Source organism: Somniosus microcephalus, chromosome 3 (assembly GCF_052327205.1).
Source record: "Somniosus microcephalus isolate GS21.2 chromosome 3, FLI_Smic_1.0, whole genome shotgun sequence".
Classification (NCBI taxonomy): domain Eukaryota; kingdom Metazoa; phylum Chordata; class Chondrichthyes; order Squaliformes; family Somniosidae; genus Somniosus; species Somniosus microcephalus.
Genome location: NC_140989.1, coordinates 31,624,958 through 31,769,136, shown reverse-complemented (window position 1 = coordinate 31,769,136; position 144,179 = coordinate 31,624,958). Strand labels below are relative to the sequence as shown.

At 46.9% G+C, this 144,179-nt stretch overlaps 1 protein-coding gene across 6 annotated transcripts; it reads right to left on the bottom strand.

Annotated features, from left to right (window-relative positions):
* Positions 1-32,380: 32,380 nt before the first annotated feature.
* Positions 32,381-138,808, bottom strand: cnsta (consortin, connexin sorting protein a). Of its 6 annotated transcripts, none has more exons than XM_085979799.1 (13): positions 98,967-99,769; positions 96,306-96,762; positions 89,004-89,203; positions 86,015-86,045; positions 83,208-83,294; positions 80,742-80,853; positions 74,064-74,085; positions 71,305-71,401; positions 68,320-68,492; positions 66,064-66,217; positions 64,057-65,003; positions 57,396-57,525; positions 32,381-32,573 (listed from the first exon to the last, which is right to left on the bottom strand). In XM_085979799.1, exons 2-13 carry the CDS (start codon positions 96,691-96,693, stop codon positions 32,533-32,535), a joined length of 2,382 nt encoding a protein of 793 aa, XP_085835925.1. In that variant the 5' UTR covers positions 96,694-96,762; positions 98,967-99,769; the 3' UTR covers positions 32,381-32,532. The 6 variants fall into 6 exon arrangements, with proteins under 6 accessions (XP_085835925.1, XP_085835922.1, XP_085835923.1 ...); XM_085979796.1 differs by lacking the exons at positions 32,381-32,573; positions 98,967-99,769 and adding exons at positions 52,142-54,833; positions 138,739-138,808; XM_085979797.1 differs by lacking the exons at positions 32,381-32,573; positions 98,967-99,769 and adding exons at positions 52,142-54,833; positions 135,617-135,880.
* Positions 138,809-144,179: the final 5,371 nt, after the last annotated feature.

Here is a 144,179-nt window from a genome sequence, read left to right as displayed (position 1 = left end):
CACGGCCACTAACACCACCCCCCATGAACGAATGTTCGTTTTCCCCAGGAAGTCGACTACGGGAACCACTCTACCAACCTGGCTGACCGCCCCGGGGCCGGTCTGGCTGCGGAAACACGTGAGGACCCATAAAACGGACCCCCTGGTCGAGAGGGTGAACCTCCTGCACGCCAACCCCCAGTACGCCTACGTGGCGTACCCAGACGGGCGGGAGGACACTGTCTCCCTACGAGACCTCGCACCCTCAGCCGATCCGGAAACACCGCCACCACCCCCCCCAACCTCAGTCCAGGTAGACGGCATGCCGGAACCCCACGAGCCCTCGCCGACCACGCAAACACCAGCATCAACACCGGATAAGGCACCAGCACCGGATAAGGCAACACCACCGCTGCGGCGATCGGAGAGGCTTACGAAGCCTCCGGACAGACTGACCTACCAGAATTGGTAGTACACTTCACCCCGCCGGACTTAATTCTAAACAAGGGGTGAATGTGGTAAACCACGTTCACTATCGTATCACTGTTAGTAGTTAGCACTGTTCACCACTGTTCGTTATAACTGTATCACTGACCACTATTGTATCACGGTACGAGGTCGCCTCTTGCCACACTGCTATACCTGGGATGACCACTGCCGACTCCGCCTTGGCTCCACCCACCAGGCCAGGTATAAAGGTGAGCGACTGGCTGGTATTCCTCCTGCTTGGATCGGATCACCCACGAGAGTGGGCTCTGTTATTTAGTCAATAAAAACCTTTAGTCACCTTCGTAACTCTTCGCCTTTTATTGGAGGAATTGATAGGTATATCAGACAGTTTCCTAGAAGTAAAGGGAATTAAGGGTTAAGGGGAGCGGGCAGGAATTTGGACATGAGTCTAGGTTTGGATCGGTCATGGCCCTGTGGGTAGCGGAGCGGGCCCAGGGGCCGTGTAGCCTGATCCTGCTCCTATTTCGTGTGTCTAATTCTGTTAGATTCAGGAGATGGTTCTGTGATAGTGGATTGGCGGTTAGGATCAGATCAGCCATGATCTTATTGAATGGCGGAGCAGGCTCGAGGGGCCGATTGGCCTACTCCTGCTCCTATTTCTTATGTTCTTATGTAATGAAGCAAACTGAATGCTTGAACTATATTACTAAATCAGTACAGTACTAATCTGAAGCTTTTGTGCTCAAGGTCGATGGTGCTCCAGGGCTGCTGCACCTTGAGTATTGCATGCTGGTGTCCGAGGTATTAGGGAAGGATGCAAGCCCTAGAAATGCACAGAAGCATTTATATAGGACCTTTAACGTAGTAAAACATTTCAAGATGCTTCACAGTAGCATTATCTATCAAAGGTTGACACCGAGCCACGTAAGGAGATATGACAGATGACCAAAAGCTTGATCAAAGAGGTAGGTTTTAAGGAGCGTCTAAAGGAGGAAAGAGAGGTAGAAAGGCGGAAAGGTTTAGGGAGAGAATTCCAGAGTTTAGGGCCTAGGCAGCTGAAGGCACGGCTGCAAATGGTGGAGCGATGAAAATCGGGGATGTACAAGAGGCTAGAATTGGAGGAGCGCAGAAATCTTAGAGGGTTGTGGGGCTGGAAGAAGTTAGAGGTAGGGCGGGGTAAAACCATGGAGTTATTTGGAATCGAGGATGAGAATTTTATCTAGGCGTTGCCTTGAAACCAGGTGTAATGGAGTGGTAAAGTTGGTGGAAATCAGTTGCACATGATTTTTGCCCACTCTGCGAATCGCTGATGGGGATGGGCAGAGGTGGTGTCTGCCCAGAACAGGGAGGAGCTTGATGCATAAATTTAAATAAGGAACTTGATTTTGCATCATCTCCACAGCTATGCTAGTTCCTGTTTATGCCCATAAAACTTGGGCACTTGGTGAAGCTAGGTGGCATTTTCAAACAATACTTCATCTTGTAGGAATGGAGGTTCCTATCGAAAAGACTGAGTTCGACTCAGGCAATTAAAACAATGAACTTTAATGGAACAAAACAGGTTTTAACTAGAAACTGCTGGAATACATCGAATACAGGTCTGCTCTCCTTGAAGGCTCCACGAGGACTGATCCCCTGGTCTGAAAGCTGATGTCATGACGTTCTTCCCGCCATTGGGGAATCACGTGACTAACGGCATGACGTCATCACGTTGAAACCGCGCTGTAAAGGTAACGAGACATTGTACAGTCAAACAGTGTAATTAAAGGTACAGACACAGACAGTAACTACATTGCTGTTAAAGGAATTATATACAACCGCTGAGTCCTTTGGTGGCTCCGCCACATGCGCCCCCCCCAGAATTGTCTTTAACAGAAAAAGTGAGACGAGGGCGAGGTCTGACAAGTCTGTCTGATCGACTTCGATAACCTGGCAGAGGAAGTTGATGACCAGTGGTCGAGCTGGCAGTCGAGTGTGGTTGAGCAGGCGCTGCGAGCGTGGTCGAGTTGACGGGCGGCTTTGGTTGATCTGGTGCGGCGGCTGCGGGCGGTTGGCCACGTTTCGGTGGTTGAGCGATGACAACTGGGTGGTCCAGGTCCAGGTGAGCCGGCTTCAATCGGTCCACCGAGATGTGATCCGGCTTTCCTCCAATGTCTACCGAAAAGGATTTGTCTCCTGGTTCGATGACGCGGAAAGGACCAGTGTAAGGGGGCTTGAGCAGATCTCAGTGAGCGTCATGGTGGATGAATACGTACTCAGCATTCTTCAGTTCCGCTGGCACGTGGGAGTTCTGTAAGCCGTGATTTGATGTAGGCACCGGAGCGAAGCAGCTGGCCGCTTCCTGGTGGCTAACAAGTTGCTGGGAGGCGGACCATGGCTCTGTGGGAGAAGGGAGGAAATCCCCTGATACTCGGAGAGGCTGGCCGTAGACGAGTTCAGCTGAGGACGATTGCAGGTCTTATTTGGGCGCCGCACGAAGACCCAAAAGGACCCATGGAAGTCTGTCCACCCATCCTGCACCTTGGAAGACTGGCCCGAAGGGCGGCTTTAAGCAACCTGTGGAATTGCTCACAAAGGCCGTTCGCCTGTGGATGATGGGCGGTGGTGCGATGAAGTTTGGCACTGAGCCCCTGAGCCACAGCGTTCCAAAGCTCTGAGGAAAATTGTGGCCCACGGTTGGAAGAGATGTCCGCCGGTACCCCGAAACGGGCAACCCAACAGGAGATGAAAGCTCTAGCGACGTCTGCCGAAGTGGAGGAAACCAAAGGAATTGCCTCTGGCCACCTAGTGGTGCGGTCCACCATGGTGAGGAGATGAGTATAACCCTGAGAAGGCGGAAGCGGCCCCACAAGGTCCACATGCACGTGGTCGAAACGACGCTCCGGAACAGCAAACGTAGCCACTGGAGCTTTAACATGACGCTGGACTTTGGCCTTCTGGCAGACTACGCAGGTATTAGCCCAGTCACGGACATCGAGGTGCATACCTTTCCAGACGAACTTCGCCGACATAAGCCGTTGTGAAGCCTTCATCCCAGGGTGCGACAACCCGTGTATGGCATCAAACACCTTCCGGCGCCATACGACCGGCACGATAGGTCGGGGAACGCCCATGGAGACGTCACAAAGGAGCGTGGCGCCTGTGGCCTGGAAAGTGATGTCGGTCACTTGGAAACTAGAGGGGACGGTTCTGTATGATTGGACCTCAGTGTCTGAGGCCTGATCTGCAGCCATGAGGGCGTAGTTGATCCCCAGATGAACTGCGTGGACCGTCGCACGGGAGAGGCAATCCGCCACCAGGTTGTCCTTACCAGACACACGTTGAATGTCCGTGGTAAATTCGGAAATAAACATCAAGTGACGTTGTTGACGAGTGGACTACGGTTCGGTGGTCTTGGCCATGGCGAACGTAAGAGGTTTGTGGTTGACAAAAGCCGTGAAGGGACGTCCTTCCAATAAGAACCAGAAATGGCGAATGGCGAGGAAAAGGGCCAGTAGCTCCCGATCGAAGGTGCTGTATTTTTTTCATTTTTCCGTAGTTGACGGCTGAAAAACGCCAGCGGTTGCCATGTGCCGTTGACCCACTGCTCTTGCACTGCGCCGATGGCGTAGTCTGATGCGTCCGTGGTAAGGGCGATGGTGGCACCTGGAAATGGGCGCGCCAGCATGGTTGCATTGGCCAAAGCGCTCTTGGTGTTGACGAACGCCTGGTCCATCTCGGCTGTCCAGCTGATTGGATCCTTACCAGACTTGCCCTTGAGGGCCCCGAACAAGGGTTGCATAAGCTGAGCATCCTTAGGGACAAAACGGTGATAGAAGTTGACCATCCCCAGGAACTCTTGCAAGGCCTTGATGGTTGGCGGGCGCGGGAAAGAGGTAACCGCTTCCACCTTCGTCATTAAGGGGACGGCGCCGTCCGATGTTATGCGGTGTCCCAAAAAATCGATCTGCTGCAGGCCGAACTGGCACTTGGCCGGGTTGATGATTAAACCGTGCTGGCTGAGGCGCGTAAAGAGGGTATGCAAATGGGAGATGTGCTCTTCCTTGCTAGCACTGGCGATGAGAATGTCGTCAAGGTAGACGAAGAAGAAGCGTAAGTCTCAGAGCACGGAGTCCATTAAATGCTGGAACGCCTGTGCTGCGTTCTTCAAGCCAAACGGCATCCACAGGAACTCAAAGAGGCCGAAAGGGGTGATGACTGCGGTTTTAGGGATGTCTTGCGGGTGCACGGGAACGTGGTGATACCCCCGGACGAGGTCAACTTTAGAAAAGATAGAATTTCCCGCCAAATGGGCCGAGAAATCCTGAATATGCGGAATCGGGTACCGATCAGGAGTGGTGGTGTCGTTTAGGCGTCGGTAGTCACCGCATGACCGCCAGCCGCCGCCCGGTTTCGGAACAATGTGGAGAGGCGAGGACCAGGGACTATTGGATCGGCGAATGATCCCGAGCCGCTCCATTGTGTCGAACTCCGCTTTCGCAGCTGCGAGCTTGCCGGGTTCAAGCCTTCTAGCCTGCACATAAACCGGGGAGCCAGTAGTGGTATGATGATGTTCAACACCATGCTTCGTTGCCGAGGAGGAGAAAGTGAGCCTTGTCAGCTCCGGAAACTCACCGAGGAGCCGAGTGAAGTCATCCGGAGGAGGGAAGGCGCAGGCAATAGAGCGCGACACGGAGCTACCATGGTAGCACGGAATCGAGTGGAAGGTGGTCGCGTTGATCAACCGGCGGTGCCGGACATCGACGAGGAGGCTGTTGGTACACAGAAAATCCGCCCCTAGGATGACCTGTGAGACTGTGGCCGTGACGAATTCCCAACAGAAGTGCTGACCGCCGAAACAGACTTGGACCCGCTGCTTTCGGAAAGTTCGAATTGCTGCGCCATTAGCCGCTACAAGGGAAAAACTGAGGTTCCCAGCCTGCATATCGAGCTTCGACACAGGTAGAATGCTACACTGCGCCCCGATGTCACAAAGAAAACGTCGACCCGATAGGGAATCGGTGATATAAAGAAGTTTCCCCGTAGATCCGACGGCCATCGCAACCCCGGAGCGCCCATTAGACCCGGTCCTCCTTCGCCAGGAATGCTGCAGGAGCTTTGTTGTTTTTTATTTGGGGCGAAAAACTGCAGGGGGAGCGGCAGCGTCATGCTTTCGCACCAAAACGGGCGTGGTAGGAGCACCAACCCGCTGCAGGAGGAGCTGGAACCGTGTCTGTGGGGGATGGGCGCCTCGTGGCCGCGCAGCACTGCTGGGTTACCGTGAAAATCTTATCGGCTTCGGCAGCAAGCTCGGCGCAGTCTGTAATGTCGGATCTGGGTAGGGCAGCCTGTACCTGCTCCAGCATTTGGTAGAGGAAAAGCTCCCGGAAGAGGAAGCATTCCGGTTCGGCACCCAAGAGCATGAGCATTTGGCTCATGAGCTCGGACGGTTTGGAGTCCCCAAGGCCAGGCATCGTGATGAGCCGGCGAGCGCGCTCTGACTTCGAGAGCCCGAAGACCTGAAGCAACCGCGCCTTAATCGCATCATACTTGCTGTCAGTAGGAGGACTACCGAGGAGGCTGATGATCCGTGAGGCAGTTGCGCTGTCGAGGGCGGAGACCACGTAATAATAACGGGTCTGATCCGCGACGATGTTCCTGATGGCGAACTGGGCTTCAGCCTGGATAAACCAGGCGTCTGGTTGTTGCTCCCAGAACTGTGGCAGTTTCAGAGTCACGGCGTTCGTGTCCATGATGAATCTTTCACGAAAATTGTTCGTAGAAGTTGGGGTCACCAATGTAGGAACGGAGGTTCCTATCGAAAAGACTGAGTTCGACTCGGGCAATTAAAACAATGAACTTTAATGGAACAAAACAGGTTTTAACTAGAAACGGCTGGAATACATCGAATACAGGTCTGCTCTCCTTGAAGGCTCCACGAGGACTGATCCTCTGATCTGAAAGCTGACGTCATGACGTCATCACGTGATTCCCCAATGGCGGGAAGAACGTGACTAATGGCATGACGTCATCATGTTGAAACCGCGCTGTAAAGGTAACTAGACATTGTACAGTCAAACAGTGTAATTAAAGGTACAGACACAGACAGTAACTACATTGCTGTTAAAGGAATTATGTACAACCGCTCTGAGTCCTTTGGTGGCTCCGCCACAATCTTGTGTTTTTTTTTTACTGCTGCAGAAAGTGATTTGATAATTTGAGACAGTGTGTGAAGGGGGGGTTGTAAGATGGATTTTTGTTCCATCATTTTTTTCTACTTACCTACTCATTTGTACTACGAGGTTCATTTGAAATCCCACCTTACGCAGCCTACTTGAAGGAAGAAGACGACAGCGATACTGGTCGAGGTGAAAGAAATCAGAGAAAAGCTAATCGGAATCATCCTTTCTAAGTGTATAGGCCAAGGAGAACATCCCTGCGCTTAACTTAAGAGCAATGCAGGCAAGAGGCCATGCTTCACGAAGAGAAGTTACAAACTTGTGCCACATGCTGCAGGATTACTTAGTCAGTCTCCAGGGCAAGCAGCTGTGCATGTTGCAGTAAAGGTCTTCCAGATCACTACATGGAACAACAGTAATATCAGCCAACCACCAGTCCATACGCGTACAACACACAAATGATTGCTATATTAGTTGGCAAAGCAAAGGCCTTCTTCACTTTCCTTATGGATCTGGAAACAGAAGAGGAGCCTAGATTCTGCCCAGGTTGTAAGATTTCCTAAAGTTCAGGGTATCTGGGATTGCCCACATTGGCCCCCCAATTGCAGCCTTCATGAATCGCAAGGGTTTCTATTCCATCAATATGGGTGTGTAGGTCAATGTCCACTTTCCCAGCACCTGTTATAATGCCACTACCTTATGCCAGTCCTCCATTCCCCATTGCTTGACCCTGGATGACTGCCAGGTTGCCGGCTGCTACCCACTGCAGGCCTGGCTTATGACACTGTTTTCCATCTGCATACATCTGCTGATCACAAATTTAATCAGGTTCATGCTTCTTTGAGAGTCATCATTGACCAAGTGCATGGAATATTAAACCAACAATTCCAATGCTTTTTACAGGCTTGGTACTTTCTGCCAGTAAATGTATCACATATTGCTGTATGCTGCAATTATGAATAAACAGAGTTAATGGGGGTGGGGGTGGGTGGAGAGAGAAGGACACTCAGCCAACTCAGTGAAAAAAACTGAGGATGCATTTGGTAAACAATAGTTGCCAAAATGTGAGTCCTTCGTATAATGAGACTTTAATCTCCTTCCATTAATAATCCTTCCAAATCACTTCATTATTCCCTGTAAATATGTACCCTCAGCATGACAATCAACAACTACTCTCCAACTGCTAACCAGACCATTCATCTCACCACAGGTTCCTTTTCTCCAATGTCATTACAGGAACATTTTCTGGGCACAATGTCAAGGAAGTACCACCCACATTTCATTGTCCTCATTTCTCTTGCCAATTGTTACCACTTCACAGTGTTTGCCTTGGTGCCTGACTTTCTAATATGGTGCATTGGCATGCTCAATGATTGGTTGGACATGGGAGCCATCAGTCCGCTGTGTCGCAGTCAAAGGCTCCTGAGGTGGCAGTGGTTGTCGGCCTCTGTGATCACGGACCCGAGATGGCCCTTCTGGAGACTGCACCACTTCAGTAGCTAACAGGGCAACCTGGTGATGCAGGCATTAGTTGAGGGGTTTCCAAGGGGTCAGAGATGTTATCATCCAACGCGACAGCAACATCCATGACCATTCCATCCCTGCTGCTTCTACTGGACTCGCTCCACATACCCACCGATCTGCAGGAGAACAGGCCAAGAGGAGCACATAGATCAAAGGTGGGTAATTGGAGTTGAGGTACAGATCAATCACGAGCTAACAATGGCAAAACAGGCTCGAGAGGCTGAATAGCCTACTTCTGTTCCTATTGAACTAACTGAAGCCCCTAACCATTTGAGCTCCTCGCCCATCTGAGGAGGAGGAGTTAGTACAGCTCAGGAGCTGCCTGGCAACAGTATTAGCATTCACAAGACACTATTACTGACATTACAGGCCCGGTCATGTGGAGAGTCTGTTGCAGGTGACCCTGGAATTATCATAACTTCCATGATTGATTGTGGAGTTTTAATCCTGTGCATCAGAACCCCACCTATACTAGTTGTGGCATCCTCAACACTTGTCGTCCTGTGTTAGAAACACTCTCAAATGCTTGGAGCAGTCTTATCATTGCTTAAAAACATCCTTCTTTTAAAAGTTGGGCTCTTCAAAGTCTGCAGCTATGCCCTCTTCAGCTGAGAATAAACATCCTGAGGGCATGAAAGGTACAATATAATTGCAAGTTTGTTGTTTCTCATCTTGCTTTCTGAAAAATCCAAGCATGAATGCCTGCTGTAATTTTACACTATTTTAATTTCTATTTGAGTTCTCACTCCAACGAACAGTATCTTTGTAGAGTGGATGCTGGCTACAAGTAATGACACCATGGCAAAATTTTGAAGGGGTTAAAATTCCAAGATATCAAAGTACTTTGGGCAAGTTAGTGTTCGGGTTGGTTGGGGGGGGGGGGGGGGCGCGCGGGGAGAGTTAGGTCTGAAATAATTCCCTGAATTTGGAGCGCTGAGTTCAATTTCTAAAGTAGATGTTTTATAATGGCTGACTTCAACGGTCTTGTGCCTTGCACTCCCAACATAAATGAGCCTTTATTTGGCACCCCACTCTATTCCTAATAAGTACAATTTTCTTTCAGCAAGGATGATCAAATAATTTGTGAAGCACACTTGATGCTTTGCTGACTACAAAGAAAAAATTATTGTATTGTATTTTTACAAATTCTGTAGTGGCTCTTAGCTTGTCAATGTTTGAAGCCAGACTTAAAGTTTGATTTTTTTTTTTAATGTGAAAAATCATAAGCACCGTGCAATAAAAATGTTCAATGTCTTCATAAAATATGTACATAATCATTCTTGGAGAATTAAATATAACCGAAAGGGAAGCATCAATTCTCAAGTCCCTCTATGCTGTGTATTTCTCCTCACCCAAAATTTGGTACATGATTAACTCCTAGGCCTCTGTGGTACTTGAGTTAGCAACTAAAAAAGGACACACTTTTTTAAAAAAAACTACAGGGAGGCAGATCCTGCAAAGGCTCAGTTCACATAGGAACTCCTAAACCTGGGCCTTGCTACTCCATGCATTATTGCAAAACATTTTAATAAATAAAACGAGGAGCTTTTCATCAAAACATCAATGTGGAGGAGAGAGCACTTCATGCAGCTGTAGAACAGTGAGATTCCAAATCAAATTGAAGCATGTTTACTCACCCTCTCAACTTTTACATAGGGAGGCCAAGATCATTTTGATGTTTTAACGAGCAACAATTATTCTGATTAAACATCAAAGTTTTGTATCTACTTGGTTCACACACTTCCTCCCTTCACATGCCTCAGACCGGTTATTGACTTGACCCTGCTCACTCCTGCACCTTCTTTATTAGAAGACAGGAACCTGAATCAATTGATGAATGCAGACATTGCTGCTGATTTATATGTAGATCACACTACGATTGTACACAGCTACAATACAATAGCAAAATACTGCGGATCCTGGAAATCCGAAATAACAGAAAACGCTGGAAAAACTCAGCAGGCCAGGCAGCATCCGTGGAGAAACAGAGTTAACGTTGGATTCTGCTGTTAAGAGATGCATCCTTCACCCCTATTTGGTAGGATTACTTGCTGAACATCTAGTACAGTTTTTTTTTTGCGTTGTATGCCTAATCAATAAGGAAAGAAACAAAGCCAGAAATCACATACCAGTGTGGCTGAATCACTGAATAAGATTTATCTTGGGCTGCAGCTATACTGCACGAGCAGTCCGAGACCGGTAGCTGTAGTGTGCAAAACGCAGGTGACCAGACCAGAGTTGTATTGTGGGCTGTGCCTGGCTTCAAATTGCATTCTACCTGCTATGCGAGAGCTTTCTGTATACAGTATATCCATGTGCAAAGACCCATTCCCAACAGCTATTTTGCAATGTTAGAAGATGTGTGCTCTTTCTCATTAAAAAAACAAAACTCTGTACTGTAGGAACGGAGGTTCCTATCCGAATAATGAAGTCCAACGCAGTGAAACGAAATAATCAAGCTTTAATATACAAATAACTTTAACTAATAAAACTACAAGAGCAGATGTAAGCAGGTCTGTCCAGTTCCACAGCCTCTCCAAGACTGCCACTAAATACTGGAACCCGACGTCATGACGTTCTCCGCGTCAACTGGGGGTCACGTGATCGGCGTCATGACGTCATCACGCGGAAATACAAGAAACTACACACAGCTTAAAGGTGCAGTCCTCAACTGCACTACAGAGTAGTTAAAGGAATGATTATTGTTCAGTGTCTCTTGGTGGCTCCGCCACAGGCGCCCCCCCCAGAATTCTCTAACAGACAGCGTCAAACGAGCAGGAGGTTTAATGATTCTGCCCGAACGACTACGAACTTCAGATGATGGAACGTTGGAAGATGAGCCAATACTTGGTTGTGTCTGAAGCGGTACATCTGGGGTGGAGGAAACAGTAGCAGGAGGTGTAGACAAGGATGAAGCTGAAGCAGGCAATTTAATAGTAGACTGCTGCATAATTGGTCTAGCAGCCAACGGTGGTCGTCCACGACGAGGTGGCTGAGCAACAACCACTGGTTCACTCCGATCCAGATGGGCTGGTTTAAGTCGGTCGATGGAGACGGTATCAGACTTACCTCCTACTTCGACCATAAAATATTTCTCTCCCGCAGCGATGACACGAAACGGTCCAGCATAAGGTGGTCTGAGTGTATCTCTATGAGCATCCTGCCGAATAAAAACATAATCGGAACATGAGGCCTCTGTAGGTTGCGATGCGAGGTTGGAATAGGCAGGAAATTCTTTGCCACCTCCTGATGCTGAAGGAGCTGCTGAGCAGGCGACCACGATTCTGTATGTGGAGGGAGGAAATCCCCTGGTACTCGAAGTGCTTGACCGTAGACTAACTCAGCCGATGAAGCCTGGAGGTCATCTTTGGGGGCTGTACGAAGGCCTAGCATCACCCAAGGGAGTCTATCCACCCAGTTGGAACCATGCAAGCTGGCACAGAGGGACGCCTTTAGAGACCGATGAAACCTCTCACATAAGCCATTTGCTTGCGGATGGTAAGCGGTGGTACAGTGCAGCTTGGTACCCAAGCCCTGTGCAACTGCATTCCACAACTCTGACGTAAATTGTGGACCTCGGTCAGAGGAGATATCAGATGGCACTCCAAACCGGGCCACCCACGACGAAATGAATGCCCTGGATACGTCCGCTGTAGTCGTAGCAACCAAGGGAATCGCCTCTGGCCACCTGGTAGTACGGTCCACTATTGTCAGGAGATGCATAAAACCCCGCGAAATGGGGAGGGGGCCCACTAAGTCCACATGTACATGGTCAAACCGGCGTTCAGGCACTGGAAAAATGGCCACTGGAGCCTTAACGTGACGGTGGACCTTTGATTTTTGACAGTCCACGCAATTGTTTGTCCAGTCCCGAACGTCTAAATGCATTCCCTTCCAAACAAATTTACGGGACATAAGTCGTTGTGAAGCTCGCATCCCCGGGTGTGATAAGCCATGTATAACCTGAAACATCATCTTACGCCATTCGACTGGCACAATGGGCCGGGGCACTCCCATGGATATGTCACACAAGAGCGTGGTTCCTGCCGATTGGAACATAACATCGGCTACCTGCAAGCTGGAAGGCATGGTCCGATACGCCTGAACTTCAGGATCCGCCAGCTGTTCTTTCGCCAACCCGACGAAATCGATTCCCAGGTGAATTGCCTGGACTGGGGCACGCGAAAGGCAATCAGCCACAAGATTATCTTTGCCAGACACGTCGTAAATCCATCGTAAATTCAGATATAAATGTAAGGTGGCGCTGTTGCCGGGCTGACCACGGCTCCGCCGTTTTGGCCATTGCAAAAGTGAGCGGTTTATGGTCCACAAATACAGTAAACGGACGCCCTTCTAGGAGAAAACGAAAATGCCGGATGGCCAAAAACAAGGCCAGCAACTCCCTATCAAAAGTGCTATATTTTCACTCATTTTTACGCAGTTGGCGGCTAAAAAAGGCCAATGGCTGCCAAGTCCAGTCAACCCATTGTTCCTGAACTGCCCCGATGGCGTAATCGGAGGCATCGGTAGTAAGGGCGATGGTCGCGCACGGGAGTGGGTGTGCAAGCATAGTTGCATCCGCCAATGCCGCCTTGGTGTCCAGGAATGCTTGGTCCATCTGTGGTGTCCAAATGATAACATCTTTACCCGACTTCCCTTTAAGCGCTTCGTACAGTGGCTGCATTAATTGGGCTGCCTTGGGGACAAAACGATGATAAAAATTTACCATCCCCAGGAACTCCTGAAGAGATTTAAGTATATGAGGCTGCGGGAATGCCGTAACTGCCTCTACCTTAGTGGCCAGTGGGACGGCGCCTTCTGAGGTGATCCTATGCCCCAGAAAGTCAATGCTGGTTAACCCAAACTGGCATTTGGCTAGATTTATGATGAGGCCATGTTGGCTGAGACGGGCAAAGAGTGTACATAAATGAGCCATATGCTCTTCCTTATCTTTACTAGCAATGAGAATATCATCCAAGTAAATGAAAATGAAAGGAAGGTCCCGTAACACACAGTCCATAAGTCGCTGAAAAGCCTGAGCTGCATTTTTCAATCCAAACGGCATGCGAAGGAACTCAAAAAGGCCAAACGGTGTGATGACCGCCGTTTGGGGGATGTCTTGAGGGTGCACAGGAACTTGGTGATATCCACGAACGAGATCTACTTTGGAAAATATTGAGTTGCCAGCCAAATGAGCCGAAAAATCTTGTATATGCGGTATTGGATACCTATCCGGCATAGTGGCTTCGTTAAGGCATCTGTAATCCCCACAAGGCCTCCATCCGCCACCTGGTTTAGGTACAATGTGTAGTGGGGAAGACCAAGGACTATCGGAGCGTCGGACAATCCCAAGGCGCTCCATAATCTGAAACTCTGCCTTTGCGGCTATAAGCTTTCCGGGTTCCAATCTTCGTGCCCGAGCGTAAACAGGCGATCCCGTTGTGGTGATATAATGCACCACACCGTGCTTCGCAACTGCTGCCGAGAATGTAGGCCTGGTGAGCCCCGGGAACTCGCCAAGTAGGCGCCTAAACCCTTCCTGCGATGGAACCGCACAGGCAACCGACCAGGAGACAGCAGTACTGCGGTGACAAGGCACCGCATGGAAAGTACACGCATTAATGAGTCGACAATGTTGGACGTCGACCAGAAAACCATAGGCACAGAAAAAAATCAGCCCCCAGGATGGCCTGTGATACTTTAGCCGTTATAAATTCCCATACAAAACGTTGACCTCCAAGAGTTAAATTAACTGTCCGTTTACCGAACGTGCGAATGGCCACACCATTGGCTGCCTCGAGGGAAGGGCCGTGACCGCCGGATTGTAGATCTAGCTTTGAAACTGGCAAAATACTGCACTGAGAACCAGTATCACACAAGAATCGTCGCCCTGTTCTGGAATCAGTAATATAGAGGAGTTTTCCTGCTGAACCGACTGCCATGGTGAAGTGGGTGTGTTTGTCAGCCCCTGTCTTCTTCATCGAAGTTTGTGAGCCTGCTGGAGATTTTTTTTCAACAAAACTGCAGGGAGGACGGCAGCGTCGAGCCTTGGCGCCAAAACGGGCGTGGTACACACACCAGCCTGCTGGAGGAGGGCTGGACTTTGCTCGCATAGGAGAAAGACGCCTCGTGGCTGCGCAACTCTGCTGTGTGACCATAAAAGTCTTATCTGCCTCTGCAGCCAGCTCGGCACAGTCCGTAATCGTAGAACTGGTCAAGACTGCCTGAACTGGCTCGGGTAGCTGGCAGAGGAAGAGCTCTCGAAATAAAAAACATTGGGGCTCCGAATCCAAAAGCGTGAGCATTTGGCTCATCAATTCTGATGGTTTTGAGTCCCCAAGACCGGGCATAGCGATAAGCCTGCGTGCACGCTCCGACTTAGCTAAACCAAACACCTGTAGTAAACGATCTTTTAAAGCTTCATACTTGCCCTCTGCCGGTGGATTCCCCAGGATGCTGACGACCCGTGAAGCCGTGGCGCTGTCCAGAGCGGAAACCACGTAATAATAACGGGTTGAATCCGCTGTAATGTCCCGGATAGCAAACTGGGCTTCTGCCTGGAAAAACCATGCTGCTGGTTGCTGTTCCCAGAACTGCGGCAATTTAAGGGCAACGGCTTTCGTGTTCATTGTAAGTATCTCGAAGAAAGTTGTCCAACGAGCTCGGGGTCACCAATGTAGGAACGGAGGTTCCTATCCGAATAATGAAGTCCAACGCAGTGAAACGAAATAATCAAGCTTTAATATACAAATAACTTTAACTAATAAAACTACAAGAGCAGATGTAAGCAGGTCTGTCCAGTTCCACAGCCTCTCCAAGACTGCCACTAAATACTGGAACCCGACGTCATGACGTTCTCCGCGCCAACTGGGGGTCACGTGATCGGCGTCATGACGTCATCACGCGGAAATACAAGAAACTACACACAGCTTAAAGGTGCAGTCCTCAACTGCACAACAGAGTAGTTAAAGGAATGATTATTGTTCAGTGTCTCTTGGTGGCTCCGCCACAGTACTAAGTTTCTAATGAAAGTGCTCTGGTGGTCTGTTTGAGCACATTTAAACCTAGCCTCACAGTAAACTGGACTTGCATTCTACCAAGCCCATGCAGTGAGAGGCAGTCTCCTGGAGTGGGTGTCACACCACTTAGTTTTAATGAGTTTCAGAGTCAGGTCATACTTGACTCTGGATTATACTGCCACTTTGGTGTTCGGGTGCACCTTAAACCACTTTGCATCAATGCCACTGTGCCAGTAACTGTAATCCTACAGGGTTTTATTTTGCACATTACGGACGAGGCGCCATTTGCTCTTAGGTGGACAGGGCAGTATTCAGCAAGTGCGGAAAGTTCTCCTGGTGTCCCGGCCAATATCCATCACTAAACCAACAACACTAAAATAAACAAATTATCTGGTTATTTATCTCATTGCTGTTTGTGGGACCTTCCTGTGTGTAAATTGGCTGCCACGTTTTCCCACATTACAACAGTGACTACACTTCAAAAAATACTTAACTGGCTGTAAAGTGCTTTGGGATGTCATGAGGTCGTGAAAGGCGCTATATAAATGCAAGTTCTTTCTCGCTTTCTATTACCTTGTGGACCCCAGTGCTAAATGGAATATATAAAGAAAGTTACTTTATCACCTTTTTTTATTATTATTTATTTATTTATTTTTTATTTTTTATTTTTACAGAGAATGTACAATGGGGAATCAGCAGAATACCAACTGTTATTTAACTACAAAAAAAACCTAAGTGGGAGTTGGACAGAGGGAAATTGGCTGTGGAACGTAGGTGGGCAGGGCTGCAGTAGCCGATTGTGGCGGTGGATTGCTTGGGGCAGGGAAGTTGGGAAGAGATCTTGTAGAAGTTTGGTTTGAAGGCTTTTCCTTCAGAAAACAATAGACTGTGGAGAAAGCTGGCTCGAGGGGGTAACAGCCTGCCTCATCCCTTATTGAAAACAGATTGAAACATGAAGACCCACAGCATCTATTGCGATTCCATTTTTTCTGCACAATTTTATAAAACCATTTTGCCTCTCAATGGTTTCAGACATTCCTGTAAGCAGAACTTGTCCCATACGATCCAGAAACAGTGCATTTTTAGAATCATCTGTCATTGCAGAGTTACGTGATCCTTGAGGATCAATAATTATCCACAGTAGTAATCTTCTTAAAGATGGTTCTATGCTAGTACACTATTTAAATTGTCAGACATTTAACCACACCAGACTTTCAGGAGAAAACTGCCAATATATTTATTTACAATTAAAATAGTGATATAAAGCACTAAATGTTCAGCACATACCAGAGAGCATAAATATAAAAATCCAAGTACAACTAAGAGTCTGTAAGGGGTTAATCTGCTATTCTAATAGTCTTTTGTTTGAAAAACAAAATCCCAGTTGCTGATGAATTTAATAAGGTTTTCTTCTCTTACCATTGTGGTATCGTGTTGCACAAGCGAAGAGTCTTCTACGAGTCAGAAAAGCAGCAAATACAAGTTTTTAATCCACCTAATTCCTCTGAAGTGAGGTTTCCAGCTAACATTTACATCATAAGAACTGACAGCGCAACAAACATCTAAAATAACGTAGTAACAACAGAAAACGCTGGAAAAACTCAGCAGGCCAGGCAACATCCGTGGAGAGAGGAACAGAGTTAACATCTCAGGTCGAAACCCTTCTTCAGAACTGAGAAAAAAAAAGCAGGAAATGAAACAGATTAAAAGGCCAGTTTGGGGGCTGAGAAATGGGGGAGGGGATGAAAGAACAAAAGGGAAGGTCTGAGAGGTGAAGAGACATTAAGAGATATTCAAGGCGAGACGAGATGGTAATAGGACAGGTAAAGAGACAAAGGATGGCTCTAGATAGAGTGTGAAATGCGCTGGCAGGATGAGAGACAGCTGCCATGTGGGAGAGAGAAAGGAAAAGGCACAAACCAAAGGTGTGGATAAAAAATATATAAAAATATAATAGGGGCCGAGGTTATGATCTGAAATTGTTGAACTTGAGTCCGGAAGGCTGTAAAGTGCCTTGTGCCTTTTCCTTTTTCTCTCTCCCACATGGCAGCTGTCTCCCATTCTGCCAGCGCATTTCACACCTAATCTAGAGCCGTCTTTTGTCTCTCTACCTGTCCTATTACCATCTCGCCTCGTCTTGAGTATCTCTTAATGTCTCTGATGAAACGGAGGTTCTGAAGAAGGGTTTCGACCCGAAACGTTGACCCTGTTTCTCTCTCCACGGATGTTGCCGGGCCTGCTGAGTTTTTCCAGCGTTTTCTGTTGTTATTTTGGATTTCCAGCATCCGCAGTATTTTGCTATCGTCTAAAATAATGTATATTGAAACAAGTATGGGACACATTCATCTACACAGGTTCCTCCATTCCGCCGTCTGTCACATATTTCTCGACAAATATGAGTTTATAGCCAAAGCGTCATAATATAATCCTAATGGACAACAAACTGAATACAAGAACCCCTGCTATTTGTCAAATTCAACCATCTGTAATTTAAATTAGTGAAGCAAGATTAGGATCAAAAGGAACCACCATGATTTTGATAAGCTGCTATTTGTCCTCAAATTAAAATGACAACTAAGCATTTGTAACATACACAAGAGGGGCAAGTGTGTTATTGTTTTGCTAAAAAAATTAAGCGATCATACACGATCCCATTGGAATAACCTGAATAAAAGCTTATTCCCCCAACAACCTCTGAAAATAATTCAGTGTTTGTCAAACAAATGTACAGAAATGTATTTTGCAGCCTGAAAATGTGTCACAAAATGTACAAGCTCAGGCTCATCTGTCTGAAACACGTAAAATCCACCTTCCACATAATGTGGGTTGATGTAGACCCAAGACCAACCACGTAACTTCATCGAGCTTATCCCGAGTCTAAAACATTTCCATCTAAGGGCTAAAAGATCACTGTACTTTGTTATATTATTCTGCCCAATGTAAAATAGTTCAACTTACGTTTATTCCTACCACCAGAAAGATGGGAAAAAAAACTATGGCATCGAGACAAAAAGGTTCTTTGCATAATTAATTTTTCCGAGGCATTTCATTTGGATAACAGGCTGGTAAGGCTTCAGCTCATTTACACCAACCTCATTCAAGGCGATTTGGGTTTATAGATTGCATTAAAATTTAATTTCCATTCATTTCAATGCCTTTATACAAGCTGTATCTTCCTCGGAAGGGCGTCGAGGCAAGTTGCTTGCAGGTGAGCTAGAGCTCAAAAGGAATTGTGTTGGTATGCAGACAAGGACAAGGAGACTTTGTTTTAAACTATATAGAAAGGTGCAACAAGTGCACTGAATAATACCTCAACCTCTACTGAAAGTACAGTTGATTTAGTCCGGAGACATGGCAAATACTTGTGCAGTTTTAATCTATACACATGAACAGATTATATTCATAAAATAATCCTGTGAAATTATCCTGGTTTGGCAGGGAACATTTGCAACACATCAGTTCAGGATAATGTTATGTCACTGGATCAAGCACCTCCATCTACTCAAACTGTAAATTTAAAAAAAAATCAATTTAATCTTCCCCAAAATGTCTCCAAGCAAATTATAGGTCCAAGATTTTAATACAATATCTACCTATATAATTAAAAAAGTCTTCTGCCTAGCCCACATAACACCTTAAATGTCTATGTAGTAGAGAACATCTGCCTGATCATGAGCAGAACAATTTTTCTTCCAATAAAAAAATTCTCATGTCACACTGGTTGAGAGGGCAACCTGCAACATGTCTCTATAATGTCGATCCTGGTCACACTTTTAAAGAGGTGTACACCACCAGCAGCATGGAGTGAATCAGCTACTTATTTTTCCACTTTGGTACAATTCACCTCTCCTGCAGTGTAGCTGACAAATTGCAAACATAATTTGAATCGTACCACTTTGTGGCAAGACACATAGGAGCACCAATGCACTGCGTCATCCTAGAAAAGAATTTCTCCCCTTAAGGAGCACGAATCTGCAGCTGAAGTTCATTTCTAACTTTTTTCCCCCCCAAGTTCCATCCCCTGCCTCCTCCCTTCCAAATTTACACACACCATTTCCCAACCAAGGACAAAATACAGGTTGCAGGGGTCGGCCAGCCGAAAATACTCCTTCGCAGTCACAGGGACCAGTGGATGAACAGATTGACAGTTCCCCAATCTGAACATCAAATTACTCAAGAGGGTGTTGGGATGGGATTGGGGGGGAGGGGAAAGAGGTGAAAAGTACAGCAACGATCAATGTGATGGAGAAGAAAACAAAGACAAATTAAACGGAGAGATAAAAGTTCTTCCTACTGGATTAGGGAAAAACAGGCAAATTAAACAGGCAAAACATAAGACAGTAATCCAAATACAATCAGTGTTGGGTCATGGGGTTGCACACATACAGTTTCTCATAGAAAGCTCCTGTCTTGGCAGTATTGTCAGGGAAGTTAAGAGAAAAATCTTTTAAAATGGGCAAAAGACAATTTTTGAAGTTGAAAAATGGGCGACAAGACATAATCTACATATCCACAAGAACAACAGTTTTGCCATTACTTCTTGGATTACAGTGTTTGAGGCAGTGACTAGGAAACCTGGGCCATTAGTTGTATGTACCTAGCTATCCGTAATATATTGAAATGCTTGCATCCAGCATGCACAGCCAATGTCATGATTTTCCATCATGTTTGAGTGGCGCACCGGAGTATTACTTTTAACTGGAAGGTATGTATGCTTTTCATTAGTTAGCGTTCGGTCCTCCCAATGCTAGGTGGTGCTGCTGCAATTCCAAAATCCATCTCCTAGGTCTGATTTTGCCGATGCTAGGTGGCACTGTTATCTTTCCCAGGCCCACCTATGAACCTGCGGGTAAAAGTTTTAAATTTTTTAAATTCTAGATTTGAGTGAATTCTTCCACCACCACCCCCCCGGTATTTCCTTGCTGCCACCATGGTTCTCGGGCCACTGCTGCTTCCATTGGCCTTTTACCACTCCCATCACTCCCTTGATCCTGCAGCCTGTTTTTTGGCTCTCCATCTGTACCTGGACTTACTTCTACCCAGGAAGCAGTACTTCTTCCACCGCTATTGCAGGCCTTGCACCAGCCACCTGCCCTCCCACTTCTGCTCTTTGTGTCAACTCCCAAAAGGAACCAGCACTCTGCCACCATTGTTTCAGGCATCTGCCTGGCCAGTGTCCATCTCTCCTCCCTACCCCACCAGGAGACACCTTGTCCTAACATGTACAGGGAAGACAGGTACGTGACAGAAGAATATGAACAGGGTTAGGCTGCAATTGGTCCTCACAGTTGAACAGCCTGTTGACATACATTGCCCAAGCTCTGAGGTGAAGAATGGCTACTTGGGCAAAGTAGGAGAGGGTAGTTGGTGCCCACGGAACCATATCCCAGCAGGAGTCATCACCTTCAGGAGGTAAGGGGACAAAATTGGGAAAATAAACATATGAAGAATTAAGTCCATTTCCAGTTTAAAGAAGCTTGAGACCCTCTCAGTCCAAGAAAGCCACATTTGTTTTTAACAGACTGCATCTTACAATGTGAACAGTTTAAAGGCCGTGCTGCAAATAAACAGACATAAAAATAATTAAGTATCTTAAAAGAGGGAAAACCCACAAAACAAAATGAACTCGGTTTAAGTCACGATTTTCTATTTTTAAGAGCAATGTAAATCACATGTTGTAATCTCAAAATACATGGCCAGTGATGGAAATTACATGATACACTTTACAACAAATAGTTCCATCTTCAAGTTACAATTCTCTGTACAGGCTGTAACATTTTAAACCAATACAGTAATAAAATTACTATACTTTGTGACATTATGGTGGACATGTTAAAATATTTCTTGAACAATGCAATAAGTCTTACACGATACAAAATGAATAAAAACATTTAACAATTCACACATTAAGCACTCAGCTCCAAAGAGGTGCAGCTACCTCCAAGACTACAGAGCTCAGTCTTACAGATTGCTGAAATTTTAACAAGCCAATCATTTGAATTTACAAAAACAAAAAAGAAAATTAAAGCCAAAATGATTTGCTCTACATACAGCACAATCTACATTAAATAAATAACATTTCCAAATCATTAATTTTTATAATCGTGTACTGATCCAGCCAGTAACACACTGCTATTGTCTAGCGCCTTCTATAATATAATTATGCGCCATGATACAGTTCAAGTTTAAAGCTGGCAACTTTAGAGATATATATTAGTTAAAAGTTGCTATGCTAAAATTTAAGGCCCTTTTACTAAAGTTTTAAAAATGATTACATCATTCAGGCTGAAGGATAAATTGACTGGCAAGTCCCCGAATCCAACATGCCAGAGCATTTTTACAGATCAACACAGATCAGTTATATCAAAGAAGGATAACAGTGGTTGCTCACTGCTATTTACATAAAAGGACAACTTGTTAAAAGCAGAACCAATGCAAACATAAAGACAAAACAAAAACTGAAAGCTTGAAATAAAAACTCGTAATCCAGAACTGAATAGCAGGTCTCTGCCACATAAATGTTAACCTAGCGTTCTCTTTCAGATGCTGACCAACCTACTGTGCAATTCCAGCATTTTGGTGTTTTTGTAAAAGAATCAATTACCTACACAATACTTGCAAGTGCCAACAAATTAGAACGTATAGGAGAGATCTGTTAAAGAAGCAAGGCTTAAAGTGCTATGCAATGACATTAAGGGGCTGAGATAATGACTCATGAGTCATGATCTGCTACAACCAATGGTGAACTTTGTGCGTGTGTACCTTTGTGTAGAGACCTGCCCTTTTCTTCACAAAATGTTTTGCAGTGTTTCGTAAAAACTAATTATATGGGCTTGAATTAATAATTTCTCTGAACACAAGAGAGGGGGGGAGGGAGGGAGGGGGGGGGGAGGGAGGAGGAGGGGGAGGGGGGGAGGAGAGGGGGGGAGGGGGGGGGAGAGGGGAGGGGGAGAGGGGGGAGGGAGGGGGGGGAGGGAGGGGGAGGGGGGGGTGGAATACCATGAATGTTTAAACTATGAAGTATATGCAGATTAAAATGTTTTCTATCCATGATAAATAATTTCCTTTTTGGGAGAAAAATTACTGCGATTAGCAACTGTTTGGGCAAACTATGGGCAAATTATTTTGGACGAACTGGTTTGTAACTTATTTTCCTCGGATTTGTTTTTCTTCCTGAATTTAATGTATTAAACATTTTGACAGCAGGGGCAGTCTGACAGGAAAAGATGTCTACAGATGGATAAATGACTGGAAGAGGGAAGTGTTCTCAACTACAATACATTGATCTGCCAATTTTACAAATCTCACTTTTTAAAAAACTGATTATCTTTATCAAAGATGATACTTGCCAGAATAATTAAATACTACATACTTTTGTTTCTTTTTTTAACATTGTATTGGCTGTTAGATGCTGTAATGAGTTGCTGCTTTGCCATAGAGATACTTTTAATCACAACATTTTCTATATGGACAATTAAATTTTTAGTTCTGAAAGTAAATTCCTTAGATTTGCAAGTGTAATTGATCAAATTTTTCACACGTCAGTTTAAGGTTTTAGAAGCTGTGACATCAATTCCCATCTGTGGATGATATCTGCAACGTTCTCAGTGACTATTTTTCATGCTGGCTTCGACATTTATTTCGTCTCTTCTGGGACTGCAAGCTATCTAAACAGTGGCAGGTGCTTTTGAGCTTTGCTGCGTTGCCTCTGGGGCAACACATACAGGGTTGGCCAGTTTTACAATTCCTTCTGATGCTTCAGTTTTGAACCTGAGGGGGAGCTGCCGCTGTCGGATGTGCGTTATATTCAGGAGTACCTTCGTGGCTGGCATGAAAACAGTTACCATATGAAGGCAAGAGGCTCGAGTCTCCCAGCCTGTGCCATGGCTTCCCGGGATTGCTGTTTACAATAGAGCCGCTTCTGAACAATACCTTTTACGCACCTAAACAATGACCCGGAATTTGCCGTCAGCAGCGAAGCGAAGGCATTTGCTGCTGGCCCCGAAGTACGCTCCGCACAGGGACAGTGCAGCCAGTTTGGGAGCGCTCAGTGACAGAGCGCACCTTCGGGCTTTCCGCATGCACCAAAACCCGAAGTTGCGGTCAGTTTCAAAGGCGGAATGACGGCGAACGCTGGCAGTGCGCCGTCATCCCCACCGCAAATTCCGGGCCGTTGTTGCTGCTGCACTTCTGGCGAAGTTAACGGTGGGAAGAGCGCGAGCCCCTCCAAGGAAATTCCTGGCCCACAGGGGCAGATCCTGCCTCATCAACCTCCTTGAATTTATTCCAAGCACTGAGATTGCAGAATGAATTGGATTAAAGATCTTCACAAAAACTCTTACATAAGCTTTGAGCAGCGGGTATCCTAAGTAATACTTGGATGTGGGTAAGGAAGTGGTTGAAAAAGGAAACGGCAGGTAGTAGTTAGAACAGGTTGGCGGAAGTAGTAATGGAATACCTCGAAGGGCCGGTGTTGATACTCCGATTTCTGATCTGCATAAATGAACTGGAAGTGCAAAGTAAGTTGGGCAATTTTGCGGATGATAATGAACTAGAGCGGATAGTAAGGGCTGATGAAGCAGCCTTGTTGCTGCAGACCGAGGTGATGTTTACAAGTAAGTAGAACTGTGGCAGATGAAATTCAGTACTGACCTTGCAATTTAAAAGAAGAAATGGAGGACATAATGAATGGTATCAAATTAGGTAAGGAAGAGACTGAAGAAGAGCAGAGCTCGAACACAACAATGTATTCCATGTTAAGTCATTGGAAAGGAGGACAGCATTCGTAACAAAATAGACGAGTTAATGGCACAAATAACTACATATGGGTATGATCTTGTGGCCATTACAGAAACATGGCTGCAGGGTGACGATGCCTGGGAATTAAACATACCAGGTTATTTAACGATCAGGAAGGACAGGCAGGAAGGGAGGGGAGGTGGGGTGGCTATGTTAATAAAGGAAGGAATCACTGTAATACAGAGAAATGATATTGGGTCAAAAGATCAGGATAATGAAAGAGTTTGGGTGGAGGTAAGGAATAATAAGGGGAAAAAAACACTAGTGGGCGTAGTCTATAGGCCTCCGAACAGTGGCAACTCTGTTGGACGGAGTATCAATCAGGAAATAGTTGAGGCTTGTAATAAGGGAACATCTATAATTGTGGGGGGTTTTAACTATCATATTAATTGGACAAATCAAATTGGGCAAGGCTGCCTTGAGGATGAGTTCATTGAGTGTATTAGGGATGGGTTTCTTGAGCAGTATGTAACTGAACCGACCAGGGGGCAAGCAACCTTAGATCTGGTCCTGTGTAACGAGACAGGATTAATTAAAAATGTCCTAGTAAAGGATCCCCTTGGAATGAGTGACCATAACATGGTTGAATTCCAGATTCAATTAGAGGGTGAGAAGGTTGGATCTCAAACAAGCGTGCTAAGCTTGAATAAAGGAGACTATGAAGGTATGAGAGCGGAATTGAGTAGAGTGGATTGGGAAAATAGATTAAAGGGTAAGACGATACATGATCAGTGGTGTACATTTAAGGAGTTATTTTACAACTTCCAAAAAATATATATTCCACTGAGAAGAAAAGGGTGTAAAAGAAAAGACAGCCATCCGTGGCTAAGTAAAGAAATTAAGGATAGTATTCGACTAAAAACAAGGGCATATAAGGTAGCCAAATCTAGTGGGAGGATAGAGGATTGGGAAAACTTTAAAAGACAGCAAAAAATAACAAAAAGATTGATTAAGAAAGGGAAGATAGATTATGAAAGTAAATTAGCAAAAAATATAAAAACAGTAAGAGTTTTTATAGTTATATAAAAAGAAAAAGGGTGGCTAAAGTAAATGTTGGTCCCTTAGAGGATGAGACCGGGAAATTAATGGTGGGAAATATGGAGATGGCAAAAACACTGAATGAATATTTTGTATCAGTCTTTACAGTAGAGGACACTAAGAATATCCCAACACTGGACAAACAGGGGGCTATGGGGGGGAGGAGCTAAACACGATCAAAATCACTAAGGAAGTGGTACTCGGTAAAATAATGGGACTCAAGGCGGATAAATCACCTGGACCTGATGGCTTACATCCTAGGGTCTTGAGGGAAGTGGCGGTAGGGATTGTGGATGCATTGGTAATAATTTTCCAAAACTCCCTGGACTCGGCAAAGGTCCCGGCAGACTGGAAAACTGCTAATGTAACACCCTTATTTAAAAAGGGCAGTAGACAGAAGGCTGGAAACTATAGACTGGTTAGCCTAACATCTGTGGTAGGTAAAATTTTGGAGTCCATTATTAAGGAGACAGTAACAGGACATTTGGATAATCATAATTTAATAGGACAAAGTCAGCATGGTTTTATGAAGGGGAAGTCATGTTTGACAAATTTGCTGGAGTTTTTTGAGGAAGTAACGTATAGGGTGGATAAAGGGGAACCAGTGGACGTAGTGTATTTAGACTTCCAAAAGGCATTTGACAAGGTGCCACACAAAAGATTATTGCTTAAGATAAAAAATCACAGGTTGGGGGTAATATTCTTGCATGGATAGAGGATTGGCTATCTAACAGAAGGCAGAGAGTTGGGATAAATGGTTCATTCTCAGACTGGCAATCAGTAACTAGTGGTGTTCCGCAGGGGTCAGTGCTGGGTCCCCAACTCTTTACAATCTATTTTAACGATTTGGAGGAGGGGACCGAGTGTAACATATCAAAGTTTGCAGATGATACTAAGATGGGAGGGAAAGTAGTGAGTGAGGAGGACATAAAAAACCTGCAAGGGGACATAGACAGGCTAAGTAAGTGGGCAGAGATTTGGCAGATGGAATACAATACTGGAAAGTGTGAGGTTATGCACTTTGGCAGGAAAAATCGTAGAGCAAGTTATTATCTTAATGGTAAGAAACTGGAAAGTACTGAAGTACAAAGGGATCTGGGGGTCCTGGTGCACGAAACTCAAAAGGTTAGTATGCAGGTGCAGCAAGTGATTAAGGCCAATGGAATGTTGGCTTTCATTGCTAGGGGGATAGAATATAAAAATAGGGAGGTATTGCTTCAGTTGTACAAGGTATTGGTGAGATCGCACCTGGAATACTGCGTACAGTTTTGGTGTCCATACTTGAGAAAGGACATACTTGCTCTCGAGTCAGTACAAAGAAGGTTCACTCGGTTAATCCCGGGGATGAGGGGATGGACATATGAGGAGAGGTTGAGTAGATTGGGACTCTACTCATTGGAGTTCAGAAGAATGAGGCGATCTTATTGAAACATATAAGATTGTGAAGGGGTTGGATCGGGTGGATGCGGGGAGGATGTTCCCGATGATGGGTGAAACTAGAACTAGGGGGCATAGTCTTAGAATAAGGGACTGCTCTTTCAAAACTGAGATGAGGAGGAACTACTTCACTCAGAGGGTGGTAGGTCCATGGAATATGCTGCCCCAAAAAGCTGTAGAAGCTACATCATTACATAAATTTAAAACAGAAATAGACAGTGTGGTAAACCACGTTCACTATCGTATCACTGTTAGTAGTTAGCACTGTTCACCACTGTTCGTTATAACTGTATCACTGACCACTATTGTATCACGGTACGAGGTCGCCTCTTGCCACACTGCTATACCTGGGATGACCACTGCCGACTCCGCCTTGGCTCCACCCACCAGGCCAGGTATAAAGGTGAGCGACTGGCTGGTATTCCTCCTGCTTGGATCGGATCACCCACGAGAGTGGGCTCTGTTATTTAGTCAATAAAAACCTTTAGTCACCTTCGTAACTCTTCGCCTTTTATTGGAGGAATTGATAGGTACATCAATTTTATTGACTAAATTTAATGATGTCCGACAACGAGTCACAACCGGCGGAGGAGCCACCAGCGCAGCTCCCAGGAGCACAGCCACACCAGCCAGCTTGGCTGCGAGCCCTCAGACCGCCGTACCTGGACCTGAACCCACGAGCAGCAAACTCAGCCGCAGACTTTAAACACTGGCTGGTCTGCTTCGAATCATACCTGAGAGAATCCAGCGTCCCTCAGGCATCCAAACTAAGTGTCCTGCAGGCACAACTGAGCCCGAGAGTATACACTCTCATCGAGGACATGACTACCTACGAGACCGCCATCAACCTGCTGAAACAGAAGTACCGGACCCCGGTAAACTACATGTACGCTAGGCACCTCCTAAGATCACGGCCGCAACAGCCAGGAGAATCAGTAGCCGAATTCTCACAGGCGCTATATGCACTCGCCAGGAACTGTGACTTTAAATCGGTGTCGGCAGCCGAAAATACTGAAGATAATATCCGCGACGCATTCCTGAAAGGCCTACGGTCCGAGTACTCACGGCAAAGACTGCTGGAAGCTAAAGACCTCAGCATGGAAAAAGCTGAAGCCCTCGCTATCTCCCTGGAAGTGGCCCACCAAGATCAGGAAGCATTCACCAGGTACTGCTCGCGACCCTGGGACTCGGGCCCGACCCCTACCACAGCACTCTTCCCAGCGCCGCCCCCGGGACCCACCTCTGCGTCGGCGTCCCGGACCCGACCGGCCCCGCCACCCCCGGCACCGGCCCCGACATCGGGCATCCGCGATCGGGCCGCCGGCTGTTTTTTTTGTGGCCAGGAGAAGCACCCGAGGTCGCGCTGCCCAGCCAAGAACTCCATATGTAAAACCTGCCTGAAGAAAGGCCACTTCTCCAAGGCCTGCAGGAGCGGATCCTCAGAGGCCAGCAGTGCCGCATGTGAACTATGGGGGCGGCCATCTTTGTTTAGGGCAACTGAGGCCAGCATCCCCACACATGAGTCATGGGGGCGGCCATCTTTGAGTAAGGCAACCGACCCCAATAGTGCCTCATGGGGCCCTACCTCGTGGGAGACGCCATTTTACTCACCACGCCCGACCGCCTCGCCCGCAGATGACAACGACTCGCTCAGCTACACACTAGCTTCCGTCACCCTGGACCAAGCCCGCCCGCACCATCTGTCCAAGTCAATGATGGACATCAAAGTGAACGGCCACGCCACGACCTGCCTGTTCGACAGCGGAAGCACGGAGAGCTTCATCCACCCAGACACGGTGAGCCACTACTCCCTCTCTGTCCTACCAACGCGCAGCCAAATCTCGATGGCATCGAGGTCCCACGCCACGGACATCAGCGGCTACTGTGTCGTGACCCTGTCGGTTAAGGGCACGGAGTATAAAAACTTTAAACTCCTCGTCCTCCCCCATCTCTGCGCTGCCGTCCTACTAGGGCTGGACTTCCAATCCCACCTCCAAAGCGTAACCCTAGCATACGGTGGACCCCTCCCCCCACTCACAGTCAACAACCAGCAAACGTTAAACCGCCCACCGCGTAACACCTGCAGCCTCTCCACCCTCAAGGTCCCGCCACCCTCTCTGTTTGCTAACCTTACCCCTGACTGCAAACCCGTCGCTACCAAGAGCAGGCGGTATAGCGCCGGGGACAGAGCCTTCATTAGCTCTGAGGTGCGGCGCCTCCTGAAAGAGGGCATTATCGAGGGGAGCAGCAGCCCCTGGCGTGCCCAGGTCGTAGTCGTAAAGACCGGCGATAAAAACCGCCTGGTCATCGACTACAGCCAGACCATAAACAGATATACCCAGCTGGACACATACCCCCTCCCCCGCATATCTGACATGGTCAATCAGATTGCACAGTATAAAGTATTCTCGACCATCGACCTGAAGTCGGCCTACCACCAACTCCCTATCCACCCTGAGGACCGCCAGTATACCGCCTTTGAGGCGAATGGGCGCCTATACCACTTCCTTAGGGTCCCCTTCGGTGTCACTAATGGGGTCTCGGTCTTCCAAAGGGAGATGGACCAGATGGTTGACCAGAACGAACTGCAGGCTACATTCCCCTACCTAGATAACGTCACTATCTGCGGCCGCGACCGGCAGGAACATGACGCGAATCTGGAGAAATTCCTCCGTACGGCCCAACGGCTGAACCTCACCTACAATAAGGAGAAATGCGTGTTTAACACCACGCGCCTTGCCATCCTCGGCTGCGTAGTGGAGAACGGAATCATCGGCCCCGACCCAGAAAGAATGCGCCCCCTCATGGAGCTACCCCTCCCCCACTGCCCTAAAGCACTTAGGAGAACCCTGGGGCTTTTCGCCTACTATGCCCAATGGGTACCCAATTACGCGGACAAAGCCAGACCCCTCCTGAAAGCCACTTCCTTCCCCCTCACGGAGGAGGCATGCGTGGCCTTCTCCCTCATTAAGGGAGACATAGCCAAGGCCACGATGCACGCAGTGGACGAGTCCATCCCCTTTCAGGTGGAGAGCGACGCATCCGACTTCGCCTTAGCCGCCACCCTAAACCAGGAGGGGAGGCGAGTGGCCTTCTTCTCAAGGACCCTACAGGGCCCCGAGATCCGACATTCGTCGGTTGAGAAAGAGGCCCAGGCGATCGTGGAGGCAGTACGGCGCTGGAGGCACTACCTGGCAGGCAAACGATTTACCCTCCTCACCGACCAGCGTTCGGTGGCTTTCATGTTTAATAACAAGCTGAAGGGCAAAATCAAGAATGACAAGATTTTGAGATGGAGAATCGAGCTCTCCACCTACGATTATGAGATCTTGTACCGGCCAGGCAAGCTGAACGAATCCCCTGATGCCCTTTCACGAATGACATGCGCCAGCGCGCATATCGATAGGCTTCAGACCCTCCACGACCAGCTCTGCCACCCCGGAGTCACCAGACTCTACCATTTCATTAAGGCCCGCAACCTGACCTACTCCATCGAGGAGGTCAGGACCATGACCAGGAACTGCCAGACCTGTGCGGAGTGCAAACCGCACTTCTATAGGCCGGACCGAGCAAGCCTGATCAAGGCCACCCGCCCCTTCGAGCGCCTGAGCATCGACTTTAAGGGGCCCCTCCCGTCCTCTGACCGTAATGTGTACTTCCTCAACATCGTTGATGAGTACTCCCGTTTCCCCTTTGCCTTCCCCTGCCCCGACATGACCAGTAGCACGGTCATTAAGTGCCTGAATGCCCTCTTCGCCTTGTTCGGGTTCCCGAACTATATACACAGCGACCGGGGCTCCTCCTTCATGAGCGAGGAACTCCGGCAATTCCTCCTAGAGAGAGGTATTGCAGCAAGCAGGACCACCAGCTACAACCCCAGAGGTAACGGTCAGTTGGAAAGAGAGAACGCGACGGTATGGAAGGCCGTCCTCTTAGCCTTAAAGTCTAAGGGCCTCCCAACCTCCCGCTGGCAAGAAGTCCTCCCGACAGCGCTGCACTCCATCCGGTCATTACTTTGCACGGCCACTAACACCACCCCCCATGAACGAATGTTCGTTTTCCCCAGGAAGTCGACTACGGGAACCACTCTACCAACCTGGCTGACCGCCCCGGGGCCGGTCTGGCTGCGGAAACACGTGAGGACCCATAAAACGGACCCCCTGGTCGAGAGGGTGAACCTCCTGCACGCCAACCCCCAGTACGCCTACGTGGCGTACCCAGACGGGCGGGAGGACACTGTCTCCCTACGAGACCTCGCACCCTCAGCCGATCCGGAAACACCGCCACCACCCCCCCCAACCTCAGTCCAGGTAGACGGCATGCCGGAACCCCACGAGCCCTCGCCGACCACGCAAACACCAGCATCAACACCGGATAAGGCACCAGCACCGGATAAGGCAACACCACCGCTGCGGCGATCGGAGAGGCTTACGAAGCCTCCGGACAGACTGACCTACCAGAATTGGTAGTACACTTCACCCCGCCGGACTTAATTCTAAACAAGGGGTGAATGTGGTAAACCACGTTCACTATCGTATCACTGTTAGTAGTTAGCACTGTTCACCACTGTTCGTTATAACTGTATCACTGACCACTATTGTATCACGGTACGAGGTCGCCTCTTGCCACACTGCTATACCTGGGATGACCACTGCCGACTCCGCCTTGGCTCCACCCACCAGGCCAGGTATAAAGGTGAGCGACTGGCTGGTATTCCTCCTGCTTGGATCGGATCACCCACGAGAGTGGGCTCTGTTATTTAGTCAATAAAAACCTTTAGTCACCTTCGTAACTCTTCGCCTTTTATTGGAGGAATTGATAGGTATATCAGACAGTTTCCTAGAAGTAAAGGGAATTAAGGGTTAAGGGGAGCGGGCAGGAATTTGGACATGAGTCTAGGTTTGGATCGGTCATGGCCCTGTGGGTAGCGGAGCGGGCCCAGGGGCCGTGTAGCCTGATCCTGCTCCTATTTCGTGTGTCTAATTCTGTTAGATTCAGGAGATGGTTCTGTGATAGTGGATTGGCAGTTAGGATCAGATCAGCCATGATCTTATTGAATGGCGGAGCAGGCTCGAGGGGCCGATTGGCCTACTCCTGCTCCTATTTCTTATGTTCTTATGTAATGAAGCAAACTGAATGCTTGAACTATATTACTAAATCAGTACAGTACTAATCTGAAGCTTTTGTGCTCAAGGTCGATGGTGCTCCAGGGCTGCTGCACCTTGAGTATTGCATGCTGGTGTCCGAGGTATTAGGGAAGGATGCAAGCCCTAGAAATGCACAGAAGCATTTATATAGGACCTTTAACGTAGTAAAACATTTCAAGATGCTTCACAGTAGCATTATCTATCAAAAGTTGACACCGAGCCACGTTAGGAGATATGACAGATGACCAAAAGCTTGATCAAAGAGGTAGGTTTTAAGGAGCGTCTAAAGGAGGAAAGAGAGGTAGAAAGGCGGAAAGGTTTAGGGAGAGAATTCCAGAGTTTAGGGCCTAGGCAGCTGAAGGCACGGCTGCAAATGGTGGAGCGATGAAAATCGGGGATGTACAAGAGGCTAGAATTGGAGGAGCGCAGAAATCTTAGAGGGTTGTGGGGCTGGAAGAAGTTAGAGGTAGGGCGGGGTAAAACCATGGAGTTATTTGGAATCGAGGATGAGAATTTTATCTAGGCGTTGCCTTGAAACCAGGTGTAATGGAGTGGTAAAGTTGGTGGAAATCAGTTGCACATGATTTTTGCCCACTCTGCGAATCGCTGATGGGGATGGGCAGAGGTGGTGTCTGCCCAGAACAGGGAGGAGCTTGATGCATAAATTTAAATAAGGAACTTGATTTTGCATCATCTCCACAGCTATGCTAGTTCCTGTTTATGCCCATAAAACTTGGGCACTTGGTGAAGCTAGGTGGCATTTTCAAACAATACTTCATCTTGTAGGAATGGAGGTTCCTATCGAAAAGACTGAGTTCGACTCAGGCAATTAAAACAATGAACTTTAATGGAACAAAACAGGTTTTAACTAGAAACTGCTGGAATACATCGAATACAGGTCTGCTCTCCTTGAAGGCTCCACGAGGACTGATCCCCTGGTCTGAAAGCTGATGTCATGACGTTCTTCCCGCCATTGGGGAATCACGTGACTAACGGCATGACGTCATCACGTTGAAACCGCGCTGTAAAGGTAACGAGACATTGTACAGTCAAACAGTGTAATTAAAGGTACAGACACAGACAGTAACTACATTGCTGTTAAAGGAATTATATACAACCGCTGAGTCCTTTGGTGGCTCCGCCACATGCGCCCCCCCCAGAATTGTCTTTAACAGAAAAAGTGAGACGAGGGCGAGGTCTGACAAGTCTGTCTGATCGACTTCGATAACCTGGCAGAGGAAGTTGATGACCAGTGGTCGAGCTGGCAGTCGAGTGTGGTTGAGCAGGCGCTGCGAGCGTGGTCGAGTTGACGGGCGGCTTTGGTTGATCTGGTGCGGCGGCTGCGGGCGGTTGGCCACGTTTCGGTGGTTGAGCGATGACAACTGGGTGGTCCAGGTCCAGGTGAGCCGGCTTCAATCGGTCCACCGAGATGTGATCCGGCTTTCCTCCAATGTCTACCGAAAAGGATTTGTCTCCTGGTTCGATGACGCGGAAAGGACCAGTGTAAGGGGGCTTGAGCAGATCTCAGTGAGCGTCATGGTGGATGAATACGTACTCAGCATTCTTCAGTTCCGCTGGCACGTGGGAGTTCTGTAAGCCGTGATTTGATGTAGGCACCGGAGCGAAGCAGCTGGCCGCTTCCTGGTGGCTAACAAGTTGCTGGGAGGCGGACCATGGCTCTGTGGGAGAAGGGAGGAAATCCCCTGATACTCGGAGAGGCTGGCCGTAGACGAGTTCAGCTGAGGACGATTGCAGGTCTTATTTGGGCGCCGCACGAAGACCCAAAAGGACCCATGGAAGTCTGTCCACCCATCCTGCACCTTGGAAGACTGGCCCGAAGGGCGGCTTTAAGCAACCTGTGGAATTGCTCACAAAGGCCGTTCGCCTGTGGATGATGGGCGGTGGTGCGATGAAGTTTGGCACTGAGCCCCTGAGCCACAGTATTCCAAAGCTCTGAGGAAAATTGTGGCCCACGGTTGGAAGAGATGTCCGCCGGTACCCCGAAACGGGCAACCCAACAGGAGATGAAAGCTCTAGCGACGTCTGCCGAAGTGGAGGAAACCAAAGGAATTGCCTCTGGCCACCTAGTGGTGCGGTCCACCATGGTGAGGAGATGAGTATAACCCTGAGAAGGCGGAAGCGGCCCCACAAGGTCCACATGCACGTGGTCGAAACGACGCTCCGGAACAGCAAACGTAGCCACTGGAGCTTTAACATGACGCTGGACTTTGGCCTTCTGGCAGACTACGCAGGTATTAGCCCAGTCACGGACATCGAGGTGCATACCTTTCCAGACGAACTTCGCTGACATAAGCCGTTGTGAAGCCTTCATCCCAGGGTGCGACAACCCGTGTATGGCATCAAACACCTTCCGGCGCCATACGACCGGCACGATAGGTCGGGGAACGCCCATGGAGACGTCACAAAGGAGCGTGGCGCCTGTCAAGTGATGTCGGTCACTTGGAAACTAGAGGGGACGGTTCTGTATGATTGGACCTCAGTGTCTGAGGCCTGATCTGCAGCCATGAGGGCGTAGTTGATCCCCAGATGAACTGCGTGGACCGTCGCACGGGAGAGGCAATCCGCCACCAGGTTGTCCTTACCAGACACACGTTGAATGTCCGTGGTAAATTCGGAAATAAACATCAAGTGACGTTGTTGACGAGTGGACTACGGTTCGGTGGTCTTGGCCATGGCGAACGTAAGAGGTTTGTGGTTGACAAAAGCCGTGAAGGGACGTCCTTCCAATAAGAACCAGAAATGGCGAATGGCGAGGAAAAGGGCCAGTAGCTCCCGATCGAAGGTGCTGTATTTTTTTCATTTTTCCGTAGTTGACGGCTGAAAAACGCCAGCGGTTGCCATGTGCCGTTGACCCACTGCTCTTGCACTGCGCCGATGGCGTAGTCTGATGCGTCCGTGGTAAGGGCGATGGTGGCACCTGGAAATGGGCGCGCCAGCATGGTTGCATTGGCCAAAGCGCTCTTGGTGTTGACGAACGCCTGGTCCATCTCGGCTGTCCAGCTGATTGGATCCTTACCAGACTTGCCCTGGAGGGCCCCGAACAAGGGTTGCATAAGCTGAGCATCCTTAGGGACAAAACGGTGATAGAAGTTGACCATCCCCAGGAACTCTTGCAAGGCCTTGATGGTTGGCGGGCGCGGGAAAGAGGTAACCGCTTCCACCTTCGTCATTAAGGGGACGGCGCCGTCCGATGTTATGCGGTGTCCCAAAAAATCGATCTGCTGCAGGCCGAACTGGCACTTGGCCGGGTTGATGATTAAACCGTGCTGGCTGAGGCACGTAAAGAGGGTATGCAAATGGGAGATGTGCTCTTCCTTGCTAGCACTGGCGATGAGAATGTCGTCAAGGTAGACGAAGAAGAAGCGTAAGTCTCAGAGCACGGAGTCCATTAAATGCTGGAACGCCTGTGCTGCGTTCTTCAAGCCAAACGGCATCCACAGGAACTCAAAGAGGCCGAAAGGGGTGATGACTGCGGTTTTAGGGATGTCTTGCGGGTGCACGGGAACCTGGTGATACCCCCGGACGAGGTCAACTTTAGAAAAGATAGAATTTCCCGCCAAATGGGCCGAGAAATCCTGAATATGCGGAATCGGGTACCGATCAGGAGTGGTGGTGTCGTTTAGGCGTCGGTAGTCACCGCATGACCGCCAGCCGCCGCCCGGTTTCGGAACAATGTGGAGAGGCGAGGACCAGGGACTATTGGATCGGCGAATGATCCCGAGCCGCTCCATTGTGTCGAACTCCGCTTTCGCAGCTGCGAGCTTGCCGGGTTCAAGCCTTCTAGCCTGCACATAAACCGGGGAGCCAGTAGTGGTATGATGATGTTCAACACCATGCTTCGTTGCCGAGGAGGAGAAAGTGAGCCTTGTCAGCTCCGGAAACTCACCGAGGAGCCGAGTGAAGTCATCCGGAGGAGGGAAGGCGCAGGCAATAGAGCGCGACACGGAGCTACCATGGTAGCACGGAATCGAGTGGAAGGTGGTCGCGTTGATCAACCGGCGGTGCCGGACATTGACGAGGAGGCTGTTGGTACACAGAAAATCCGCCCCTAGGATGACCTGTGAGACTGTGGCCGTGACGAATTCCCAACAGAAGTGCTGACCGCCGAAACAGACTTGGACCCGCTGCTTTCGGAAAGTTCGAATTGCTGCGCCATTAGCCGCTACAAGGGAAAAACTGAGGTTCCCAGCCTGCATATCGAGCTTCGACACAGGTAGAATGCTACACTGCGCCCCGATGTCACAAAGAAAACGTCGACCCGATAGGGAATCGGTGATATAAAGAAGTTTCCCCGTAGATCCGACGGCCATCGCAACCCCGGAGCGCCCATTAGACCCGGTCCTCCTTCGCCAGGAATGCTGCAGGAGCTTTGTTGTTTTTTATTTGGGGCGAAAAACTGCAGGGGGAGCGGCAGCGTCATGCTTTCGCGCCAAAACGGGCGTGGTAGGAGCACCAACCCGCTGCAGGAGGAGCTGGAACCGTGTCTGTGGGGGATGGGCGCCTCGTGGCCGCGCAGCACTGCTGGGTTACCGTGAAAATCTTATCGGCTTCGGCAGCAAGCTCGGCGCAGTCTGTAATGTCGGATCTGGGTAGGGCAGCCTGTACCTGCTCCAGCATTTGGTAGAGGAAAAGCTCCCGGAAGAGGAAGCATTCCGGTTCGGCACCCAAGAGCGTGAGCATTTGGCTCATGAGCTCGGACGGTTTGGAGTCCCCAAGGCCAGGCATCGTGATGAGCCGGCGAGCGCGCTCTGACTTCGAGAGCCCGAAGACCTGAAGCAACCGCGCCTTAATCGCATCATACTTGCTGTCAGTAGGAGGACTACCGAGGAGGCTGATGGTCCGTGAGGCAGTTGCGCTGTCGAGGGCGGAGACCACGTAATAATAACGGGTCTGATCCGCGACGATGTTCCTGATGGCGAACTGGGCTTCAGCCTGGATAAACCAGGCGTCTGGTTGTTGCTCCCAGAACTGTGGCAGTTTCAGAGTCACGGCGTTCGTGTCCATGATGAATCTTTCACGAAAATTGTTCGTAGAAGTTGGGGTCACCAATGTAGGAACGGAGGTTCCTATCGAAAAGACTGAGTTCGACTCAGGCAATTAAAACAATGAACTTTAATGGAACAAAACAGGTTTTAACTAGAAACGGCTGGAATACATCGAATACAGGTCTGCTCTCCTTGAAGGCTCCACGAGGACTGATCCTCTGATCTGAAAGCTGACGTCATGACGTCATCACGTGATTCCCCAATGGCGGGAAGAACGTGACTAATGGCATGACGTCATCATGTTGAAACCGCGCTGTAAAGGTAACTAGACATTGTACAGTCAAACAGTGTAATTAAAGGTACAGACACAGACAGTAACTACATTGCTGTTAAAGGAATTATGTACAACCGCTCTGAGTCCTTTGGTGGCTCCGCCACAATCTTGTGTTTTTTTTTTACTGCTGCAGAAAGTGATTTGATAATTTGAGACAGTGTGTGAAGGGGGGGGTTGTAAGATGGATTTTTGTTCCATCATTTTTTTCTATTTACCTACTCATTTGTACTACGAGGTTCATTTGAAATCCCACCTTACGCAGCCTACTTGAAGGAAGAAGACGACAGCGATACTGGTCGAGGTGAAAGAAATCAGAGAAAAGCTGATCGGAATCATCCTAAGTGTATAGGCCAAGGAGAACATCCCTGCGCTTAACTTAAGAGCAATGCAGGCAAGAGGCCATGCTTCACGAAGAGAAGTTACAAACTTGTGCCACATGCTGCAGGATTACTTAGTCAGTCTCCAGGGCAAGCAGCTGTGCATGTTGCAGTAAAGGTCTTCCAGATCACTACATGGAACAACAGTAATATCAGCCAACCACCAGTCCATACGCGTACAACACACAAATGATTGCTATATTAGTTGGCAAAGCAAAGGCCTTCTTCACTTTCCTTATGGATCTGGAAACAGAAGAGGAGCCTAGATTCTGCCCAGGTTGTAAGATTTCCTAAAGTTCAGGGTATCTGGGATTGCCCACATTGGCCCCCCAATTGCAGCCTTCATGAATCGCAAGGGTTTCTATTCCATCAATATGGGTGTGTAGGTCAATGTCCACTTTCCCAGCACCTGTTATAATGCCACTACCTTATGCCAGTCCTCCATTCCCCATTGCTTGACCCTGGATGACTGCCAGGTTGCCGGCTGCTACCCACTGCAGGCCTGGCTTATGACACTGTTTTCCATCTGCATACATCTGCTGATCACAAATTTAATCAGGTTCATGCTTCTTTGAGAGTCATCATTGACCAAGTGCATGGAATATTAAACCAACAATTCCAATGCTTTTTACAGGCTTGGTACTTTCTGCCAGTAAATGTATCACATATTGCTGTATGCTGCAATTATGAATAAACAGAGTTAATGGGGGTGGGGGTGGGTGGAGAGAGAAGGACACTCAGCCAACTCAGTGAAAAAAACTGAGGATGCATTTGGTAAACAATAGTTGCCAAAATCTGAGTCCTTCGTATAATGAGACTTTAATCTCCTTCCATTAATAATCCTTCCAAATCACTTCATTATTCCCTGTAAATATGTACCCTCAGCATGACAATCAACAACTACTCTCCAACTGCTAACCAGACCATTCATCTCACCACAGGTTCCTTTTCTCCAATGTCATTACAGGAACATTTTCTGGGCACAATGTCAAGGAAGTACCACCCACATTTCATTGTCCTCATTTCTCTTGCCAATTGTTACCACTTCACAGTGTTTGCCTTGGTGCCTGACTTTCTAATATGGTGCATTGGCATGCTCAATGATTGGTTGGACATGGGAGCCATCAGTCCGCTGTGTCGCAGTCAAAGGCTCCTGAGGTGGCAGTGGTTGTCGGCCTCTGTGATCACGGACCCGAGATGGCCCTTCTGGAGACTGCACCACTTCAGTAGCTAACAGGGCAACCTGGTGATGCAGGCATTAGTTGAGGGGTTTCCAAGGGGTCAGAGATGTTATCATCCAACGCGACAGCAACATCCATGACCATTCCATCCCTGCTGCTTCTACTGGACTCGCTCCACATACCCACCGATCTGCAGGAGAACAGGCCAAGAGGAGCACATAGATCAAAGGTGGGTAATTGGAGTTGAGGTACAGATCAATCACGAGCTAACAATGGCAAAACAGGCTCGAGAGGCTGAATAGCCTACTTCTGTTCCTATTGAACTAACTGAAGCCCCTAACCATTTGAGCTCCTCGCCCATCTGAGGAGGAGGAGTTAGTACAGCTCAGGAGCTGCCTGGCAACAGTATTAGCATTCACAAGACACTATTACTGACATTACAGGCCCGGTCATGTGGAGAGTCTGTTGCAGGTGACCCTGGAATTATCATAACTTCCATGATTGATTGTGGAGTTTTAATCCTGTGCATCAGAACCCCACCTATACTAGTTGTGGCATCCTCAACACTTGTCGTCCTGTGTTAGAAACACTCTCAAATGCTTGGAGCAGTCTTATCATTGCTTAAAAACATCCTTCTTTTAAAAGTTGGGCTCTTCAAAGTCTGCAGCTATGCCCTCTTCAGCTGAGAATAAACATCCTGAGGGCATGAAAGGTACAATATAATTGCAAGTTTGTTGTTTCTCATCTTGCTTTCTGAAAAATCCAAGTATGAATGCCTGCTGTAATTTTACACTATTTTAATTTCTATTTGAGTTCTCACTCCAACGAACAGTATCTTTGTAGAGTGGATGCTGGCTACAAGTAATGACACCATGGCAAAATTTTGAAGGGGTTAAAATTCCAAGATATCAAAGTACTTTGGGCAAGTTAGTGTTCGGGTTGGTTGGGGGGGGGGGGGGGGGGCGTGGGGAGAGTTAGGTCTGAAATAATTCCCTGAATTTGGAGCGCTGAGTTCAATTTCTAAAGTAGATGTTTTATAATGGCTGACTTCAACGGTCTTGTGCCTTGCACTCCCAACATAAATGAGCCTTTATTTGGCACCCCACTCTATTCCTAATAAGTACAATTTTCTTTCAGCAAGGATGATCAAATAATTTGTGAAGCACACTTGATGCTTTGCTGACTACGAAGAAAAAATTATTGTATTGTATTTTTACAAATTCTGTAGTGGCTCTTAGCTTGTCAACGTTTGAAGCCAGACTTAAAGTTTGATTTTTTTTTAATGTGAAAAATCATAAGCACCGTGCAATAAAAATATTCAATGTCTTCATAAAATATGTACATAACCATTCTTGGAGAATTAAATATAACCGAAAGGGAAGCATCAATTCTCAAGTCCCTCTATGCTGTGTATTTCTCCTCACCCAAAATTTGGTACATGATTAACTCCTAGGCCTCTGTGGTACTTGAGTTAGCAACTAAAAAAGGACACACTTTAAAAAAAAACTACAGGGAGGCAGATCCTGCAAAGGCCCAGTTCACATAGGAACTCCTAAACCTGGGCCTTGCTACCCCATGCATTATTGCAAAACATTTTAATAAATAAAACGAGGAGCTTTTCATCAAAACATCAATGTGGAGGAGAGAGCACTTCATGCAGCTGTAGAAGTGAGATTCCAAATCAAATTGAAGCATGTTTACTCACCCTCTCAACTTTTACATAGGGAGGCCAAGATCATTTTGATGTTTTAACGAGCAACAATTATTCTGATTAAACATCAAAGCTTTGTATCTACTTGGTTCACACACTTCCTCCCTTCACATGCCTCAGACCGGTTATTGACTTGACCCTGCTCACTCCTGCACCTTCTTTATTAGAAGACAGGAACCTGAATCAATTGATGAATGCAGACATTGCTGCTGATTTATATGTAGATCACACTACGATTGTACACAGCTACAATACAATAGCAAAATACTGCGGATCCTGGAAATCCGAAATAACAGAAAACGCTGGAAAAACTCAGCAGGCCAGGCAGCATCCGTGGAGAAACAGAGTTAACGTTGGATTCTGCTGTTAAGAGATGCATCCTTCACCCCTATTTGGTAGGATTACTTGCTGAACATCTAGTACAGTTTTTTTTTTTTTTGCGTTGTATGCCTAATCAATAAGGAAAGAAACAAAGCCAGAAATCACATACCAGTGTGGCTGAATCACTGAATAAGATTTATCTTGGGCTGCAGCTATACTGCACTAGCAGTCCAAGACCGGTAGCTGTAGTGTGCAAAACGCAGGTGACCAGACCAGAGTTGTATTGTGGGCTGTGCCTGGCTTCAAATTGCATTCTACCTGCTATGCGAGAGCTTTCTGTATACAGTATATCCATGTGCAAAGACCCATTCCCAACAGCTATTTTGCAATGTTAGAAGATGTGTGCTCTTTCTCATTAAAAAAACAAAACTCTGTACTGTAGGAACGGAGGTTCCTATCCGAATAATGAAGTCCAACGCAGTGAAACGAAATAATCAAGCTTTAATATACAAATAACTTTAACTAATAAAACTACAAGAGCAGATGTAAGCAAGTCTGTCCAGTTCCACAGCCTCTCCGAGACTGCCACTAAATACTGGAACCCGACGTCATGACGTCATCACGTTCTCCGCGCCAACTGGGGGTCACGTGATCGGCGTCATGACGTCATCACGCGGAAATACAAGAAACTACACACAGCTTAAAGGTGCAGTCCTCAACTGCACTACAGAGTAGTTAAAGGAATGATTATTGTTCAGTGTCTCTTGGTGGCTCCGCCACAGGCGCCCCCCCCAGAATTCTCTAACAGACAGCGTCAAACGAGCAGGAGGTTTAATGATTCTGCCCGAACGACTACGAACTTCAGATGATGGAACGTTGGAAGATGAGCCAATACTTGGTTGTGTCTGAAGCGGTACATCTGGGGTGGAGGAAACAGTAGCAGGAGGTGTAGACAAGGATGAAGCTGAAGCAGGCAATTTAATAGTAGACTGCTGCATAATTGGTCTAGCAGCCAACGGTGGTCGTCCACGACGAGGTGGCTGAGCAACAACCACTGGTTCACTCCGATCCAGATGGGCTGGTTTAAGTCGGTCGATGGAGATGGTATCAGACTTACCTCCTACTTCGACCATAAAATATTTCTCTCCCGCAGCGATGACACGAAACGGTCCAGCATAAGGTGGTCTGAGTGTATCTCTATGAGCATCCTGCCGAATAAAAACATAATCGGAACATGAGGCCTCTGTAGGTTGCGATGCGAGGTTGGAATAGGCAGGAAATTCTTTGCCACCTCCTGATGCTGAAGGAGCTGCTGAGCAGGCGACCACGATTCTGTATGTGGAGGGAGGAAATCCCCTGGTACTCGAAGTGCTTGACCGTAGACTAACTCAGCCGATGAAGCCTGGAGGTCATCTTTGGGGGCTGTACGAAGGCCTAGCATCACCCAAGGGAGTCTATCCACCCAGTTGGAACCATGCAAGCTGGCACAGAGGGACGCCTTTAGAGACCGATGAAACCTCTCACATAAGCCATTTGCTTGCGGATGGTAAGCGGTGGTACAGTGCAGCTTGGTACCCAAGCCCTGTGCAACTGCATTCCACAACTCTGACGTAAATTGTGGACCTCGGTCAGAGGAGATATCAGATGGCACTCCAAACCGGGCCACCCACGACGAAATGAATGCCCTGGATACGTCCGCTGTAGTCGTAGCAACCAAGGGAATCGCCTCTGGCCACCTGGTAGTACGGTCCACTATTGTCAGGAGATGCATAAAACCCCGCGAAATGGGGAGGGGGCCCACTAAGTCCACATGTACATGGTCAAACCGGCGTTCAGGCACTGGAAAAATGGCCACTGGAGCCTTAACGTGACGGTGGACCTTTGATTTTTGACAGTCCACGCAATTGTTTGTCCAGTCCCGAACGTCTAAATGCATTCCCTTCCAAACAAATTTACGGGACATAAGTCGTTGTGAAGCTCGCATCCCCGGGTGTGATAAGCCATGTATAACCTGAAACATCATCTTACGCCATTCGACTGGCACAATGGGCCGGGGCACTCCCATGGATATGTCACACAAGAGCGTGGTTCCTGCCGATTGGAACATAACATCGGCTACCTGCAAGCTGGAAGGCATGGTCCGATACGCCTGAACTTCAGGATCCGCCAGCTGTTCTTTCGCCAACCCGACGAAATCGATTCCCAGGTGAATTGCCTGGACTGGGGCACGCGAAAGGCAATCAGCCACAAGATTATCTTTGCCAGACACGTCGTAAATCCATCGTAAATTCAGATATAAATGTAAGGTGGCGCTGTTGCCGGGCTGACCACGGCTCCGCCGTTTTGGCCATTGCAAAAGTGAGCGGTTTATGGTCCACAAATACAGTAAACGGACGCCCTTCTAGGAGAAAACGAAAATGCCGGATGGCCAAAAACAAGGCCAGCAACTCCCTATCAAAAGTGCTATATTTTCACTCATTTTTACGCAGCTGGCGGCTAAAAAAGGCCAATGGCTGCCAAGTCCCATCAACCCATTGTTCCTGAACTGCCCCGATGGCGTAATCGGAGGCATCGGTAGTAAGGGCGATGGTCGCGCCCGGGAGTGGGTGTGCAAGCATAGTTGCACCCGCCAATGCCGCCTTGGTGTCCAGGAATGCCTGGTCCATCTGTGGTGTCCAAATGATAACATCTTTACCTGACTTCCCTTTAGCGCTTCGTACAGCGGCTGCATTAATTGGGCTGCCCTGGGGACAAAACGATGATAAAAATTTACCATCCCCAGGAACCCCTGAAGAGATTTAAGTATATGAGGCCGCGGGAATGCCGTAACTGCCTCTACCTTAGTGGCCAGTGGGACGGCGCCTTCTGAGGCGATCCTATGCCCCAGAAAGTCAATGCTGGTTAACCCAAACTGGCATTTGGCTAGATTTATGATGAGGCCATGTTGGCTGAGACGGGCAAAGAGTGTACATAAATGAGCCATGTGCTCTTCCTTATCCTTACTAGCAATGAGAATATCATCCAAGTAAATGAAAATGAAAGGAAGGTCCCGTAACACACAGTCCATAAGTCGCTGAAAAGCCTGAGCTGCATTTTTCAATCCAAACGGCATGCGAAGGAACTCAAAAAGGCCAAACGGTGTGATGACCGCCGTTTGGGGGATGTCTTGAGGGTGCACAGGAACTTGGTGATATCCACGAACGAGATCTACTTTGGAAAATATTGAGTTGCCAGCCAAATGAGCCGAAAAATCTTGTATATGCGGTATTGGATACCTATCCGGCATAGTGGCTTCGTTAAGGCATCTGTAATCCCCACAAGGCCTCCATCCGCCACCTGGTTTAGGTACAATGTGTAGTGGGGAAGACCAAGGACTATCGGAGCGTCGGACAATCCCAAGGCGCTCCATAATCTGAAACTCTGCCTTTGCGGCTATAAGCTTTCCGGGTTCCAATCTTCGTGCCCGAGCGTAAACAGGCGATCCCGTTGTGGTGATATAATGCACCACACCGTGCTTCGCGACTGCTGCCGAGAATGTAGGCCTGGTGAGCCCCGGGAACTCGCCAAGTAGGCGCCTAAACCCTTCCTGCGATGGAACCGCACAGGCAACCGACCAGGAGACAGCAGTACTGTGGTGACGAGGCACCGCATGGAAAGTAGACGCATTAATGAGTCGACAATGTTGGACGTCGACCAGAAAACCATAGGCACAGAAAAAAATCAGCCCCCAGGATGGCCTGTGGTACTTTAGCCGTTATAAATTCCCATACAAAACGTTGACCTCCAAGAGTTAAATTAACTGTCCGTTTACCGAACGTGCGAATGGCCACACCATTGGCTGCCTCGAGGGAAGGGCCGTGACCGCCGGATTGTAGATCTAGCTTTGAAACTGGCAAAATACTGCACTGAGAACCAGTATCACACAAGAATCGTCGCCCTGTTCTGGAATCAGTAATATAGAGGAGTTTTCCTGCTGAACCGACTGCCATGGTGAAGTGGGTGTGTTTGTCAGCCCCTGTCTTCTTCATCGAAGTTTGTGAGCCTGCTGGAGATTTTTTTTCAACAAAACTGCTGGGAGGGCGGCAGCGTCGAGCCTTGGCGCCAAAACGGGCGTGGTACACACACCAGCCTGCTGGAGGAGGGCTGGACTTTGCTCGCATAGGAGAAAGACGCCTCGTGGCTGCGCAACTCTGCTGTGTGACCATAAAAGTCTTATCTGCCTCTGCAGCCAGCTCGGCACAGTCCGTAATCGTAGAACTGGCCAAGACTGCCTGAACTGGCTCGGGTAGCTGGCAGAGGAAGAGCTCTCGAAATAAAAAACATTGGGGCTCCGAATCCAAAAGCGTGAGCATTTGGCTCATCAATTCTGATGGTTTTGAGTCCCCAAGACCGGGCATAGCGATAAGCCTGCGTGCACGCTCCGACTTAGTTAAACCAAACACCTGCAGTAAACGATCTTTTAAAGCTTCATACTTGCCCTCTGCCGGTGGATTCCCCAGGATGCTGACGACCCGTGAAGCCGTGGCGCTGTCCAGAGTGGAAACCACGTAATAATAACGGGTTGAATCCGCTGTAATGTCCCGGATAGCAAACTGGGCTTCTGCTTGGAAAAACCATGCTGCTGGTTGCTGTTCCCAGAACTGCGGCAATTTAAGGGCAACGGCTTTCGTGTTCATTGTAAGTATCTCGAAGAAAGTTGTCCAACGAGCTCGGGGTCACCAATGTAGGAACGGGTTCCTATCCGAATAATGAAGTCCAACGCAGTGAAACGAAATAATCAAGCTTTAATATACAAATAACTTTAACTAATAAAACTACAAGAGCAGATGTAAGCAGGTCTGTCCAGTTCCACAGCCTCTCCAAGACTGCCACTAAATACTGGAACCCGACGTCATGACGTTCTCCGCGCCAACTGGGGGTCACGTGATCGGCGTCATGACGTCATCACGCGGAAATACAAGAAACTACACACAGCTTAAAGGTGCAGTCCTCAACTGCACTACAGAGTAGTTAAAGGAATGATTATTGTTCAGTGTCTCTTGGTGGCTCCGCCACAGTACTAAGTTTCTAATGAAATTGCTCTGGTGGTCTGTTTGAGCACATTTAAACCTAGCTTCACAGTAAACTGGACTTGCATTCTACCAAGCCCATGCAGTGAGAGGCAGTCTCCTGGAGTGGGTGTCACACCACTTAGTTTTAATGAGTTTCAGAGTCAGGTCATACTTGACTCTGGATTATACTGCCACTTTGGTGTTCGGGTGCACCTTAAACCACTTTGCATCAATGCCACTGTGCCAGTAACTGTAATCCTACAGGGTTTTATTTTGCACATTACGGACGAGGCGCCATTTGCTCTTAGGTGGACAGGGCAGTATTTAGCAAGTGCGGAAAGTTCTCCTGGTGTCCCGGCCAATATCCATCACTAAACCAACAACACTAAAATAAACAAATTATCTGGTTATTTATCTCATTGCTGTTTGTGGGACCTTCCTGTGTGTAAATTGGCTGCCACGTTTTCCCACATTACAACAGTGACTACACTTCAAAAAATACTTAACTGGCTGTAAAGTGCTTTGGGATGTCATGAGGCCGTGAAAGGCGCTATATAAATGCAAGTTCTTTCTCGCTTTCTATTACCTTGTGGACCCCAGTGCTAAATGGAATATATAAAGAAAGTTACTTTATCACCTTTTTTTATTATTATTTATTTTTTTATTTTTTTTTATTTTTTTTTTACAGAGAATGTACAATGGGGAATCAGCAGAATACCAACTGTTATTTAACTACAAAAAAAACCTAAGTGGGAGTTGGACAGAGGGAAATTGGCTGTGGAACGTAGGTGGGCAGGGCTGCAGTAGCCGATTGTGGCGGTGGATTGCTTGGGGCAGGGAAGTTGGGAAGAGATCTTGTAGAAGTTTGGTTTGAAGGCTTTTCCTTCAGAAAACAATAGACTGTGGAGAAAGCTGGCTCGAGGGGGTAACAGCCTGCCTCATCCCTTATTGAAAACAGATTGAAACATGAAGACCCACAGCATCTATTGCGATTCCATTTTTTCTGCACAATTTTATAAAACCATTTTGCCTCTCAATGGTTTCAGACATTCCTGTAAGCAGAACTTGTCCCATACGATCCAGAAACAGTGCATTTTTAGAATCATCTGTCATTGCAGAGTTACGTGATCCTTGAGGATCAATAATTATCCACAGTAGTAATCTTCTTAAAGATGGTTCTATGCTATTACACTATTTAAATTGTCAGACATTTAACCACACCAGACTTTCAGGAGAAAACTGCCAATATATTTATTTACAATTAAAATAGTGATATAAAGCACTAAATGTTCAGCACATACCAGAGAGCATAAATATAAAAATCCAAGTACAACTAAGAGTCTGTAAGGGGTTAATCTGCTATTCTAATAGTCTTTTGTTTGAAAAACAAAATCCCAGTTGCTGATGAATTTAATAAGGTTTTCTTCTCTTACCATTGTGGTATCGTGTTGCACAAGCGAAGAGTCTTCTACGAGTCAGAAAAGCAGCAAATACAAGCTTTTAATCCACCTAATTCCTCTGAAGTGAGGTTTCCAGCTAACATTTACATCATAAGAACAACTGACAGCGCAACAAACATCTAAAATAACGTAGTAACAACAGAAAACGCTGGAAAAACTCAGCAGGCCAGGCAACATCCGTGGAGAGAGGAACAGAGTTAACATCTCAGGTCGAAACCCTTCTTCAGAACTGAGAAAAAAAAAGCAGGAAATGAAACAGATTAAAAGGCCAGTTTGGGGGCTGAGAAATGGGGGAGGGGATGAAAGAACAAAAGGGAAGGTCTGAGAGGTGAAGAGACATTAAGAGATATTCAAGGCGAGACGAGATGGTAATAGGGCAGGTAAAGAGACAAAGGATGGCTCTAGATGAAGTGTGAAATGCGCTGGCAGAGAGACAGCTGCCATGTGGGAGAGAGAAAAAGGAAAAGGCACAAACCAAAGGTGTGGATAAAAAATATATAAAAATATAATAGGGGCCGAGGTTATGATCTGAAATTGTTGAACTTGAGTCCGGAAGGCTGTAAAGTGCCTTGTGCCTTTTCCTCTCTCCCACATGGCAGCTGTCTCCCATTCTGCCAGCGCATTTCACACCTAATCTAGAGCCGTCTTTTGTCTCTCTACCTGTCCTATTACCATCTCGCCTCGTCTTGAGTATCTCTTAATGTCTCTGATGAAACGGAGGTTCTGAAGAAGGGTTTCGACCCGAAACGTTGACCCTGTTTCTCTCTCCACGGATGTTGCCGGGCCTGCTGAGTTTTTCCAGCGTTTTCTGTTGTTATTTTGGATTTCCAGCATCCGCAGTATTTTGCTATCGTCTAAAATAATGTATATTGAAACAAGTATGGGACACATTCATCTACACAGGTTCCTCCATTCTGCCGTCTGTCACATATTTCTCGACAAATATGAGTTCATAGCCAAAGCGTCATAATATAATCCTAATGGACAACAAACTGAATACAAGAACCCCTGCTATTTGTCAAATTCAACCATCTGTAATTTAAATTAGTGAAGCAAGATTAGGATCAAAAGGAACCACCATGATTTTGATAAGCTGCTATTTGTCCTCAAATTAAAATGACAACTAAGCATTTGTAACATACACAAGAGGGGCAAGTGTGTTATTGTTTTGCTAAAAAAATTAAGCGATCATACATGATCCCATTGGAATAACCTGAATAAAAGCTTATTCCCCCAACAACCTCTGAAAATAATTCATTCAGTGTTTGTCAAACAAATGTACAGAAATGTATTTTGCAGCCTGAAAATGTGTCACAAAATGTACAAGCTCAGGCTCATCTGTCTGAAACACGTAAAATCCACCTTCCACATAATGTGGGTTGATGTAGACCCAAGACCAACCACGTAACTTCATCGAGCTTATCCCGAGTCTAAAACATTTCCATCTAAGGGCTAAAAGATCACTGTACTTTGTTATATTATTCTGCCCAATGTAAAATAGTTCAACTTACGTTTATTCCTACCACCAGAAAGATGGAAAAAAAAACTATGGCATCGAGACAAAAAGGTTCTTTGCATAATTAATTTTTCCGAGGCATTTCATTTGGATAACAGGCTGGTAAGGCTTCAGCTCATTTACACCAACCTCATTCAAGGCGATTTGGGTTTATAGATTGCATTAAAATTTAATTTCCATTCATTTCAATGCCTTTATACAAGCTGTATCTTCCTCGGAAGGGCGTTGAGGCAAGTTGCTTGCAGGTGAGCTAGAGCTCAAAAGGAATTGTGTTGGTATGCAGACAAGGAGACTTTGTTTTAAACTATATAGAAAGGTGCAACAAGTGCACTGAATAATACCTCAACCTCTACTGAAAGTACAGTTGATTTAGTCCGGAGACATGGCAAATACTTGTGCAGTTTTAATCTATACACATGAACAGATTATATTCATGAAATAATCCTGTGAAATTATCCTGGTTTGGCAGGGAACATTTGCAACACATCAGTTCAGGATAATGTTATGTCACTGGATCAAGCACCTCCATCTACTCAAACTGTAAATTAAAAAAAAAAATCAATTTAATCTTCCCCAAAATGTCTCCAAGCAAATTATAGGTCCAAGATTTTAATACAATATCTACCTATATAATTAAAAAAGTCTTCTGCCGAGCCCACATAACACCTTAAATGTCTATGTAGTAGAGAACATCTGCCTGATCATGAGCAGAACAATTTTTCTTTCAATAAAAAAAATTCTCATGTCACACTGGTTGAGAGGGCAACCTGCAACATGTCTCTATAATGTCGATCCTGGTCACACTTTTAAAGAGGTGTACACCACCAGCAGCATGGAGTGAATCAGCTACTTATTTTTCCACTTTGGTACAATTCACCTCTCCTGCAGTGTAGCTGACAAATTGCAAACATAATTTGAATCGTACCACTTTGTGGCAAGACACATAGGAGCACCAATGCACTGCGTCATCCTAGAAAAGAATTTCTCCCCTTAAGGAGCACGAATCTGCAGCTGAAGTTCATTTCAACTTTTTTCCCCCCCAAGTTCCATCCCCTGCCCCCTCCCTTCCAAATTTACACACAACATTTCCCAACCAAGGACAAAATACAGGTTGCAGGGGTCGGCCAGCCGAAAATACTCCTTCGCAGTCACAGGGACCAGTGGATGAACAGATTGACAGTTCCCCAATCTGAACATCAAATTACTCAAGAGGGTGTTGGGATGGGATTGGGGGGGAGGGGAAAGAGGTGAAAAGTACAGCAACGATCAATCTGATGGAGAAGAAAACAAAGACAAATTAAACGGAGAGATAAAAGTTCTTCCTACTGGATTAGGGAAAAACAGGCAAATTAAACAGGCAAAACATAAGACAGTAATCCAAATACAATCAGTGTTGGGTCATGGGGTTGCACACATACAGTTTCTCATAGAAAGCTCCTGTCTTGGCAGTATTGTCAGGGAAGTTAAGAGAAAAATCTTTTAAAATGGGCAAAAGACAATTTTTGAAGTTGAAAAATGGGCGACAAGACATAATCTACATATCCACAAGAACAACAGTTTTGCCATTACTTCTTGGATTACAGTGTTTGAGGCAGTGACTAGGAAACCTGGGCCATTAGTTGTATGTACCTAGCTATCCGTAATATATTGAAATGCTTGCATCTAGCATGCACAGCCAATGTCATGATTTTCCATCATGTTTGAGTGGCGCACCGGAGTATTACTTTTAACTGGAAGGTGTGTATGCTTTTCATTAGTTAGCGTTCGGTCCTCCCAATGCTAGGTGGTGCTGCTGCAATTCCAAAATCCATCTCCTAGGTCTGATTTTTCCGATGCTAGGTGGCACTGTTATCTTTCCCAGGCCCACCTATGAACCTGCGGGTAAAAGTTTTAAATTTTTTAAATTCTAGATTTGAGTGAATTCTTCCACCACCCCCCCCCCCCCCGCCCCCCGGTATTTCCTTGCTGCCACCATGGTTCTCGGGCCACTGCTGCTTCCATTGGCCTTTTACCACTCCCATCACTCCCTTGATCCTGCAGCCTGTTTTTTGGCTCTCCATCTGTACCTGGACTTACTTCTACCCAGGAAGCAGTACTTCTTCCACCGCTATTGCAGGCCTTGCACCAGCCACCTGCCCTCCCACTTCTGCTCTTTGTGTCAACTCCCAAAAGGAACCAGCACTCTGCCACCATTGTTTCAGGCATCTGCCTGGCCAGTGTCTATCTCTCCTCCCTACCCCACCAGGAGACACCTTGTCCTAACATGTACAGGGAAGACAGGTACGTGACAGAAGAATATGAACAGGGTTAGGCTGCAATTGGTCCTCACAGTTGAACAGCCTGTTGACATACATTGCCCAAGCTCTGAGGTGAAGAATGGCTACTTGGGCAAAGTAGGAGAGGGTAGTTGGTGCCCATGGAACCATATCCCAGCAGGAGTCATCACCTTCAGGAGGTAAGGGGACAAAATTGGGAAAATAAACATATGAAGAATTAAGTCCATTTCCAGTTTAAAGAAGCTTGAGACCCTCTCAGTCCAAGAAAGCCACATTTGTTTTTAACAGACTGCATCTTACAATGTGAACAGTTTAAAGGCCGTGCTGCAAATAAACAGACATAAAAATAATTAAGTATCTTAAAAGAGGGAAAACCCACAAAACAAAATGAACTCGGTTTAAGTTACGATTTTCTATTTTTAAGAGCAATGTAAATCACATGTTGTAATCTCAAAATACATGGCCAGTGATGGAAATTACATGATACACTTTACAACAAATAGTTCCATCTTCAAGTTACAATTCTCTGTACAGGCTGTAACATTTTAAACCAATACAGTAATAAAATTACTATACTTTGTGACATTATGGTGGACATGTTAAAATATTTCTTGAACAATGCAATAAGTCTTACACGATACAAAATGAATAAAAACATTTAACAATTCACACATTAAGCACTCAGCTCCAAAGAGGTGCAGCTACCTCCAAGACTACAGAGCTCAGTCTTACAGATTGCTGAAATTTTAACAAGCCAATCATTTGAATTTACAAAAACAAAAAAGAAAATTAAAGCCAAAATGATTTGCTCTACATACAGCACAATCTACATTAAATAAATAACATTTCCAAATCATTAATTTTTATAATCGTGTACTGATCCAGCCAGTAACACACTGCTATTGTCTAGCGCCTTCTATAATATAATTATGCGCCATGATACAGTTCAAGTTTAAAGCTGGCAACTTTAGAGATATATATTAGTTAAAAGTTGCTATGCTAAAATTTAAGGCCCTTTTACTAAAGTTTTAAAAATGATTACATCATTCAGGCTGAAGGATAAATTGACTGGCAAGTCCCCGAATCCAACATGCCAGAGCATTTTTACAGATCAACACAGATCAGTTATATCAAAGAAGGATAACAGTGGTTGCTCACTGCTATTTACATAAAAGGACAACTTGTTAAAAGCAGAACCAATGCAAACATAAAGACAAAACAAAAACTGAAAGCTTGAAATAAAAACTCGTAATCCAGAACTGAATAGCAGGTCTCTGCCACATAAATGTTAACCTAGCGTTCTCTTTCAGATGCTGACCAACCTACTGTGCAATTCCAGCATTTTGGTGTTTTTGTAAAAGAATCAATTACCTACACAATACTTGCAAGTGCCAACAAATTAGAACGTATAGGAGAGATCTGTTAAAGAAGCAAGGCTTAAAGTGCTATGCAATGACATTAAGGGGCTGAGATAATGACTCATGAGTCATGATCTGCTACAACCAATGGTGAACTTTGTGCGTGTGTACCTTTGTGTAGAGACCTGCCCTTTTCTTCACAAAATGTTTTGCAGTGTTTCGTAAAAACTAATTATATGGGCTTGAATTAATAATTTCTCTGAACACAAGATCAATATTTCACACCTCAAATTCAAAACTGTTAATACAACCTGTGAAATGACTCAGCACATGTAAGTTGCAATATTGTGCTTTGTGATGCAACAGAACTCGGGACTTCAAGTTGTCAATTCTTTTACAGTATGCACAGCATTCTCCTGCATCCGTGTACTCCAGCAGGAATAAAATCACTAACTCCTTAAAAACCTGTTCTCCCGAGATTAGTCCACAATGCTAGTATGCCTCAAATTTGCAGAGGACTAAGCAGCAGAATCTCAGTACAGGAAACTCTATTATCCGGCACCAACAGGACCGGCGTGGTGCCGGTTTATCAAAAAGTCCGGATTACAGAGAGGTATAGTTCAAAAGGTACGAGAGCTCCGTACACAGCAACAAATCCAGGCTTCCCTGTTGCTTAGCAACATGTGCAGGAACTCCGGCCACAGACCAAGCATCCCTGTTGCTTAGCAACAAGTGCACGAACCCCAGTTACACAGCCACAGATCCAGGAACTACCACTAATATGAAGTAAAACTTACCTGAACCTACTCCTGAATTTTGCCGGTTAACAGAGGTTTCCGGTTATTTAGGTGCCGGTTAAAAGAGTTTCCTGTACTCAGCATACAGACACCTGCCAGCAGCAAAGTTGGAGGCCTGAGAACAGGTCGGGCTTCCAGCTTTCAGCCTTCTCTGCTGCGGTGCCTAGGGAACAGCAACAAAAACAGGGTTTCCACCTTCAAACACAAAATGAAGATCACCTCAACATGTTTAAACCTCAAAATGTGCCAACTTGAAAGACAATGTTATACATAACAGATAACACAAACATTTTCAGCACATTTTATAAACAGTTGGAAGTAATTATAAGGCTGTAATTCAACTAAAGGATTCAATGACATGTCCCCTACCACTGATGTGATCAGGTTACCTGCCACCTTGCACAAGTGCTGGTCAATGCTGCTCAAAAGGGCACGAATAACGGCCAGGATGATTTGATCAAGTTTCTCTCTCTGGATGCAATCAGCCTCACTTCCTTACCCCTTTTCTCCCAGCATAGCTGAGATAAGGAATTTACTACATGGAGAAATCATAGATGTGAACCTAGATTTTACTACTGCATAATATTATGCCACAAAGCAACAATGTGCTGAATCAATGGCCACACTCAAAGAAATTCTAATGCATCACAAAGCAGAACACCAGCACTTTGATTTTTAAACAGCTGTTTTGACCAATTATTTAAAGTGAATAAAAATGAAACTGAATTTAACAGAACAAACTCATTATGGAGGAGGAACAATCACTGAAATTGTATCACTGGCTGGTAAAGACAGTCATAACTTACTCGCTCACTCAGACAGCTCGATAGTTTGAGCACATCATTGATTCTCAGTGAATTACCCTCTCGTCACACATATGTGACGGATTACTCAAAAATAACCGACAATATGTACATTTGAATATTAAAAGAAAATATAAAGCTTTACCCTAGCTGTACAGTCAATAACAATCTGCTCAAAAACCTCTCATTCATCTGTGCGTTTGCATTTTTTTGCGGGGGGGTGGGAAAGAGAGAGTGGGAACAAGATGAGAAGGTTGACCGAGATAAAATCAGACACATTTTTAAACACCACAATAATCACGGCTATATTTGAGGTCTGTAGAAAAAGTTGTAAGATATCACTGAAAAACAAAGACCTGTGGCAGGCAAAGGAATCTGAACACAATTAAAATGGTTTTGAAACAAAGAAAAACTGTGTAGACTGAGACACGCCATGATTTTTAAAAGAAAAAAATGGTAAAACTGACAAGTAAAACCAAATATAAAATTATCAATTGTAAAAAATGTCTGTTCACATTAATATCATGACTCATTATAAATCCAAATGATTACATCCTTTATCTGCAGATTACCCTAAAAGGTAAATTACACAAAACCCATTTCTCCTAAAAGTGATTGGCAAGCCTGCTGTTCATATACATTCTGCAAACACTATTAATGGAGTTGTATATTTACCCTTCCTCGTCATGCCAAGCTATGATTTGTTTTGTTGAGGTCTGAAACTCCAGCTCTGAAGTTCATGTGTTGTGTCCTATTGACAGTTACATTCCACAGCAGTTAATGCATTGCAGCAGGAACAGTAAGATGATCAACTGCCCAGTGTGGTCCACCTGAACCCCGACTTACACAATGACTTCAAGTCTATCTATGTGGATATAGTGATGCTTAAGAAAATAACAGCCAGTGCTTGGCTTTCTCAATGCCTTGTTGGAACTGAACATAGTAAAAGTCCATCTGTGCTGTGAAGTCTCTGCACACACTGGACTCCAGATCACCAAATGTGCAATAAAGTGCTGTCCCTCCGACACTCAGAAGTACTGTGACAATGCACAGCAGGACCAAGAGGAGGCAGGAGTCTCCACTTACTTCGTCTAAGGGGAAATAATAAAAATCTAATCAGTGTATTGAAGTGCAGTAACAATGGAGTATGAAATATTTACAAAAGCAGTCTACTAATCCACTTGATATATAAAAAAAACAAGACATTGAATGTGCAAATGTATATGCAACATCTGACCGTGGTTCATGCACCATATGTCACAAATCCTGAACATGCACTGGCTATACATGATTTCTCTGACAGTACTTACCAGACACGAGACAAATGAACACCAGCTCCTTCTCCCATTAAGTTCAAATGGGTTGGAACGCTTACTTGATTTAATTCTGCCTCTTCCCACCCTAACCCCGATGTGCTGGCTCCTCTTTCTGTAAAAGCCCACAGTGTGATGCCTCCTCTATCTGCCCACATCCCTGGAGTGTTCCTACTCTAAATCCTCGTTTCTCCAAATCCAAAGTTTCCTTAAAGAAAAGCAGTGCTTTTAGAAGAATGATAAAGAAAGAACCCTAATCCCCCTTGTCATCAGGGGATTCTTTTAAAATATGTATCGGATGGTTCTAAAAACATGGTATACTCCCGAGAGTCCTAACCGCAAGGGGAGAGGAGTGCTGCGGGAAGTGGGAGGTGTGCGTCAGCCATGTGCAGCAAGAGTCGGAAGCACTACTTTCCTGAAGGGGAGAGGTTTTCATTAACAGCATTCCTCTTTCATATCTGTGGCTCTGTGCTGAAAGTAGGAGTCAGGAGATGATGGCCATTTTTCTTTCTGAATAATGAGTTGCTCTGCAGGACACATCGTATAAGGCCATACTGGACCAGATAAAATTTGGAAATTAACTGGATTAGAGTTGTGGGCCATGGGTAGGCACAATCCTTAAGAGTCAAGGCATTTCCCATATAGCAATTTAAAAAAAAACATGTCTTAAGATATTGATAGGAGCCAATTCAGTTGGTTTCCAGTAATATCAACCTCCTGCCTAGATATTTCCTGCCATCATATGCTATTGAGATAGAGGATCAGCCATGATCATATTGAATGGCAGATAAGGCTCGAAGGGCCGAATGGCCTACTCCTGCTCCTATTTTTCTACATTTCTATATACTCCAATAACTTTGTGAAATGTATATATTTGTATAAGCACCATGAGAGCGCGCTTTTGGATCACTTTCATTACCTTAATAGCAGCTCATTTTAGATTGTAATTTTTGGTAAGGGATTCATGCTTTTATATTTTTTTAAAGAAAAAAAACCTTTTCTCCCCTTTGCTCACTGGCCATGCATTAACTGTAGGCAAGGGTTGATCCCAACATCACTGCAAGGAGGAGCGAGCGTGCAGTCCCATAATGAATCTCTCTATTGGTGGGGAGGAGGGAGGATAAGCACCTAGCCTCTGCTTGACATCTCCCCGCACAGTATGGAGATCAAACAAGCGTCCCTGCACTCTGCCACTTGCTCCAGCATGTGCCACCAAGCCTCAAAAATAGAACCTGGCTGTTGACCCAGGATCTCCAAAAATAACCTGGGAAGACGTCTCATGCTTCTGAGTTATAGGCATCTACAGAACTGCCACCTCTCCAATCAGATGCACACAAAGCATAGTAGTGATCACTGCGCACTTAAGACTTTCTTTTCATTGCTACCTTCCCCTATCTGGGAGACTGACAAATGTCAAACGAGATTTGGGACCGTAGAAGCGAACCCAGAGAGGTGGGAAACATAAGTGTAAAATTGCAACTTTTATAAAGCACTAACTGCGCAAAACAGACTGCACATCAAGTCCTTGGCTCTATTAAATTTAGTTTTTAAAAATATGTTGGATAATCAAAGAAACAACAAGGCTCTCAGTTATGACCAGTTATGATACATCAACAAGGTCTGTTAGAAACAGAATGGTTACAATTGACCAGCAAGCAAAATGTACATGTTTACACCTTCCTTAAACAAATGGCCCTAATGTGCACAAACTGGCGGGACAGACACTACCTGTTCGATCAATATCTAATTGCATGCGGCATCACTGACTATTTCCACAAAAACCAGGTGACTTATGACAGCAACTGTGAAGCAGAGTGCAAAGATGGACACAATAATCAATCAATCACTTATCATTCTGCACATCTTGTAGCAGATTTGTGCATTGCTCCTGAAGGATGCTTAATTTTAATAACAAGATTACAAGAAATTTCTACAAGAATAGATGGATTTGTGACAAACATTTGTTTTCTGGTAACATGGGAATGGGGGCAGGGACGAGGAAGGAGGGGGGCAGAGGAGGGGGATATATATAAATAAAAGACAAAATATAGGCTGGCCAATTAACCCATACATTTTTTTCCAGCCCTGTACCAGTACTTTATTATTGCACAGATCAAAATGGTACCTTAAATTCTGCTATTCAGTAAGACACAACAGTTGAACTTTATTTAATTTTTATATCACTCCTGTAATCTTTAAAGCAGTGGTTAACACAATTACCTTCAACAGCTGTCACAATTAATTTATGTTATCTCAACTAACCAGAGTTTGAGGTCTTGCTACCCAGTCCTAATGGTTATACCTAAAATGTGCACAGGAAACACCCAATCACCATCTTACCCTGATCAAATGTGTCTTCGGGATCCTGAAATCTTACTCTCCTCTTTGACTGCTTCTGTTGCACCAGTGAGATTTCTTTGTCTGAACTTCCTTTCTTCAGTATGGACACAAGGCCCTCTGGATGGGTATTCTATATGAACAGGAGCAGAATAATTTACACAATAAGCAACTTTTCTGTATATCCCAGAACAACCTCGATTCTAGAATAAATGGTGAGCATTCCAAACCAATAGTTCCCACTTCGCCACTGCACACCAAAGTTGAAAATAGCTATTACACTGCTATTAAACCTGTTCGGCAAACACAGGATCCGTGCTTAGTCACTTGTTCTTATTCTCTATGACATTAGTGTAGTAAGGAGGGAGTGGGCCATCTTTCAGATTCAGATGTCAAGCCAAGGCCCTGTCCACCTGCTCAAGTGGACACAAAAGATCTCATGGCACTACTTGAAGAGTAGGGTAGTTCTCCTGGTGTCCTGGCCAACAGTTATCGTTCAACAACTATCAAATATAGATACAATAACAAAATACTGCAGATGCTGGAAATCTGAAGCAGCAACAAAAAATGCTGGAAACACTCAGCAGATCAGGCAGCATCGTGAAGAGAGAAACAGAGCTAACGTTTCAGGTCGATGACCCTTCAGTTCTGATGAAGGCCATCGATCTGAAACGTTAACTCTTTCTCTCTCCACGATGCTGCCTGACCTGCTGAGTGTTTCCAGCGTTTTCTCTTGTTGTATATCAAATATAGATGGTCTGTCAGTCACCTTATTGCTGTTTATGAGACATTTGCGGTGCATAAATTGGGTGCTAAGTTGCCCAAGAAATGACAGCGACTGCACTTCAACAAGTAATTCATTGTGAAGTACTTTGGGACGTGGATGGTGCTAGGTAAATGCAAGTTCCTTCTTTCTTTCAAAACTCATGCATCCAAGTTTGGCAACATGACCAACAAAGGGGAACATTTAATATTGGACTGCAATTAATTTTATACCAAGTCAAGTGTTACATGTTTAAGAATTAAGATCATAACTTTTAAATTCAGTTTATAGAAAGACCTAGGAGGAACCCATTTATTACTGCTATTGGAACACGAGGTGTTTTACAATGATGTAGATTTGCCTGAACTTGCAAGAATCCCAGCTGTCCTGATTGTTTTATTGGATACAGTTTGTCACAGGAAGAGCTGAAGTACATTTGCTGTACATTTACAGAATGGCTTCCATTGTAGGAAACATCAAACTGTATCACAAAATCCTTCTGTTATTGGTACGTCTATGGGGGAAATCACATTCGCAGCATGGGAACACTGAACTGCACGGTGCTCTAACACCATCACCCTGCTCCACTTGCACTCGAAGGTTAACTGCACACCCAACATTGCTGTGCAATCACACGGCAAGCTACTTTCGAAAAACAAGCTCATTTTGCCACACGATAAAATCCACAGATCTCTTTAATTTTATTGCACTGAATTAAAGTATATATACATATTTTTTGTGAAGTCACTGTACAGTTTAACCTTGTGCTTGCAGGAAAATATGCATTCAATGCATCTGTTGAGATAATTAAGGAGGGAATGTCACACTTTTAGGGATTCAGGGTAATTTGGTGGCACCCCTTGGGTTTGGATGAGTCAGAGAGAGTCCTACCTGCATAGAGAGGGGTGTCAGCAGGTTTGGTCATTGTCATTTGTGGGGCATTAGGAAACATTACTTCAGTGCGGTGCTGAGGGAGTGCGGCACTGTTGGAGGTGCCGTCTTTCGGATGAGACGTTAAACCGAGTCTGCCCACTCAGGTGGATGTAAAAGATCCCAGGGCACTATTTCGAAGAGGAGCAGGGGAGTTCTTCCCAATGTCCTAGCCAATGTTTATCCCTCAATCAACATTCAAACAGATTATCTAGTCATTATCTCATGCTGTTTGTGGGAGCTTGCCGTCCGCAGATTGGGTGCCGCTTTTCCTAAATTACAGCAGTGACTGCACATCAAAAATATTGGCTGTAAAGTGCTTTGGAACATCAAGAGGTTGTGAAAGACGCTATACAAGTGTGTGGGGATACAAGTGCTGGGTATTTTCTCCCTCCACCTCCCTCTCCTCCTTTAAGAACCTTCTTAGAATCCACTTCTTTGACCAAACTTATGGTCCCTCCAACTAATATCTCCTTCTTGGACTTGGCATCCATTTTTGGATGATGACACCTCTGTGAAGTGCTTTGGGAGGTTTTCTGCGTTAAAGGTATGATGTAAAAGCAAGTTGCTTTTGAACAGGCATATGGGTATATAGGATGAACCTATTTTGTGTAATGGTATGATTGTAGGTGAGGAAAGTGTCGAGCAGGATGGTTGGTGAAAGAGTTTCACCAGGATAGGCATCAATTCAGGAAGCAAGCCTACAGAATTTAGCTGAGTAACTCAAGTTTGACAACATCACTTTGATCACCTTGCCCGACATTGGTAAATGCAGTGACTGTGCCTCCGCCATCACACTTGGTAGAGATGGAGAATGGCAAGATGCTGCGAAGTTGACGAACATCTGGATGAAGATGCAACACATCAAGTTTTGACTGTTCACCAACGTAAGAAAACTACTAGGCACTTGGTCTAAGCGTTAAACAAAGCTTTAATCAACTGTTTTACAACATGGAGGTCTAGTTGTGTCCTTCACTAGTTCCTGTTAAGAATGTCCTGAGCAAGCTGGGCCCGTGCCCGAGTATTTATACTCTCCCTGGACAGCGCCAGCCGCAGGCCGCTCAGTATTATTTCATACGTCTTTCTTTCATGAATGACTGATTCATGTCATTCACTGACCAATATTTTTTCACCAACCCAAACTTAGCGTTTAATATTAACTTTTGAATAAGCTATTGGCAGGCAACTGGAGTTAAAATGCACAAAGCAAAAGTACACAAAGTTGCATCATACTTCACCATTACTTGCACTGTTCAGCATATTATTTCACAGGTCAGTTAGATGCCATGCTTTAATGGCGCAGAAAAAAAGCTGTAAATGCAGTTTAATCTTTTGCTTCATTTTTAATGTACAACCAAATCCACAGTAAAACAAACACCACCGTCATCGCTTAAACTCGACTAGTCAAAAAGATGGTAATAACAAGTCTAAAATTAGTTTGGTTTCCAAGAAATGACGGAGCAGTTTAGAATTGGCTTGATTGCAATATTTCCACCAATGAACTGCGATTTGGCAGAGGCTCTGGTTATCGAAGATCATTTTGAAGATTGCACTTCCATTTTGTAATTTTGCTTAAGATATTATTGACATGCAACCCATTTACATACCTTTCATTTAAAGAATGCTATACATGTGGTACAGTATTTTATTGTGCAAACAAGTATGGACTGAAGTATAGTTATAATGTAATCTGGAGGGCAACTGGTTCAAATCTAAATATAGGTTAGGGCTAATGTTCAACTTGCATGTCTTTTGATGCAGGTTTTCAGTATTTTAATCTGGTTACACTTTAAAGGAATCACTTCTAATGGTGCACCGTCAGGTTGGACAAGAGCATCGACTGCAATTGTCCAAAGTGTTTTTATTTTGTAAGTGACCAGCAGAAGCCCAATACTCCTGACAATGTAAAAGAAAGCGAACAACACTGATTTCTGGGGCCCGACTCCCCTCCCCCATTCCCAGAAGTGCTAAAAAGCAGGTGATACAAGCAGTGTAAACACACGTCTCTTCTACTGATCTTCGCACATGTCCCACAATGCTGGTAAGGGGAAAAGGGGACAGTGGCACTTGGGGCTGGGGGAAAGGTGGGAGGGGTTTACAGATCTCCACTTAGGCGTGGTTCTCTTGGCACCTCAACGTTAATACAAAAGGGTTTTCAGAGTGCATACTGACTAGCTCCACTTTAGTGCCTTCATATTCAGCATCTTCCATGCTGCTTGTTTTACACTTTGTAGGAGGTCAATTTCCACTCATTAGCCTATAAATATTTTGCCATTTGGTGTTCCTTCTTGGTACCAATGTGAGTTAGTTACTTTCTCACCAATGTTTTTCAAAGTACTTCCTTTCGCCCACCAATCCTAGATCTATTTCTGATATCATCTATTGATTTTACACCTCCACCCCAATCCAATTTTCCCATCTTCTCTGGACGATGCTCACTCTGTGGTACAGTTCTGCAGGTGTCAGTAGCCTTCTGGTATTTTGCCCAAGAGACCATTCATCTCCTGACCATCCAGGGTAGGCTAGTAGTCCATGAAGTGCATCACAGCTATATCAAACCCTGTTCTAGTCTGATGTCCACTTAAACACTTTCCAGCAGAATAGCGAGGAAGACCAGAAACCCTGGCAGTTTTTTTTACCCTCGCTAGACTCAAACACTGAAGCCAATTACTGCAGCTTTAAGGATTTTTACCTCAAAGGATAGTTATACTTTGAATCTACAGAATTTAATGGGAGTGGCACAGAGTCCCATAAATCTACTGAAGTATAATTTTAATGCAATCTGGAGTGCAACTGGTTCCAATCTAAATATAGGTTAGGGCTAGTGTTCAAGTTACATGCCTTTAGATGCAAGTTTTCAGTATTTTAATCTTGTTACATTTTAAAGGAATCACTTTTTAATGGAGTACCGTCAGATTGGACAAGAGCATCGACTGCAATTTTCAAGGTGCTTTTATTATGTAAATCACCTTTGTTATGTCCATCTTCTAAAGTTGGCACATACAAGAGACTTAAAATGAAAAGGAAAGAGATATTAATAACTTCAGTCCAATTCAATCATTCTTGGTACTTGGTTTCACCGCATGCCAATGGCAGTGTATGTCTGTGTGATGTTACCCTCCACAGTGCTCCCTTACAACCTGCTGGGTAGGTTGGTGTGGGCCATGGACTGTTGCGCAGCTGCTTCAATACCAAACAGGAGGCGGCGTCTGTAAGGCACTTCAGCTCATAGTAATCCATCATTAAAGCACTTGGAGATGTTTTGATGTGATAAGGAGTTTTATAAATGCAAATATTTTGTGTTTAATATTTTGGCACAGCCAATGGCCATTTAAACATCATGGGCGCAACATAACATCAGACAAGGCTAGGATTCAAACCTGGGCTCACGTGACTTCAAGCTTACTCTCTGGGTACTTGCAGTCTTTATTTTAATACAGATATATAGTTAAGAGATTTCTTTTCAAATTAAAACTTTTCCAAAAGTTAATAGAACTAGGGGGCATAGTCTTAGAATAAGGGGCTGCTCTTTCAAAACTGAGATGAGGAGGAACTACTTCACTCAGAGGGTGGTAGGTCCATGGAATATGCTGCCCCAAAAAGCTGTAGAAGCTACATTACATAAATTTAAAACAGAAATAGACAGTTTCCTAGAAGTAAAGGGAATTAAGGGTTACGGGGAGCGGGCAGGAATTTGGACATGAGTCTAGGTTCGGATCGGTCATGGCCCTGTGGGTAGCGGAGTGGGCCCAGGGGCCGTGTAGCCTGATCCTGCTCCTATTTCGTGTGTCTAATTCTGTTAGATTCAGGAGATGGTTCTGTGATAGTGGATTGGCGGTTAGGATCAGGTCAGCCATGATCTTATTGAATGGCGGAGCAGGCTCGAGGGGCCGATTGGCCTACTCCTGCTCCTATTTCTTATGTTCTTCTTATGTTCTTATTATGTTCTTATTTTTTTCCAATAAAAGCCTTTTCCTCTGAGCTCTCTTCTGTCTGTTTCTGCCACTGTGTGACTAGCAGTGGTTTCCAACTTTCCTTTTGAGACACCCATTAAGTGCTTTCCCTAATACTGTACTCCCAAAAGACATCAGCTTTGTTAGTGCACCTGTAATTCTAACAAAAAGGAATTCCAAGGAAGAGGTTTCAATTGCAAGCACTAATAAGCTATTTACTGCAGTGACTGCACTGTCTACCTTTTAGTAGCCACTGATACAAGACTCTCGGGATTCTCAGTCTTTTTAAAATACAGTTTTATGAGATTTCTGTACAACTATTCACCTGCCCAAGGTTTGGCTTCCTTCAATCAACTTTTAAAACACAAAAGCTTGACATTTCCTAACCACAACTACTTGATTTACTGCATCTTCGTTCCTACTCTATTCAACCTTGATTACGTTCTTCACTGTGCCATTGGCCCTTCATCTGTTTCTCAAGGGGGAGCCCGAATTCACCTTTACCCATGCATCATAGTTACAAAATGTCCACAAGTTTTGAAATGAGAGTAAATTCAATTTTAGATTTCAAGTCACTTTATAACTGCATGTTAATAGATGCAATTTAAAGTTACTGCTTTTCCTTAAAATAATTTGGCAGTGTTGGTGACTGACAGCAGTTTGGGGTAACCAATGTGCGCTGTACCACAGAATGATGGAGGTATGTGGAATATATTAGCGGTCAGTAGGTTTAAGTGGATTGCTTTTAATTTCAAATACATGCCATCTTTCTATGAAGATTTGTTTAACAAACCAAAGTAAGCAGATGAAAATTACAAATAAACACAAAAGTGGGCAGAATGTGTCTCATCTGTATATTAACAAGAAGAAAGGTACAAGAAAACCTGTAATGAAAACACACACCACTTGGGTTTTGATTTTGGGTGCAAAATATGAAAAAAAAGTCATTACCATATAATTATCTGATCAGAAATAAAATCAAAAGTTGATCCTTTGAACAGTTCAAAATAAACATTACCTCTTCTATCTGTATCCTTTTTGCAAGCTCATCCAAGGAAAGTGAACTGTCATTCAACTGCATTGCTAACTCATCAGCATCATTCTTCTGACTGGATGAGACAATGTCCCGTATAGAGCTGGAAAGTGCTTCCACATTCTCATCTTCCTCTGGTTTCTCCGAAATTTCATGTGACATCCAATTCTCATTAAACTCCGCACTGCACTGAATTTCCTCCTCCACTTCTGGACCTACTGTTTCTGCCATTTGTTCACATTCTTCATTTATTTCATTCAAAAGGTCTGTTTGGCTTGGTTTTGTAGTTTGGTCATCTATCCTCATACTTCCTTCTGAATGACTTGTATTCTGTCTAGACTTGACCTCCTTATTTATACAATCATTAGAATCACTATTAACGTGTTTTTGTAATGCATGATTGCTTTGTTTGGGCACAGCTTGGCCATCTGTAATGAATTGTACAGTTTTGTTACATTTCAACAAATTTGCTTGCACGTTTTCCTCAGTAGTTTTGCCAACAAATTTCAAATCATGATGTAGGTTTTTGGTTTCCTCTGCATGAAAGAACGGAGTAGTGTTTATAACAACTTCGGCCTCATCAGAGAAACCCTCTGTCTCAATTGCTTTTGCAGCCGTCAGCATGTCCTTGCAAGGCGCTGTGGCGTGTGGCTGAAAGCAGCTTTTATCTGCTACAGTGTTTTCAGAATACAAATGTTCTGTCTCAACATCAAAGTGCACCCTGCCCTTTGCTCTTGCTGCTTCGATTGTTCCCTCCAGCGATGATTCAGCAGCATACATTGCAGAGTCTCTCTCACAGCCTTTATCCACCGCCACTGCAATCTGTACAGATTCACTCGACTCCTCTTTTCTGCCCTCGATGACTTCCAATGATGCACAATCACATTTTGCACTTTGCACTCCTGGTGCAGCTTGAGGCTGGTCTGTAAAACCTAAACACAGAGCAGAAGAACACACTTTTCATTAGCAATTTAAGATATTTGCTGCAGAGCCCTTTAAAAATTGATATGCTTCGACTTTGACTCTTCACTGCCGAGTGAAACCCCATCTGCCAATCCTGGCTCTGTTCCACTCAGTAAGCAGGCATAAGTGACATTACATTTTAATGGATTTTTATACATTATCCATTCAGGCTCAAGCAGGCATACAGTCACTTGATCACCAAAGGCCTTTGTACATTTACTATTACCTATTCACAGTGAGCTTGGCTCACCAAAAACCTACAACTAATTAGATGAAAACAGACAAATTTTACTCTACTTTAAGAACCATTAACGGAACAATCAAGTTCCAGAGTTCTGTTCAGGTAGAATTGTAAGATCAGCACTTACCATTTTAAGTAACTAGAAACTAAAAAAAACAAATTGGTTTAAAAATAACAGCTTTTTCCTGTTTTCTCATTTATTATAAAACAGCAAAGTATTTGTTCCGACATTCAAGAAAAATAAAATCAAATTCAATCTTTAAGATCAACTAGCGCATAAAGAATGGGATTTTGTTGTGTAGTAAATTAGCATTTGAGCAAAAACTTGTGTTTGGCAATTGTCTCTTTCTATCCTCTCCTAATTCCCCACTTCTATTTCCAACAAAAGCTGCTTAAAACCTTGCAACCCCATGTGGGACAGTGTAAACCACAAATTATTTACTGGAAATAAAGAAACATTAAAAGAATATGAAGGGGGAACGTTCAAAAATATAAAATTGTTCCAGGAATGCAATATTACAATAATAAAGCGAATCCTGATATTTAACGAGCGTTATTTCTGTGATACTAAACTTTGTTTCAGTGCTTGAATAGGAGCTGAGAACTTAAAATAGCTGGCCCAGAGAATCCTGCAATTTCCCTGGCCCTGCTAACCGTCTAAAGATAAACATTTTTACTGGTATTGCCCCATTCTTTCATATTACAATTAGTTTAATTACTGGCACACTAGAATAGTGAACAAGAAATGTTCACCATACACCACTCATTGTTCAAAAAAAAACACTGACCTCTGTACAAATCATTTGAGCCACATGTGCATGTCAAGAAATGCTTTCCTTTTAGGTTACTGATTTTACTGAACAGGTAAATTGATCGCTCCTGACCTGATGTCTTGCTAATAGATGGCTGACCTGAAAAGGCTATTAAGCCAAGTACCTGTAGCTGAAAATGAAACCAAACAAGGGACGTGACATCTGATTCAGCAAGCAAGAAACTCTAAACATGACCCAAGATATGGTCAACAAATCCGACTCTGTTTAGTATCAAAACACAAGCAAACTTTTTTTTTTTTTTTTTTTTTTTAAACTGACTTAAGCACCATCCTTCAGTTTGCGCTTTTATAATAAAGCAGCTCATTTAAAAAAAAACAGTATTTCAGGCTGCCGCGTGCACTTTGTAGAAAATCAAAATCAAAGCCCTTAGGATTAAAGGGGCAGTGGCGGGGCGGATACGAAATTGGCTAAGGGACAGAAAGCAGAAAGTCGTGGTGAATGGTTGTATTTCAGACTGCAGGGAAGTGTGCAGTGGTGCTCACCAGGGGTCTGTATTCGGACCCCTGCTCTTTTTGATATATATTAATGACCTGGATTTGGGTATACAAGGCATCATTTCAAAGTCTGTCGATGATACAAAACTCAGAAATGCAGTAAACAATGAGGAGGATAGTAACAGACCATAGAAGTGGTGAAATGGGCAGACACATGGCAGATGTGTCGTCAGCAGATTTAAAGAATGAGCTTTCATCAACGACAGCACAGGACTGAAACAAATCAAGGCTTTGTGATCATGATACAATGTCAAGACTCTACTTCTTTCCCTCAGGTCATGATTAACTCTCTAAATGGTGATGGTGAAGGGAAGGGAGAGAAAAGTGTAGTTAACTGTACAGGAACTTCTCCCTGCCAAAAGGAGATTTGTTTAAGAGCACCATCATCCTTTGTGACTGCGACAAAGCTAAACTATCCCTCGTCCTTCTTGACTTGTCTGCAGCCTTTGACACAGTTGACCACTCCATCCTTCTCCAATGCCTCTCCACCGTCGTCCAGCTGGATGGGACTGCACTCGCCTGGTTCCATTCTTATCTATCTAATCGTAACTAGAGAATCACCTGCAACGGCTTCTCTTCTTGCTCCCGCACAGTTACCTCTGGTGTCCCCCAAGGATCTATCCTTGGCCCCCTCCTATTTCTCATCTACATGTTGCCCCTGGTGACATCATCTGAAAACACAGTACAGTTTCCACATGTACGCTGATGACACCCAGCTCTACCTCACTACCTCTTCTCTCGACCCCTCCACGGTCTCTAAATTGTCAGACTGCTTCTCCGACATACAGTTCCGGATGAGCAAAAATGTTCTCCAATTAAATATTGGGAAGATCGAAGCCATTGTTTTCCGTCCCTGCCACAAACTTCGTTCCCTAGCCACTGACTCCACCCCTCTCCCTAACATCTGTCTGAGGCTGAACCACACTGTTCGCAAGCTTACTGAAATGAGCTTCCGAACACATATCCGCAGCATAACAAAGACCGCTTACTTTCACCTCCATAACATCGCCCGTCTCCGCCCTTGCCTCAGCTCATCCACTGCTGAAACCCTCATCCCTGCCTTTGTTACCTCTAGACTTGACTATTCCAACACACTCCTGGCTGGCCTCCCACATTCCACCCTACGTAAACTTGAGATCATCCAAAACTTGGCTGCCCGTGTCCTAACTTGCACAAAGTCCCGTTCACCCATCTCCCCTGTGCTCGCTGACCGACATTTGCTCCCGGTTAAGCAGCGCCTCAATTTTAAAATTCTCATCCTTGTTTTCAAATCCCTCCATGGCCTCGCCCCTTCCCATCTCTGCAATCTCCTTCAGCCCCCCAACCTCCCGAGATATCTGCTCTCCTCTAATTCTGCCCTCTTGAGCATCTCTGATTATAAATCGCTCAACCATTGGTGGCCGTGCCTTCTATTGCCTAGGCCCCAAGCTCTGGAATTCCCTCCCTAAACCTCTCTGCCTCACTACCTCTCTCTCCTCCTTTAAGACGCTCCTTAAAACTAATGGCTTTGACCAAGCTTTTGGTCACCTGCCCTAATTTATCCTTATGTGGCTCGGTGTCAAATTTTTTCGTCTTAAAATACTCCTGTGCAGCACCATGGGACATTTTACTACGTTAAAGGCGCTATATAAATACAAGTTGTTGTTGCCAAAAGGAGATTTGTTTAAGAGCACCATCATCTCAAGAGGTGATATAAACGTCAGCTCTGTATTCTTACTTGAAATTTCAGAAAATGAAGGAAATTCCTTCCATGCTCAGGCTTTCTCCTTTTCCTCTGGTCCCCGAGTAGGATGACACCCAGGTTTGAAATTAAGTGGCAGCAACAAAATGACCCCACTTTTCTTGCAACTTGAGCAACAGTACAGGATATCTTGTGTTGTACAGAAAAGGCTGATATCAAAAGTTGAGACAAAAATGTGGATGATAATAAAAAAGTCAGAAGATAATCAGGAATATGTTTTAAAACAAGGAAATATCCTTTTGCAATAAAAAAGTTAATAACCACTAGCTTGTAAACTAAGGAAGATGTTCAAAATTCTAAATACAAAAGTAATATGTAGAACATTCAAATGGAAAAATTCAGGTGCGTAATTAATCCTCCTGAAATAATATAAAGGAGGCCACTGGGCAAGACAAATTCTCATATATCCTAAAAGGAGGCAGTTGATCATATCGGACCAGCATCTAATTTCCAGCACATCTTCCATTTGTCTTGTGGGACTGAGCAAATACCACTGAGAAACAGCAACTCATTGATTTTTTTTGGAAAGGTGATGGGTCACTGGCGTCAAATTACAATCGATATTTCACATCTGCTGCATATAAATTACAACAGAATATTTTAACTAATGCAAGTGAGTACCTCAGCAAGCCTAGAAATATGGTGCATAAGCAACATGATTCCTTATGTGAGATTCTTGATAAATAATGATTTAGCAACATTGCAAAAAAAAAAATACTGGATAAAAAACATTGAATATAATTTAACGTGACTTTTTACATAGCCTCCGACTTGGGGCAAAAGCCTGACTAAACAAGTCACAAAATGTGAATAAAAGATGACGTGCATGTGGAATCCCAGAGAATACGGTAACATATCTCCTCATATACGTAGCACAGCCACGCCAGATTATTTTAATGAGTTGATCTGTAAATAAAGTGCAAATCATGTGTGATGGTAATGCTTTATAGCATCTAAAAATGTTGAATCAACACACAACTAAGCCAATGGGGAGCTTTTCTTGTTATTTATATGTTTGGAGGCATTTCAGAAGTCAGTATTTTCTGTTCTATTTCACATGATTGGGGGGTGCGTGGTCAGATCTAAGTGGGATACAATCTGCAGCAGATGGCTCAGACAGCAATGGAAAAAAGCAAAAAATTTCACGGACATAAAATTATTAGCAAGAATAAGGCTAATAGACAACTTTGTGGAAATCAAGCTATAGAGATATATGCACAGGGGTGTAAATTTACATGTAAACTAAAAGGGCCAAATTCTAGAACATAAGTTAAGGCACAAAATAGGTTTTCCCTATTTTTATGATGGTACTGTACCTGGTTTTAAAAAAGAGAGCAACTAAAAAGTACAATTTGTTATGTAGGAGTAGTGCAGCAAAGAGCATGATCTACTGACATGCAGCACCACACAGTGTCTGGGAACAGATTCAAAATCCTTCCCCTCCCACTTCGACTTCACTAAGTTCCTAATCCCAGCAACGCTATTCCAAGACAGCACAGAACAGCAGCCAATCGTCCTTCACGATGATGGGGGAGAACAGTTCTGGTAACGTTCTTCTGCGTCTGTCAGTAATATCCTTAGAGTGGCACTGGTGAAGGCTTGAGCACAGCTTGCCCACCATGGCCTATTCATTAAGACCATCAATTATTAGCTGTCCAACATCCTTTGTCCCACCCTTCACGGCCCAAAAAATATATTTCATGTAAATGCCAGACTTTTGAGCATGAATCTCTCTTTTTTGGGTTATTATTCTCTAACACGCTAGTCTTCCCATGTCATGCACCATATGATAACTGAGAAGGCAAACATGTGTGTTCAGCAATACTGCACTTTAGCAGGCAACCAGAGAGGTATAAGAATAGCACCCCTCTCTTCTATATTCCCTTCCTGTGTGGAACATTGTAACTAATCCTTAACACATGCTGCATTGGACCTTAACAATAGATAATTATATCACAATAAACATGATAGTCTCAATACTTTGTAATTGAGGACAGGCAGTTTCATTGCTTTTGCTTATTTGGATAGCAAAATGTGATAACCAATTCACTCTTGAGGCATACTACATACACATTTAGACACTTCTCCAATGGTTTCTGATATATAACACAACAATCATATTCAAGCACTGGAAATACCACAACCTTACATCACACTTGTCCTGAGGTCGTGAAAGGTGCTATATAAATGCAAGTCTTTTATTGCTCCTGCACTAGCCTCAAACGCCATTATAACACACCCTTGAATGCCTCCCAAAGACAACAGGAATTTGATTATCTTTGCGCACTTTTCATTAAAAATCCAGCTCGGCATTATTAATTTCTCACTGAACGGTACTTAGAGGGAATCTTGCCCATCAGCCATCTTAGAGCGATGTGCAAGGAAGCTCAGCAACATCACAGGCAAGTGAAGTAAGTTAACTGACAGCATTAAAAAAATTTGCATTAAGATTTTTAACTTTGCATGTTAAAAATATACAGTACCAGAGTTGAACACCATTAACAAAGCTTTCTGCTTGAAATCTGATAGCAGCCTTTGGATATTACAGAAATTACAATTTTTGTTAAGTATGTGACTGATAGTTTACAACAATAACAAAGTTGCAGTCACACAGGTGGTTAGAATAGGGGAAAGGAATTTGAAAGGTTCACCTCTAGTCAATGAAACTCCATTACAAAGTATTGAGACTTCGTCATTTATTGTGATATAATTCTCTATTGTTAAGGTCCAGAGCAACATGTGTTAATAATGGACTACATGGACAACTCTCAACAATTCATAGAAAACAGTGAATGTTAAGCATAGGGCATTGAAAACAAAGTGTAGTTAAGACAATTTGTTTATTGCCCATATTCAAATAACAAGGAGCATTGCTATGATCTTGGTCACACAGCCTTCAGTTCTTGACTGAACAAAGGTAATTTAAACAAACATGAAAAGTTTCAATCATTCCATACTTACTTGAGTTGCACTCTGCAGTCATTTTCTTGCAAGCATCTCCTCCCTTTGAAGTGAGATGACATTCATTTTTGTAGAAGCGCTCTGCTAATACAGAAATCTGAAACATTAAAGAATACTTAGGCTTGCAGGAGAAATCATCACATTAATTTCCTATTAGTGTTTCTCAACTTTGTCACCCCAACAACCAGTCCATGTGGTCACTGATACAAAGACTGCAGTATAATTGTTTGAAGTATCAGTTTCCAGATAGCACATACAACTCACTGCAAAAATTCAGCACAATGCCTTTTTGATTAGGTGAACTTCAATGCAGTAAATTGGGGCTGATGGTGTCATTTTAGGCAATCACCAGCAGGTTTTGAGATACAGTTGCAGCCAGTACAGCAGTTGTTCTACCTGCACCAACACTGCAAATCCTCAAATTTATTTTGTTTCTCTGAAGTCTGACACACATGGAAAACCATCACCATGCTTAAGAGTATCCAAACCAAGTAACTGAAAAGTCAGCATCTGGGTAGATCTTTCAGTTGCCAGATTTTTTTTTCGCCAAAAGGGACATAAAAGAAAAAGACTTGCATTTATATAGCGCCTTTCACAACTTCAGGATGTCCCAAAGCGCTTTACAGCCAATGAAGTACTTTTGAAGTGTAGTCACTGCTGTAATGTAGGAAACATGGCAGCTAATTGTGCACAGCAAGGTCCCACAAACAGCAATGTGAAAATGACCAGATAATCTGTTTTGATTGATGGATAAATATTGACCAGGGCACCAGAGATAACTCCCCTGCTCCTCTTCGAAATAGTGCCATGGGATCTTTTACGTCCACCTGAGAGCGAAGAACGGGGCCTCGGTTTAACGTCTCATCCGAAAGACGGCACCTCCGACAGTGCAGCACTCCCTCAGCACTGCACTGGCGAGTCAGCCTAGATTTTTGTGCAAGTCCCTGGAGTGGGACTTAAACCCACAACCTTCTGACTCCGAGGCGAGTGTTGCTCACTGAGCCACAGCTGATACACTTACGATGTCCAAAAGGCAGTGGATGCTGGGTCAATCCTGCGATCAATTGATTTTTGTTAGGCAAGGATATCGAGAGATATGGAGCAATGGTAAATCGAGTTGAGCTACGTATCAGCCATGATCTAATCGAACAAGCTCGAGGGGCTGAATGACCGACTCCTGATCCTATGTTCCTAAATGTACTCAACAATTCACAGCATTGAAACTTCCAAGACCCAGACTGCACACAATTTGGATTACATTAGAGCTACATTATAGGTTTAATGCCAACACTTCAACTTGTTCCATTGGTGATGTTTACATTAGTCAAAACTATGAAATAGAACAGGAGTAACTAATCAATCTGGACTGTGTTCAGGTCAAAATCTTGAGATTTCTCAAAACCTGGCCCAATAATGTTCACTGAATAAACTAGAGAGTGCACACAGGGATGCACGGTTGAAGGAAATCACCGAGGTGAGGCGGGACAAGGCCATGGACGATTTGAAGTTGAGGACAAGGATCTGGAAATCCATATTTATAATTCATAAAAATTGCAACCGTCATATTATTTACGACAGTCAATACATGACATGCTCTGCCTCATGGTCCTGCAGCCGCCACATAAAGATCGTGGACGTGCAGCTAAACGCTGCCATGAGGACGGTGCTAGGGACGCTCAAGTCCACTCCAACTGAGTGGCTCCTGGTGCTGTCCCACATTGCCCTGCCTGCCATTTGCTGTGACGCCACCGTGCTCCGTGAGATGGAAAAAATCATGAGCAACATTGACCTTCCCATTCACAAAGACTTGTAAAAACCACCACAAAAGCGCTTAAAATCACGCCGGACATTCTGGGAAACAGCAGCTAATATTCATGCAGCTGGAACAGACCCACTATCCAGGTGGATGGAATTGAGGGACACATGCAACATAAAGAACCAACACCTCATCACTGACCCAACAGCAGAGGTCCCTGGCTTCAACCTCCCTCGAAGACAGCTCAACTGAATCTGCAAAAAGCATGGACGAAGCGGCCACCTGCTCCACAAGTGGAGGATGAGGAACGACCTGAAGTGCGACTGTGGCCACGAGTCCCAGACCATGGAACACATCACCTCAACCTGCCCGCTGAGATCTGCTGCGGGAGGCACCTCATTTCTCCACATGGCATCTCAGGAGGCCATCGAATGGATAGCCAAACTCGACATCCCATTATAAGCTTTTCCCGTCACAACAAACAACAAGACATGACACAGTAATTGGCTTCTAAATTAACAGATCTCAGCAAAACAAAAGAATGTGCACTGATCTATGATACTCGGTTTCAAGTTTCCACAGCCTCAGAATTAATGAGAACATTCTTGCAGTGGGGTGTGTATAGCCCTTTAAGATATATCCTTTAAGAAAAAAGTTAAACTCATTCCTACCAAACAAAAACTGTACAGGACTAAAAACCACTGCATAATAGCTTAAAAGTATTAGATGTCATTGAACCATTATGTTAGTAGATGATCAAGCAATTCAAGTAGCCAGCCTACAATTAAAAATCTGTAAAGTGCTGGTGCATAGTTTCCAAAGTTGTGTGCAGCCATGCATCCCTGTGTGCACTCTACGTGCCTGACACAGGCCTACTCCTTGTTCTCTGCTGCACCATCAGTGGCTACTCTTTCCCCCCCATCATGCTCCTGCCTTCTGTACTTCCCTCCCCATACACCTTGACTTTGTAATAACCATCATATTTTTTCAAAAAAATTCTTACCTTGTCTACTCGTACATTTGGCCTGAAAGAACAAAGAAAAACGCCATCAACATTGATTGTTAACAGGTAATTTCACAAGCAAAATTTGACTGAATTAAAAAACAAGTTAAACCAGGCATCTGCATTTTAATATTGGACCCTTGTCAGCACTTCTCAGAGCAATCACTTTCCCAGTACTGTATGATGAGGTTACAGAGAAAGACGTGTCATGCTTATTATTGTGCAACTCGACAGAAGTGCTCCTATTAATGCATGTACTGTACTGGAGACAGATAAATTGGCACTGACTATAGTACTTTTGGCAACAAGTTTTATTACAAACAATGTTTTGGATATAGGCCTAGCAGGAGTGGTGTTGAAATTTGTGGACGATACCAAAATAGGAGGTACAGTTAATTCTTTAGAATACCAAGGAAAGCTGCAAAGGGTTAGTGATGAGATGGGGGAATAGGCCAAAATGTAGCAGACAGAATCCAATGTCAGTGTGAGGCGATACATTTTGGTAGTAATTATACTCTGAATGGAAGCAGGCTCGGTGCGGTGGACGAGCAGAGGGATTTGGGGGTACAGGTCCACAGGACATTAAAGGCAGCATCTCCGGTTGATGAGGCTGATAAAAATGAAAATAGAATTCTAGGTGTTATCACAGGAGGTATAGACGATTAAAGTCAAGAAGCAATGATCAGCCTAGATAAAATCCTAGTGAGACCCCAGATGGCATAGTGTGTGCAATATTGGGCTACACACTATGGGAAGGATATTGAGACGTGAGGGAACCACGCAGATTGACTTGGATGCTCCTGGTATGAGGTACAAAGACAGACTTGAAAAATTGGGTCCTTTTTTCCCCCCCCATTGGAACAGCACAGATTACATGGCGATATGGTACAAATGTTTAAAATCATGGGACAGGGTACATAGAAAGAGACTGTTTTCCATTCTAGGTGTCTAGAACTAGGGGTCATAGATAAAGCATTAAATGCAAGCGATTTAGAACAAAAGACAGGAGACATTTCTTTACACAGACAGTTGAGAGGCTGTGGAATTCAAGAGGGCTAGTTGTTGAAGCAGAAACTACGTCAACAATCAAGATTAGATGGATAGGTGAATGAAACGCAAGGGGATGAAGGGATATTGAAACAGGGGAGGCAAGTATGATTGGGACTATTTGCTCACATGTACAAGTTTTATTACTGACAATGAAATCAACATAATATATGTTAAGTGTCACAGCTTCCAGTTCACAAACTGCAAACAACTGTAGTGACAAACCTGCACAAGTCTTAAGTATCGACTCAAAATACAACTTGCCCCCCTTTTCTTACCTGTCTGAACTATCCCGTTTGCATGCGTTTAACCTGTCTTTGGATTTGTATCTTGGAAATCTTTCTTTCACCTCAACTTTCTACACTTTATTTAAATTTATACTTCAAGTAAATGTGCTCTTCTCACTCTATCCTTTGTTATGGCACTTTTCTTGCTCTGCTCATTTGTTTGCCATTCTTCTTTTTATAGCTCGTTATTCACGCTTCTTTATGCATGTTTTTTAAATTCCATTTTTGTCCTCCTCTACATTGCTTCTAAACCTCATGCTGACTCATCCTGTCAGTTCTGTAAAAGCCAAGGCAACAGATGGAAGAAGTGCACCGAGGTGAACCTAAGGGACATAAAACAACCAATATATTGTCTGGTGCAAGGAGTGATTAGTGGTCAAGTCTCAGACTGCTGTAGGGTACTAGTAAATATCTAGATCATATCTATTTAAAGCCCACCAATCATGTACAAAAACAAGACAATGATGTCAACATTATTTAATATTTGGGCCATATCTATTTTTATGGCTGACCAGCAAACAGCCTCAAACTTAAAGAAATGTTTTCGTTAGTGGTTGAAAAGTATGGGATATCACAGAAATAACTTGAAATTAAGAGTCTCACTCTCAATACTCCCATTATAAATCAAGCCTTTACAAGGAATTATTTTTGTCTACTTCTGTACATTGCTTGAATATTTGTTTAAAGGGGGTTCAGTGGGCAAACAAATTGGTACAGATCAATCATTGAAACTTATAAAATTCTAACAGGACTGGACAGACTGGATGCAGGAAGGATGTTCCCGATGGCCAGGGAGTCCAGAACCAGGGGTCACAGTCTAAGGATAAGGGGTAAGCCATTTAGGACAGAGATGAGGAGGAATTTCTTCACCCAGAGAGTGGTGAACCTGTGGAATTCTCTACCACAGAAGGCAGTGGAGGCCAATTCATTAAATATATTCAAGAAGGAGTTGGATATATTTCTTAAGGCTAACGGTGGATAGGCAATGGCAAACATTCAAAGACCGCATGGGTGAACTACAGAATTTGTTCATTCAAGTTTGGCATAAAAATAAAACAAAAAAGGTGACTCAACCGTGGCTAACGAGGGAAATTAGGGATAGCATAAGATCCAAGGAGAGGACATATAAATTGGCCAGAAAAAGCAGTAATCTAGAGGATTGGGAGCAGTTTAGGATTCAACAAAGGTGGACAAAGGGATTAATTAAGAAAGGGAAAATAGAATGAGAGTAAGCTTGCAGGGAACATAAAAACTGACTGTAAAAGCTTTTATAGATATGTGAAGAGAAAAAGATTGGTGAAGTCAAGCGTAGGTCCCTTGCAGTCAGAATCAGGGGAATTTATAATGGGGAACAAGGAAATGGCAGACCAATTAAATACATATTTTGGTTCTGTCTTCACCTCCCAGAAATGTCGGGGAACATAGGGTCTGATGAAAGGGAGGAACTGAAAGAAATCAGTATTTGTAGGGAAATGGTGTTAGGGAAATTGATGGGATTGAAGTCCGATAAATCCCCAGGGCCTGATAATCTACATCCTAGGGTACTTAAGGAAGTGGCCCTAGAAATAGTAGATGCATTGCTGATCATCTTCCAACATTCGATGGAATCTGGAACAGTACCCATGGATTGGAGGGTAGCTAATGTTACCCCACTATTCAAAAAAGGTGGTAGAGAGAAAACGGGGAATTACAGACTGGTAAGCCTGACATCGGTAGTGGGGAAAATGCTAGAGTCCATTACAAAAGATGTAATAGCAGAGCACTTGGAAAACAGTGACAGGATCAAACAAAGTCAACATGGATTTACAAAAGGTAAATCGTGCTCGACTAATCTACTGGAATTTTTTGAGGATGTAACTGGTAGAATAGATAAGGGAGAACCAGTGGATGTGGTGTATTTGGACTTTCAGAAGGCTTTCGATAAGGTCCCGCATAAGAGATTAGCGTGTAAAGTTAAGGCACATGGGATTGGGGGCAAGGTACTGACTTGGATAGAGAACTGGTTAGCAGACAGGAAGCAAAGAGTTGGAATAAACGGGTCTTTTTCCGAGTGGCAGGCAGTGACTAGTGGGGTGCCGCAGGGATCGGTCCTTGGACCCCAGCTATTCACAATATATATTAATGATCTAGACAAGGGAACTAGATGTAATATCTCCAAATTTGCAGATGACACAAAGCTGGGTGGACGTGTGTGCTGTGAGGAGGATGCCAAGAAACTACAGGATGATTTGGACAGGTTGGGTGATTGGGCAGAAGCATGGCAGGTGCAGTATAATGTGGATAAATGCGAGGTTATCCACTTTGGTGTCAAAAACAGGAAGGCAGATTATCTGAATGGCAATAGATTGGGAGAAGGGGAAGTGCAACGAGACCTGGGTGTCCTTGTGCACCAGTCGCTGAAGGTAAGCATGCAGGTGCAGCAGGCAGTTAAGAAGGCAAATGGTATGTTGGCCTTCGTAGCGAGAGGGTTTGAGTACAGGAACAAGGATGTCTTGCTGCAGTTGTACAGGGTCTTGGTGAGACCACACCTTGAGTATTGTGTGCAGTTTTGGTCGCCTTATCTGAGGAAGAATATTCTTGCCATGGAAGGAGTTCAGCGAAGATTCACCAGGCTGATAACTGGGATGGCAGGAATGACATATGAGGAGAGATTGGGTTGACTAGGCTTGTATTCGCTGGAGTTTAGAAGAATGAGAGGGCATCTCATTGAAACTTATAAAATTCTGGCAGGACTGGACAGACTAGATGCAGGGGGGATGTTCCCGATGGTCGGGGAATCCAGAACCAGGGGTCACAGTCCAAGGATAAGGGGTAAGCCATTTAGGACAGAGATGAGGAGGAATTTCTTCAGCCAGAGAGTGGTGAACCTGTGGAATTCTCTACCACAGAAGGCAGTGGAGGCCAATTCATTAAATATATTCAAGAAGGAGTTGGATATATTTCTTAAGGCTAAAGGGATCAAGGAATATGGGGAGAAAGCAGGGACCGGGTACTGAATTTGGATGATCAGCCATGATCTCATTGAATGGCGGAGCAGGCTCGAGGGGCCGAATGGCCTACTCCTGCTCCTATCTTCTATGAATCCTTCAAAAGTACATATTCAATTTAGCACACACTGTAAACTAAATTGTAATTCAGCTCAAGAATTTAAGGCTACAATGTAGGATTTCCCACAGATAGTACTAGAGCAGTAAACTTAAAGGGACATGCCAAGTTAGCAGCTAAACATTGCAACCAAGCTCCCGATCACAGGCCGCCAATGAGCAATTAATAATAGCAATAAATATCAAAATAAAGTTAATGCTGCAAATATGCAATAGATTCATAAACATCTGAAAAGAGAAGACAGTTGTTCATTGACTACAACTCTGCATTTAATACTATTATTCCCTCCAAGCTGGTCCTGAAACTGAGGGACCTAGGCCTGGGCATCCCCATCGGCAATTGGATTCTGGATTTCCTGACTGGCAGGCCTCAAGTGGTGAAAATAGGGAACATCTCATCCACTCTGGTTCTCAACACCGGAGCGCCACAAGGCTGCTGCCTCAGTCCTTGGCTGTACTCTCTGTTTACACATGACTGTACAGCCATACACAGCAACAACCGGATCATCAAGTTTGCCGACGACACCACAGTAATTGCCCTGATAAGCAACGACGACGAGACGGAGTACAGAGATGAGATAGTCCAGCTGATGAGATGGTGCAATGACAACAATCTTGCCCTGAACATTGGCAAGACTAAGGAGCTCATCGTGGACTTCAGAAGCCACCGAGGGAACCACCGCCCCATCGGCATAGACGGGACACCAGTGGAAGTCGTCAGTTGCTTCCGATTCCTGGGACTGCAGATCTCCGATGACCTGGCCTGGAACCACAATACTGAGGCCATGCTGAAGGCGGCACACCAGCGCCTCTACGGTGCCTGAGGAAATGCGGCATAAGCACACAGTGGCTTGTGAACTTTTACCATGGCACCATAGAGCGCATCCGGACGGGTGGTGTCAATGTGTGGTATGGTAACACCACTGCACAGGGCAGGAAAGCCATCCAGAGGGTTGTGAGGACGGCAGAAAAGATCATCGGGTGCGCACTTCCGTCCATCGAGGAGATCTTCCAGACCAGGCGTTGGAACAAGGCCCGCTCCATCATCCAGGACCCCAGTCACCCTGGGCACGAACTGTTCTCCCTCCTGCGGTCCGGCCGTCGGTACCGCAGCATCCGAACCAGGACCAGCAGGTTCAAGAACAGTTTCTACCCACAGGCAGTGCGCCTACTGAACTGCTAACCGCACTGCCCCACATATCATAGTTACATTCTCCCCCCCACCCTGGAACTGTATATCACATGAACCATGCGCGCACAAGAACATTCTTGATCACTGGACTGTGTGCACATAGGACTCTTGTACCTCAATCTTAATTTATAACTTATATAACTTATAACTCATAACTCATTTGTATATTGCACACTACATTTTAACTTATATTTATTTATTATACTACCATATACTTATCATATTACATTACTATTACTTCCAGTGGTAATAGAGGCTTTTTGCACTATTCACATTTTCCTGCAACTTGGACTGTCATTGCTATACTTATTTGCTTATTGTTTTTATATTTATACTTGGTTTCACTTTTGCTTTTTATATTTATACTTATATTGTGGGAGTTAGTGGGGAGTAACCATTCCATTGTACCAGTTACATATGGCAATAAAATAATCTTGAATCTTGACAGGTTAACATTCTGGTTAAGCTTTGATGGAAGTGCTCTAGCTAAAACATTTACTTATCTTTTATTTCTAATGACAATGCTGGATCTTCTATTAATTTCCAGTATTTTATTTTTTTAACTTCAGGTTACCAGCAATGCTTATTTGAATCAATATTTTAAAAAATACAAGTATTTTACTTTTCTCATCAATGTTGGAGTTACAATATTGCTGAAAGGATCATAAAAGGGAGTGTGTGTGACAGGAACAAGACGACAAAGACCAATTTTGGTAAGAGGTAATAAGTCATCACTCCGCATATATCACAGACCGGACTTACAAACAAAGGACTTTGTTCTCATTACAATTTTGCTGGAGCTGAATCAATGTGACAGTTAGGACTATTTCTGACTTTGGGAACAGATTTAAGGATAGGAATCATGATCATGGCTGAAAGACTTCCCTTAGTTGGGCTTTGTGCATGACATCACAGTCCTGAGTTAACTGTTTACACCATGCCATTTTCCAGAAATAGGCAACAGTGAAAGTTACAAAATTGCATTGTTGAAACATCTGAATACATTAACTGTACATGTGGTGATAATATAATCAAATAGTGAACCTACCCACAGTGTGATGCACACAGTTCTGTAAGCTTTACTATTTTGTCATTATCTAAAGCTTTAACAGACCTCCCTTCTGCAGTCTCCCGCGTCTTGGCTGCCTTCTGTTTCACTTCTGCAAGGCAAGAAAAATGTCAGCCGTACAGCAGCATTTCCCAATAAAATAAATGTTTCAAAGCCTTGGCTGTCAAAAATCATCCATATGGGTTTAACAGGAATATAATGAAGTGGGAATCAAATTCATCAGCCATCCAGTCAAAACAGATCTTGCTCTGGTGGCACTTCGATCCCATGTGACCCGCCTTCATTATTACAGCAGTTAGATTTTGTTGAACATGTGCATCGAATTAGTACTTTTTTTTGCACTACATGTCAGAAGACATGCACACATGGTCTTGCAATGATTTTTAAGTTACTGGTTGTTCAATTATTTCTCGCCCTCTTCTCTCACCTTCCTAAATGGTACACAATTGCCAGTCAACAGCAACTCACTGTTTGACGTCAATTTGAGGGACAGGCGAGAGTCAAGATAGCAGAAAATGCAAGTTGACAGTGATCAGCAACAAAATTGAGCCGTCACCATGGACTGCTAATATAAAGTCTCACAGGAAACTCAAAACCAAAAGTTGGGTTTATCCCACTGTAGATCACCAGAATCAAATACCCAAGTTATAATGTACTTTTTACAAACCAGAGGCCGTGAATTCTGCAGAAGCCAGTCAGAATCGAACCATCCCAAATTGCTCTCGATTTTGGATATACTGGAACAAAGGAAACTCAGTGGCTTTGCTGTTTTCCCTCAAAATTAGTCTCAATTCAGGAGTGCACACCAATTGATGCATTACATAATATTCCACAACAACTACTTCCATTTATATAGTACTGCTCACATACATAAAGAAGTCGCAAAGCACTTAGCATTGAAGAGGGGAAAGGTGAGAAATATTTGAAGCAAGCGTGGGTGTAGGTTTCCAAGGAATATCAAAACTCTGTAGGAAAATAATTGATTTTTTTTGCTGCTGATTTCAACTGTCCTTGTCTATGCAAGGACAAAATTATCAAACTGGAAGCCCTGATTAATAATACCTTAAAATAGTGCAGTTCTATCCAGAACCTCTAAATGTTACAATCCCATTAAAGCTGACACAATTTGGTGAGTAGTTTCCTACTTCTGAATTATGTCATCCATGTTGGTGCTGATATTTTTAATCCCTCATTGCATTCTTTTACATAGAATGCGCAGCACAGAAACAGGCCATTCGGCCCAAATGGTCCAAGCTAGTGTTTATGCTACACACAAACCTCCTCCAAACCTTCATCTAACCCTATTAACATGACCGTCTATTCCTTTCTCACTCGTGTGTTTATTTAGCATCCCCTTGAATGCATCTAGGCTAGTCGCCTCAACTACTTTTTGTGGTAGCGAGTTCTACATTCTAATCACTTTCTCGGTAGAGAAGTTTCTCCTGAATTCCCTATTGGATTTATTGGTGACTATCTTACATTTAAGGCCCCCTAAGTTTTAGTCTCCCCCACAAGTGGAAACATCTCCTCTCTGACTACCCTATCAGGCCCTTTCATAATCTTACAGGTCACCTTTCTGCCTTTTCTTTTCTAGAGAGAAGAGCCTCAGTCTGTTCAATCTTTCCTGACAGGTGTAACTTCGAGGTTCTGCTATCATTCTTGGGAATCTTTTTCGCACCTTCTCCATTGCCTCTATATCCCCTTTAGAAGATGGTAACTAGAATTGTGCACAGTATTCCAAGTGTGGTCTAACCAAGGTTCTATACAAGTTAAACACAACTTCTCACCACAGGCGGCCATTCGGCCCATCGTGCCTGTGCCAGCGCTTTGAAGCAGCTATCTAATTAATCCCACTCCCCTGCTCTTTCCCCATAGCCCAGCAAATTTTTCTTGCAGTAGCTCTTTTGTAGTACACCTCAGCGTACTTAACACAGTCCTAGTGAGAGCATCGAACCAAATATGTCCATGCTAACAGTTTTCAGGTCAAAACTGGAGGGGAGTCTATTACGCACAGGTACAATTTTCCTAAAACGCACACTCTAAATTATTTGAACATTCTTACTACATGAAGCCCAGTTTTTCACTCTTCCCTCCCATCTCAATTCATAAAAAGTAAAATGACTACTTGCTGCTTCTGCGACATTACAACCAGTTTTTACAAGTGTGGAAGATGACAAGAGAATCTTTCAGCTGCAGCTCTACCCCACATTCAATTGGGGTGGCATTACTGAATCCGCTTCAATAAAAGAAAATAAGGCTTAAAAAAATTAAACTGTAAATGTAAAAAAAAAACTAAATAGTTGCCGTGTCTTAACCTAACTTAAGCCCAAATTTAAAAATACTGAACCTTCAGCGAATTCTAGCTGGCAGATTTTTGGACCAGAAACACAAACGAATATTCAAACCATACAGTTCTTGATTGGTGTTCATTATGGATATACATACCCCAGTGCTCCTGAATAGCAGCAAGATTCGCCAGCAATTTTTGATGATACAGCTTTTCCAGCTGAATAAACTGTATTGCTTTCTCATCTAGGTGTAGCGTAAAGGAAAATCACTTATTGCTCATGTATCAAACCAACTGCAAAATGCTAACTCAAATCGTCAAGTTAATAGTACAGTTCGTATATAGAACAAAATCCACCTAATATAGGAGGAATTCCAAAATGTTACCACAAATACTTCCATTTCTTTTCAGGGATTCCAAAGTAGGATTACATAAACAATATTTCTGTCCTAATGTTACAGCAAATATAAAGTTAAATAAATTACAGTATGTAGCAATATTAGGAGAGAGAATTTAGACGTTACACCTGGATCAACTAAGTGTTCTGAAGCACCAAATCTAGTCTTCAATGCAAAAGAAAACATTTTTTCCACACAAAAGCTCAACAGAACATGAAACGCTTTACCACAACTAGCTACTGAGGCGAAGATATCATTTTAAAAGGATATTGCCAAACATCTGGAGACTAATATGAGTGAATGCAGAAACAGGAGAATAAATAACTCCAGGTAAAGAGCTAGGAATAGCACAGATGGATGGCCTGAATAGTTGCAACGTCAGCGATTCTTTTAATACCAAGCCATTCACTGTCTCAATGAAAACTGCTGCTGTGAAGTCAAGAGAATCTCGGGCAGAAACTGGATTTCTAAAGCGCAACTGGGAATTTTCAGAAGTCGTTGAAAAGGGCATGATGGGGTAACCGCAAGATCTCAAAGGTGACATATCATCAAGTGACCAAGCAACAGCAAATATACTAAATTAATTTTTTTTTTAATGTTCAGACACACCATGGGTAGTCTCCTCAGTAATGAAGTTAAATTTCACAGGGGAAAACAGAGGAAGTATGAAAAACCAAATAGAAATTTATAGACCAAGCCAGTTAAAGGAAGACAAGGGACCAGATAGACTTCAATCATCTGGGCTGGTGCCAGCTCTTCAACTGAAGAAATGGCTAGCAGAACAGGTCATGTCCTTGCCACGATCTTTAGGAAATTATTAGAAATGGAAGCAGTACGTAATGATTTAAAAGTAGCTAAGCTAATACCAATCTCAAAAAAAGGGCACAAGGCCGACCAACAAAATAAAAGGTTGATGAGCTGAGCCTCCGTTGCAGGTAAAGTATTAAAAGGTAACCCGAGAGAAGTTTAAAGATACACCAGCGAGTTATTAAATGCTAAGAGTGAAAATCAGTGTGGATTTATGCCTGACCAATTTACTGGAGTTCAAGAAAATGATGGACCTGGTGGACAATGGAAATTCTATGGATGGGGGATGCATTTAGATTTCAGCACATTTTTTGATAGCATGCTACAGAAGTGGTTACAAGGTAAGGCATGGAATAAGAGGCAAGCTTCTATGGTGGACTGAAAATAAGCTAAACTAGAGAAGACAAAACCTGGTTGCAAGTAGAACTGTGTTGACATGGCAAGGGGATCAGTAACTGTGTATCACAAGCGCTGGAGCAAAGGCTGATTCCAGTGTATGCAAGTGATTTAGAACTGAAGACAGAAAATGTTGTAGCTGACACCAAATTGGTGATAGTGAGAGGGTGGCAATTCTTCAATCAATAGGGAAGAAGCAACCCAAATACAAAAGGGTTGTGGATAGGTTGCTACGGTAAATAGTATTTCATGTGGACAAATGCAAGGCAAGGAGACTGCAAGGCAATTTCCTACATTACAACAGTGACTACACTTTAAAAAAAAAAGTACTTAATTGGTTGTAAAGCACTTTTTGATGTCCTGATGTCGTGAAAGGCGCTATATAAATGCAAGTCTTTCTTCTAGTAAAGGAAAACAACAGTACAATTGTAAACGAAGGGCTCTAGGTTAGAGGGCGAAACACAAGAAATCTATTTCCTAAAGTAAGATCATATTCATTCCAAGATCACCCTACTTTGCCAAGACTCCAGCCACAAGTTCCAGGCAATGACCATCTCCCACAAGAGAGAATCTAACTACCTCCCCATGACATTCAACAGCATTACCATCGACAAATCTCCCACCATCAACATCCTGGGGGTCACCATTGACCAGAAACTTAACTGGACCAGCCACATAAATACTGTGGCTACAAGAGCAGGTCAGAGGCTGGGTATTCTGCAGTGCATGACTCACCACCTGACTCTCCAAAGCCTTTCCACCATCTACAAGGCACAAGTCAGGAGTGTGATGGAATACTCTCGACTTGCCTGGATGAGTGCAGCTCCAACAACACTCAAGAAGCTCGACACCATCCAGGATAAAGCAGCCTGCTTGATTGGCACCCCATCCACCACCTTAAACATTCACTCCTCCCACTACCGGCACACCGTGGCTGCAGTGTACCATCTACAAAATGCACTGCACCAACTCACCAAGGCTTCTTCCATAGCACCTCCCAAACTCACGACCTCAACCACTTAGAAGGACAACAGCAGCAGGTGCCTGGGAACACCACCACCTGCAAGTTACCCTCCAAGTCACACACCATCCTGACTTGGAAAAAGGTTGCCTGCCATTCCTTCATCATCGCTGGGCCAAAATCCTGGAACTCCCTAGTAAAAAGCACTGTGGGAGTACCTTCACAACACGGACTGCAGCGATTCAAGGTGGCAGCTCACCATCACCTTCTCGAGGTCAATTAGGGATGGGCAATAAATGCTTTCCTTGCCAGCTATGCCCACATCCCATGAAATGAATAAAGAGAACAGCAATCATTTGCAAGAGTTTAAAAATGTTCTTATAGTAGAAACATGAAAGGATACATTCTTCTTCATCAAAATAGATTTCTGCGATCTGAAAACGAGAAAATAATCGATGATGCCAGCTCAGACTGCCACATTTACTGTGCTGTACAGTTAGCCTGTAACTGTAGAAAGTTGTAGGATAGAACACAACATGCAACTGGATTATACAAAGTTACACGGTTTGAATTTGTTTTGATGCCACTTCACAGCACTATTATTAAATATACTGCAGAGAATTACAAGGATTAAAATAGATCGAAACTGTATTCTTTACAACAGATACGCATCTAAAAAAAAATACATCTGCAAAAATGTTTTAAAAAAATCAGAATCGGAGGAGGACTGGTCTGTTTAGTGATTTTAACTATCTACTATTGAGTCAGTTTGTGCTCAAGAGATTAACAGCAATGAATAAGTCAACTCATCACAAATAGTGCAGCATATATAACTTATATAATTGAAATGCTATTTATTAGTGCAGCTATCAAGGGATTTCAGACAATCAGACTTCATCATTATCTCTGAACTGAAAAGGTTACCAATTCCATCATTCTAATATTGAAACTTTTGCCCAGCTAGATTTAAGAAAGTAACTTGAATAACCCCAAATTTACTCAAATGTCAGTACTGTACAAAGTTTGTGGGGAGTGTGGAAAATCAACGGAGACTAAAAATGAAAATAAGCAGACTGCACTCCATTTAGATAACAAACTAAATCTTTGTACCCTGATGTGCCCCGTATCCCTAGCCTATATGTGCAGAAGGCCTTGGTAATTATGTAGGAAGCAGAAAAGGCCATTCATCCCACCCTGCTCATTCAATCATCCAGGTTCCATTACAGAACCTGGTCTGTCAGGTTTCATTTGACAGCGACTAAAAATCCACATCTTTATTTTATGCTGAATCAAGAGATGCTTTCTACTCTTGCTTAAGAGCAACAACAGCAGAGATGGGTGTCAACATTGGCCGAAATCCAGGAGACAAACTAAAACAGCCAATTTACTCCTTTCTGTGCTACTGCCCAAAAAATGAGCAAATAAATCTGCTGTTACTTGTTAGGGCCTGGCTGGTTAATGATTTTTTAGTAAAGGTTCAGTATTTTCCTCAGAGAAATTTTAAACAACCAGGCAGGAGTTACTACCATTCACTCAGTTGGCATTATTTCAATGATGGAGCAGTTAAACTCTTGGGCAGAGATCTGTGCAACTTGTATTTTGCTACAGTTATTACACTAACTGGGTCAGTGTTGCCTTTAGTGAGAAAGGTCTATCCAGGAGAGCAAGCTCCACCAGAGACTAAGCACTCACCCCACCAACAACTTGGTAACAGTTTACTACACTGTGCTTCATAGAATGATTACAGCACAGAAGGAGGCCATTCGAGCCTGCGCCGGCTCTCTGCAAGAGCACCTCAGCTAGTCCCACTCCCCCGCCCTTTCCCTGTAGCCCTGCAATTTTTTTTCCTTCAGGTACTTATGCAATTCCCTTTTGAAAGCCACGATTGAATCTGCCTCCGACACCCTTTCAGGCAGTGCATTCCAGATCCTAACCACTCGCTGCGTAAAAAAAGTTTCCCCTCATGTTAGTAAGAACATAAGAAATAGGAGCAGGAGTAGGCCATTCGGCCCTTTGAGCCTGCTCTGCCATTCAATGAGATCATGGCTGATCTTCTGCCTCAACTCCATTCACCGGCCACATCGTCATATCCCTTGACGCCCTTACTAGTCAGAAATCTATCGACGTCTGTTTTGAATATACCCAATGACTGAGCCTCCAGAGCCCTCTGGGGTAGAGAATTCCAAAGATTCACCACCCTCTGTGCGAAGAAATTTCTTCTTATCTCAGTCCTGAATGGCCTACCCTTTATCCTGAGGCTGTGGCCCCTGGTTCTAGGCTCCCCAGCCAAGGGAAACATTCTCCCAGCATCCACCCTATCAAGCCCTGTAATAATTTTGTATGCTTCAATGAGATCCCCTCTCATTCCTCCGTGAAGACAGAAACAAAGTATTTATTTAATTTCCCTGCCATTTCCTCATTCCCCATTATAAATTCTCCTGTCTCGGACTGTAAAGGACCTACATTTACCTTCGCCAGTCTTTTCCTTTTCACATACCTATAGAAGCTTTTACAATCCGTCTTTATATTTTTCATTAGTTTGTGCTCATAGTCCATTTTCCCTTTTTTTAATCAATTTCTTGGTCCCCCTTTGCTGATTTCTAAAAAGATGCCAATCCTCAGGCTGACTGCTTTTTCTGGTAACTTTATAAGCTTCCTCCTTTGACTTAATACTAGCTTTAATTTCTTTTGTTAGCCACAGTTGGGTCACTTTTCCTTTTGGGTTTTTATGCCCTAGAGGAATATAGGATTATTGCAAATTATGCATTATTTCCTTGAGTGTTAGTCATTGTATGCCTTGCTTAAAATAATGCCCACAGTTAGGTATGCTTCATACTTTGCCAGTTGTGTGTGGAATACCCGACCAAAGATATGACGCTCATTAAAATGGATGGAGCTGAAAGGGGAGTGAGAGAAAGCAACTTGAGATGGGCCCGGAGGCTGCGAGGGTCATGGAAGCGTTTCTGTGACTATAGCTGTTTCACCTCCTTTTCCTCCACCCTCCACCCTCCTCCATTCCCTCAGAACCTGCTACAACACAGACGGGTGAAAAAGAAACACTGAACCGCAGCTGAGAATGAATGGGAATCCTGGGAAGGAACTGCAACGGGCAAAAATTAAGTCAGCCAGGGTTAATTTTTCGTATGCAACACTCAGACTCATGGGGGAGAGCCTTGCATTGTTCAAATTTATAAATTTTTCAAGACAACAGATTATTTTACATTAAAAATACTCCTCTAGGCTTGCCTTTCACGAAGAAAAAAATTTAAGCTACAACATTTTAAATTACTGAATTAATTTGCTTATAGGAGAATATTCTTATTCAAAACCCACTCTTCCTTTTACAACTGCTACACTTGTGTGAGACACAAAGAAAGTAGCACGTGTTGTACCTGATGGAGATGGTGTGGCAGGGTACTGGAATCGCTTAACTCGGTTACTTTCTGGATGCAGTTGAGCAGATTCTGGAGAAGTCCTTTCCTGTCAACTTGCTGACAGTTTATTCCTGACTCAGAACTTGTGTCGTATAAAACAGTGCTCGGGGACTTTGATAAACCGTCTGAAGAATCTTCTGTGGCTTCCTCTGAGGTCCCTGTAAACCCACAAGAAGTCTACTTGAAATAAATTAAAATATATAAAAGCTTAGAACAATTCAAAAGAAAATTAGCACCCCTTAAAATTTACACCCAACTGGGGGTGGTGCATTGCGTTAGCACGCTCATCACCCTTGGGACCAGAGCTCAAGTTTTAGTGAACTGCCTTAAAAAAGTTAAAGGGTGGCAACTGTCTGAGGCTGAAGAGGCTGTTCACAACCTTGGTGTCGTCATTTGACACCCGAGATGAGCTTCCGACCACATATCACTGACAGGGCCTATTTCCACCTCCATTACATCCCCCTACCTCAGCTCATCTGACGCTGAAACCCTCATCCATGCCTTTGTTACCTCTAGACTTGACTATTCCGATGCACTTCTGGCCGGCCTCCTGTCTGCTACCCTCCATGAACTTAAGTTCATCCAAAATCTGCTGCCTGTATGCTAACTCGCACCAAGTCCCGTCCATGCATCACCCCCTACACCAATGACCTACACTGGTTGAGCAACGCCTCGATTTTAAAATTCTCATCATTGTTTTCAAATCCCTCCACAGCCTCACCCCTCCCCATCTCTGTAACCCTCAGAGATATTTGCTTTCCTCCAACGTGGCCTCTTGTGCATCCCTGATTTTAATCGCTCCACCGTTGGCGGCTATGCCTTCAGCTGCCGAGACCGAAGCTCGAATTCCCTCCCTAAACCTCTCCACCTCTCTTCCCTCCTTTAAGGCGCTTCTTAAAACCTACCGCTAACATCACAGCTGAGCGATATTCTGTACTTAGCTCATGCCCACACTGTGGAAAGAAATCAAAGGCAGGAACTCTAGCCAATTCCCTTCACTAATTCAGGGATGCAGAGCCCACTCGTAGCGCCCAACCTTGCTGGTGAGATCAATTAATATGGCACAGATCATGAATCAAACTCGGGATCTTCCTGTCTGAATAACTCACTCACTGCCTTAACCAGCTGGGTCACCAGGTAGGCATTATCCTTTTTAATATTGTCCAGCATGTCACTTACTCTGTATAGTGATTTAAATGTTTTCAAATGCTTTTTAATATTAGTTTACTAATTGTGTGGGGGGAGGGAAGGCTGACGGGGGGAGAGGACAAGGCTGACGGGGGGGGGGAGAGGACAAGGCTGACGGGGGGGGAGGAGGAGAAGGCTGACGGGGGGGAGGAGGAGAAGGCTGACGGGGGGAGGGGGAGGAGGAGAAGGCTGACGGGGGGGGGGAGGAGAAGGCTGACGGGGGGGGGGAGGAGAAGGCTGACGGGGGGGGAGGAGAAGGCTGACGGGGGGGGAGGAGAAGGCTGACGGGGGGGGAGGAGAAGGCTGACGGGGGGGGAGGAGAAGGCTGACGGGGGGGGAGGAGAAGGCTGACGGGGGGGGAGGAGAAGGCTGACGGGGGGGGAGGAGAAGGCTGACGGGGGGGGAGGAGAAGGCTGACGGGGGGGGAGGAGAAGGCTGACGGGGGGGGAGGAGAAGGCTGACGGGGGGGGAGGAGAAGGCTGACGGGGGGGGAGGAGAAGGCTGACGGGGGGGGGAGGAGAAGGCTGACGGGGGGGGAGGAGAAGGCTGACGGGGGGGGAGGAGAAGGCTGACGGGGGGGGAGGAGAAGGCTGACGGGGGGGGAGGAGAAGGCTGACGGGGGGGGAGGAGAAGGCTGACGGGGGGGGAGGAGAAGGCTGACGGGGGGGGAGGAGAAGGCTGACGGGGGGGGAGGAGAAGGCTGACGGGGGGGGAGGAGAAGGCTGACGGGGGGGGAGGAGAAGGCTGACGGGGGGGGAGGAGAAGGCTGACGGGGGGGAGGAGAAGGCTGACGGGGGGGGAGGAGAAGGCTGACGGGGGGGGAGGAGAAGGCTGACGGGGGGGGAGGAGAAGGCTGACGGGGGGGGAGGAGAAGGCTGACGGGGGGGGAGGAGAAGGCTGACGGGGGGGGAGGAGAAGGCTGACGGGGGGGGAGGAGAAGGCTGACGGGGGGGGAGGAGAAGGCTGACGGGGGGGGAGGAGAAGGCTGACGGGGGGGGGAGGAGAAGGCTGACGGGGGGGGAGGAGAAGGCTGACGGGGGGGGAGGAGAAGGCTGACGGGGGGGGAGGAGAAGGCTGACGGGGGGGGAGGAGAAGGCTGACGGGGGGGGAGGAGAAGGCTGACGGGGAGAAGGCTGACGGGGGGGGAGGAGAAGGCTGACGGGGGGGGGAGGAGAAGGCTGACGGGGGGGAGGAGAAGGCTGACGGGGGGGAGGAGAAGGCTGACGGGGGGGAGGAGAAGGCTGACGGGGGGGGAGGAGAAGGCTGACGGGGGAGGAGAGGGAGGCGGGGGGAGGAGAAGGCTGACGGGGGGGGAGGAGAAGGCTGACGGGGGGGAGGAGAAGGCTGACGGGGGGGAGGAGAAGGCTGACGGGGGGGAGGAGAAGGCTGACGGGGGGGGGAGGAGAAGGCTGACGGGGGGGGAGGAGAAGGCTGACGGGGGGGAGGAGAAGGCTGACGGGGGGGAGGAGAAGGCTGACGGGGGGGAGGAGAAGGCTGACGGGGGGGGAGGAGAAGGCTGACGGGGGGGGAGGAGAAGGCTGACGGGGGGGGAGGAGAAGGCTGACGGGGGGGAGGAGAAGGCTGACGGGGGGGGGAGGAGAAGGCTGACGGGGGGGAGGAGAAGGCTGACGGGGGGGAGGAGAAGGCTGACGGGGGGGGAGGAGAAGGCTGACGGGGGGGGGAGGAGAAGGCTGACGGGGGGGAGGAGAAGGCTGACGGGGGGGAGGAGAAGGCTGACGGGGGGGGAGGAGAAGGCTGACGGGGGGAGGAGAAGGCTGACGGGGGGGAGGAGAAGGCTGACGGGGGGGAGGAGAAGGCTGACGGGGGGGAGGAGAAGGCTGACGGGGGGGAGGAGAAGGCTGACGGGGGGGAGGAGAAGGCTGACGGGGGGAGGAGAAGGCTGACGGGGGGGGAGGAGAAGGCTGACGGGGGGGAGGAGAAGGCTGACGGGGGGGAGGAGAAGGCTGACGGGGGGGAGGAGAAGGCTGACGGGGGGGAGGAGAAGGCTGACGGGGGGGGAGGAGAAGGCTGACGGGGGGGAGGAGAAGGCTGACGGGGGGGAGGAGAAGGCTGACGGGGGGGAGGAGAAGGCTGACGGGGGGGGAGGAGAAGGCTGACGGGGGGGAGGAGAAGGCTGACGGGGGGGAGGAGAAGGCTGACGGGGGGGAGGAGAAGGCTGACGGGGGGGAGGAGAAGGCTGACGGGGGGAGGAGAAGGCTGACGGGGGGGAGGAGAAGGCTGACGGGGGGAGGAAGGCTGACGGGGGGGAGGAGAGAAGGCTGACGGGGGGGAGGAGAAGGCTGACGGGGGGGAGGAGAAGGCTGACGGGGGGGAGGAGAAGGCTGACGGGGGGGGAGGAGAAGGCTGACGGGGGGGAGGAGAAGGCTGACGGGGGGGAGGAGAAGGCTGACGGGGGGGAGGAGAAGGCTGACGGGGGGGAGGAGAAGGCTGACGGGGGGAGGAGAAGGCTGACGGGGGGGGAGGAGAAGGCTGACGGGGGGGAGGAGAAGGCTGACGGGGGGGAGGAGAAGGCTGACGGGGGGGAGGAGAAGGCTGACGGGGGGGAGGAGAAGGCTGACGGGGGGGGAGGAGAAGGCTGACGGGGGGGAGGAGAAGGCTGACGGGGGGGGAGGAGAAGGCTGACGGGGGGGAGGAGAAGGCTGACGGGGGGGGAGGAGAAGGCTGACGGGGGGGGGAGGAGAAGGCTGACGGGGGGGGAGGAGAAGGCTGACGGGGGGGGGGGAGGAGAAGGCTGACGGGGGGGGGAGGAGAAGGCTGACGGGGGGGGGAGGAGAAGGCTGACGGGGGGGGGAGGAGAAGGCTGACGGGGGGGGGAGGAGAAGGCTGACGGGGGGGGGGGAGAAGGCTGACGGGGGGGGGAGGAGAAGGCTGACGGGGGGGGAGGAGAAGGCTGACGGGGGGGGAGGAGAAGGCTGACGGGGGGGGGAGGAGAAGGCTGACGGGGGGGGGAGGAGAAGGCTGACGGGGGGGGGGAGGAGAAGGCTGACGGGGGGGGAGGAGAAGGCTGACGGGGGGGAGGAGAAGGCTGACGGGGGGGAGGAGAAGGCTGACGGGGGGGAGGAGAAGGCTGACGGGGGGAGGAGAAGGCTGACGGGGGGGAGGAGAAGGCTGACGGGGGGGAGGAGAAGGCTGACGGGGGGGGAGGAGAAGGCTGACGGGGGGGGAGGAGAAGGCTGACGGGGGGGGAGGAGAAGGCTGACGGGGGGGGAGGAGAAGGCTGACGGGGGGGGGAGGAGAAGGCTGACGGGGGGGGAGGAGAAGGCTGACGGGGGGGGGAGGAGAAGGCTGACGGGGGGGGGAGGAGAAGGCTGACGGGGGGGGAGGAGAAGGCTGACGGGGGGGGAGGAGAAGGCTGACGGGGGGGGAGGAGAAGGCTGACGGGGGGGAGGAGAAGGCTGACGGGGGGGAGGAGAAGGCTGACGGGGGGGGGAGGAGAAGGCTGACGGGGGGGGAGGAGAAGGCTGACGGGGGGGGAGGAGAAGGCTGACGGGGGGGAGGAGAAGGCTGACGGGGGGGGAGGAGAAGGCTGACGGGGGGGAGGAGAAGGCTGACGGGGGGGGAGGAGAAGGCTGACGGGGGGGGAGGAGAAGGCTGACGGGGGGGAGGAGAAGGCTGACGGGGGGGAGGAGAAGGCTGACGGGGGGGAGGAGAAGGCTGACGGGGGGGGAGGAGAAGGCTGACGGGGGGGGAGGAGAAGGCTGACGGGGGGGGAGGAGAAGGCTGACGGGGGGGAGGAGAAGGCTGACGGGGGGGAGGAGAAGGCTGACGGGGGGGGAGGAGAAGGCTGACGGGGGGGGAGGAGAAGGCTGACGGGGGGGGAAGGAGAAGGCTGACGGGGGGGGGAGGAGAAGGCTGACGGGGGGGAGGAGAAGGCTGACGGGGGGGAGGAGAAGGCTGACGGGGGGGGAGGAGAAGGCTGACGGGGGGGGAGGAGAAGGCTGACGGGGGGGGAGGAGAAGGCTGACGGGGGGGGAGGAGAAGGCTGACGGGGGGGGAGGAGAAGGCTGACGGGGGGGGAGGAGAAGGCTGACGGGGGGGGAGGAGAAGGCTGACGGGGGGGGAGGAGAAGGCTGACGGGGGGGGAGGAGAAGGCTGACGGGGGGGGAGGAGAAGGCTGACGGGGGGGAGGAGAAGGCTGACGGGGGGGAGGAGAAGGCTGACGGGGGGGAGGAGAAGGCTGACGGGGGGGGAGGAGAAGGCTGACGGGGGGGGAGGAGAAGGCTGACGGGGGGGGAGGAGAAGGCTGACGGGGGGGGAGGAGAAGGCTGACGGGGGGGGAGGAGAAGGCTGACGGGGGGGGAGGAGAAGGCTGACGGGGGGGGAGGAGAAGGCTGACGGGGGGGGAGGAGAAGGCTGACGGGGGGGGAGGAGAAGGCTGACGGGGGGGAGGAGAAGGCTGACGGGGGGGGAGGAGAAGGCTGACGGGGGGGGAGGAGAAGGCTGACGGGGGGGGAGGAGAAGGCTGACGGGGGGGAGGAGAAGGCTGACGGGGGGGAGGAGAAGGCTGACGGGGGGGAGGAGAAGGCTGACGGGGGGAGGAGAAGGCTGACGGGGGGGAGGAGAAGGGCTGACGGGGGGGAGGAGAAGGCTGACGGGGGGGAGGAGAAGGCTGACGGGGGGGAGGAGAGGCTGACGGGGGGGAGGAGAAGGCTGACGGGGGGGAGGAGAAGGCTGACGGGGGGGAGGAGAAGGCTGACGGGGGGGAGGAGAAGGCTGACGGGGGGGGGAGGAGAAGGCTGACGGGGGGGGAGGAGAGGCTGACGGGGGGGAGGAGAAGGCTGACGGGGGGGAGGAGAAGGCTGACGGGGGGGAGGAGAAGGCTGACGGGGGGGAGGAGAAGGCTGACGGGGGGGGAGGAGAAGGCTGACGGGGGGAGGAGAAGGCTGACGGGGGGGGGGGGGGGAGGAGAAGGAGGACGGAGGGGGAGGGGGAAGGAGGACGGAGGGGGTGAGGGAAGGAGGACAGAGGGGGTGGGGGGAGGGGAAGCAGGACGGAGGGGAGGAGGGGAAGGAGGACAGAGAGGAGGGGAAGGAGGACGGAGCGGGAGGGGGGAAGGAGGACGGAGGGGGTGAGGGGGGAGGGGGAAGGAGGACAGAGGGGGTGGGGAAGCAGGACGGAGGGGAGGAGGGGAAGGAGGACGGAGGGGAGGGGAAGCAGGACGGAGGGGAGGAGGGGAAGGAGGACGGAGGGGAGGGGAAGGAGGACGGAGGGGGTGGGGGGGAGGGGGGGGGGAAGGAGGACGGAGGGGGTGGGGGGGAGGGGAAGGAGGACGGAGGGGGTGAGGGGGAGGGGGAAGGAGGACAGAGGGGGTGGGGAAGCAGGACGGAGGGGAGGAGGGGAAGGAGGACAGAGGGGAGGGGAAGCAGGACGGAGGGGAGGAGGGGAAGGAGGACGGAGGGGAGGGGAAGGAGGACGGAGGGGGGTGGGGGGGGGAGAGGGGGGGGGGAAGGAGGACGGAGGGGGTGGGGGGGAGGGGAAGGAGGACGGAGGGGGGATGGTGGGGGGAGGGAAGGATGACGGAGGGAGTGGTGGGGGAGAGAAGGTGGACGGAGGGGGAGGAAAGGAGGATGGAAGAGAAGGCGGGGGGGGGAGGAGAGGGTGGAGAAGGCAGACGGAGGGGGGTGGGGAAGGTAAAGGGACAGTGAGAAAAAGAGCCAATGTTTCAGCTCCAGATTGTTTCTCAGTGACCCACGTTGGTAGAGTGAGGACAAGATTGGAATTAGAGAAGATGTGTCCCACTGTTCAATAGCTTGTGGCAGATCAGTGTTCTGGACTGAAACATGATAAATGGCTATGTGACGATAAAGGGTGACAGCTAAAGTTGGAACTGTATCTCAGCAAAAGTTTCCATCTTTGGGAGGAGTGAGAATAGCAAGGAAAAATAGGCAAGAAAACTTTAGAAAAAACACAAAACAGACTGAATCAATATTAATTTTAAGTTTGTTACATGCACGCTTTTAGGTTTCAAGTCTTAATTCTCAAATTATTATTATTATTTTTTTATTTTTTTTTACTTGCTTGGGCAGCAAAAGATGCCAACTGTAAACTTACCAGAAGGGATGATTTTCAATTTTCCTTCCATTTCTGAATCGCAATTCCTAACTGTTTTGTTCCCCAATGGCAGCTCAGCATTCCGGTTAGCAATGCTGTTCCAAACCTCGGATTCATCATCACAAACAGCCTCCATACAGTTACTTGGTGTAATCGCAAAGCCACTTTGGTCAAGGTCTTCATTGTTGTTGATCAAGTCTTGCTTGATCCACTCAAGTCCTCCCATTGTGTCATTACTGCACGGTGACACTATCTGTGCCTCACGAATCCTATTTTCATTTTCATCTGAAATTAGCGGGGTAAGCTGACTGCTTGCACTGGCCTTTTCCAGTGTCTCATTACAGCCTGTTGCATCAAGTTCAAAGTTAATCGATCCTCCTTCATCCATGAGAACCTTCTACTACAGCCCAGCCTGGGACCATCAATTTTCTTCAGTTTAAAAAAAAAAAAAGTATGCCTGGTAAAAAAATAAAGTAAAAAGCCATAGATTAAGGGAATTATTAATTTCAGATCAGGGCCATATCAGAGCTGTAACTAGATTTTTTTCAGGATATGACCAAGATCCCAATATGCTGTTCAGGTACAGTACAGCATAGCAATTTGATGTACAACTCACAAAGAACTGCCTTTTAAAACTTCACACGGGTCTCAATTAATACTTAAAAAAAAAAAAATTGTTTTATGGGATCAGGGCGTCGCTGGTAAGGCCAGCATTTATTGCCCATCCCTAGTTGCCCTTGAGAAGGTAGTGGTGAGCCGCCTTCTTGAACCGCTGCAGTCCGTGTGGTGAAGGTACTCCCACAGTGCTGTTAGGGAGGGAGTTCCAGGATTTTGACCCAGCGACGATGAAGGAATGGCGATATACTTCTAAGTCAGGATGGTGTGACTTGGAGGTGGTGGTGTTCCCATGCGCCTGCTGCCCTTGTCCTTCTAGGTGGAAGAGGTTGCGGGTTTGGGAGGTGCTGCCAAAGAAACCTTGGCGAGTTGCTGCAGTGCATCTTGTAGATGGTGCACACTGCAGCCACGGTGTGCCGGTGGTGGAGGGAGTGAATGTTTAAGGTGGTGGATACTGGTTATCTCACTTTATATACAGTCTTTCAAAACCAGCATTTAACTGGTAAAAATATACAGCATGTTTTGTGCTTTCACATCCAAAGGACACCAACAGGATTTTGTAGAAAATCAGAAGTGTTTGATAAAATCTTACAGCTCAGAAGTACCCGTGTTGAAACAATAGCAAAATATTGCAGCTGCTAAAATCTGAAATAAAAACAAAATGCTGGAAATACCTGCAGGTAAGGCAGCATCTGCCGGGAGAGAAACAGAGCTAATGTTTCAGGTCTGTGTCCTTTCATCAGGACTGGAAAAAGTTGGAGATGTAACAGACTTTAAGCAGGTGCAGAGGCAGGGAAAGGGGGGAGGGGAGGAAAGAACAAAAAAGGGACGGTCTGTGATAGGATGGAAGACAGGAGAGGTTAAATGCTGCAAATGGGGATGGCAGAATCATCAACAGCTGCCATAGGGGCAGAGGTTATAGTCTGAAATTGTTAAACCCGATGTTGAGTCCAGAAGGCTGTAAAGTGCCTAATCGAAAGATGAGGAGCTGTTCCTCGAGCTTACATTGAGCTTCATTGGAACAGTGCAAGAGGCCGAGGACAGAGTGGGAGTGGGGCGGAGAATTTAAGTGACAGGGTGATCCCGAGCTTCCTGTCACTTTAATTCTCCGCTCCACTCCCACTCGGATCTCTCCATCTTCGGCCTTACACTGTTCCAACGAAGCTCGAGGAACAGCACCTCATCGTTCGATTAGGCACTTTACAGCCTTCTGGACTCAACATCGAGTTCAACAATTTCAGACCAGAACCTCTGCCCCTATTTTTCAGACAGCAGCTGTTGATGATTCTGCCATTCCCATTTACAGCATTTAACCGCTCCTGTCTTACACGCTATCACAGACCGTCCCTTTTATTCTTTCCTCTCCTCCCCCCTTTCCCTGCCTCTGTATCTGTATCTGGTTAAAATCTGTTACATCTCTAACTTTTTCCAGTTCTGATGAAAGGTCACAGACCTGAAACGTTAACTCTGTTTCTCTCTCCGCATGTGCTGCCTGACCTGCTGAGTATTTCCAGCATTTTCTGTTTTTAAGCCTGTGTCGAAAGAATATTTTGAATGGTAGCAGCACCTCATGCACGGTAGGAACAGACTGCAAATTCAAATATCACTTGCGTTTCAATAAATCTATTTGCTAAGTCACTTGCTGGAATTATGCCCTCAACTTTAATTAGCTTTCTCAATGCAACATAAAACTGTATTTGAATATTGTAACCACAGTAAAAGGTGAAAGCTATGCTGAAGTTTGTACAATTTCCTACATGTGGAGTGTTTCTGTACATGAAAATACAGATACAGCGCAGTGGCTTTTCTGCTTGACTGAACTGGAAATTCAGAGCTTTGGTTTAAAAACACGAAATCACAGAAAACATTGCTTAAAACACTGAAAATGCTAGCACAAGTACCAATTCTTTTAAGTTCCCCCAGAATCACCAGTGACACAATTTGCTAAACAGCCCTATTTACTTATTATTCTGGAAAATTTCTAAAATGACCACACCATTTAACAACTAAGATGACTAGCTTCCAACCGGTGTCCTGGTCACTTACAATGCAGTTCAAAATAGAACGGCGAGTGACTCACTGCACCGGTTTTCCTTCCACCTTGTGGGAAGCACATGGCCTCTCCTTGCCGCCGTACCCAGATTTGGTGTCAAGCATCGACGATATGTCTTCAGTAATTGTGGACATAATTCATGTTCCTTTCACACTGTGGCGTGTAGCAGCATTAAGGAAACATATGGCATGAATATGACTCTTACAATTATGAATTCAACAAAGACAATAACCACAACAAAATATACGAGGTTTTTTAAAATTTAACAATTTGTCACAGAATTATGATAAACTTGAATGTTTGCACACTGAGTACAGGGAACTAGCATGAAAGTAAACCAAGTTGAGGACATCAGTTCATAACATTGTTTACTCAGAATGCTTCAGCAATTTCAGCTGTGAATGTTAACTTGATTCTCGGGCTCAATAACTTCTCCCAAGGACCTATTTACAGATTCCGTACCATCAGCATCCCTTTCTTTAAAAAGTTCCAAAACATCATTAATTACTTGTGTTATCTTTCTGTCCTTGTAGCACTTGTTTCAACAGAAGCACTGAAGATATCAGAAGGACTGGTTTGGAGAAGTTATTGAGCCTTAGCTAATTCAGTTCTGCCACATCAGTGGAGATAATTATTAATCTAGTAGCAATTCTGCTTTTGTTGTGTATTCTCATTCAGCCGCTTCATATTATAGGTTTCAGAAACTTCCCAAGTCAGTTGGCAAAAACAGGAAGACAGATTATTATCTGAACGGCAATAGATTGGGAAAAGGGGAAGTGCAACGAGACCTGGGTGTCCTTGTGCACCAGTCGCTGAAGGTAAGCATGCAGGTGCAGCAGGCGGTTAAGGCGGCAAATGGTATGTTGGCCTTCGTAGCGAGAGGGTTCGAGTACAGGAACAAGGATGTCTTGCTGCAGTTGTACAGGGCCTTGGTGAGACCGCACCTTGAGTATTGTGTGCAGCTTTGGTCGCCTTATCTGAGGAAGGATGTTCTTGCCATGGAGGGAGTGCAGCGAAGATTCACCAGACTGATACCTGGGATGGCAGGAATGACGTATGAGGAGAGATTGGGTCGATTCGGCTTATACTCGCTAGAGTTTAGAAGAATGAGAGGGGATCTCATTGAAACTTATAAAATTCTAACAGGACTAGACAGACTAGATGCAGGAAGGATGGTCCCGGTGGCGGGGGAGTCCAGAACCAGGGGTCACAGTCTAAGGATAAGGGGTAAGCTATTTAGAACAGAGATGAGGAGGAATTTCTTCACCCAGAGAGTGGTGAACCTGTGGAATTCTCTACCACAGAAGGCAGTTGAGGCCAACTTATTAAATATATTCAAGAAGGAGTTAGATATATTTCTTAAAGCTAAAGGGATCAAGGGATATGGGGAGAAAGCAGGGACAGGGTATTGAATTTGGATGATCAGCCATGATCTCATTGAATGGCGGAGCAGGCTCGAGGGGCCGAATGGCCTACTCCTGCTCCTATCTTCTATGTTTCTATGTTTCCCTCAAAGATAACCTCAACAGGAATATTTCTTAGAAAAAAATAGGAAGAAAAATATGAATCCTATTTCTAGCTGTCTCAATGACTCTGAAGTAAAACCTGTGTACGAGACCAGGAAGGGGCGAGGTTCAATCGCCAATCTATGCTGATTCAGTCAGGACAGCAGGAGTACAATTTCTTCCCGAAAAGGGTGGGGAAACACAAAGCCAATGATCCTGCGCCTGATCACAAGACCTCTGCTGAAAATGCACGTGTATGAGTACCAAGTGATGGTAATAGGTTTGGTTATGATGTTCTTAATCAGATAGCCTGCCAGCCAACAAACAGCGTCAAGGCTCACACATGAGCAATGGGTACTTGGATACCAGAGGGCGACTGTTGCCCTGAAACTGTACCCCAGTGAAGGAATCGATCTTCAGGAATGCGAGGGGAGAAAGTTGGAAGTAAAAATCAAATCAAACATAAATGTAGTTCTGAGGGTTTTTTTTTTTTTTTAAATACACATCCACCTGAACCGGCTTGGTTTGTGTCTAATTCTGACAATGCAACACTTCCTTTGTATTGCACTGAAGTGTCAGCCTAGATTGTGTGTCCAAGTCCATAGTAAGGCTTGAACCATAACATTCAGAGAACAGAGTGCTACCAACTGAGCCAAGCTTATACAAAAAGGATCCTACAGTAACCTGAGGAATCAGAATAACTTACTAAGAAAAGAAATCTGATACAAGAGGAATATTTTTGGTGTCATTTGATTTCCTACCAAAAGTGTAGATTCATCCAACTGCCAATCTAATGACTTGGAAAAATAAGCACTGAAATGTACAACCTAGTGTTAGCTTGGTTTGTGGGTAGTACTCTAATATCCGAGCCAACGCAAATTAACTCAAATTTTATCTCACTGCAGCTTGTGGGGACTTTGTGTGCAAATTGGCTTTTGCACACCTAACAACTGGTACTTCACTTCAAAAAGTAACTTGTTGACTGTGAAGCACTTTGGGACGTCCCGAGGACAAGGAAGAAGCTCGATTCTCTGGAGTTTAGAAGAATGAGAGGTGATCTCATTGAAACATAGAACATTCTTACAGGGCTTGACAGGGTAGATGCAGGGAGGATGTTTCCCCTGGCTGGGGGGTCTAGAACCAGGGGTCACAGTCTCAGAATAAGGGGTCGGCCATTTAGGACTGAGATGAGGAGAAATGTCTTCACTCAGAGGGTGGTGAATCTTTGGAATTCTCTACCCCAGGAGCTGTGGAGGCTCAGTCGTTGAGTATATTCAAGACAGAGATCGCTAGATTTTTGAATATTAAGGGAATCAAGGCATATGGGGATAGTGCAGGAAAGTGGAGATGAGGTAGAAGATCAGCCATGATCTTATTGAAGGCTCGAGGGGCCGAATGGCCGACTCCTGCTCCTATTTATGTTCTTAAATCCAAATTTATTGTTTCTTTAATAAATTTGTTAATCATAAGAAAACTTTAATCCCACTGTTCAAGTTCCAATTTAAGTTACATTTTAATAGTTACCGCATGCTGTTCTCTTAAATGATTTTTAACAAAGCTGCAGTACTGACAGTCAAAATTGTGGAAGCAATATGAATATGAAGAATCCTTTCTGAAATATTTCTTGGTTTAACTATATCATGCACAAATGCTTTAACACATACCTGCCTCACCCCTTGAACAAGCACCTGTCTTCGTGTCTCAACAAGCTAACCTTTGTTTTGTCAAATATCAGACTATAAAATAAATGAGTACAAGTCTATTTGCATATTTTACAAAGGAGTAGCCCACTTCACACGGTGTTCTAAAAACCTAAACACTTCAGTTTGATTGCTATGTTTTTTCATCCCAATTTAAATAGTCATTAAATGGCGTAACCGCTGATGCAGCAGAGATTGTGCTGTAATTGGCAATGTCCAACTGCTTGAAGCAAAATGTGATCAGCAGTGCTCAATTTTATTTTCAAACTTAATGCCGATTGGAATATTAAATCTGATAAAAAAATATATTGTGTACGAGATTCTCTTATTCTGATGATATGCACATAGTGAATTTTGAGAAAAATGGAAAGACGACTATGAATGCTAGCTTTCTATGGAACTGTACCTCGAACAATGACACTCTGATCGACCTCCTAGGAGACAAACAGCAACAGATTCAAATTTCAACCACAATTTTGCACTGGTCCTTAATCTCCTGCTCACCAATTGTGTTGTTATACAATTCCATGGAGTCGCCCCACAAGACACCACTGTTCATTCTCCAGTAAGCAGGAGATTGGATTAAATGCGCACGTTGACTGTTGCGTATGCTGCTGCCTCATCCCAATAAAGTCAAGCATAGAAGCCAGAGCTGAAGGCCGGCAATGGGGCAGGGCAAGGCCCAGAAACGCTTAGTGTGCTGGCACACAATGGGGCAGTAATTCCTCCCCAAACGCGTGAGTACGGAAGGGGTACTCACGCGTCTGGCCGGAGGAAATGCCGGTTTTCAGCATGCACAGCGCATGCGCTGAAAACCGGCATTTCCTCTCTTCTAACCCAAGAGGTGAAGAGGCTAGTGCGTGCGCTGTAGGGGGCAGCGCGTACGTCTTGGATTTCCTCTGTTTTGGGGGATTTGCGCATGTCTAAAGGCCTCCGGTCTTTACGCTTGTAAAAAGCACATGTAAGTATTTATTTTTTACAGGTAAGTGGTGTTTTAGTGCAATTTAGAATTTTTTTTCCCCACAGGTTTATTATTTTAAAGAATCTACAGTAAGGTAAGTTTAGTTTTAGACCCTTTTTATTAAAAATTTATTTTTTCAACAAAAAAAAATTGTTTAAATTATTTTTTTAAACTTATTTATACTTAATTTAATGATTGGGATGTTTTTTAAAATTTTATTTAAAGTTTAAGTAGTGTTTTGGGGTGCAGTACTTTTCATGAGTTTGACAGTTCTTACTCTCAAACTTATGAATGAAGTTTCCCCTCCCCTGATTGGCTAAACAGTGCTCACCTGATCCCAGCCGGCACATCGCACTAACTACGCCGCTGGATCAGGTAAGCACAGCGCGCCGACATCAGAACCGGGCCACTGACAGGAAATCCACTGCGGGCCAGGTTTCAGATGTCGGCGCGCCGGGTAAGTGCACATCGGGGGCTTGCACGCGCGGCAAGCCCCCGACACCAAGTTCTGGGCCATTGATTCATACGCAAGATAACAATCCCTACAAACACTGACCTAAATTCTTCCTCTTATACACTAGTGCCAGCTTTCAATTCTAACTCACGTTTGTGGGCTTAAGCCCCAATCCAGGACTTGAATACATAATAAAAACAGAACATGCTGGAAATACTCAGCAGGTCAGGCAACATCTGTGAGAGAAAGTGTTAACATTTCAGGTCGATGATCTTTCGTCAGAACTGAATACATGCTGGCTGACAATTCAGGTGTAGGCAGTGCTAAAAGGAACAAAAGCACAATTATGAACATGCAATTCCGAAGTCATTATCGGAGGTGCCATCTTTCAAGATCCATCTGCCTGTTCAGGTGGCCATAAAGGACCCCATGATACATTTTCTGTTCTGGGCAACATTTATCCCTCAACCATCACCACCTAAAAACAGATTAACTGGCCATTCATCTCATTGCTCTGTGCAAACCGGTTGCCACATTTGCCTACAGAACAATAGTGTATGCACTTTAAAAGTAATTCATGGGCTGCAAAGAGCTTTGGGATATAGTTAGAATTTGAAAGGTCCGATATGAATAAAAGTTCTTTCTTTCTCTAGTATACAAGCTATAAATAACAGGGAGCAGAAAAACAAATGCATTTATGGAAGAGTGGAGATAGTGAATTGATGAAAGAAATGCAGGAAAGCTGGTCATAATTAAATTTTAAAATACAGCCGATGGCTTATGGAAAATGTTACACCCAACAAATTAGTAATACTCTAGTTGTTGAACTTGTACTGCCACCCTCTCAAAGGAGTCTGCCGAGAGTGCGGCGCTGGTGGAAAGAAGGTTAAAACATGTTCTTATCTGCTATGGTATTGTATTTCCCCATTACTCTCCCAAAGACTTCTACCTCCTGTCGTTTCTCTCATTAAGGTATACTGCATTTAGTGTATGTATTCTTTTTGCTATTTATTCCTTTACAACAACTAGCAGACCCACCACAAAGAGCTGGGAATGCTTTAGGCATGGAAGAAATTACTGTATAAAGCACAGCTAAGATTACGTAATTCCAAAGTGCTGCTGCCCAAGTTGAGTTAGCAGATAAGGGTTATACAGATATTAAACAGCACTGCTTAGGTTTTGTTCTAGCAAGATAGTGGAAGAAATTTGGGTATTCCTTAAAAGCTGCTTTTATATTGGGTTTCTGGTGTTGCTTATTTCTCATGCAGACCTATTTCTCAGCAACCCTGAAGTAAGCTTACCAAATCCAATAAGGCAAGAGCCAAGAATACCAAGTAAAAGCAGATTTGCAGGCCTTCGCAAACTGACAAACTTAATTCAGAGTTGTCACCAATTGAATGAGACTCTCCCTCCTCCCAGCAGCCTTGACCCCAATAAACCAATATAAAAGCAGAGAATCAACAGGTGATAGTGGGTAGAAAGTCCACCATAGAATAATCACACATGGACTCTGGATGGAGTGATGGACAGAAGGCCTTTTGTCGTTTGAGAATTTCAGACTGATTGGTGCACTAATATGTAAACCTCTACACCTCTAAAACTTTAGAATAATTTGTACAGAACAAAATAAATCTTCCTTCTACCCCTTAAGCAAAGTCACACTGCTGCACGGTTTACAAAAATTATTGCTTTGGAAAGATTACAATGAATGAAAGCAAGTGCGAGGGGACCTGGTTGGCAGCACTTCATTTGCAGTTGGAACCGATTACCAAATATGTAGAACACACAACAGCTTTCAAAAAGAAAAATCAACTTGTGACACATCAAGTATTTAAATGAGATTTACATAATATACAGATTATGCCATGGGGCTACATTGAAAATACTTAGTACTGTAAATGTACACTTAAAAAAAACGCAAAAAATAGCACAAACTAACAACTGCCATGTAACAGCAATAAAACAGTCACTTTAGGCTGCAGCAATTCATACGAAATGCAATTTTCAATCAAAGAATAAAACTAGTATTAAAACTCAGGCGTAGAAGCTATTATTGGTGACACTACTGTATGACATTCCTTGGTCCATTACTTTAAGTGATATTAACCTGATCATGTTTACCCGTTTATTTTAAACTAGCAGGGGAGCCCCGCATTGCAGGGCAATTTTGGGGCTGGTGGATGTGTGGGCCGGGAGCCTGGGACTGGATTTGGGTTGTCGGCAGTTTCCAGGGCTTTTTTGGGCCTGGTGGATGTGTGGGCCGGGAGCCTGGTACTGGATTTGGGCTGTCGGCAGTTGGAGAAGCCTAGGCCCGTTTTGCACTGTTTTTTAACCTAAACATTTCTAGCTTTTAATACCTTCAAAGATGAAAGTTAAAGTACTTATAAAACATTTTTGGTAAATCTTATTTTTTTTTAAAAAAGAAACTGACCTGGATTACCAAAGTTTTTAGCTGCCCTGGCTGCTGTATAATGGCTGACAGATCCCCGAGATGAAAACGATTAGTCCCGCCCACACACACACACCGATTGGTCAACCATCAGGTGACTGAATTGTAGGATTTGTCAATCATGACGGCACAGGATTGGTCGACCTTGACGTCAGTCAATGCTAATGAGTGGATAATGAGTGGAATTTTGAAGGTTTTTTGTATAATGTGCGAACAATTTTTGTCCGACCAAAAAGTAAATACGCCTACAAGAGTCCCCTAATGATGAGCTTTCTTTTGATATAACACATGTGTAGGTACGCTCTATAACTTTTGATTGTATAGCCGGACAGACAGACAGACAGAGAGAGAGACGAGAGAGACATACTGTTTTATATATATAGATGAGATAATGCCTTTGTTAAAATAGCAGAGAAGTAACATTAAGCAGTTGCCAGTTAATATCACCCACAATAATTTCACTTGATCAGTTGCGTATAATCTGCCTTCACCATATGTAGCCAAGTGCTTGTAATTAACAAGAATAATTATTGTTTTAACTTCTCGATTTAGCAAACTTGGCTGAACAGAATTTCAGTTTCAGATGAAAACAACATTATTAGACTTCAAAGGGTATTTGGTTTATTACAGCAGAGATGCAACAGAGTCACCATGAATTCAAAAATAGTTACATTGTAGGTATTCGGGTTTACCGATGTAGGTATTGGACGAATTCCTACTTAATAATCGAGTTCGACTCCAGGAGAACAATCAAAAAGGTTTTTAATGCAGGAACAGAGGAATTCTAACAGGTTGCAGAGCTAGGTACAGGAGAGCCATAAAATAGGTCTTCACCAGACGGAGACGCCACGAGGACTGAGTAGGTAGTCCCGTGGATTGCGTGATGACGTCATCGTGTTCTTCCCGCGCTTGGGTAGTCACGTGACTTGCGTGATGACGTCATCGCGTTTGCCCGCGCTTGGGGCGGTCACGTGATGTGCGACGTGACATCATCGCGTTAACCCGCGTCATCGCGTTCGCCCGCACTCCCAGAGGAAAGCCCCACACCGGCTACATCGTTACGTTAAAGGGAATTATGTACGGTAAGTAAGGGACACTCGGTGGTACCGCTACAACATTACCTTAGCAACATCAATTGATCTGTTCAACACATTGAACACACAAGCCTAATACTGTGCTATTCAATTTTTAATCTATAAACACCAAAGTTATTAATCATCCTGTTTAAGGGAAAATAATAATGGAGGCTGTTTTTGGAGACCCGCACAACACAAACTACCTCCTTAGCATAGTAATAACCACAGAAAATGCTGAAAACACTCAGGTGGTCAGGCAGCATCCGTGCAGAGAAATAAACAGAGAGTTAACGTTTCAAGTCTGTGACCCTTCGTCAGAACTTGAAAAAGTTAGAATTGTAACAGATTTTAAGCAGGTGCGGAGGGAGGGGAAGAAAGGGAGGGTCTGTGATAGGGTGGAAGGCAGGAGAGATTAAATGTTGCAAATGGGGATGGCAGAATCAACAGCTGCCGCCTGAAAAAAATAGGGGCAGAGGTTATAGTCTGAAATGTTGCACTCAAAATTGAGTCCAGAAGCATAAAAACATAGAAGATAGGAGCAGGAGTAGGCAATTCGGCCCCTCGAGCCTGCTTCGCCATTCAATGAGATCATGGCTGATCATCCAAATTCAGTACCCTGTTCCTGCCTTCTCCCCATGTCCCTTGATCCCTTTAGCCTTAAGAAATATATCTAACTCCTTCTTGAATATATTTAATGAATTGGCCTCAACTGCCTTCTGTGGTAGAGAATTCCACAGGTTCACCACTCTCTGGGTGAAGAAATTCCTCCTCATCTCGGTCCTAAATGGCTTACCCCTTATCTTTAGACTGTGACCCCTGGTTCTGGACTCCCCGGCCATCGGAAACATCCTTCCTGCATCTAGTCTGTCTAGTCCTGTTAGAATTTTAGAAGTTTCAATGAGATCCCCTCTCATTCTTCTAAACTCCAGCGAGTATAAGCCCAATCGACCCAATCTCTCCTCATACGTCATTCCTGCCATCCCAGGGATCAGTCTGGTGAATCTTCGCTGCACTCCCTCCATGGCAAGAACATCCTTCCTCAGAGAAGGCGACCAAAACTACACACAATACTCAAGATGTGGTCTCACCAAGGCCCTGTACAACTGCAGCAAGACATCCTTGCTCCTGTACTCGAATCCTCTCGCTATGAAGGCCAACATACCATTTGCCTTCTTAACCGCCTGCTGCACCTGCATGCTTACCTTCAGCGACTGGTGCACAAGGACACCCAGGTCTCGTTGCACTTCCCCTTCTCCCAATCTACTGCCGTTCAGATAATCTGCCTTCCTGTTTTTGCCACCAAAGTGGATAACCTCTCATTTATCCACATTATACTGCATCTGCCATGCTTCTGCCCAATCACCCAACCTGTCCAAATCATACTGGAGTTTCTCGGCATCCTCCTCACAGCACACACGCCCACCCAGCTTTGTGTCGTCTGCAAACTTGGAGATATTACACCTAGTTCCCTCGTCTAGATTAATATATATTGTGAATAGCTGGGGTCCTAGCACCGATCCCACTAGTCACTGCCTGCCACTCGGAAAAAGACCCGTTTATTCCAACTCTTTGCTTCCTGTCTGCCAACCAGTTCTCTATCCAAGTCAGTACCTTGCCCCAATCCCATGTGCCTTAACTTTACATGCTAATCTCTTATGCAGGACTTTATCGAAAGCCTTCTGAAAGTCCAAATACACCACATCCACTGGTTCTCCCTTTCTATTAGGCTGTAAAGTGCCTAATAGAAAGATGAGGAGCTGTTCCTCAAGCTTACGCTGAGCTTCATTGGAACAGTATAAGAGGCCGAGGACACAGAGAGGTCAGAGTGGGAGTGGAGCGGAGAACTAAAGTGACAAGCGACCGCAAACTCGGGGTCACCCTTGCTGACTGAACAGAGGTGTCCTGCAAAGCAGTCACCCAATCTGCATTTGGTCTCCCCAATGTAGAGGAGACCGCATCATGAGCAGCGAATACAGTATACTAAATTGCAAGTAGTACAAGTAAATCGCTGTTTCACCTGGAAGGAGTGTTTGGGGCCCTGGACAGTGGGAAGGGAGGAGGTAAAAGGGTAGGTGTTGCATCTCCTGCACTTGCACGGGAAGGTACCGTGGGATGGGGAGGGGCTGACTGAGTGGACCAGGGTGTTGCAGATGGAGCAGTCCCTTCGGAATGCTGAAAGGGGAGGGGAAGATGTGTTTGGTGGTGGGATCACGCTGGAGGTGGCGAAAATAGCGGAGGATGATCCATTGAATGTGGAGGCTGGTAGGGTGAAAGGTGAGGACAAGGGGAACGCTACTGTGGTTCTGGGAGGGAGGGGAAGGGGTGAGAGCAGAAATGCAGGAAATGGCATGGACATTGTCGAGGGCCATGTCAACCACGGTAGAGGGGAATCCTCAGTTGAGGAAAAAGGAATATAAATCGGAAGCACTAGCGTGGAAGGTGGCATCGTCAGAACAGATGCGGCAGAGACGGAGAAACTGGGAGAATGAAATAGAGTCCTTACAGCAAACGGGGTGGGAAGAAGTGTAGTCTAGGTAGTTGTGAGAGTCAGTGGGATTATAGTGAATGTTTGTCGATAGCCTATCCCCAGAAATAGAGAGAGAAGTCGATGATGGGAAGGGTCGGAGATGGACCATGTGAAGGTGAGGGAAGGGTTGAAATTGGAGGCAAAGTGAATGAACTTATCTAGTTCAGGGCGAGAGCAGGAAACAGCACCAATGCAGTCATCAATGTACCGGAAAAAGAGGTGAGGGAGGGGACCAGAGTAGGACTGGAACAAAGAATGTTCCACATATCCCACGAAAAGGCAGGCATAGCTAGGGCCCATGTGGGTTCCCATAGCAACACCTTTAATTTGGAGAAAGCGAGCTGAGTCAAAGGAGAAGTTGTTCAATGCGAGAACAAGTTCAGCCAGGCGGAGGAGGGTGGTGGTGGATGGGGACTGGTTGGGCCTCTGTTCAAGGAAGAAGCGGAGTGCCCTCAGGCCATCCTGGAGGGGGATGGAGGTGCAGAGGGATTGGACGTCCAGTGAAAATGAGACAGTTGGGGCCAGGAAACTGGAAACGATTAAAACGTGGCAGAGGGCGTCAGAAGAATCACGAATGTAGGTGGGAAGAGACTGGACAAGGGGAAGAAATCAGTTCCGTGGGGCAACAGGCTGAAATGATGGGTATACCAGGGCAGCCCCGTTTGTGGATCTCTGCAACTACTTAAAATCTGTTACATCTCTCACTTTTTCCAGTTCTGACGAAGGGTCACAGATCTGAAACGTTAACAGTTTCTCTGTCCACGGATGCTGCCTGACCCTGCTGTGTGTTTCCAGTATTTTCTGTTATTTCAGATTTCCAGCATCCGCAGTATTTTGCTATTGTATCCTTAGCATAGTACCCCACCCACTGGCCACAGTGACCACCAGTAGGCAGGACCCCTTCCTGCCATCCACAACACTAACGAACACCAGAACTAAGGGCCATACAAGCTGCCTCAAGCCCCTACCGCCACTCAACCTGCACTGCTCCCCACAGAAGCAGCCTGATGTGGTCATATATTCCTTCCACATACATGTTTAACTCTCGTAAAATGTGCAATTGTATACATTAATATTCAATGACCTCAAAATATCTATGTTTATGCCAGTTAATTGTCCAATGGCTTCATAAAATATATATGTGAATGTACACCAAAATGTATTATAGTGTGGCGGAGCCACCAGGGGATTCAGGACAATTGTTTATAATTCCTTTAACAGCAATGTAGTGCAACCGGGGGCTGCACCTTTAATGTATCTGTTAACTGTACTATGGCTTCTTTCCTTTACTCCGCGTGATGGCGTCATGCCGCCCGTCACGTGATCCCCCAACGGCGGGAAGAACGTGATGACGTCAGTGCTCGGAACCGTCTAGCACTTCTAGAGGCTTTCAACGAGACCAGACCTATTTGCATTGTATCCAGCAATTTACTGTTTAACTTCGTTTGTTCATTAAATTTTATTGTTTTTGATTCTCTGCGTCGATCTCAATTCTTCAGCTAGGAACCTCCGTTCCCACATTGGTGACCCCGACGTGATAGCTTCATTAAATATATACATGAACATACAGCTATATGTAAAATAAAGTGTTCCTGAGGGGACACAAGTAACACCCAACCATATGGGGCAGGGAGGGAGAGAAATATATCACATTCTTACCGTCTGAAAATAGATATCCCATTTACAGCATAAGTCACATCCATAAATGATACTGAACAGCAGACTATGTGGTTATATATTCCTCCCACATACATGTGACAGCCTTCCGGACTCAACATCGAGTTCAACAATTTCAGACTATAACCTCGGCCTCTTATTTTTTTTCTCTCACATGGCAGCTGTTGATGATTCTGCCAGTGCCATTTACGCTTCATCTAGAGTCATCTTTTGTTTCTTAACTTGTCCCATTACCATCTCTTTTTCTCTTGCACCATCATCTCTTTTGTCTTTTAATCTCTCCTGCCTTCCATCCTATCACAGACCTTCCCTTTTGGTCTTTCCTCCCCCCTTTCCCCGCCCCGACACTTGCTTAAAAACCTGTTCCATCTCCAACGTTTTCCAGTTCTGACGACGGGTCATCGACCTGAAACATTGACTGTTTCTCTCTCCGCAGAAGCTGCCTGACCTGCTGAGTATCTCCAGCATTTTCTGTTTTTATTTCAGATTTCCAGTATCCACAGTAGTTTGCTTTTGTAGACTATGATCATTTCATTAGTTCCAACAAGTAATGTGTGCTCAGCCTAGTAAAAAAAAATAAACTTATCACACAACTTGCAGTTTATATTTGTTTCTGTTTCAATATGAAAATAAAATTTTCCTTAAAAAAATTAGGCTAAGAGTAGGAGGAATTGCATCCACCCTTCTCACAATCTAGGAGACGAGCATTTCACAACCATCAGCAATGGATCAGAGGGGAGGACACTCACCTCGAAACAAAGCAAGAACTTGCATTTATATACGTAGCACCTTTCACAACCTCAGGACTTTACATTTTAAAGTATAATCACTCTTGTTATATAGGAAACGTAGCAGCCAATTTGTGCACCACATGGTCCCACAAACAGCAATGAAATAAAGGAACAGATTTGTTTCAGTGATGTTGGTTGAGGGATAAATGTTGGCCAGGACACCAGGAGAACTCGCCTGCTCCTCTTTCAATAGTGCTGTGGGGTTGTTTACATCCGCCTCAGGGGGCCTTGGTTTAACATTGTGCTGATGCGGTCTTTCAGATACCAGTGCAGTACTCCTTCATTACTGCACCGAGGTGCCAGCCTAGATTATGTGCTTAAGTCTCTGGAGTGGGGTTTGAACCCATGACCTTCTGACTCAGAAGCGAGCATGCTCGGAACCAAGGTTGGCACAGTCAAAAGGTGGTAGGTTCAAGGCCCAATCCTAAAACCGGAGCACACAGCTTTAAGTTCCTCGGAGTCCACATCACGGAAGACCTCTCCTGGTCCCTCAATACCTGCTCTTTGGTTAAGAAGGCCCAGCAGCGCCTATATTTCCTAAGGAGGCTGAAGGGATGTAACCTGTCACCCCTGATCCTCTCTAACTTTTACCGCTGCACAATAGAGAGCATCCTGATGAACTGTATCACAGTATGGTATGGCAGCTGTAGCTCCTATGATCGGAAAGCCCTGCAGCGGGTAGTCAAAACTGCCCAACGCATTACCGGCACCCGGCTACCGACCATAGAGAACATCTACCAGAAACGCTGTTTACGGAGGTCACTGACCATCATCAAAGACCCTACCCACCCCAGCCACAGTCTGATCACCCTCCTGCCATCTGGGAGACGCTACAGATGCATTCGCACCCGAACGACCAGATTCAGGAACAGCTTCTTTCCCAGGGCTGTCATCCTACTGAACTCCACAAATAAACTCTAAAGCCTGCACATCTGCCAATGCACTTTATTATGTTTATGTTTATGTATTACAAGCCAAATGAATGTCGAATGTTTAAATGTCTTAATCTAAATGTACACTCTCGGGAGCCGCAAGACTACATTTCGTTGTACTGCACTTGTGCACTAACAATGACAATAAAGTTGATTATGATCATTGAGGCCGACATTTCAGTGCAGTAGTGAGGGAGTGCTGCACAGTCAGAGATGCCGTCTTTCGGATGAGATGATAAACTGAAGCCCTCTCAGGTGGCAATATTCTAAGTGGAACAGCAGAGTGCTTCCAGTGCTTTGGCTAACACACATCTTTCAACCAAGATTACTAAAACAGATCGTGTTATTTATTTTAATGCGGTTTGTGGGACCTTGCTGGGTGTAAACTGGCTGCCAAGTCTCCTGCATTACAGCAGTGATTACACTTCAGGAGTACTTCATTGGCTATGAAGCTTTGGGATGTGAAAGCTGTTATATAAATGCAAGTTCTTTTTTTTTTACTTGTCCTGAAGTGCATGCTGCAATCAATATTGGATAGCACAAAATGCAAGAGAAAAATAAAATTGAAGCCAAGTTCCAACAGCCTCAACCAGGGAATAGGACAAACAGAATGTCCTAGTATTAGAGAGACTGAAGAAATTGGCACCCTTTTTCCTTAAAAGGGAGTCACTAAGTGACCAAATGTACATACTCAAGACATTAAAGGAGATTAGATAAGGTAAATCTGGAACACTTCAATATAGGCCAAAATGGCAGAAGAAGGAAATACAGACTAAAAGGAATGTCAAGAAGAACTTCTTTGATCAACTTGAGTACAGCAATGGAAGGATTTGAAATTTGAAATCCAATTTAAAAATGCATTTGGGGAGGAGGGCAACTGTAAGCCTCGTTACAGATTGGTCATCTAATATGTTTTATTACATTAAAGGTGCTATATAAGTGCAAATTGTTGTTATATGAACAAAGAGCCTCTCTCATCTATCATTTTCTTGTGATCTTGCGACCTGAAAGGACAACCTTTAATTAAAAGCTTTGATTTATAAAAAAAAGCTGACATCTGTGGTACTTTAAACTAAAAAGTCTTTCCCGGTCCTTTAGCAAATGCGCTCTAATTTTAGCAATGAGCAAAATGTCCTCATCCAGAAATTCCGCATTTCCCTCCCACCCCCCCCCCCCTCCTCCCACCCTACTACACAGCAAAAGAGGGGTTTAATATACCCTGAAATCACTCTACATCTGCTGGAATGGGATGTGATGACATATCCATTACACTGCAAACAGTAAATAACAGAAAACGCTGGAAAAACTCAGCAGGCCAGGGCACCATCCGTGGAGAGAGAAACCGAGTCAACGTTTCAGGTCGAAGACCTTTCGTCAGAACGTGCCTGGCAAACTAGGTCAGGGCACAGGTAGATAACAATGATGAGCAGCTACAGTGGGCTCGGCTCACACATTCAAAGTTATGGCCGTGGAAAGGCGTAGCAAACTACCACTTATACCTGTAACGATGTTTTGAAAATACATTAAAATATCTTTACTGAGCAGATGGTAAGACGACAACCTACTACAGGAAACTTTGGTTTAACCAGAGGTTGTATGTCCGGAAAACTCGCTCTACCGGCAGAATTCACCCCCCGAAAACAGCGCCTGAGTAACCGGCAATGTTGCCGGTTCCGAGTCCGAGTCTCCAACAGTTGCCGAGTTCGTCAGTGGGGGTAGTTCTACAAACTGCCACTACTCGGCCTCTTGGCGCCAGCGGAACTCGGAACACCTCAGAAACCCTGCATCAGGAGTCTCACTCTCCCACGCTGCCGGTAGCCTCTTCTGATCCGCCATTTTTTGGGGTTCCAGTACAGTACTGTGTGTCTCCCACGCTGCCGGTAGCCTCCTCTGATCCGCCATTTTTTGGGGTTCCAGTACAGTACTGTGTGCCTCCCACGCTGCCGGTAGCCTCTTCTGATCCGCCATTTTTTGGGGTTCCAGTACAGTACTGTGTGTCTCCCACGCTGCCGGTAGCCTCCTCTGATCCGCCATTTTTTGGGGTTCCAGTACAGTACTGTGTGTCTCCCACGCTGCCGGTAGCCTCCTCTGATCCGCCATTTTTTGGGGTTCCAGTACAGTAGTGTGTGCCTCCCACGCTGCCGGTAGCCTCTTCTGATCCGCCATTTTTCGGGGTTCCAGTACAGTGCTGTGTGTCTCCAATGCTGCCGGTAGCCTCTTCTGATCCGCCATTTTTTGGGGTTCCAGTACAGTACTGTGTGTCTCCCACGCTGCCGGTAGCCTCTTCTGATCCGCCATTTTTTGGGGTTCCAGTCCAGTACTGTGTGTCTCCAACGCTGCCGGTAGCCTCTTCTGATCCGCCATGTTTTGGGGTTCCAGTACAGTACTGTGTGGCTCCAACGCTGCTGCAACTCATTGGACTGCATTATGGAAATCCCCAAAGTTGATCCAACCAAAAGGAAGAGAGTGGTGTTAACTTTAAAACAGAAAATTGATATGCAAATGACTAGAAATGGGAGCGAAGTGTATGCACATTATGAAAGAATTCAAAATCAGTTCGTCAACAATGTACAACATCAAAGCGGAGAAGGATAAGCTGCTCAAGTTTTATGCAAGCTCGGAGACATCTAAGAGTGCAGAGAAACGGCGCACGCTTCGTAAGCCTAAGCTTGAAGAGCTGGATACCGTGCTTTATGAGTGGTTTGCTCTGAAGCGTTCAGAGGGTGTTCCGATTTCCGGACCCATGCTAATCGCAAAAGCGAAGGATTTTTATGCAAAGATGGAGCTCACTGACAAGTGTGCTTTCTCTGATGGATGGCTATCGTGCTTCAAGGCACGGCATGGGCTACGACGACTCGATGTTTGCGGGGAGAAGAAATCAGCTGATCACGACGCCGCAGAAGAATACTGCGATTATTTCAATTGGATTGTGCAGCAACATAATTTGTCGCCAGCACAGCTATACAATGCCGATGAAACTGGCTTATTTTGGAGGTTTTTGCCAGAATCAACACTTTCTGGGGCTAGTGAAGCTAATGCTTCAGGTTACAAGAAAAATAAAGATCGTGTAACCGTGCTAACATGTGCGAACGCTGCTGGATCACACCGGGTTAAACTTCTCGTCATTGGGAAGTATAAAAATCCCCGTGCATTTAAAAATGTGAGGCACTTACCTGTTGAGTACAAAGCTCAAGCAAATGCTTGGATGGATAAGGAAATCTTTTCAAATTGGTTCCATCATACTTTTGCTCCATCTGTGAGGGAACATTTCCGTAGAATAAGGAAACCTGAAGATAGCAAATGCATTTTATTGCTGGATAATTGTAGAGCCCATCCGCATGAATCAGAGTTGGTTTCTGGAAATATTTTCACCATTTATTTGCCACCAAATGTAACTTCTCTCATACAACCCATGGACCAGGGCGTTATCCAAAATCTCAAGTGTCATTACAAGAAAGACTTCCTACGTAAACTGATAAGCCAAGATGACAATACAGGTATTCAGGAATTTCAGAAGGAATACAATCTTAAAGATGCCATCTTTAATGTTGCATGTTCCTGGAAATCGGTGAAAGGTCACACTTTGAGACAAGCCTGGTGCAAATTGTGGCCTTCTGTAATGTTTGCTGAAGGTTCTTCTTCAGAGGAGGAATTTCGTGGGTTCAATGTTCGTCCGCGGAAGACTGCAGTAATGGAAATGGCTGACATGGTGAAAGATGTAGGCCCAGCAAACCCTCTACATCACCTCAGTGAAAGTGATATTGAGCAGTGGGTTGATGCAGATAGAGAAGTTGCTGTTGTGCATTTGCTAAGTGATGATGAAATAATGGAGAATGTTTTGAATCCAAGGAAAGAAAAGGAAAGTGTGATGGAAAATGAAGACGATGAGATTTCTGAAGTGAAAAAGATTTCTTGGGCTAAAGCTGCAGCAGATCTTGCTTCATTCATCAAATTTGCTGAAAGCCGTTCGTGCTATTCTGCCCAGGAAGTTATGCAGCTCCATATTCTGCAGTCTACCTTTCTACAAAGAAGGCAAGAGTCCACTAAGCAAGCAGACATCCAGGACATGTTTAAGAAAGCTTCCAAAAGAGTTGGAGCAGTGGAAGTGCCTGAAGAATCTGTTGAAGTGCATGATCCTGATGAACCAGTTGGCTTGGAATAAGTGTACAGTCAACCACTGTACAGTACTTTATACTGTACTGTACAGTCGTTTAAGTTTTGATGCACAGTCGTTTATAAGTTTTGTTTTACTGTTAAGTTATTAGTTATGGATTACCATCAACTGGCAGTACTGTACTTAATCAAGCATCTTTCACCATCCATTTAACAACATTCTGTAGGTGAGTACCCAATTACTGTATATTGCACATTTCTTGATTTTTAAATTTTTCTTAGTTAAAAACAGCCTGGGTAGATAATCCGCTCACCACTCCGGAACTTTTGATAGATGGGTATCACGCCGGTCCCGTTGGTGCCAGATATCAGAACTTCTCCTGTAATTCCAGATTTTCCAATTTTCAAATTAAGAGTAAATTCCTTTAGTTGTTTAGATGCAAAATGTGCGGTGGAATTTGTTGCTACTTTCAGCATTTTGAGTTCTAGTCATAGTACCAAAACTGTTACTGGATGGAATTTCAAGTGGAACCGAAAAGAGGTCTATGTTGAAATGCATCCTCGATTACAATGTTATTATATTTGCAATTAAGATTGCCAGTTAAAAGCATTTGCTTCTGAAACAACTCAATTTTACCAGCAAGTAGCTGAGTCATACAGACCAGCAGATCATAGCTTCCATCTCTGACCGGTGCGGAGCTAGCTGACAGAAGTGGTGAGTGGGAGGGAGTGCAACACCAATTAGGGTGCATTGACAAGAAGGGATTTCAGGTATGCAGAGAGAAAAAGTGGCAGCTGTAGATCTGACATCCAAGTGTACTGAAAGTAAGTGGTGAGGCTCACAGGAAAGTTGTCCCACGCCAAGCTTACAACAACTATAATAACAAAAACTTGCATTTATATAGCACTTCAATGTAGTAAAAACAACCCAAGACGCTTCACAGGAGCGTTAGCAAACAAAATTTGACACCGCGTCACACAGAGATATTAGGACAGGTGACCAAAAGCTTGGTACAAGCGGTAGGTTTTAAAGGAACGACTTAGAGAGGTGGAGAGGTTTGGGGAGGGAATTCCAGAGCTGGCTGAAGGCACGGCTGCCAATGGTGGGGCAAAAGAAGTTGGGGACGCACAAGAGGCCAGAATTATAGAACTGAGTTCTCAGAGGGTTGTAGAGCTGGAGGAGGTTACAGGCATAGGAGGGGTAAGAACACGAGGATGAACATTTTTCAATTGAAGCATCGCTGGTCCGAGAGACAAGTGTAGATCAGCAAGCAAGGGAAGATGGGTGAACGGGACTTGGTGCGAGTTGGGACATGGGCAGCAGAGTTTTGGCTGAGCTCCAGTTTATGGAGGGTGGAAGATGGGAAGCTGACCAGAAGAGCGTTGGAATCGTCGAGTCTGGAGTTAACAAGAGCATGGATGAGGGTTTCAGTAGCGGATGGGCTGAGGCGGGTGATATGACAGAGATGGAAGTATGCGGTCTTGGTGATGGAGTGGATAGAAGGTCAGAAACTCAACTCGTGGTCAAATGAAGGTGCGAACAGTCTGATTCAGCATGAGACAGTGGCTAGGGAACGGAGTTCATGGCAGGTGCCGAAGACAATAGCTTTGATTTTTCCCAATTGGTGGAAATTTCGACTCATCTAGGAATGGATGTCCAACAAGCAGTCTGACAACACAGAGGCAGCGGAGAGAGGTGATGGTGAGGTAGATCAGTGTGTCATCAGTGTATATGTGAAATTATGTTTTCAGATGTTGTTGCCAAGGGGCGGCATGTAAATGAGAAATGGGGTACGGGGGCTCAAGAATGGATCCTTGGGAAACTCCAGAGAGAACGGTGTGGAAATGGAAAGAAAAACCATTGCAGGAGATTCTCTGGCTACGACTGGACAGGCTGGTTCAGTCAGCTTCAGCAAACCAGGTTTTCATCTTCGGAGTTCTATATTTGGACATTCAAAATTTGCATCCTTTTTGTTCGAGGCAACGTTTGGAATTAGATTTTTTTTGGATAATTTCCGACGAGGGTTATATTGCAGATTTAAAGTAATGCATAAAGCCACACAATTCATTCATAGAATTCTTGGAGCGAGCCACAAAATTTCCTCCACAGCTAGATCATGAACACGGAATTTCACCGACATGAGGCATTAAATGAAAGATTTTTTTTGAAAGTAAAGACCCAGTGTAGAATGTCCTCCCCACCAGCAAACTGACTGAAAAATTGTTTTAATAAGCAAATTTTTTTCTTTGCCCTTTCTTAGATCTCCCCGATGGACTACGCCACCCTTAGTCTGGAAGATAGAGAGGTTATCTGATTTATGGACTGCACCAATGCCACTCTGAAACGAGTTACAAATGCCATTATTTGTACAACAGGGTTGCCTCTTTAATTGCAAGAACACCATCGGCAGTAGCATAAACAGCAGGCAGCACCAACACCAAGGTCCAGTACACCATTTTGTGGTCTGGCCACAGGCTGGCCGCACAGGCCATTACTGTAGCATTGACATCACTGGCCTGTACGGACACTCCCCAACATCAGGGAAGGCACACAGCCAGACGAGCAAATCGTCAAACATCATTTTGCACCATCTACACATGTTCAGTAATGTTCAACGACACATTTGTACCTCTGGAGAAACTACATATGCTTGGATCTCGTAAAAACAGTTTCCCAGGTTGAGAAATCTGTTAGAATGTAAATTCAGCAGGTTCAACACAAAAGTGCTGGCACAATTAGTGTAACAAGTCCGAGGACACCGGCCAGATGACTCTGGCTCTAAATTCCATGCCTGACCTTTATTCAGCAATTTCTTACAAACGCACAGCTGAGATCATATTGAGGTCAAGAACACAAACCTAAATTGCTAAACCCATCCTGCAATGCATTACAGCCCCAGAATATAATTCAGTTTTAAAAAGATAATTCTGGGTCACAAATTCTGAGGCAAGTGCTAAATTTGGATGTTTCTGCAGTCAGTAAATCGCCACATCCCTTCCTGACTAGGCGTGGCATAGATTATTACAAGTCTTCTGGTCAAGTACCACATTAATCCACTTGCAGCTGCATAACAAAGAACACAATGTATCCCTCCCAGTAAAGATATTCCCCCATAGAGATACCAGCTGGGGAGCCCCGCGTTGCGAGGGCAATTTTGGGGCGCTTGGTCTCCCTGCCCCTGTGTGTCCCCCCTCTCCCTGTCATGTCCTCTCCCTGTCCTATCCCTCCCTCCCCTCCCCTCTCTCCCTCCCCTCCTCCCCTGTCTCCCTCCCTCCCCCCACCCCCTCCCCTCGCCCACCCCCACCCCTCCCCTCCTCCCCCCCCACCCCTCCCCCCCACCCCTCCCCCTCCCCTCCACCCCCTCCCCTCCACCCCCTCCCCTCCACTCTTCCCCCCCCCCTCCCCTCCCCTCCGTCCCTCTGTCCCTCTCTCCGGCCCCTCCCCCTGCCTAGCGCCTGAGGTCCGGTGCCGTTGCGGATTAATCTACTTGCAGCTGCATAACAAAGAGGCCGGGACGGACCGGAGCTGAGGTCCCCCGCGTATCGCGTGGCTGATGGACGGCCGCGGTCGGGGCGGGCGGCGCGAGGCGGCCCGCGGGGAGCAGGCAAGGGCGGCTTGGCGGCCGTTAGCGAGCGGGAAACTTCGGGCAGCCCGCCCGCGCTCCGTCCGCGACACCATGAAACCTGAGAGGGGGAAGTAGAGAGAGACAGAGAGGGAAGAGGAGGAGAGAGAGGGAAGAGGAGAGAGGGAAGAGGAGAAGGAGAGAGAGGGAAGAGGAGGAGAGAGGGAAATTTTTTGAGCTTCAGGCCCCGAGTCCCCCCTGCGCGAGGGTGAGGAGGAGGGGGGGGGTTGCTAAACACAATATAAAACTCAAATAAATTGTTAATTAATTCCCTAACACATAATTCAAATATTTACCTTACTTCCCTAACACACAAAGTGTGGGGGAAAAAATCGTGAAAAATCAAGATGGCGGCCACTCACCTCAGTTCAGAAGGATAAGGCCTGCCCACACACGCACCGATTGGTCGACCGGTCAGGTCACCGAAGCGTAGGATTGGTCAATCGTCGAATCACCCGACACTCAACTGTAGGAAGGAACCCGCCGTCCGATTGGTCGACCTCGACGTCACACGGTCGCTAATGAGATGCTAATGAGCGGAAGGCTGAACGTTTTTCGGATACCGCGGGCGGGATTTTTGTGCGGCCGAAACGTAAATACGCCTATGACCGGTCCGGAATCGCAAGCTTTCTTTTGAGGCGACGCGCGCGTCGGTACACTCTGTAACTTTCAAACGTATAGAGAACGGACAGACAGAAGAGCTCTTTTATATATATAGACTAGCTGGGGAGCCCCGCGTTGCGAGGGCAATTTTGGGGCGCTTGGTCTCCCTGCCCCTGTGTGTGCCCCCTCTCCCTGTCATGTCCTCTCCCTGTCCTATCCCTCCCTCCCCTCCCCTCTCTCCCTCCCCTCCCCTCCCTCCTCTCCCTCCCCTGTCTCCCTCCCGCTCCCCCACCCCCTCCCCTCCCCTCCCCCACTCCGTCCCTCTCTCCGGCCCCTCCCCCTGCCTAGCGCCTGAGGTCCGGTGCCATTGCGATAGCGGCCGTGCGGGGCCTAGCGCTTAAGGCGCGGTCGGGTTTTGAAGCCGGGACGGACCGGAGCTGAGGTCCCCGCGTATCGCGCGGCTGATGGACGGCCGCTGCGGGCGGGCGGCGCATGCGCGGTCAGTGCGGGCGGCGCATGTGCGGGCGGCGCATGCGCGGTCAGCGCGAGGCGGCCCGTGGGGAGCAGGCAAGGGCGGCTTGGCGGCCGTTAGCGAGCGGGAAACTTCGGGTGGCCCGCCCGCGCTCCGTCCGCGACACCGTGAAACCTGAGAGGGGGAAGTAGAGAGAGACAGAGAGGGAAGAGGAGGAGAGAGAGGGAAGAGGAGAGAGAGAAGAGGAGAAGGAGAGAGAGAGAAGGAGAGAGAGGGAAGAGGAGGAGAGAGAGAGAGAGGGAAGAAAGAGAGAGACCTACTCGACAAATACTGCCAAAATTGGGCCCTAACAGTAAGTCTAAAGGAAACCAACATCATGATTTTTCAAAAAAGGCCCAGGTGTCAGGAAAACAAATACCAGTTTACTCTCAGTGATACCATCATAGGACACACTATGAGCTACACTTACCTTGGTCTAACCATTACAGCATCAGGGAGCTTCAGCATAGCAGTGAATGCACTAAAAGAAAAAGCCCGAAGAGCCCTATATGCAATAAAAAGAAAATTCTACAACATCCAAATCCCAATCAAAATCTGGCTCAAAATATTTGACAGCATAATCCTGCCCATTGCGCTGTACGGTAGTGAAGTATGGGGCCCGCTCAATCACCATAGCTACACTAAATGGGAAAAACACACAATAGAAGCCCTACATGCAGAATTTTGCCGAAGCATTCTTCGCACCCAAAGGAAAACACCAACAAATGCATGCAGAGCCGAACTAGGCAGATACCCACTGATAATAAACATCCACAAACGAGCACTAAACTTCCTAAATCACCTCAAATCTAGCTGCCCAGACACCCTTCATTTTAAAGCCTTCCAGACCCAAGAACTAAACCCAGAAAAGAGTCCCCTGAGTCAGCTGCTACTGAAACTAAGTACTCCTACTCAGCCGGACCCTGACCAGTCCCAGACCAACACTGCCGTCCAAACACCAATCCGAGTGAACCAAATCATTAAACAATGCAAAGAAACCTACCTGGAACATTGGAACAATGTAACCAAAAGCCAAAGCAGATTAGAATGTTACCGGGCCCTAAAAAGAGAATATAAACTGGCAGACTATCTCTCGACCATCAGAGACACAAAACAGAGACAGACCCTCACCAGGTGCAGACTAAGCGACCACCAACTGGCAATTGAAAAAGGAAGATACAAAAAATCCTGGCAGCCTAGAGAGAATAGAATATGTGGTCAATGTCTGGCCGGTGAGGTTGAGACAGAGATGCATTTCCTCCTAAAATGCGAAAAATTCAACACAACAAGAAACATATTATTTGACAAGCTCAGCCAAACAACCCCAGATTTCAAAGAATTGGATGACCTGTCAAAATTAAGATTAGTCCTGGGAGAAGGAGACAGACCATACCTTGGTGCCAAATATGTAACAACATGTCACAACCTGAGGACTGTTTAAAATTAATACTGAATGTACCCAATGATGTTCAACGACTTTAAATTAATACTGTTTTAACTAATATTGTATGTACCCAACGAAGGTCAAAATTGTTTGACACCTACAGAATGTTGGAAAACTGTACTTTTTGTTATGTAAGCTTTGGCAATATGGTTCCCTGTAAACTTTCATGCCAATAAAGCATTTGAATTGAATTGAATTGAATTGAGAGAGAAATTTTTTGAGCTTCAGGCCCCGAGTCCCCCCCTGCGCGAGGGTGAGGAGGAGGGGGGGGGTTGCTAAACACAATATAAAACTCAAATAAATTGTTAATTAATTCCCTAACACATAATTCAAATATTTACCTTACTTCCCTAACACACTGAAAGTGTGGGGAAAAAATCGTGAAAAATCAAGATGGCGGCCACTCACCTCGGTTCAGAAGGATAAGGCCCGCCCACACGATTGGTCGACCGGTCAGGTCACCGAAGCGTAGGATTGGTCAATCGTCGAGTCACTCGACACTCAACTGTAGGAAGGAACCCGCCGTCCGATTGGTCGACCTCGACGTCACACGGTCGCTAATGAGATGCTAATGAGCGGAACGCTGAACGTTTTTGGGATACCGCGGGCGGGATTTTTGTCCGGCCGAAACGTAAATACGCCTATGACCGGTCCGGAATCGCAAGCTTTCTTTGGAGGCGACGCGCGCGTCGGTACGCTCTGTAACTTTCAAACGTATAGAGAACGGACAGACAGATAGACAGACATCGGGACAGACAGAAGAGCCGCTTTATATATATAGATACAAAACAAGGGATATTTACCAAAGAGGAAAGGGAAAGTAAAAAGCATAAAGGTGCTCTGTGGGTGGTTTATGGATTCTTGCAGGACATAAAGTAACTGGTGAAATCATTTAAAAAGAAACCACAGCTACAATTGCCACGCAAACTGTAATTGCTCAACAGTTAAATAGATATGTTAATTCATTTTTCACAATTCGATATTAAACAGCGGGATTAGATTAAGTTGTAAAGGAATGCTGCAAGTTAAGGCTCTATAGTAGCTTTATCCCCCCAAAAATTAAAAAATACACTACCCAAGATAATTCCAGTAACGACAAGCGTCATTGATTGCCTCAATCAATAACACGCTTGCTTTTATGTCAGAAAACGGAGGGCTCAAACCCCACGACCGATTTGAGCACTTAAAGGGAGTGCTGCATTGTTGGAGGTGCTAGCTTTCAGATAAATGTTGAACATGCAGACTGGGTTTAAGTTTAAGTGGATGTTAAATTCAATTAATTAAATAAATCTGGATTAAAAGCTAGGTGTCAGTAATGGTGACCATGAAACTACCGAATTGTTGTAAAAACCCATCTGGTTCACTAATGTCCTTTCGGGAAGGAAATCTGCCGTCCTTACCCGGTCTGTCAGGCATGTGACTCCAGACCCACAGCAGCGTGGTTGACTCTTAAATGCCGTTTGAAGCGGCCTGGCAAGGCACTCGGCTGTGTTCAAGGCGTGTGGCTCACCATCAGCACCTTCGAGGGCAATTAGGGATGGGCAATAAATGCTGGTTTTACCGGCGATGTCCGCATCCCAGGAATGAAAAAAAAAGTTAAAACTTGCATGGTACTATGCAAAGACAAGCAAGGTGCCGTGGCCAACATTCCTCCCCCAATCAATATCAACAGAGAAATTACAGCGCAGAAACCGGCCATTCAGCCCAACTGGTCGATGCCGATGTCGATGCTCCGCACGAGTCTCCGCTGGTCATTAATTCATAGGCTGTTTCCTTGGTGTTGAGGGGGAGGGGGAAGGGGAATTCCACAACTGCAAAATGGTGGAGCAGAAGGAGCCCCATCATAAGTTTTGTAAATCCCTTAGTTGGGCCATTCATTGTGATGGAGTAAGTTTCATTCACAAAACTTATTTTTTTTAAATTACAACGTAATTACAGCACAAAAACAGGCCACTTGGCCCAAGAGATCCATGCTGGTGATTATGCTCCACACCCGCCTCCTCCCACCCTTCTTCATCTCACCCCATCAGCATATTGTGGTAAACCACGTTCACTATCGTATCACTGTTAGTAGTTAGCACTGTTCACCACTGTTCGTTATAACTGTATCACTGACCACTATTGTATCACGGTACGAGGTCGCCTCTTGCCACACTGCTATACCTGGGATGACCACTGCCGACTCCGCCTTGGCTCCACCCACCAGGCCAGGTATAAAGGTGAGCGACTGGCTGGTATTCCTCCTGCTTGGATCGGATCACCCACGAGAGTGGGCTCTGTTATTTAGTCAATAAAAACCTTTAGTCACCTTCGTAACTCTTCGCCTTTTATTGGAGGAATTGATAGGTATATCAATTTTATTGACTAAATTTAATGATGTCCGACAACGAGTCACAACCGGCGGAGGAGCCACCAGCGCAGCTCCCAGGAGCACAGCCACACCAGCCAGCTTGGCTGCGAGCCCTCAGACCGCCGTACCTGGACCTGAACCCACGAGCAGCAAACTCAGCCGCAGACTTTAAACACTGGCTGGTCTGCTTCGAATCATACCTGAGAGAATCCAGCGTCCCTCAGGCATCCAAACTAAGTGTCCTGCAGGCGCAACTGAGCCCGAGAGTATACACTCTCATCGAGGACATGACTACCTACGAGACCGCCATCAACCTGCTGAAACAGAAGTACCGGACCCCGGTAAACTACATGTACGCTAGGCACCTCCTAAGATCACGGCCGCAACAGCCAGGAGAATCAGTAGCCGAATTCTCACAGGCGCTATATGCACTCGCCAGGAACTGTGACTTTAAATCGGTGTCGGCAGCCGAAAATACTGAAGATAATATCCGCGACGCATTCCTGAAAGGCCTACGGTCCGAGTACTCACGGCAAAGACTGCTGGAAGCTAAAGACCTCAGCATGGAAAAAGCTGAAGCCCTCGCTATCTCCCTGGAAGTGGCCCACCAAGATCAGGAAGCATTCACCAGGTACTGCTCGCGACCCTGGGACTCGGGCCCGACCCCTACCACAGCACCCTTCCCAGCACCGCCCCCGGGACCTACCTCTGCGTCGGCGTCCCGGACCCGACCGGCCCCGCCACCCCCGGCACCGGCCCCGACATCGGGCATCCGCGATCGGGCCGCCGGCTGTTTTTTTTTGTGGCCAGGAGAAGCACCCGAGGTCGCGCTGCCCAGCCAAGAACTCCATATGCAGAACCTGCCTGAAGAAAGGCCACTTCTCCAAGGCCTGCAGGAGCGGATCCTCAGAGGCCAGCAGTGCCGCATGCGAACTATGGGGGCGGCCATCTTCGTTTAGGGCAACTGAGGCCAGCATCCCCACACATGAGTCATGGGGGCGGCCATCTTTGTTTAGGGCAACTGAGGCCAGCATCCCCACACATGAGTCATGGGGGCGGCCATCTTTGATTAAGGCAACCGACCCCAATAGTGCCTCATGTGAGCTACGGGGGCAGCCATCTTCTCCGTCATTTTGCCCTACCTCGTGGGAGACGCCATTTTACTCACCACGCCCGACCGCCTCGCCCGCAGATGACAACGACTCGCTCAGCTACACACTAGCTTCCGTCACCCTGGACCAAGCCCGCCCGCACCATCTGTCCAAGTCAATGATGGACATCAAAGTGAACGGCCACGCCACGACCTGCCTGTTCGACAGCGGAAGCACGGAGAGCTTCATCCACCCAGACACGGTGAGCCACTACTCCCTCTCTGTCCTACCAACGCGCAGCCGAATCTCGATGGCATCGAGGTCCCATGCCACGGACATCAGCGGCTACTGTGTCGTGACCCTGTCGGTTAAGGGCACGGAGTATAAAAACTTTAAACTCCTCGTCCTCCCCCATCTCTGCGCTGCCGTCCTACTAGGGCTGGACTTCCAATCCCACCTCCAAAGCGTAACCCTAGCATACGGTGGACCCCTCCCCCCACTCACAGTCAACAACCAGCAAACGTTAAACCGCCCACCGCGTAACACCTGCAGCCTCTCCACCCTCAAGGTCCCGCCACCCTCTCCGTTTGCTAACCTTACCCCTGACTGCAAACCCGTCGCTACCAAGAGCAGGCGGTATAGCGCCGGGGACAGAGCCTTCATTAGCTCTGAGGTGCGGCGCCTCCTGAAAGAGGGCATTATCGAGGGGAGCAGCAGCCCCTGGCGTGCCCAGGTCGTAGTCGTAAAGACCGGCGATAAAAACCGCCTGGTCATCGACTACAGCCAGACCATAAACAGATATACCCAGCTGGACGCATACCCCCTCCCCCGCATATCTGACATGGTCAATCAGATTGCACAGTATAAAGTATTCTCGACCATCGACCTGAAGTCGGCCTACCACCAACTCCCTATCCACCCTGAGGACCGCCAGTATACCGCCTTCGAGGCGAATGGGCGCCTATACCACTTCCTTAGGGTCCCCTTCGGTGTCACTAATGGGGTCTCGGTCTTCCAAAGGGAGATGGACCAGATGGTTGACCAGAACGAACTGCAGGCTACATTCCCCTACCTAGATAACGTCACTATCTGCGGCCGCGACCGGCAGGAACATGACGCGAATCTGGAGAAATTCCTCCGTACGGCCCAACGGCTGAACCTCACCTACAATAAGGAGAAATGCGTGTTTAACACCACGCGCCTTGCCATCCTCGGCTGCGTAGTGGAGAATGGAATCATCGGCCCCGACCCAGAAAGAATGCGCCCCCTCATGGAGCTACCCCTCCCCCACTGCCCTAAAGCACTTAGGAGAACCCTGGGGCTTTTCGCCTACTATGCCCAATGGGTACCCAATTACGCGGACAAAGCCAGACCCCTCCTGAAAGCCACTTCCTTCCCCCTCACGGAGGAGGCGTGCGCGGCCTTCTCCCTCATTAAGGGAGACATAGCCAAGGCCACGATGCACGCAGTGGACGAGTCCATCCCCTTTCAGGTGGAGAGCGACGCATCCGACTTCGCCTTAGCCGCCACCCTAAACCAGGAGGGGAGGCCAGTGGCCTTCTTCTCAAGGACCCTACAGGGCCCCGAGATCCGACATTCGTCGGTCGAGAAAGAGGCCCAGGCGATCGTGGAGGCAGTACGGCGCTGGAGGCACTACCTGGCAGGCAAACGATTTACCCTCCTCACCGACCAGCGTTCGGTGGCTTTCATGTTTAATAACAAGCTGAAGGGCAAAATCAAGAATGACAAGATTTTGAGATGGAGAATCGAGCTCTCCACCTACGATTATGAGATCTTGTACCGGCCAGGCAAGCTGAACGAATCCCCTGATGCCCTTTCACGAATGACATGCGCCAGCGCGCATATCGATAGGCTTCAGACCCTCCACGACCAGCTCTGCCACCCCGGAGTCACCAGACTCTACCATTTCATTAAGGTCCGCAACCTGACCTACTCCATCGAGGAGGTCAGGACCATGACCAGGAACTGCCAGACCTGTGCGGAGTGCAAACCGCACTTCTATAGGCCGGACCGAGCAAGCCTGATCAAGGCCACCCGCCCCTTCGAGCGCCTGAGCATCGACTTTAAGGGGCCCCTCCCGTCCTCTGACCGTAATGTGTACTTCCTCAACATCGTTGATGAGTACTCCCGTTTCCCCTTTGCCTTCCCCTGCCCCGACATGACCAGTAGCACGGTCATTAAGTGCCTGAATGCCCTCTTCGCCTTGTTCGGGTTCCCGAACTATATACACAGCGACCGGGGCTCCTCCTTCATGAGCGAGGAACTCCGGCAATTCCTCCTAGAGAGAGGTATTGCAGCAAGCAGGACCACCAGCTACAACCCCAGAGGTAACGGTCAGGTGGAAAGAGAGAACGCGACGGTATGGAAGGCCGTCCTCTTAGCCTTAAAGTCTAAGGGCCTCCCAACCTCCCGCTGGCAAGAAGTCCTCCCGACAGCGCTGCACTCCATCCGGTCATTACTTTGCACGGCCACTAACACCACCCCCCATGAACGAATGTTCGTTTTCCCCAGGAAGTCGACTACGGGAACCACTCTACCAACCTGGCTGACCGCCCCAGGGCCGGTCTGGCTGCGGAAACACGTGAGGGCCCATAAAACGGACCCCCTGGTCGAGAGGGTGAACCTCCTGCACGCCAACCCCCAGTACGCCTACGTGGCGTACCCACACTGTCTCCCTACGAGACCTCGCACCCTCAGCCGATCCGGAAACACCGCCACCACCCCCCCCAACCCCAGCCCAGGTAGACGGCATGCCGGAACCCCACGAGCCCTCGCCGACCACGCAAACACCAGCATCAACACCGGATAAGGCACCAGCACCGGATAAGGCAACACCACCGCTGCGGCGATCGGAGAGGCTTACGAAGCCTCCGGACAGACTGACCTACCAGAATTGGTAGTACACTTCACCCCGCCGGACTTAATTCTAAACAAGGGGTGAATGTGGTAAACCACGTTCACTATCGTATCACTGTTAGTAGTTAGCACTGTTCACCACTGTTCGTTATAACTGTATCACTGACCACTATTGTATCACGGTACGAGGTCGCCTCTTGCCACACTGCTATACCTGGGATGACCACTGCCGACTCCGCCTTGGCTCCACCCACCAGGCCAGGTATAAAGGTGAGCGACTGACTGGTATTCCTCCTGCTTGGATCGGATCACCCACGAGAGTGGGCTCTGTTATTTAGTCAATAAAAACCTTTAGTCACCTTCGTAACTCTTCGCCTTTTATTGGAGGAATTGATAGGTATATCACATATCCTTCGATTTCTTTCTCCCTCATGGGCTTATCTAGCTTCCCCTTAAATGTATCTATACTATTCGCCTCAACTACTCCTTGTGGTAGCGAGTTCCACATTCTCACCACACTCAGGAGAAACTTCTTTGCCCAGAGTGCCAGCCGTGCCTCAGTGAGTAGCACTCTCGGTTATGGGTTCGAGTCACACTCCAGAGACTTGAGCATAAAAATGTAGGCCGACAGTCCCAGTGCACTACTGAGGGAATGCTGCACTGTCGGAGGTGAACGTAAGAAATAGAAGCAGGAGTCGGCCATTCGGCCCCTCGAGCCTGCTCCGCCATTCAATAAGGTCATGGCTGATCTGATCTTGGCTTCAACGCCACTTTCCCCGCTCTCCTCATACCCCTCGACTCCCCTGTAGTTCAAAAGTCTGTCAATCTCCGCCTTAAATATATTCACTGACTCCGCCTCCACAGCTCTCTGGGGTAGAGAATTCCAAAGATTCACGACCCTCAGAGAAGAAATTCCTCCTCATCTCCGTTTTAAATGGGCGACCCCTTATTCTGAAACTATGACCCCTAGTTCTAGATTCCCCCACGAGGGGAAACATCCTCTCTGCATCTACCCTGTCAAGCCCCCATAGAATCTTATATGTTTCATTAAGATCACCTCTCATTCTTCTAAACTCCAATGAGTATAGGCCGAACCTGCTCAACCTTTCCTCATAAGACAACCCCTTCATCCCAGGAACCAACCTAGTGAACCTTCTCTGAACTGCCTCCAATGCAAGTATATCCCTCTTTAAATAAGGAGACCAAAACTGTACGCAGTACTCCAGGTGTGGTCCCACCAACGCCCTGGACAGTTGTAGCAAGACCTCCCTCCTTTTATACTCCATCCCCCCTTGCAATAAAGGCCAGCATTCAATTTGCCTTCCTAATTACTTGCTGTACCTACATGCTAACTTTGTGTGTTTCATGTACGAGGACCCCCCAGATCCCCCTGTACTGCCGCATTCTGCAGTCTCTCTCCATTTAAATATTTTACTTTTCTATTCTTCCTACCAAAGTGGATAGCCTCACATTTTCCCACATTATACTCCATCTGCCAAATTTTTGCCCACTCACTTAACCTTTCTATATCCCTCTGCAGACTCTATGCCCTCCTCACAACTTGCTTTCCCACCTATCTTTGTATCTTCAATTAATTTGGCTACAGTACACGGTCCCTTCATCCAAGTCATTAATAAAGATTGTAAATAGTTGAGGCCCCAGCACTGATCCCTGTGGCACCCCACTAGTTACCGTTTGCCAACCTGAAAATGACCCATTTATCCCGACTCTCTGCTTTCTGTTAGTTAGCCAATCCTCTATTCAATTCAATTCGCTTTATTGGCATGACAAGGTACATCTTATGTTGCCAAAGCATCGAAAAAACATTCATGTTTGTACACAAAAATACAGATCTATCCATACAGTGTATAAACAGATATATCCCTGAGTGTATAAATATACATTCATATAATTTGTATATACTCTTTTCTTATATTTAGTGGTTGTCCCTCTGTTTATGGCAAGCTGTAACATAGTGTGCCGCTAATGTTACACAATTTCTCTCTTCCCCTAGTAGGTATGGGAGTTTTTGGTCGTCATTCAAATTTCTGAATTCCAGGTATATTTTTGTGAATTTTGGGTAGAAATTCTCCCTTATGCCCTGATATTTTCTACAAGCTGTGAGGAAGTGCATCTGTGTCTCCACCACTTCCTGACTGCAGTGAGAGCATATCCTGTCCTCTCTTGGTAGCCGGGTCTGCCTGTGTCTACCTTTTTCGATCGCCAGGCTATGTTCACTAAGTCTGTACATTGTCAAGGTTTTTCTCAGTTTGCTATCCTTTACCATGGTCAGGTAATCAGCCATGTTGTATTGTCTGTTTAGGGCCAATATCCACGCTAATATATTACCCCCAACAGAGTGAGCTCTTATCTTGCGCAGTAACCTTTTATGTGGCACCTTATCAAATGCCTTTTGGAAATCCAAATACACCACATCTGCAGTCTTTCGGATGAGGCCCTGTCTGTCCTCTCAAGTGGATGCAAAAGATCCCAGGGCACTATTTGAAGAGCAGGGGAGTTCTCCCCGGTGCCCTGGCCAATATTTATCCCTCAATCAACATCACAAAAAATAAGGTAACTTTCACATTGCTGTTCGTGGGAGCTTGCTATGCTCAATTGGCTGCTGAGTTTCCTACATTACAACAGTGACTACACTTCAAAAGTACTTCATTGGCTGTAAAGCGGTTTGGGACATCCCAAGGTTGTGCAAGGCACTATAGAAATGCAAGTCTTCCTTTCTTTTCTTTTATTGGATTTATTAGTGACTATCATATTTATGGCTCTTAGTTCAAGTCTCACTCACAAGTGGAAACATCTTTTCTATGTCTACCCTATCAAACCCTTACATAATCTTAAAGGCCTCGATCAGGACAGTTTGTCAGTTCAGAAAGGTCATTGACCTGAAACGTTAATTCTGTTTCTCCCTCCACAGGCTGAGTGTTTCCAGCATCCGCAGTATATTTGCTTCGGTTTGAGCTGCTGTTCCTTGAACACTAATGCTCCAGCACTGCTTGCACAAAAGGCATTGCACTGTGCTAAATGAACATGAATTTTTATTACTGCCAGTCTGTACTGCAAGATCACTGCTGAGGTGGGAGTACGTTATGGTATACTGTAGTCCAATGATCACTCACAGCTAAATACAGTGGTAGGGTTTACAGTATTAGAATTAATGAATGAATGCTTGGAAGAAGCCAACCAGTTTGGCTTATACAATAGTTCGTATTCACATCATAAGTAAGAGAGATCTGTGCAAGAGTTAAAGGATATCAAATGCTATAAAATACTAGCTGATGATAGACCACTACCACAATACAAGACCACTACCACAATACAATACTAGAATAATTTTCCCAGACAGTATAAAATCATAAAACATCTAATTAGTATCCATCGATTAACTGGACCAAGTATATTCTGTGAAGGGACCAGCTTGCATAAGTAACAGGTAAAATGCTGATCTCAACACACTACAGGACTGTCAGATTTAAAGTGTAAAACAAGGACAATTATTTAACCATTTTCTATTCCAAAATACATCCAATATGTCTTAATGACAAAATTTCAGACGGCGCTGGACCCGAATTAAAACCTTCATCCACTTACATCAGCACATCCACAATTTAGAAACTCCTAAATATGTCAATCCACTCCAAATCAGAACGGACATGACAACTTATGAAGGAATGCTTTTTTAATTCCTTATTTGTAATGCTCGATAGCGATGGGGTTACAACACAATTGTAGTTTTGTCATTTATCTGCCCAAAGCATATTCGACAGAGCATCAATGATCAGTTCTGTAAGAATTCACTCAACTGGCAGTCAACATTATTTATAACAATTGTAAACTCGAGCACAGCACACCACAAGTTCAAGACATTCTAGTTTAGAAATAAACAGCAATCACAACCTCATGATAAAATTAATCTACCCAAACAAAATAACCTATTGACAAGTTATACTGATACAACTGGTTTCCCAGTTATGCTGTACGGTTGGCATCAATGCAATTAGCTTCAACTTTGCATCAATGCAAATTGCGTACTATGATATTGGTGCAAAGACACCAGAAGCACACTTAGGCAAAAATTATAAGACGGCCAGCGAAAGGTACAAGATCACCTCAAAGAGGTACTCTCTCATAACTTGGGCTTCACACTGACTGCAGTCTAACTACAACTCTGGATCACTAGGCAAATGTGGAGCTTAAGTTTATGGAGGGTGGAAGCGAGCCAGGAGAACATTGGAATTAGTCCAGTCTGGAGATAACAAAGGCATGGATAAGGATTTCATCATCGGATGAGCTGGGCGATATTACGGAGGTGGAAGTGGGCGGTCTTGGTGATGGAAAGGATACGGGGTCGGAAGCTCAGCTCAGGGGCAAATAAGATGCCGAGGTTGCAAACAGTCTGGGCTCGCCTCAGAGGGCAGGGAGGGGGATGAAGTCAGTAGCTAGGGAATGGAGTTCAAAGTGGGGGCCGAAGACAAGGGCTTCGGTCTTCCCAATATTTAATTGGAAGACATTTCTGCTCATCCAGTACTGGATGTCAGACAAGCAACATGACAAATCATAGGCAGTGGAGGGGGTGGAGGTAGAGCTGGGCGTCATCAGCGTACATGTGAAATCTGACAATAACATCTAGAACCAACTTCTGTTTATCATCTAGATAACATTATTTGGAGGCTTGGCTAATTTCGTCAATGCCCTGACACCACTGGTGAAACAGTGAGAAGCTACAATTGCAAAAACTCAGGCAGAAAAGGATAGTGAAACTGAAAAACCTACAATACCAACCAAACATGAGAGGAGGCGGAATGACGGTGGGCGACTACATAAAAAGGTTGAACCTGCTGCTGGAATCCAGCCTGGCTGACCCACAGCAGGATGTGTGGGTGACGCTGAATGGAGAAGGATGGATGCTTGCAGCTGGAAGATCTTGGATTTAAACCTGGCCCCATTCTAACTGGATGGAAAATGTGAGGATTTAAATAGACAACAGCACTGGGCAAGCTGCAAGCTCATGGTGCGTTAGCGAGACACACGGGGGGGGGGGGGGGGGGAGATACAGAGAGGGGGGGGAGATACAGAGAGGGGGGGGAGATACAGAGAGGGGGGGGGAGATACAGAGAGGGGGGGGAGATACAGAGAGGGGGGGGAGATACAGAGAGGGGGGGGAGATACAGAGAGGGGGGGGAGATACAGAGAGGGGGGGGAGATACAGAGAGGGGGGGGAGATACAGAGAGGGGGGGAGATACAGAGAGGGGGGGAGATACAGAGAGGGGGGGGAGATACAGAGAGGGGGGGAGATACAGAGAGGGGGGGGAGATACAGAGAGGGGGGGAGAGATAGAGAGAGGGGGGGAGAGATAGAGAGAGGGGGGGAGAGATAGAGAGAGGGGGGGAGAGATAGAGAGAGGGGGGGGAGAGATAGAGAGAGGGGGGGGAGATAGAGAGAGGGGGGGGAGATACAGAGGGGGGGGAGATACAGAGAGGGGGGGGAGATACAGAGAGGGGGGGGAGATACAGAGAGGGGGGGAGATACAGAGAGGGGGGGAGATACAGAGGGGGGGGAGATACAGAGGGGGGGGGAGATACAGAGAGGGGGGGGAGATACAGAGAGGGGGGGGAGATACAGAGAGGGGGGGAGATACAGAGAGGGGGGGGAGATAGAGAGAGGGGGGAGATAGAGAGAGAGGGGGGGAGATACAGAGAGGGGGGGGAGATACAGAGAGAGAGGGGGGGAGATACAGAGAGGGGGGGGAGATACAGAGGGGGGGGGAGATACAGAGGGGGGGGGAGATATAGAGACAGAGAGGGAGAGAAAAAGACGTACAGAGGAGGAGGAGAGACGCAGAGAGAGAGAAAAAAGAGAGCGACAGTGATACAGCGGCAGAGAGAGATACGGGAGAAACACACAGTGAGACGGACTAAATCAAACCATTTGTGGAATAAAAACCTGCGATGAGAAACGGCACCGAGCAGCGAACGACCGCTCCGAGGGCGAAGCGGCAGAGACAGCGGCACAGATGGCGGCTGCTGCTGCAAGAATCACACCGGAGAGCAGCTCCCTGCGGACGGCATTCACAACACCGAGAAAAACACAACACAGGCAAACCGAGGCATCGGCCAGAGCCGCCAGTCACCACAGTCACTGAGCAATCTTCAACCGCGCACCGATCTGCGGCGCCGAGGATTACACCGTCGGGTTGATTTTTAAATAGTCTTCTCCTCAAACACTAACCCTCCCTCCCTCCCTCCCTCTCCTCACACACTGACCCTCCCTCCCACACTGACCCTCCCTCGCTCTCCTCACACACTGACCCTCCCTCCCTCCCTCTCCTCACACACTGACCCTCCCTCCCTCTCCTCACACACTGACCCTCCCTCACCCTCCCTCCCTCTCCTCGCACACTGACCCTCCCTCACACACACTGACCCTCCCTCTCCTCACACACGGACCCTCCCTCCCTCACACACCCTCCCTCTCCTCACACACTGACCCTCCCTTCCCTCACACACCCTCCCTCCCTCACACACTGACCCTCCCTCCCTCCCACACTGACCCCCTCCCTCCCTCTCCTCACACACCCTCCCTCCCTCTCCTCACACACCCTCCCTCCCTCTCCTCACACACCCTCCCTCCCTCTCCTCACACACCCTCCCTCCCTCTCCTCACACACCCTCCCTCCCTCTCCTCACACACCCTCCCTCCCTCTCTCACACACTGACCCTCCCTCCCTCGCACACTGACCCTCGGGCCCTCCCCTCGCACCCTGACCCTCCCTCGCACACTGACCCTCGCTCTCTCGCACACTGACCCTCCCTCCCCTCCCTTCCTCCCTGACCCTCCCTCGCACCCTGACCCTCCCTCCCTCCCTCGCACCCTGACCCACCCTCCCACCCACCCTCGCACCCTGACCCACCCTCCCTCCCTCTCGCACCCTGACCCACTCTCCCTCCCTCGCACCGACCCTCACCCTGACCCTCCCTCACCTCGCACACTGACCCTCCCTCCCTCCCTCGCACACCGACCCTCCCACCCTGACCCTCGGGCCCTCCCTCACTCACTGACTGACCCTCGGGCCCTCCCTCACTCACTGACTGACCCTCGGGCCCTCCCTCACTCACTGACCCTCGGGCCCTCTCTCCCTCCCTCGCACACTGACCCTCCCTCCCTCCCTCGCACACTGACCCTCCCTCCCACCCTCGCACACTGACACTCTCCCTCCCTCGCACACTGACCCTCTCCCTCCCTCGCACACTGATCCTCGGTCCCTCCCTCGCACACTGACCCTCGGGCCCTCCCTCGCACACTGACCCTCGGGCCCTCCCTCGCACACTGACCCTCGGTCCCTCGCACACTGACCCTCGGGCCCTCCCTCCCCCTCACACTGGCCCTCGGGCCCTCCCTCACACACTGGCCCTCCCTCACTGACCCGCCCTCCCTCGCACCCTGACTCACCCTCCCTCCCTCGCACCCTGACCCTCCCTCCCGCGCACCCCGACCCACCCGCCCTCGCACACCGACCCACCCGCCCTCGCACACCGACCCTCCCTCCCTCGCACACCGACCCTCCCTCCCTCGCACCCCGACCCCTCCCTCACTTGCACCCCGACCCCTCCCTCACTTGCACCCCGACCCCTCCCTCACTCACTGACCCTCGGGCCCTCACTCACTGACCCTCGGGCCCTCCCTCACTCACTGACCCTCGGGCCCTCCCTCACTCACTGACCCTCGGGCCCTCCCTCACTCACTGACTGACCCTCGGGCCCTCCCTCACTCACTGACTGACCCTCGGGCCCTCCCTCACTCACTGACTGACCCTCGGGCCCTCCCTCACTCACTGACTGACCCTCGGGCCCTCCCTCACTCACTGACTGACCCTCGGGCCCTCCCTCACTCACTGACTGACTGACTGACCCTCGGGCCCTCCCTCACTCACTGACTGACTGACTGACCCTCGGGCCCTCCCTCACTCACTGACCCTCCCTCACTCACTGACCCTCTCTCCCACCCTGACCCTCTCTCCCACCCTCGCACCCTGACCCTCGGGCCCTCCCTCACACTCGGGCCCTCCCTCGCACACTGACCCTCGGGCCCTCCCTCGCACACTGACCCTCGGGCCCTCCCTCGCACACTGACCCTCGGGCCCTCCCTCCCCTCACTGACCCTCGGGCCCTCCCTCCCCTCACTGACCCTCGGGCCCTCCCTCCCCTCACTGACCCTCGGGCCCTCCCTCGCACCCTGACCCTCCCTCCCTCCCTCGCACCCTGACCCTCCCTCCCTCCCACCCCCCTCCCTCCCTCGCACCCCCCTCCCTGACCCTCCCTCCCTGACCCTCCCTCGCACTGACCCTCCCTCCCTCTCACCCTGACCTTCCCTCCCCTCCCTCACACCTTGACCCTCCCTCCCCTCGCACACTGACCCTCCCTCCCTCTCACCCTGACCTTCCCTCCCCTCCCTCACACCTTGACCCTCCCTCCCTCCATCTCACACTGACCTTCCCTCCCTCCCTCGCACCCTGACCCTCGGGCCCTCCCTCGCACTCTGACCCTCGGGCCCTCCCTCGCACCCTGACCCTCGGGCCCTCCCTCACTCACTGACCGTCGGGCCATCCCCTCACTCACTGACCCTCCGGCCCTCTCTCCCTCCCTCACTCACTCACTGACCCTCCGGCCCTCACACCCTCACTCACTGACCCTCCGGCCCTCACACCCTCACTCACTCACTGACCCTCCGGCCCTCACACCCTCACTCACTCACTGACCCTCCCTCCCTCACTCACTGACCCTCCGTCCCTCCCTCACTCACTGACCCTCCGTCCCTCCCTCACTCACTGACCCTCCGTCCCTCCCTCACTCACTGACCCTCGGGCCCTCTCTCTCACTGACACTCACTCACTGACCCTCGGGCCCTCTCTCTCACTGACACTCACTCACTGACCCTCGGGCCCTCTCTCTCACTGACACTCACTCACTGACCCTCCGGCCTCTCACTGACCCTCACTCACTCACTGACCCTCGGGCCCTCTCTCACTGACCCTCACTCACTCACGGACCCTCCGGCCTCTCACTGACCCGCTAGATTCACGCACCGACTCCGGCTCGAGCTGCTGATTGCCTCTGGCATCCGGGTATCCTCAGAAACCCCGCACTGAGCGGCGGCGGACAAAAAGCTCCCGCGAGAGCAACCTCCCCGGCTGCTGCCCTCTGTCGCCAAGGCAGCGCATCAACTGCAGCACTCTGACCCCAAACAACATCTTACCGCAGCAATCTGACCCCAAACAAAAACATCTTACCGCAGCACTCTGACCCCAAACAACATCTTACCGCAGCACTCTGACCCCAAACAACATATTACCGCAGCACTCTGACCCCAAACAACATCTTACCGCAGCAATCTGACCCCAAACAAAAACATCTTACCGCAGCACTCTGACCCCAAACAACATCTTACCGCAGCACTCTGACCCCAAACAACATCTTACCGCAGCACTCTGACCCCAAACAACATCTTACCGCAGCACTCTGACCCCAAACAACATCTTACCGCAGCAATCTGACCCCAAACAAAAACATCTTACCGCAGCACTCTGACCCCAAACAACATCTTACCGCAGCAATCTGACCCCAAACAAAAACATCTTACCGCAGCACTCTGACCCCAAACAACATCTTACCGCAGCACTCTGTCCCCAAACAACATCTTACCGCAGCACTCTGACCCCAAACAACATCTTACCGCAGCACTCTGACCCCAAACAACATCTTACCGCAGCACTCTGACCCCAAACAACATCTTACCGCAGCACTCTGACCCCAAACAACATCTTACCGCAGCACTCTGACCCCAAACAACATCTTACCGCAGCACTCTGACCCCAAACAACATCTTATCGCAACACTCTGACCCCAAACAACAACATCTTACCGCAGCACTCTGACCCCAAACAACACCATCTTACCGCAGCACTCTGACCCCAAACAACATCTTACCGCAGCACTCTGACCGCAAACAACAACATCTTACCGCAGCACTCTGACCCCAAACAACAACATCTTACCGCAGCACTCTGACCCCAAACAACAACATCTTACCGCAGCACTCTGACCCCAAACAACAACATCTTACCGCAGCACTCTGACCCCAAACAACAACATCTTACCGCAGCACTCTGACCCCAAACAACATCTAACCGCAGCACTCTGACCCCAAACAACATCGTACCGCAGCACTCTGACCCCAAACAACACCTTACCGCAGCACTCTGACGCCAAACAACATCTTACCGCAGCACTCAGACCCCAAACATCCTACCGCAGCCCTCTGACCCCAAACAACATCTTACCGCAGCACTCTGACCCCAAACAACATCTTACCGCAGCACTCTGACCCCAAACAACATCTTACCGCAGCACGCTGACCCCAAACAACATCTTACCGCAGCACGCAGACCCCAAACAACATCTTACCGCAGCACTCTGACCCCAAAAAACAACATCTTACCGCAGCACTCTGACCCCAAACAACATCTTACCGCAGCACTCTGACCCCAAACAACATCGTACCGCAGCACTCTGACCCCAAACATCAACATCTTACCGCAGCACTCTGACCCCAAACAACATCTTACCGCAGCACTCTGACCCCAAACAACATCTTACCGCACCACTCTGACCCCAAACAGCATCTTACCGCAGCACTCTGACCCCAAACAACAACATCTTACCGCAGCACTCTGGCCCCAAACAACAACATCTTACCGCAGCACTCTGATCCAAAACAACATCTTACCGCACCACTCTGACCCCAAACAACATCTTACCGCAGCACTCTGACCCCAAACAACATCTTACCGCAGCACTCTGACCCCAAACAACATCTTACCGCAGCACTCTGACCCCAAACAACATCTTACCGCAGCACTCTGACCCCAAACATCAACATCTTACCGCAGCACTCTGACCCCAAACAACATCTTACCGCAGCACTCTGACCCCAAACACCATCTTACCGCAGCACTCTGACCCCAAAAAACATCTTACCGCAGCACTCTGACCACAAACTACCTCTTACCGCAGCACTCTGACCCCAAACAACATCTTACCGCAGCACTCTGACCCCATACAACAACATCTTACCGCAGCACTCTGACCCCAAACAACAACATCTTACCGCAGCACTCTGACCCCAAACAACATCTAACCGCAGCACTCTGACCCCAAACAACATCTTACCGCAGCACTCTGACCCCAAACAACATCTTACCGCAGCACTCTGACGCCAAACAACATCTTACCGCAGCACTCTGACCCCAAACATCCTACCGCAGCACTCTGACCTCAAACAACATCTTACCGCAGCACTCTGACCCCAAACAACATCTTACCGCAGCACTCTGAGCCCAAACAACATCTTGCCGCAGCACGCTGACCCCAAACAACATCTTACCGCAGCACGCTGACCCCAAACAACATCTTACCGCAGCACTCTGACCCCAAACAATAACATCTTACCGCAGCACTCTGACCCCAAACAACATCTTACCGCAGCACTCTGACCCCAAGCAACATCTTACCGCAGCACTCTGACCCCAAACAACATCTTACCGCAGCACTCTGACCCCAAACAACATCTTACCGCAGCACTCTGACCCCAAACAACATCTTACCGCAGCACTCTGACCCCAAACGACATCTTACCGCAGCACTCTGACCCCAAACAACATCTTACCGCAGCACTCTGACCCCAAACAACATCTTATCGCAACACTCTGACCCCAAACAACAACATCTTACCGCAGCACTCTGACCCCAAACAACACCATCTTACCGCAGCACTCTGACCCCAAACAACATCTTACCGCAGCACTCTGACCGCAAACAACAACATCTTACCGCAGCACTCTGACCCCAAACAACAACATCTTACCGCAGCACTCTGACCCCAAACAACAACATCTTACCGCAGCACTCTGACCCCAAACAACAACATCTTACCGCAGCACTCTGACCCCAAACAACAACATCTTACCGCAGCACTCTGACCCCAAACAACATCTAACCGCAGCACTCTGACCCCAAACAACATCGTACCGCAGCACTCTGACCCCAAACAACACCTTACCGCAGCACTCTGACGCCAAACAACATCTTACCGCAGCACTCAGACCCCAAGCATCCTACCGCAGCCCTCTGACCCCAAACAACATCTTACCGCAGCACTCTGACCCCAAACAACATCTTACCGCAGCACTCTGACCCCAAACAACATCTTACCGCAGCACGCTGACCCCAAACAACATCTTACCGCAGCACGCTGACCCCAAACAACATCTTACCGCAGCACTCTGACCCCAAACAACAACATCTTACCGCAGCACTCTGACCCCAAACAACATCTTACCGCAGCACTCTGACCCCAAACAACATCGTACCGCAGCACTCTGACCCCAAACATCAACATCTTACCGCAGCACTCTGACCCCAAACAACATCTTACCGCAGCACTCTGACCCCAAACAACATCTTACCGCACCACTCTGACCCCAAACAGCATCTTACCGCAGCACTCTGACCCCAAACAACAACATCTTACCGCAGCACTCTGGCCCCAAACAACAACATCTTACCGCAGCACTCTGATCCAAAACAACATCTTACCGCACCACTCTGACCCCAAACAACATCTTACCGCAGCACTCTGACCCCAAACAACATCTTACCGCAGCACTCTGACCCCAAACAACATCTTACCGCAGCACTCTGACCCCAAACAACATCTTACCGCAGCACTCTGACCCCAAACATCAACATCTTACCGCAGCACTCTGACCCCAAACAACATCTTACCGCAGCACTCTGACCCCAAACACCATCTTACCGCAGCACTCTGACCCCAAAAAACATCTTACCGCAGCACTCTGACCACAAACTACCTCTTACCGCAGCACTCTGACCCCAAACAACATCTTACCGCAGCACTCTGACCCCATACAACAACATCTTACCGCAGCACTCTGACCCCAAACAACAACATCTTACCGCAGCACTCTGACCCCAAACAACATCTAACCGCAGCACTCTGACCCCAAACAACATCTTACCGCAGCACTCTGACCCCAAACAACATCTTACCGCAGCACTCTGACGCCAAACAACATCTTACCGCAGCACTCTGACCCCAAACATCCTACCGCAGCACTCTGACCTCAAACAACATCTTACCGCAGCACTCTGACCCCAAACGACATCTTACCGCAGCACTCTGAGCCCAAACAACATCTTGCCGCAGCACGCTGACCCCAAACAACATCTTACCGCAGCACGCTGACCCCAAACAACATCTTACCGCAGCACTCTGACCCCAAACAATAACATCTTACCGCAGCACTCTGACCCCAAACAACATCTTACCGCAGCACTCTGACCCCAAGCAACATCTTACCGCAGCACTCTGACCCCAAACAACATCTTACCGCAGCACTCTGACCCCAAACAACATCTTACCGCAGTACGCTGACCCCAAACAACATCTTACCGCAGCACTCTGACCCCAAACAACAACATCTTACCGCAGCACTCTGACCCCAAACAACAACATCTTACCGCAACACTCTGAACCCAAACAACATCTTACCGCAGCACTCTGACCCCAAACAACATCTTACCGCAGCACTCTGACCCCAATCAACATCTTACCGCAGCACTCTGACCCCAAACAACATCTTACCGCAGCACTCTGACCCCAAACAACATTTTACCGCAGTACGCTGACCCCAAACAACATCTTACCGCAGCACGCTGACCCCAAACAACATCTTACCGCAGCACTCTGACCCCAAACAACATCTTACCGCAGCACTCTGACCCCAAACAACATCTTACCGCAGCACTCTGACCCCAAACAACATCTTACCGCAGCACTCTGACCCCAAACAACATCTTACCGCAGCACTCTGGACCCAAACAACAACATCTTACCGCAGCACTCTGATCCCAAACAACATCTTACCGCAGCACTCTGACCCCAAACAACATCTTACCGCAGCACTCTGACCCCAAACAACCTCTTACCGCAGCACTCTGACCCCAAACAGCATCTTACCGCAGCACTCTGACCCCAAACAACATCTTACCGCAGCACTCTGACCCCAAACAACCTCTTACCACAGCACTCTGACCCCAAACAACATCTTACCGCAGCACTCTGACCCCAAACGTCATCTTACCGCAGCACTCTGACCCCAAACCACCTCTTACCGCAGCACTCTGACCCCAAACAACATCTTACCGCAGCACTCTGACCCCAAACAACATCTTACCGCAGCACTCTGACCCCAAACAACATCTTACCGCTGCACTCTGACCCCAAACAACATCTTACCGCAGCACGCTGACCCCAAACAACATCTTACCGCAGCACTCTGACCCCAAACAACAACATCTTGCCGCAGCACTCTGACCCCAAACAACATCTTACCGCAGCACGCTGACCCCAAACAACATCTTACCGCAGC

Coding starts and splice junctions, on each gene's coding strand:
- cnsta (XM_085979796.1), bottom strand. CDS start 96,693: ATGGATGAAGGAGGATCGATTAACTTTGAACTTGATGCAACAGGCTGT. Junction 86,046..89,003: donor TGCCACACCATCTCCATCAG/GTACAACACGTG, acceptor TCTCGTTTTCAG/ATCGCAGAAATCTATTTTGA. Junction 74,086..80,741: donor CTGTGTGCATCACACTGTGG/GTAGGTTCACTA, acceptor TTGTTCTTTCAG/GCCAAATGTACGAGTAGACA.